The 144,179-nt window shown below is 36.8% G+C and overlaps 1 long non-coding RNA gene across 1 annotated transcript; it reads left to right on the top strand.

Moving 5' to 3' along the window:
* The first annotated feature begins 28,070 nt into the window (after positions 1–28,070).
* LOC110260136 (uncharacterized) lies at positions 28,071–92,188 on the top strand. Its single transcript, XR_002342985.2, has 3 exons — positions 28,071–28,244; positions 77,964–78,017; positions 89,545–92,188. It is a non-coding gene; the product is annotated as an uncharacterized LOC110260136 (long non-coding RNA).
* The last annotated feature ends 51,991 nt before the right edge of the window (positions 92,189–144,179 follow it).

Consider the following 144,179-nt stretch of genomic DNA (forward strand, 5'->3'; position numbering starts at 1 on the left):
TCCATACCTGCAAATCCATCAGTGTGATACACTACATTAACAAATTAAAGAATAAAAAACATATGATCCTCTCCATAGATGCAGAAAAAGCCTGTGACAAAATCCAATACCTATTTCTGATAAAAAAAAAAAAACAAAAAAACCTTCAGAAACTGGGCATAATGGGAACCTACCTCAACATAATAAAGGTCATATGTGACAAACCCACAGCTAACATTATTCTCAATGCTGAAAAGCTGAATGAATTCCCACTGAGATCAGGAACAAGACAAGGATGTCCACTCTCACCACTACTCTTCAACATAGTTTTAGAAGTCCTAGCCACAGCAATCAGAGAAGTAAAAGAAATAAAAGGAATCCAAATTGGAAAGGAAGAAGTAAAACTATCACTATTTGCAGATGGCATGATACTAAGAGAATCCTAAAGACTCTTTCAGAAAACTGTGAGAGCTCATCCTTGAATTTGGCAAAGTTGCAGGATACAAAAATAATACACAGCAATTGATGGCATTTCTACACACTAACAATGAAAGAGCAGAAAGAGAAATTAGGGAAGCAATTCAGTTTACCACCACCTCCAAAAGAATACCTAGGAGTAAACCTACCTAAAGAGACAAAAGATCTGTACTCTGAAAACTATAAGTCACTGATGAAAGAAATCAAAGATGACACAAAGAAATGGAAAGATATACCATGCTCGTGGATTGGAAGAGTTAATATTATCAAAATGACTATATTACCTATGGCAATCTACAGATTCAAAGCAATCCCTATCAAATTACCAAGGACATTTTTCACAGAACTCGAACAAAATATTTTAAAGTTTGTTTGGAAGCACAAAAGACCCAGAATAGCCAAAGACATCCTGAAAAAGAAAAATGGAGCTGGAGGAATCAGGCTCCCGGACTTCAGACTATACTACAAAGCAACAATCATCAAAACCGCATGGAGCTGGCACAAAGACAGAAATATAGATCAGTGGAACAGGATAGAAAGCCCAGAATTAAACCCACACACCTAGAGCCAACTAATCGATGACAAAGGAGGTAAGAATTTACAATTGAGAAAGGACAGCTTGTTCAATAAGTGGTACTGGGAAAACTGGACAGCCACATGGAAAAGAATGAAATCAGAATATTCCCTCACACCATACACAAAAATAAACCCCAAATGGATTAAAGACCTAGATATAAGACCAGACACTATCAAACTCCTAGAGGAAAACATAGGCCAAACTCTCTGACATAAATGACAGCAACATCTTCTCAGTTCCACCTCTTAGAGTATCTACAATAAAAACAAAAATGAACAAATGGGACCTAATCAAACTGAAAAGTTTCTGCACAGCAAAGAAAACCCTAAACAACACAAAAAGACAACCCACAGAATGGGAGAAAATCTTTGCAAGTGAATCAATGGACAAGGGATTCATCTCCAAAATTTATAAACAACTTCTGCAGCTCAATACCAAAAAAAAACAAACAACCCCATCCAAAAATGGGCAGAAGATCTAAACAGACAGTTCTCCAAAGAAGACATACAGATGGCCGAGAAACACATGAAAAGATGCTCAACATCACTCATTATTAGAGAGATGCAAATCAAAACCACTATGAGGTGCCACCTTACACCAGCCAGAATGGCCCTCATCCAAAAGTCTACAAACAATAAGTGTTGGAGAGGGTGTGGAGAAAAAGTAACCCTAGTACACTGTTTGTGGGATTGTAAATTGGTGCAACCATTGTGGAAAGCAGTATGGAGATTCCTCAGAAAACTAAACATAGAACTACGATTTGATCCAGCAATCCCACTTTTGGGCATCTATCCAGAGAAAATCACAACTCGCAAAGACACACGTACTCCATGTGTTCATTGCAGCACTATTTACAATAGCCAAGACATGGAAACAACCTAAATGTCCATTGACAGAGGAGTGGATCAAGAAGATGTGGTACATATACATAAAGGAATATTACTTAGCCATTAAAAAGAACAAAATACCAGCATTTTTAGCAACATGGATGGACCTAGAAATTATCACACTAAGTGAAGTCAGCCATACAATGAGATACCAACATCAAATGCTTTCACTGACATGTGGAATCTGAAAAAAGGACAGACGGAACTTCTTTTCAGAACAGATGCTGACTCACAGACATTGAAAAACTTATGGTCTCAAGAGGAGACAGGTTGGGGGGTGGGAAGATGTGCTTGGGTTATGGAATGGAAATCCTACGAAACTGGATTGTTATGATCATTATACAACTACAGATGTGATCAATTCATTTGAGAAATAAAAAAAATAAACAAAAAAATAGTTGATACTTCTTCCTCTCCCATTTGAAATTTTTTATTTCCTTTACTTAATTTTTGTTTCACTGGCCAGAACTTCCAGTAAAACAATGAATAGAAGTGATAAAGGGCATTCCCATCTTGCTCCTGATTAGGTTAAAAGCATTCAGTCATTCTTAACTAAGTAGTTATAGATTTTTTTTATCATGTTTTTGCAGATGCCCTTTATTAGGCAGCACATGTATCAGTTTTGTTTTGTGTTTGTTTGTTGCAATTTACTGAGCATTTTGTTTTATTTTGAATTTTGGACTGTGTCATATGCTTGTGTGTGTGTGTGTGTGTCTGTTGAGACTGTAACGTGGTTTTCCCGTGGTTTTCCCTTTTTAGTTCGTTATCATGAGAATTTTTATTTTTTGATTTTCAAAGGTTAAGTCAATCTTGCATTTCTGTGTTAAGCACTAATAAGTCATTGTTTTAGACAGGGCTCTCCAGTGAAATAGAACTGATCAAATATATAGATTCATGCCTATACAGACCTATTTATACATCTATAGCTATCTCTCTCTTTTTTTTTTTTTTTTCTTTTAAAGGCCCACACTTACTGGATATGGAAGTTCCCTGACTAGGGGTTGAATCTGAGCTACAGGTGCCGGCCTACACCACAGCCACAGAAATGGCAGATCTGAGCCGCATCTGTAACTTACACCACAGCTCACCACAACACCGGATCCTTAACCTACGGAGTGAGGCCAGGGATGTAACCTACATCTTCATGGATACTAGTAAGTTCTGTTCCTGCTGAGCCACAATGGGAGCTTCCCACATCTATCTTTTGTTGTACTTAAAGAGAGAATGGAAACAGATTTTAGAGAATTGGCTTTTCACACAACTGTGAGGCCTGGCAAGTCTGAAATCCATGGGGCAAGCTTAGCAGTCTGGGAGCTCACACAGAATTACTACATTATAGTTGCAAGGCAGAATTCCTCCAACTCTGTTTTTATGCTTAAGGCTTTCAACTCATTGGCTAAGGCTCCCTCACATCATTAAGAGCAATTTCCTTTACTTAAAGTCAACTGATCATAAATGTTATTCACTCCCACAAAGACCCTCACAACTACATCTAAACTATGTGTTTGACTGAATAATGGCACATAGGCTACCTCAGTAAAACATATTAATATTAGTTATATCATCCTTATAAATTGCTAGATTCAGTTTTTTATCTATGTCCATGAAGAATACTTGTCTGAAATTTTTGTTTGTTTGTTTTATAACATCTTTTTTTTACTGGTTTTGGTGTTAAGTATTGCTGGTTTCATAGATTAGGAAGTAATTATTTTAACCTTCTGTAAAATTTACTATAGAAATGTTATTATTTCTTCCTTATGTGTTTGGTAAAATTCACCAGTGAAGCCATCTAGCCATCTGAGTCTGGAGTATGCTTTGTGGGAGGTTTTGTTTTTCTTTCTTTTCTTTTTTTTTTTTTTTTTGGTTTTTAGCAATATTCAATTCTAAAAATACTTACAGGACAATTTAGGCTATTTCTTTCTTCCTGTGTAAGGTTTCAAGGAATCTGTTCATTTTATCTAAATACCTGAATTTACTGGTATGAATTTTTTTACATTAGACTTTTCATTTTCATATCTGTAGATTCTGCAATGATGCTTCCATATACTTCAAGATGTTATTAATTCATGTCTTCACTCATTTTTTATTAGTCAGTATGAATGGAAATTTCTATATTTTATTGATCTTCTGAAACAACCAGTTTTTAGTTTCACATATTTACTGATTTTCTGGTTTCTGTTTAAATGATTTTGGCTTTTATGTTTGTCCTCTCTTCTGCTTTGTTCACTCTTTTGAGGTCAATGATATAATGCCTTTCTTTTTCTCAATGGCTATAAATTTCCAATTAAATACCAATTTAGTGCAATCATACAACTTTGATATGTTGTATTTTCATTTTTATTTAGTACAAAATGCTCTATATTTTCCTTCTTGAATTCTTCTTTGAACAACAGTTTATATATGAGTATGTTATTTGGTTTATAAATATGCGATACTTTTCAGAAAATTTTTATTAGTATTTCTAATTTAATCCCACTGTGGACAGAGAACATGTTTTGTATAAATTAGCCTTTCAAATTTATTGAAACTTTTGTTATGCCTCAGAGTATGTTCTCTCTTGACAAATGTATCACAGTGACTTCAAAAAATATTCACTCTAATGTTATCATGTAAAGTATTTATACATTTCAGTTAGATTAAATTTGCTGAAATTTTATTCGTCTTTTATATCCTTAGTAATCTTCTATATACTTGCTCTATCAGTTATTTAGAGATAGAATTAACATTTTACAATGTAATTTTACTTTTCTTTATTTCTCCTTTCAGTTCTATCATATTTCAAATCATGTACTTGATGGTTCATTGATAATTTCAGAAATATTTAGAATTTGTATGCTCTCTTGATAACTCAATACTTTTATTATTATGAAATGACTTCCTCTATCTCAAAATACCTTTTATTGCAAAATTTATTCTGCTTGATAATAAAGCCGTTCAAGTTTTCTTTGTTAGTAATAGCATATATCACTTCTCATTATTTCACTTTTAACCTATTTGTATCTTTATATTAAAACTATATGGGAGAGAGGACAAGATGGCGGAGGAGTAGGGGGACACGCTCGCCCTCTCCCACAAACACAACAAAAAAAGCACATCTACAGAAGAAATGACTCGCACAGAACAGCAACCAATCGCTGGCAGAGGAACCTAAACTCCAATAACGGCAAGAAGTTCGTGACATTATTGGGCAGAACGGGAGAAAAGAGGAGAGTGAGAGAAGGTGAATCCCAGCGGGACGGGCGCTCCCAAAAGGGAACTGCAGAGGAGAAAGGGATCCCGCACCCTGGAAAGTCACCTACCCGGCGAAAGATCAAATGAACCAGAGGAATCCCCAGATGCAGAGAAGAGTGTAGCAGTAAGTCGGAGTATGGAAAAACCGATCAAGAACCCAACGGACCATCTGAACTACGGGCACAGTCACCAAAAATTGAGACGCCTGGGTGGGGGCTGGGCACCGAATCCTCGGCCCCAGAGGTTAGTCCCTGGGAAAGGGCCGAGGGATGCCTGGGTGGTGGCTGGGCACCGAGACCTCGCCTCTGAAGGTTAGTCCCCGAGAGGGGGCCGGGGGACGCCTGGGTGCGGGCTGGGCACTGAGACCTCGCCTCTGAAGGTTAGTCCCTAAGAAAGGGCCGGGGGAAGCCTGGGTGGGGGCTGGGCACCGAGACCTCGGCTCCAGAGATTAGTCCCCGGGCTAGGGGGGCGGGGAAGAGCGGAAACTGCTTGGGAGGTCTCTAAACCATTTGATGGGGCAAAGACTGCCTGGGAGACTAGAAAACAAAGCAATACTCTAGAGGCGGGGAAGTGGAAAGCCGCCTCAGAGGGAACCTGGGAGAAGAGCCTGGTCTGCGCCCGTGCTGGGGAGGGGAGAGAAGAAGGGGTGGGTCCCCATAGAATACCCCTCACGCCACAGCAAGCTTACAGGCCCGCTAGCCAGCAGAAAGCTGTGCTTCCCAGTGCATTTCCTCCCCCCACCCCCGCCACCCCCTACGCTCTCGCCGAACCTGGGGCTGCCTGCCATCCAGGAGGGCTGGCCTCAATAATTGCCTGAAGCCTACCACCACAGGGGCTCTCCCTGCACAGGCCTGCTTGCCCTTTGGAGGGGCTACACTTCCACAGAGCAGCACCAAACACCACCAGGCCCCTAGAAAAGGCCTGCAGCCCAGAAAAGCTAGAACAAGCCTAGCCAGGCCGTGAATAGATCGGCCTAATTCTCCGACGGTTTTTCTGAGACGGGCTGCCCCTGGGAGGAGCCTCCTGGGTCTCCAAGGGCCTTGCTACCCGCCCAAGACCCAGGGGGTGCTAAGACCTAGTGGACCAGCTGCATAGGACTGCCAGCTCCAGGCAGGACCCCCTGCAGCCCAGAAAAGCTGCAACAAGCCTGGCCGAATCGGGAAAAGATCTCAGACGGTCTTTCTGAGTCGGGCTGCCCTGGGGAGGAGCCTCTTGAGTCTCCAAAGGCCCGGCTACCCGCCCAAGCCCCCAGGGAATGCTGAGACCTAGCGGACCAGCTGCATAGGACTGCCAGCTCCAGGCAGGACCCCCTGCAGCCCAGAAAAGCTGCAACAAGCCTGGCCGAATCGGGAAAAGCTGCAACGCCAGCCCTCAGGAAATATTCCACGGCAGTGACAAGGCAAACACTACCCGATAACGGAGAGTACAATTCCCTCAGGAGAAAGAAGACAACAAGCAAGATGAAGAAGCTGAGAAACCACCCCCAGTCAAACCAACAGGAGAACTCACCTAAAACAGTCAACAATGAAACAGATCTCTGCAGTCAGACAGACCTGGAATTCAAAAGAGAAATACTGAAAATACTGAAGGAATTAAGAGAAGATATGTACAGTAATGCAGATACCCTCAGAAAGGAGCTAGAAAATATAAGGAGGAGCCAAGAAAAACTAGAACATTCATTTGCAGAGATGCAAACTGAACTAGGGGCAGTAAAAACCAGAATGAATAATGCAGAAGAACGAATCAGTGATATGGAAGATAGAATAATGGAAATCACTCAATCCGGTCAACAGACAGAAAACCGAATCAAAAAACTGGAAAGCAATATAAGAGACCTATGGGATAATATAAAGCGGGCCAATCTACGTATAATAGGAATTCCAGAAGGAGTAGAAAAAGATAAGGGAATGGAAAATATATTTGAAGAAATTATCGCTGGAAACTTCCCAAATCTAAAGGATACTGGGTTCAAGATACAAGAAGCACAGAGGGCCCCAAACAAACTGAACCCAAACAGACCGACACCAAGACACATCATAATAAAAATGGCAAAAGTTAGTGATAAAGAGAGGATCCTAGAGGCAGCAAGAGAAAAACAGAATGTTACCTACAAGGGAACCCCCATAAGAATATCAGCTGATTTCTCTACAGAAACGCTACAGGCCAGGAGGGAATGGCAAGAGATATTTAAAGTGCTCAAAGGAAAAAATATGCAACCTAGAATCTTTATCCAGCAAGAATATCATTTAAAATAGAAGGGGAAATAAAATTTTTTCCCAACAAACAAAAACTTAAAGAATACAGCAACACAAAACCCAGGTTAAAGGAAATATTGAAAGGGCTTCTCTAAACCAAAAAGAAAGGAAGGAAAGGGAAGAAAAAAGAAAAGAAAAAAAAAAAAAAAAATGAAGAAGAAGAGGAAGAACTAGGACTGAGGAAACCGCAATCAGAGAGCAGTCACTCAAATAAGCCAGCATACAGATTTAATCATGAACATGCTTCAAACAAAATAAAATTAAAAAGAAAAAAATAAAAGAGTCATCAAAACCATAAAATGTGGGCAAGGGATGTTAGGAGGTAAATAACCCTTTTTGTTTGTATGTATGTCTCTCTTCTTAATTTTAATATAATAATGAAGTGTTTGAACTTACAGGACCATCAGGCTAAAACACACAATTATGGGAAGGGGTTAGCATACTTAAAAAACAGGGCAACCACAAGCCAAAACCAAATATTGCATTTGCAAAAAATGAAAAAAAAATACACTCAAGCAGATAATAACAGGAGACCATCCAACCAAAAAAAAAAAAAAAAAGAAAGGAAGAATGGAGAACCATAGACTCAACTGGAATGCGAGGATCAAATGGTCAAATGGCAATAAATAATCATCTATCAATTATCACCTTAAATGTCAATGGACTGAATGCACCAATCAAAAGACACAGAGTGGCTGAGTGGATAAAAAGGCAAAAACCTTCAATATGCTTCCTACAAGAAACTCACCTTAGGACAAAAGATACATATAGATTGAAAGTGAAAGGGTAGGGAAAAGTATTTCATGCCAATAGACATGACAGAAAAGCAGGAGTCGCAACACTCATATCAGACAAAATAGACTTTAAAACAAAAGACATAAAGAAAGACAAAGAAGGACACTATTTAATGATTAAGGGATCCATCCAAGGAGAGGATGTTACTATCATCAACATATATGCCCCAAACATAGGAGCACCCAGATGCATACAACAAATATTAACAGACATAAAGGGAGATATGGATGAGAAGACAATCATAGTAGGAGACCTAAATACCCCCTTCACATCAATGGACAGATCCTCTAGACAGAAAACCAATAAAGCAACAGAGATCCTAAAGGAAACAATAGAAAAGTTAGACTTCATTGATATCTTCAGGACACTACATCCAAAAAAATCAGAATACACATTCTTCTCAAATGCTCATGGAACATTCTCAAGAATCGACCACATATTGGGACATAAGGCGAATCTCAAAAAATTTAGGAGCACAGAAATTGTCTCAAGTATCTTCTCTGACCACAATGCCATGAAATTAGAAATCAACCACGGGAAAAGCAAAGAGAAAAAACCTACTCCATGGAGACTCAACAACATGCTACTAAAAAACCAATGGGTCAATGAGGAAATCAAGAAGGAAATTAAAAAATACCTTGAAACAAATGATAATGAAGACACAACCTCTCAAAATTGATGGGATGCTGCGAAAGCAGTGCTCAGAGGGAAATTTATAGCAATACAGGCCTTTCTCAAAAAAGAAGAAAGATCCCAAATTGACAACTTAACCCTCCACCTAAATGAATTATAAAAAGAAGAACAAAAAAGTCCTAAAGTCAGCAGAAGGAAGGAAATTATAAAGATCAAAGAAGAAATCAATAAAATTGAGACTCAAAAAACAATAGAGAAAATTAATACAACCAAGAGCTGGTTCTTGGAAAAGGTGAACAAAATTGACAAACCCCTGGCCAGACTCACTAAAAAGAGGAGAGAAAGAACCCAAATCACCAAAATTATAAATGAAAAAGGAGAAATCACAACGGATACAGCAGAAATACAAAAAACCATAAGAGAATACTATGAACAACTGTATGGCAACAAGTTTGACAATCTGGAAGAAATGGACAATTTTCTAGAATCTTACAGCCTGCCAAAACTGAATCAAGAAGAAACAGACCAACTGAACAGACCAATCACTAGAAATGAAATTGAAGAGGTCATAAAATCACTCCCTACAAATAAAAGTCCAGGACCAGATGGCTTCACAGGTGAATTTTATCAAACATATAAAGAGGAATTGGTGCCCATCCTCCTTAAACTCTTTCAAAAGGTTGAAGAAGAAGGAAGACTCCCAAAGACATTCTATGATGCCACCATCACCCTCATTCCAAAACCAGGCAGAGATACCACCAAAAAAGAAAACTATCGCCCAATACCATTGATGAATATAGATGCAAAAATTCTCAACAAAATCTTAGCCAACCGAATCCAACAACATATCAAAAAAATTATACACCATGACCAGGTTGGGTTCATCCCAGGTTCACAAGGATGGTTCAACATACGCAAATCAATCAACATCATACACCACATTAACAAAAAAAAAGTCAAAAATCATATGATCATCTCAATAGACGCAGAAAAAGCATTTGTCAAAGTTCAACATCCATTCATGATCAAGACCCTCGCCAAAGTGGGTATAGAGGGAACATTCCTGAATATAATCAAAGCCATTTATGATAAACCCACAGCAAATATAATCCTCAATGGGGAAAAACGGAAAGCCTTCTCACTCAAATCTGGAACAAGACAGGGATGCCCACTCTCACCACTGCTCTTCAACATCATTTTGGAAGTCTTAGCCACAGCAATTAGACAAACAAAAGAAATCAAAGGCATCCATATAGGAAGAGAAGAGATCAAACTGTCACTGTATGCAGATGACATGATACTATACATAGAAAACCCTAAGGACTCAACCCCAAAACTCCTTGAACTGATTAATTAATTCAGCAAAGTGGCAGGATATAAGATTAACATTCAGAAGTCAGTTGCATTTCTGTATACCAGCAATGAAACATTAGAAAAGGAATACAAAGATACGATACCTTTTAAAATTGTACCACACAAAATCAAATACCTCGGAATACACCTGACCAAAGAGGTAAAGGACCTATATGCCGAGAACTATAAAACCTTAATCAAAGAAATCAAAGAAGATGTAAAAAAATGGAAAGATATTCCATGTTCCTGGATTGGAAAAATCAATATTGTGAAAATGGCCATCCTACCCAAAGCAATCTACAGATTCAATGCAATCCCTATCAAATTACCCATGACATTTTTCACCGAACTAGAACAAACAATCCAAACATTTATATGGAACAACAAAAGACCCAGAATCGCCAAAGCAATCCTGAGAAACAAAAACCAAGCGGGAGGGATAACTCTCCCAGACTTCAAGAAATACTACAAAGCCACAGTCATCAAAACAGTGTGGTACTGGTATCAAAACAGACAGACAGACCAATGGAACAGAATAGAGAATCCGGAAATTAACCCTGACACCTATGGTCAATTAATCTTTGACAAGGGAGGCAAGAACATAAAATGGGAAAAAGAAAGTCTATTCAGCAAGCATTGCTGGGAAACCTGGACGGCTGCATGCAAAGCAATGAAACTAGAACACACCCTCACACCATGCACAAAAATAAACTCCAAATGGCTGAAAGACTTAAATATACGACAGGACACCATCAAACTCCTAGAAGAAAACATAGGCAAAACACTCTCTGACATCAACATCATGAATATTTTCTCAGGTCAGTCTCCCAAAGCAATAGAAATTAGAGCAAAAATAAACCCATGGGACCTCATCAAACTGAAAAGCTTTTGCACAGAAAAGGAAACCCAAAAGAAAACAAAAAGACAACTTATAGAATGGGAGAAAATAGTTTCAAATGATGCAACGGACAAGAGCTTAATCTCTAGAATATATAAGCAACTTATACAACTCAACAGCAAAAAAAAACAATCAATCAATGGAAAAATGGGCAAAAGACCTGAATAGACATTTTTCCAAAGAAGATACACAGATGGCCAACAAACACATGAAAAAATGTTCAACATCACTGATTATAAGAGAAATGCAAATCAAAACTACCATGAGATACCACCTCACACCAGTCAGAATGGCCATCATTAATAAATCCAAAAATAACAAGTGCTGGAGGGGCTGTGGAGAAAAGGGAACCCTCCTGCACTGCTGGTGGGAATGTAAACTGGTACAGCCACTATGGAGAACAGTTTGGAGATACCTTAGAAATCTATACATAGAACTTCCATATGACCCTGCAATCCCACTCTTGGGCATCTATCCGGACAAAGCTCTACTTAAAAGAGACATATGCACCCGCATGTTCATTGCAGCACTATTCACAACAGCCAGGACATGGAAACAACCCAAATGTCCATCGACAGATGACTGGATTCGGAAGAGGTGGTATATATACACAATGGAATACTACTCAGCCATAAAAAAGGATGACATCATGCCATTTGCAGCAACATGGATGGAACTAGAGAATCTCATCCTGAGTGAAATGAGCCAGAAAGACAAAGACAAATACCATATGATATCACTTATAACTGGAATCTAATATCCAGCACAAATGAACATCTCCTCAGAAGAGAAAATCATGGACTTGGAGAAGAGACTTGTGGTTGCCTGATGGGAGGGGGAGGGAGTGGGAGGGATCGGGAGCTTGGGCTTATCAGACACAACCTAGAATATATTTACAATGCTGAATAGCATTGAGAACTATGTCTAGATGCTCATGTTGCAACAGAAGAAATGGTGGGGGAAAAACTGTAATTGTAATGTATACATGTAAGGATAACCTGACCCCCTTGCTCTACAGTGGGAAAATAAAATTAAAAAAAAAAAATAATAAATAAATAAATAAATAAAACTATATGGAATATACAATGTAAGGAGTATTAACTTACTTCTTCAACCAATCTTGCTTCTTCAATCCAACAATTTCTAATTCTTAATTACATTTAAAATGATAATCATATGATCAGTCTGAATTGCTCATTTAACTATTTGTTTTACATTTTAAAATATCTCCTTTGTTTTTCCCTCATTGTATGTTGTCTTTTAGAGTATTTTACTGTTTTGTTTTCTCCTTCTGTTAATCTGCTAACTCTAATTCTGCATTTTTATCTTAATAGTTGCTTTAAGATTTATAATATGCATCTTTATCTTATCAAGGTCAACCTTCAAATAATACTGTGTAAATACCCATATAATCAAGAACATATAATAGCACAATTCCATGTTTCACCTTCTAGACTTTATGCTATTGTCATACCTTTTATTTATACTTTATAAAAGCCAATTCCACTGAAATTTTTAAAATAGTTCATTATACTTTAAAGATTAGAAATGTTATATAATCATCCATTTAGTTACCTATTCTGATGCATTTTGTCCTTTTTATTTTCATCTTATAACAGATTTTCTTTGCCTGAATGGCTTCCATTAATATAATCTGCAGTGTGGATTCACTGGTTTTATATATTTTCAGCTTTTCTAGATCTGAAAATGTTGGTGTGTTGCCCTAATTTTAAGACTTATTTTGGCTGGATATATAATTATAGGTGTAAGCTTAGCTTAGTTTTATTTGTTTTTTTTTGTTTGTTTGTTTGTTTTTCTTTGTTTTTTCTCTAAAATGCTGTTCTGTAGTTTTTTTATTTTTTTTAATTTTCTTTTTATATATATTAAAAAAAAGGACTTCTAATTTCCAGTCTGACATATAAAGAGCTTAGAAGCTCACAAAAAACAAAAAATGAGTTTGCATCCTCAAAGAAACAACCAAAAAAGCTCAAAAAGAGGAGTTTCTGCTGTGGCTCTGCAGAAATGAACCTGACTAGCATTCATGAGGACGCAGGTTCTATCTTTGGCCTTGCTCAGTGGGCTAAGGATCCAACATTGCTGTAAGCTGTGGTGTAGGTTGCAGATTCAGATCATATCTGGCATTGCTGTGGCTGTGGTGTAGGTCAATGGCTATAACTCTGATTCTACCCCCAGCCTGGGACCCGCCATATGCCGTGGGCATGGCCCTAAATCCTAAAAAGATTAAAAAAAAAAAAAAAAAGCTCAAAAAGTAAGAATCAACAACCCTTCTGAGATTCATCAGAGAATTAGAGTCATAGACCAAGTGAGTAAAAACTGGAGAGATAAGCAGATAAAGATTACATTTTAGCATGAGGAGAAACCACAGATGAAGCCAGCATGAAGTAGGGATACTTAAAGGGAGTTGACTACCTGATGGCAACTGAAAATAGACTAGCCTGAGTGATTAAATTTTATGTAGACCTGACCTTAAGGGTATCCCCACTTGTTTGTGAGTTTTACCTCCAAGAGCTCCACCATATCCTGTGAAGATTGGGGAAAAATTCCCTTCTGCTTCCAGCTGAAGTGAGGAAAAATACCCATTATGACATGAGGCTTCAAGGCCCCATATTCCTCAGTAATTGCTTGCCCTAAAGAGAAAACTATTTTATAAAACCTAACCAATGTGTGGGGGAATGATAATATCCAAGTCCAGCTCCTTTTAGTGTTCCTCTCTAAGGTGTGCAATGAACAGCTTACAAGAACTTAGAAAGGTCACATCACTAGTGACAGAATAACAGAAAATTTCCTTTTACCCTATACCTTACTACCAGAACAACAATGTTCCTGCATAATAACTGGGGTTTAGAGCTGAAAAGAATTGCAAAACTCAGACCATATTTGTGAAGTCTCTAGGAAAACACAAAGACTGCAGGGGGAATAAAAACTAGATCACCAGAGTAAACTTTAGCCTCTGAAGCTTAGGGCTACAGCAAACAATAAACAGTGTCTATATCCCAGCCATATATACAAAAAAAAAAAAAAAACACCACATAATAAAAACCTATTTACCTTGCTTCCTTTTACCTGCTACAGCATGTCTAGCTTTCAAGAAAAATTACACATCAAGCTAAAAGAAAAAATTACAGTCTGAAGATACAAGGCATATATAAGAAATCAGAGTTAGAAATGACAGTACGTTGAAATTATTAGACCAAGAGCTTAAAATAACTAGGATTAATATGATAAAGGCTCTGATGTAAAAAGTGAATGATGTGCAAGAATAGATAGGTAATGTAAATGGAGAGATGCAAACCTTAGGAGAGTATCATAAAACACTGCTAGAAATTAAAAACATTGTAACAGAAATAAAGAATGCTAATCTCTAGAATATATAAACAACTTATACAACTCAACAGCAAAAAAACCAATCAATCAATGGAAAAATGGGCAAAAGACCTGAATAGACATTTCTCCAAAGAAGATATACAGATGGCCAACAAACACATGAAAAAATGCTCAACATCGCTGATTATAAGAGAAATGCAAATCAAAACTACCATGAGATACCACCTCACACCAGTCAGAATGGCCATCATTAATAAATCCACAAATAACAAGTGCTGGAGGGGCTGTGGAGAAAAGGGAACCCTCGTGCACTGTTGGTGGGAATGTAAACTGGTACAGCCACTATGGAGAACAGTTTGGAGATACCTTAGAAATCTATACATAGAACTTCCATATGACCCTGCAATCCCACTCTTGGGCATCTATCCGGACAAAGCTCTACTTAAAAGAGACACATGCAGCCGCATGTTCATTGCAGCACTATTCACAATAGCCAGGACATGGAAACAATCCAAATGTCCATCGACAGAGGATTGGATTCGGAAGATGTGGTATATATACACGATGGAATACTACTCAGCCATAAAAAAGGATGACATCATGCCATTTGCAGCAACATGGATGGAACTAGAGAATCTCATACTGAGTGAAATGAGCCAGAAAGACAAAGACAAATACCATATGACATCACTTATAACTGGAATCTAATATCCAGCACAAATGAACATCTCCTCAGAAAAGAAAATCAATCATGGACTTGGAGAAGAGACTTGTGGTTGCCTGATGGGAGGGGGAGGGAGTGGGAGGGATCGGGAGCTTGGGCTTATCAGTCACAACGTAGAATAGATTTACAAGGAGATCCCGCTGAATAGCATTGAGAACTATGTCTAGATACTCATGTTGCAACAGAAGAAATGGTGGGGGAAAAACTGTAATTGTAATGTATACATGTAAGGATAACCTGACCCCCTTGCTGTACAGTGGGAAAATAAAATTAAAAAAATAAATAAATAAAAAAAAAAAAAAAAAAAAGAAATAAAGAATGCTTCTGATGGGCTCATCAGTAGACTGAATACAGGCAAAGAAAGAAAGCACATTTGAGGATATGACAACGGAAACTTTCCAAGTGAAATGCAAAGAGAAAAAAAAATAGTGGAAAAGATGGAATAGACTACCTAAGAGTGCTGGAACAATTGCAAATGGTGTAATAAACATACAATAAAAGTAGAAGAAGAAAGGTAAAAAGAAACAGAAGAAATATTTGAAATAATACTGGTTGAGAATGTTATAAAATTTTTGACTACTACAAAGTCAAGAAGCTTCAAGAATACCAAGTAAGATAAATACTAAAACAGCTACATCTAGGCATGTAAATGTCAAACTTCAGAACATCAAAGACAATCATTAAAGAAGTGAGGATGGGGACATGGCCAATAAATATATCACCTATGGAAAAACAAGAATAAGAATTATGTCAGGCATCTCTCCAGTCACTATTCAAGCAAGAAGAGAGGGGAGTGAAATAGTAAAGTGTGAAAAGAAAAAAAAATTCTAGCATCTAAATTCAGCAAAATTACTTTTCAAAATTGAGTAAGGATAAAGATAAAATAAAATATTTAAAATTTTCTTATTCATAAATATTCTGTCAGATAACTGTTCAGAACAATAATAGTAATAGTATTTTGGTGATTACAGCTTATGTTCAAGTGAAACATATGACAACAATAAAAGATGGGAAAAAGAAATCTGAAATAAGATTCCTCAACTAAAAATGAAGTGATAAAGTTTTATTTGAAAGTAGACTTAAATTAATTGTAAATGTATACTGCCAACTCTAGAAAAACCACTAATAAAATTTTAAGAGACATATAAAAATGTGCTAAGATAGATGAGAAATTTGAATCATGTAGAATGGGAAGTTTGGGGCTAGTAGATGCAAACTACTACATTTAGAATGGATAAGCAATGAGGTTCTACTGTATAGCACAGGGTACTATATCCAGTCTCTTGGGATAGAACATGATGAAAGATAATATAAGAAAGGGAATGTATTTATATGTATGACTTGGTCACTTTGCTGTACAGCAGAAATTGCACAACACTGTAAATCAACTATACTTTGATAAAAAACAAACAATTACAGCAACAAGAACAAAACAGAGAATGCAGAAAAAATAATAAGAAACCAAGACATGGCAAAAATTATGACATAGTAACAAATACGGTAAATAGTACAGCAATTTGACTGACAACCATTTAAAAATAAATGCTTCTAATATATAGAGATGATCAGACTGGATTAACAAAAAAAACAAAAAAAGTGTATGTTGTCTATAAGAAACCTAATTTCAAACACAGGGATGAAAATATACTATACTAATACTAACAAAAAGAAATCAGGAATAGCTATATTAATTTCAGACAAAGCAGTATTTTGTGTATGAAAAATTATCAGCTATAAAGCAGTCATCACATAAGGATAAAGGGATGATTCTTTAAGTAGGCATACAATTTTTAATGTGTGTGCACTCAGTAACTGTACATCAAAATGAATGAGGACAAAACTCATAGAACTGAGAAGAAAAACAGACAAATCCACTACTACAGTTGGAGACTTTAGGCCCTAATATCAGTAACTGACAGATTCAGGAGCAGAAAATCATTAACTATATAGTTGAAATGAACAGCACCAGCAACCAACTGAATCTAAGTGACATTTATGAAATAGTTCATCCAACAACATCAAAACACACATTCTTCTTAAGCTCACATGAAATATTCCCCCAAGTAGGCTACCTTCTGTATCCTAAAATGCATCTCAGCATATTTAAAAAAGTAGAAATCATATAAAGTATACTCTCAGAAGACATTCAATTAAAAATCTGTACCAAAATGAAGATGGAAAAATCCCAAAATATTTGGATATTAAACATACATTAAAGTAATAACATGAGAAATGAAGGAACAATCAAGAAAATCTGAAAACATATTGTAAACTAAATGAAAATAAAAACACAAGTTTTCAAATTTTGTATGTTGAAGCAAAAGTAGAGATTAGAGAGAAATTTATATTAAATACATATATCATGAAAGATAAACATCTAAAATCAATAATCTAAACTTCAACATTAAGAAACCTGAAAATGTAGAGCAAATTGAATACAAAGTAGAAAAAAAATAATAAAAATTGGAAAATAAATCAATGAAATTGCCAACAGAAAATTAATAGAGAAAATCAGTGAAACCAAAAACTGATTGTAGGAAAGAGAAATAGTACCCATAACAATTTATCCAAGCTAAACAGGGGGAAAAAAAAAGCAGAAGACACAAATTTTCAGAAGTGAAATTAGGGCCAACACAAATCATCTCATGGTCATTAAAACGGTAATAAAGGAATAATGTACGACTCCACAGATTTGATACATCAGATAAAATGGACCAATTTCTTGACAGATATGACCCACCAAAATAGACACAAGAAGAAGCAGATAATTAAAACAGGGCTATATTTATAAAAGAAATTGAAGCATCAATAACCTTCCCAAAAGAACCAGGCCCAAATGATTTCACTCTGGTAGAAACCAAACACTTGAAGAGCAATGTCAATTCCCTACAAACTTGTCCAGAATATAGAAGCAGAGAGAACAATTTCCTAACATATTCCCTGAGACCAGCATTACTCTAGTACCAAATCCAAACAATGACATTACAAGGGAGAAAGATTATAGACCAGTATCTCCCACATACATGGATGTGAACATCCCCAATAAAATATTAACAACTGAATCAAACAATATATAGAAAATATCATTACCATGTTTAAGTGGAATCATTTCAGGTATGTGACACTGATTTCACATCTGAAGATCAATTTATGTAACCCACCACATCAAGAGGCTAAGCAGGAAAAACCAACGATAATATCAATGATGTTAAAAAAAAAAAACCCTTTGACAAATAATAAAACATTTACTCATGACTAAAACTTTAGCAAACCAGGAATGGAAGGAACTTTTCAACTGGATAAAGGGCATCTCCAAAAAAAACCCAGTGCTAACATCATACTTAGTGGTAAGAAATTAGTTGTTTCTCCTCTATAATCCTAGCGAATTCAATAAGATAAGAGAAGAAAATAAAAGGCATATAGACTTGGAAGGAAGAAATGAATTTCTCTTTACAGAGGTTATGATTGTTTATGTAAAAAAATCCCAATGAATTCCACCCCGCCCCCACACACACAAATACCTCCTGGAACTAATAGCAATCAGCATAGTTGCACAATTGCAGGATATAAAGTGAATATATAAGTCAATTTGTTTCTTATATGAACAATTATATTTGGAATTAAAAACACAACATTGTTCACATTAGCAATAACAACCACAAAAAACCTGAAATAGATATAACTTTAACTGTATGTGTATATATATATATATATATATATATATATATATATATATACACACACACACAAATCATAGATCAATGAACAATTATATTTGGAATTAAAAACACAACATTGTTCACATTAGCAATAACAACCACAAAAAACCTGAAATAGATATAACTTTAACTGTATGTATATATATATATATACACACACACACAAATCATAGATCTATATGAGGGAAACTATAAAACTCTAATGAAATAAATCAAAGATTTAAATAAATGGAGACATATTAAATGATCCTGGCTATAGATATACTGTTAGGATTCATTCTTCCTAACTTGATCTATGGATATAACACAATCCCAGCAAGTCATTTGTGGATATCAATAAAGTCCCAAGCTTATACGGAAAAACAAAAACCTAGAAAAGCCAAGACAATACTAACTGCATGAATTTAAGACTTACTTTTAAAGCTAAAATGATCAAGAGTTTTTGACAACAGTGAAAGAATAGACAAATAGATCAATGGAACAGAGTGGGGGGTGCCTAGAAATAGAAACACACAAATAAAATCAACTTACATTTGATGAAAGAGCAAAGACAATTTACAGAAAAGATTATAATTTTAATAGTAGCAACCCCGTAAGACTAAACAAAATATTATAAATTATCTATTCAACATTTACTAATGAAGAATATTTAAACATCGATTTGTCCCTTCTAGTAAAAAATATACATGTTTTGAATACACTTCCAATACATTTATGCTTGAGATACTGTTATGTCACTTACTGATCTAAGTGAAGGCACTTAATGTCTAAATTTTATGATAAGAAAATTGTCTGGGTCTGGCACTTTGCTGTTATGTAAATGAACTGAACTTGCTAGAAGTAGTCCTTTAATACATGTTAATCCCTCCTGGGCCTTATTCTTGCAATTGAAGTACCTACTGGTTGATGTTTATTTGCACACAAACGGCTCCCTCAGAACACAGGTAACTGAGAGATCAGAGCATCTGGGACCCAGTGTCGCACTGTATTAAATACATTTCAATTCCATATGCGTATGAATTCAATATAAATAATTAAAGTAATCAGAATGACTACTGTGCCTGTGCCCTATGTTTCAGATATTTTGTTCACAGTTGACATATATCGTCCTATCTAATATAGAAAAGTTCTATGGGGTAGATATCACTATCAGAATTTTGTAAATCAGAATTCTAATCTCTTGCAGGTTAAACTTCAAAGCTCCACAGGAAATAATAAGATTAGGAACAAGAATCTCAACATAGATTATTATCTGACTCATAGTTGATGCTCACAATCACTACTATTATCAGATAGTGAAAATCCTATTGGAAGAAGGATATTAAAAATAAACATATATATACCATATTAGGAATTTCTACAATAATACTGCATGATAAGAACTCTACAAAATGTAGTAGTACACAACAGTAATCATGTGTCTGTCACATTTTCCTCATTTGTCTGTGGGTCAACTGGATTATGACTGACTCACACAGAATCCAATTTTGCTAAGTTCCAAGTTGCATGCTGGATCATAATCTGCTGTATGTAACTCTTATCCTCATTAGACCAGCCCTACTTGAAGCATAGTCTTCTTATGGTGAAATACAGGAGCTTGAAAACCTAAGTACAGCTGCACAGCCATTTGGAGCTTCTCTTTGTTGCATGTTCCATTGACTAAAGCAAGCAATTTGAAAAAACCCAAAATCAAAATTAAAGGAAAATTATACCTTCCACTGTGGTCAACCTGAAAGAGATGAATATTTTCTATATATTAATCTAATCTCACACACACACAAATATACACACTGCCATCACCCAGTGCCATGGGTACCATTTTGCACATGGGTGCCATCTGCTTTCTAATTAAATATTTCTGTCATTACTCAACTCAAATCACCGAATCTTCTACTGTCTCTCTGGCATGTGGTTGGGTTCTTTTTCTTTGAGTTTAAGAGTCCAGATTCAACAACCATCATATTTATAACTCTTTTCAAAGAAAGACTAAATGTGTCCTGCTGGGCTTAATCACCCATATTATATTTGAAGTGAAAAATATGATATTACTGAAGAGATATTAAGACTTGAACAACTTCGTTTTAGGAAAAAAATTAAAAGGAATGGGGATGAAGGTAGATTTACCCTGGAGCTGGAGTAATTATTTAAAGTCAGAAATAAAGGACATGATACTTTTCACTATTTAGATACCAAACCTGTCTTCTCAGAAACCCCATAAGCATTGTCACATATGATAACCTGATAGAGTCTACAGAATTTGATAATTTGATCTTTTCTCTTGCAGGATGTTGGCTTTTGGTATATCAGACTGAGAGATATATAAGTTCAAAGTCATTCAAACCAAGAGGCCGGGTAGCGCTTTATACATTTAAGACCTTTAAGAAGTGACTTCTAAATTAATATATAATGCCGGTGTGTGTTCTTCACACCCAAATCCAGAAGGGGGAGAGTCATTTGAGGAGATTACACACTCAGGATCACAGCATGATGAGCAATCCTTTTTCAGTAACAGAAATATTTGCTTTTTAAAATCACTGAATGGTTCTAAAAGTCACGTGGCATACCAATTTGTCTTATGCCAGTGAGAATCAATTTAGAAAAGCTGCCTGTGCCTTCTCCACCACCACATGTTCTGCCTTAAAACTTATTTCCTAGTACTCAAAACAAACATTTGGGAAGATTCTGAGATTATCAGGCAAGTTCTCATTTTGCATTGCCATCTGGATGCAGAATTTGAAGCAGCACTATTTCTTCAAAAAAGCTTTTCCTGGAAAACAGAGAGCTCAGGGTTGAATTGCAGAATGTTCTGATTTAATGCTTACTCTGATCTCATCAGAGTTCCAGCCAATCTAAGTCAGGGAAGAGAAAGGAATCCTTTCCAGAACCTAAGAATTCAGTCTAAGCTTAGTCACCAACTGCATGATATGGTATAGAGTCAATTTATGAATTTCTACATTTTATTATTCAAAACAAGGAAGCTGTTAAGGTCACCTGTCACTGGGTCCAGTGCTATACAAGACTATAGTAAAAGCATATGAAAATGGAGAATTCTGATGTGTGAGGTTATTGTAATGACAAAGATGGGACAAGATTTTGCTTAGAATAGACTGAAAATTTGTTATTATCCATTCTGGAAAAAGGAAGTATCAATAAATGTATAAAATTATGAAGGAGATGAGGAGTATGGACACAGCATCATCAAAGTCTGAAAGATGTGTTAGAGAGTCAGAAAGGGACATATTGCTATTAATGCTTAAAGGATATAGATTTTATTTAAAGCATATGTTCTATGAAATAGTAGTTACATACTTAAAATTTATCATACGGGGAATTTTGGCAGACATTATAAATTATTAAGAATATCTTGCATTGGTTTACATCTAGTTTAGAATTTCTCTTGAGAATTTTTTTTCATCAAGTCAAAGCTTCATGATTCAAGTATTTATTTCCCATTGGTCCTCCTCCCCTCAACGCCACACACTTGTATCTAGTAAGCACTGTCACATAGTGATAATCTGAAATCCCTACTGTGACTGAATATTGTACATTAATCTTTTTCTAAGGGATGTTATGATCAATTCAATAGAGTGCTTTCTGCTCTATAGACACTGCACGTGGGGGAGAAACCATAAATGTTAAAATGTGTATCTAAGTATCTATGATATCCCCAGCATAAAAGAAAGGGGCAAGGAGAATGTGAATCAGTTCATGATTTGGTTGTAAGAAAAAAAGTTTCTGGGGTTAACAAAATAGTGATATAGCAATGTTTCCTTCCAGAAACCTCACTGAGCAAATATTTTCCCAGGAAAATGCCTTTACAGGTACTAAGGCTTTCAGGAGTAGGGATTACAGCATTTGGATGGAGCACAGAAATAAGACATACTGTAGAATGTAGGAAAGACAATTTCTCTACCCCTGTGATCACTACTAACAGACCAAGTCAGCCCAACATAGAGACATCTCCCACTGGATCTCTTCACGAGGACTCCAGTATCAGGCATGCACCAGCACCAATGGCTCCTGTGATGCCAGGATTCCAGTCCACCTAGTACCAGGTAGGCACCCAGAGGCCCAGGGCCCAGGTGGTCTCCCGCAGTCTAAAGCTCACAGCCTACTCCAGTACCAAGCTGGCCTCCACAGACCTCGCCTCCAGACCAGTTCCCACAGACCCAGGATCTTCCAATCTCTGTGCTAGGCTAGTCCCCAAGGACCCAGCCTCCATACTGTCTCCCACAGATGGAGGCTCTGGACCCACCCCAGAGTTAGGTGGTTGCCAGTGGTCCCAAACTCCAGGTCAGCTCCCAAATCCCAGGCTCCTAGCCTACACCAACACCTCCCAGTCCGCCTTACAGACCCAAATGCTATGGAGACATATAGAAATAAAAATAGTATGGTACTGAGACAGGCCAGGACCTGGGACATGGGACCCTCTGCTGCAGTGACTGCAATGCTTGCATCTAGACAAACCTCTTGAGCAAAAAATACAATGAAACTATAGGGGACTAAAATTAACTGCAGACATGCACAGGGCAAATTATGGACAAGAATATACAAAAAACCCTAACAACTCAATTACCACTCTGAAGAGCCAAGCGCAAAAGCAGGGTAGAATGCATGCACCCTGCACACAACACAACCAAAGGGGTGGGCAGACCACCTAAGTCACCTCTCTGGCCTGACCCCTGGACCTGCCCCTATCCTTGTCCCATATAAAGAACCAGCTCACTGCCCCCCTCACAGCCAATGAACAAGCAAGGGAACATGTTGTTTGTTCTTCCTCCTCCTCTCCCGCTGCAGCAGGGGCCCTAATAAAGGCTTGCCTGAATTCTTGTCTGGCCTCTTATCAATTTTTATTGTTTAAGGAAGGCCAAGAACCCAGGCCAGTAATAGTACAGGCATAAAAGCAGACACATAGACCAGTAGAACAGATTGAGAGTCTAAAAATAAACTTAAGCATACATGGTCAATTAATTTTTCACAAAAGAGCCAAGAATATACAAAAGAGAAAGGCTGAACCCTACAATAAATGGTTGTTGGCAAAACTGGATAATTACAAGTAAAGAATGAAACTAGACCACTATCTTACATCACTCATAAAAATTAACTCAAAATGGATTAAAACTTAAAAGTAAAATCTGAAACTAAAATTCCTAGAAGAAAACAGGAAAAAATGTTTAACATTGGTGATTGTAGCAATGAATATTTTGGATATGACACCAAAAGTACAAGCAACAAAAACAAGAATAAACATGGGGACTGCATAAAACTAAAAAGCTTATGCACAGCAAAACAAAGAACTGAATCAGCAAATTAAGAGACTTGCTGTTGGCAAAGGGTAGGGGGAGGGAATGGGATGGACTGGGAGTTTGGGGTTAGTAGATGAAACCTATTACATTTATAATGGTTACGCAATGAGGTCCTGCTGCACAGCACAGGGAACTACATCCAGTCTCCTGAGACAGACCATGATGGAAAATAATATAAAAAAGAGTGTACAGGAGTTCCCATTGTGGCTCAGGGGTAATGAACCCAACTAGTATCTATGAGGACATAGGTTCAATCCCTGGCCTCCTTCAGTGGGCTAAGGATCTGGAATTGCTGTGAGCTATGGTGTAGGTCAGATGCAGCTTGGATCTGGCATTGCTGTGGCTGTGGCTTAGGCCGGAGGCTACGATTCAACCCCTAGCCTGGGAACTTCCACATGCTGCAGGTGTGGCCCTAAAAATTTTTTTTTTTTAAATTAAAGAGAGAGAGAGAGTGTTGTGTGTTTGACTGTGCCACTTTGCTGTACAGCAGAAATTAGCACAACATTGTAAATCAACTATATTTTAAAAAAATTAAAAAGAGACAACCTATTGAATGGGAGAAAATATTTGCAAGCCATGTATCCAAAATGTATAAAGAACTCATACAATTCAATATACAATAAAGAAATAAAATAATATAATTAAAAATGGGTAGAGGACTTGAATAGGAATTTTTCCAAAGATAAAATACAAATGGCAAACAGGCACATGAAAAGGTGCTTAGCATCACTAATCATCAGAAAAATATAAATCAAAACTGGGAGGTATCACCTCACACTTGTTAGTGTGGCTATTATCAAAAAGACAAGGGATAACAAGTGTTGGTGATGTTGTAGAGAAAAGAGAACCTTTATGCACAGTTGGTAGAGATATAAATTGGTACAGCTACTCTAGAAAGCAGTATGCAGTATGAAGGTTCCTCAACAAACAACATAAAACCACTATATGATCCAGCAGTCACATTCTGGTTGTATACCCAAAGGAAATTAAATCAGGATTAAGAAGAGATATCTGTTCCTTTAAGCTTATGGCAGCATTATTCGAAATAGTTAAGACATGGAAACAACCTAAGTGTCCATGGACAGTTATAAGGATAAAGAAAATGCGATCTATCTCTCTGTATCTATGTAAACAGATAGATATAAATACACACAATGGCATGTTATTCTGCCACTAAGAAAAAGAAGGAAATCCTGCCTTTTTGTGACAGTATGGATGGACCTTAGGGCATTATGCTAAGTCAAATAAGATAGACAGACAAAAGTACTATATAACCTCACTTATACGTAGAATCTAAGAAGGCTGAACTTACATGTGGAATGGTGGTTGTTAGAGTCTAAGGAGTGGAGAAAACAAGGAGATATTGATCAGAAAATGATTAAGATGAATAAGCTGTAGGGATGTAATGTGCAATATGGTGATTATAGTCAATAACATGTTATATACTTGGAAATTGCTAAGAGAGTAGATCTTAAATATTCTTACCACACACATGCAATTCTGTGAGATGATGGAGGAGTTCACTAACTTTACAGTGGTAACTATTGTAAAATATATACATGTTTCAAACCATCATGTTGTACACCTTAAATATGTACCATGTTCCATGTCAATAATATATCTATAGCAGGCAAAAAGAAGTTTCTGGGTCCCTGGAAAAAGCGAGTCAACTAAAAATCTTTCTATGGACTTTGCACTGACTCAAAGAATACCAGGATTTCAGACCCTCTTTTAGAAAACTGGACCTTGAATATTTATATCAGCCACTTCAATTTGGTCCAAAGAAAATGATTTTCCTGAACAAATACCACTGTATCATATATGAAAGTCACAGTAATAAATCCTATGATCCCACCCCAGACCTAGCCTCAGTGCCAAACATGTTAACTACACAATTTACACACACACACACACACACACACACTGAGGCAAGGCTTGACATGCAATGAAATTATTAGAAGATGTATTTAATTTTTTTCTTGGGCCAGCCTTATTTCAGAATGTCCATTTTTGAAAGAGATGGATGACATTTTCTTCCTGTTTCCATGCTGTTTATAGATATCCACCAATATGAACCAAAGTGGTTTCTGTATGCTTAATTAACAGGCAGTCTCACAGTAAGACTCCAGGTTCCAGATAAGAGCTCTCAATCTTTACAACAATTATAACTTTTTGGAGCCTTCTATATCCCTCAACATATACCCCTCCCATCATTTTTTTTTTTTTTTTTTTTGTCTTTTTGTCTGTTGTTGTTGCTATTTCTTGGGCCGCTCCCGCGGCATATGGAGGTTCCCAGGCTAGGGGTTGAATCGGAGCTGTAGCCACCGGCCTACGCCAGAGCCACAGCAACGCGGGATCCAAGCCGCGTCTGCGACCTACACCACAGCTCACGGCAACGCCGGATCGTTAACCCACTGAGCAAGGGCAGGGACCGAACCCGCAACCTCATGGTTCCTAGTCGGATTCGTTAACCACTGCGCCACGACGGGAACTCCCCTCCCATCATTAATTCAACAGCTACGAAATGAGTTTGAGTGTTTAATCGACAAATACTCCCTTTCTACAGAAGGAATTTCCTGTTCCTGGTGTCTCCTATCAAGATCGTCTTTTTCTTTTTCACTTTTCTTTTCTTTTTTTTCAGAACCATTAAGACACAAGTTAATATAGAATGTTTATGTGTATATAATAAAAAGAGGTAGTAGAAAGCTTGCTGAAATTTGAAGGAAAAAACTTGGAGTATACTTTACATTCAATGTAACCTAAGGAAAACAATGTCCTCTTCCATTTAAAGAGGATAAATTTGTTCCCTAAGTCAAATGAATTAACCAAACTTTTTTTTTTTTTGCATTTTCTACGTTAAGCATAACAGATTACAATATAAAGTGTTTCTAAAAAACTTGAAAGATTCAGTTCAAATTCAATATTCACTCAGACTTCTCTAGACACTCCAACTCATACTCAAATAACCCCACGTATCTCCTTGAAATTGGAGGGCACCTTTGATAATAAACACCTCTTTTCTTCAACCCTGAATTTCCTCCCAACTCCAGGGCGCAAGAGGATAAATTCAGTGCAGTACACATGCATGCAAAACAAAACGTACACCACTTACTTGCTTTACCCTGAATTTAAGACAGCACATGTGGCCTGCTTCATTCTGCTTTTAAGTTCAAAGGCATCAGGCAGGCAGGTCTCTGGTTTAGCCAGTAACTTCTTTCAAGAGCGCCTTGGTTTCCATAGACATGGAAATTCTGTTTTGAAGGGATATGCAACTCCATTTTTGGGTTTTCTAGAAGCACCTCACCAAGCAAACACGGAGATCTTAGGCCCCTAGGAGCTCTTTCTTAGTCTCAGTCAATAAAAGTGATTCTATCAAAGCCCAGATGGAAACGCCAGGCAGACTTCGGCCTCGGCTGTTTAGCGTCCTGCCCAGAGTTCACGGAGTGATTTAAAATTCTGAGCCTGAGCTGCAGGCTGAGGGCAGCACATTCACATCTGTGTTGTCTTTTAGTCCAAAGTCGGCCACCTTAAGGATGGAGGTCCAGGCCTCTAGGTGTTGAGGTTGTTCTCCGGCTTTAGGTCCCTAAAATTTCGTTCAGGGAGGCAGTGGTGCACATGAGCTGTAGCACGAAGCTTTCCCAGGCAGCTGGGCCTTGCCTCCAGACAGGACAGACTAATCCGGTCTCCATCGTCAGGTAAGTCCACGACAAAGCAGAGGTAGCAAGGCTCGCCAGTGTAACCAACAACCTTTCTCATTTGCAGCAGGTACTGCCCCCCGGCCTCACACGAGGATAAAGCTTCACGCGAGCATTCTTGTTCTCACTGCTCATGCGCGGGCTGGTCAGTTGTAGTGCGCAAGTGCACAAGGTTTAGGCGGCGCCGCATGAGGCTGTTCAGGGCCCAGAATTCTGTCCGCGGCAGCACGCTTTGTGTTCCCCGGACGTGATAGCAGTTGTTTTTGGCCTCTACTAAGGCGTCACTGTCTCCTTATCCAGCTGGTACACCTGATCTCTGCCAACAGACTGTAGTACCCACCAGTTGCCCCCTCCACCACGGCTGTGCCAGGTAGGCTTGCTCAGGCCTCGGCTTCCAGCAGAAATAAAATGTCATTATAAAAATATATATATATATATATATATATATATATATGTTAAGTTGAAGAAAAAGAATTGTGTCTTAAAATTCACTCTTTATTAGTCATAGCTTTCATGGCAGTGTGAGTGTAATTTTAATGTGAATTAGAAAAGATGAGTTATCACTCTGCAGAGATGATTAAAACCATTGTTTCCATTTGCTTCTCTCTAAGCCTCATTGTAGCATGAAGAATCCCACCTGCCTCATATCTTGCTACTTGAACAGATGGGTCATAAAAGTATGGGCTCGCTGAGGAACATTTAGTCTCATCCCATTACACCTACTGGCCAAGGGAGAGAGACGGAAGAGCCACTATCCAATTCAGGGACTTATAACCATCCAAGGGGATGGCTCTGAAGGCCTTGCTGGCCAGCTAGGTTTGTCCTTGGCTTGTTCCCAATAATATAAAAGTTAATTATAGTCATTGCTAACTGCTAGACATCACATGTATGCAGACCTTAAGAATTATAGTATGTCTATGAGTAGATTAAAAAAAAATGCCTTAACACAAATGTGAGAAATGTGTGTGTATATGTATATAAATATATTTAATTCTTCGTTTGAAAAAAATGGTCAATGGGTTTTGTTCAAAAGTATGATAAATTGATTGTGTATGTGAGAAGCATACCCATTTTCAGAGACTCTGTGTTTACCCTAAGAAAAATCATATGCATGTGAAAATATGTATTCATAAGGATGTTTATGGAAGTTTACCATCCTTCATGGATTAAAAATCGTTGGAAATAACCAAATTTGTATCAATGAGGGACTGGCTAAATACATTTTAGTATGTGTATGTAGTAAAAAAAATAGGCATATATCAATAATGCGAGTTAAAATTGAAGTTTTTGGCAGGTAAATTTGCCCATGGTCTGTATTTAAATGAAAAGGTATATTGCATAAATTGTCTTTATAAGAATTAAGTCTATACTTGGAAGTCTGTGTGTGTTAGTAAGTATCAATAATTCATGAAACTTAATGATAATGAAATTTTGATGACTTTTGCTTTCTATCTTTCTTTGCTTTTCTTTCTTTGTGCTTTCTGGTATGTTATTTACATTATCTGAATATATATCATATTTACCAAAAATGCTAAATCTCATTTTAAATCATGTCAGACTTCATCTCTGTATATGAGGAACACAGGCATTTTAATTCATTCACTCAACATCAAATATCTGGTATGCTGTAGAGGCTATTTTCCTTATAATTCCTTAAATCTATCAAGGGCCAGTGTAATAGAATGCATTATAACAAACATGTGAAATACAGTATAAATAAGTTACTGAAAACCTGACGACACATACTCAGGTGTTGTGGAAATATTCAGTTGCTATAAAAAAAATGTTTACAGTCTTATACTCAATTTCTATATTTATCTAATTGTTAACTGGTAAAACACAGGTTTTGATTCAGAGCAGTTTTGCTGATCACACTTTAGAGAATCATTGATCTAGAAAATATGGTAGGGACTAAGGAATCAAAGAATGACAGGAAAAAAAAGACCATTTAGTTAATGAGCATAGGTATGTTTATGCTGAGCTTAAAAATAAGCTATAAAAGCTCAATGGTTTAAACTAATTTTGACTGGTGATTTCTCAGGTATTCATAGCCCATTGTGGTTCAAGCCATGATCCTCTATCTTCTAGCTCATACCACCTGGATCCTGGCTTCTGTGTCCTTGTGAGAGAGGAAAAGAGAGATAAAGGAGGAACTGCAGTTATTTATTGCCTCTGACAGTTAGGAATGCATGCCATTGCTGTTCTTGGTCCATTAACCAGAATTAGTCGTATGTGTACGAACTAGGTACATTTTGGGCTGAGAAATATGGGTGAAAAATGTAAATAGCTGGTGAGTGCTAACTTAATTGTAAGGTTGTTTATCTGAGTCACCTGACACTGTGAAGATCAAAAAGAATATAAGGAATGGGGCACTAAACTCAGGTTTTTTCATTTGAAATTCAATATTCTTTACATCAATACATGTAAATGAGGTTATGCTGAAGTAAGAAGTTAATCCCCCAATCTTAGGAGCTTAGCATATGGATGCTTATTCCATGCTTCATTTGGGGGTCCTACAGTCTCGATGTGCATTTCCAGGGTGTCAATAGGAAGGGAAGGGAGCGCCTAGAGAAATCATACCTATTTTCTATATTTGGCCTAGAAGAGATCCTTGTCAGCTTTGTCCTGAGTCAGCTGACAAGAGTTGGGCTCATGGACACACCACTGCAAAAATACTGGGCATTGAGGAAAAGCATATATATGTTTGGCAAGCAGTGTAGGGGTATATGTGTATTCTGTAAGATTCAACTAAATCAAACCAGCTGTCACTAATCATTTACAGATTGACTATTTCTGCCTTTTCCATTGTAGCTATTTTAGAATGGCTGAATACACTTTGTCTAGTTCCTATTTTCTCCATTATCTTTCATCCTTCCAACTTTATATACCAAAAAGACATTTCAGCCATTTCCCCTAAATTGTTCACTCTTGTGGGGGGAGGAATCAGTCAAAACTATAAATAGTTACTTGAATGAGAAATAATAGTCATATTTGTCAAACTAAAGGTGTGTATTGGTTTAGACTTATGTTACCATCTTTAGGTTTCCAGTGATAAAAAATGGAAACAGTCACATGGCTGTTGTTCTCCTTTTCTATGAAAAAAGAGGATATTTATCATTGTGTTTGCTCTAAAGTAGATTAGAAAATATATGTGGGTACTCACTTTCAGAAAGTCCCTTTATGTGAGTCAGATTCTGAGATTTCATTCCTGGAGAACCCCTGAAAAGAACATTCAAAGAATGTGTGTTTTAATTAACCAAAGGGAGGAGCACATATCTGTCCCAGCTGGCCTAGGCCTTCACCAGTGTGAAGCCAGGGGAAAGTCTGGTGATGCCTTTAAACAGAAACAGTTGTTACTCTTTGAGTGTAAACATCAAAGCCACAGGTTTGCATTGGATTGCGTTGGATTGCGCAGGCCTGTCCTTTACCTAAAACATCTGTATTTTATCAGAAAATACAATATGACTTCAAAAATAAAGGTCAGCTGATGTAGGAAGATGGAATCTGACATTGTAAATATGGCAACAGATCACAAGGAACTTAAGACCTTATAAAAGACCGTTTGGGGCTTACCCACCCCCAGTTATCAAAATTCTGTCTGAGTTGCCTTCCATCTGTCTTGGCAGGTATGTGGATAAAATTATCAGTGGATAAAATTATCAGTTCTCTATTAGCATATGTTTTACTTCTCAGATGTTTGTTTATGGGGAAAATTAATGTAGCATGCAACTTGCAATTAGTTTTTTATACTGTTAATGACAGGTTCCCATAAAATGCCTTGCATGGAAATATGGAAACTAATGGCGTTAATAAGATATACAGATGCTCAGACTCAGATCTGAAAAAAGGAAGCCAAATCAGTGGAGTTTACTGATTAAAAACAGTCCTTTGACAGGATGGGTAGGGATTTGCAATTGGCTATCCATTTGGTAACTTGACTATTAAGGAATTATGTCTAGCCAAAGTCCCTGATATAATGTGGCCCTGCTGGTTAAATAATGAGCAAGTTAATTTTACCTGTTCATGTGTGTATCAAGTTATCGTGAGAACTTCATATGCTACTGAAACACTGCTCTGGACTTATTTTGAAAGAGAAACATCTAAGTAAAGCCTGGTTCCTGCCCTCTAGGAGACTGGTTATTGGAGCAGTTTCTATATACCATTGCACCAAAGCATTTCCAGAAATAGAGATCCCAGGACCCTCCCTTCATAACTTCTTACATAGATTGTAATTCATTAACTCTGGAGTTAAGTCTAGGCAACTGCATTTTTTTAAAATTTCCCATACTTGAGGTAACTAGCCAGCTAACTAAAAACATACTCTCCACTAATCTAGTTCCTTTTATGTTCTTTGAATGTATTGTCATATCCATCTGAAATGCTTCCTGCTTTCCAATTTTCTACAACATACACAACTAAAAAAAAACTGATGTGACATGTCTCCACGAGACTCCTTTCAGTTCAAAGCCTCTCCTAATCATAGTGACTATTCCTGATCATTATCCATTCTCTGATGATAGACAAATACGGATAATTATTAGGTCTTTCTATGGATTTTCCTGTTATGTACATTTCATATAATTGGAAATGTGTAACAGGAATGTATTTTGCTGTGCATAATCCTTTAAAGGTTTGGATATGTTCTGGCATGAGTCAGTATTTTATTCACCTGTGTGTAGCTGAGTAATATTCCACCAAGTAGTACTTTTGTTCAGCCATTCGGCAGTTGAACATTTGGGCTATTACCACTTTTTAATGCTCCTATAAATGTTCAAGTAAAGTGTTTTTTGTACATGTGTGTGTGCATGCATGCATATGCTTTCAATCTCACTTATGTATCTGGGAATAGAATTACTGGGTCATGTGGTAACTTGTAATCTTTTGAAGAATTACTAGCTCTTTTTCAAAATGGATGAATCATTTTACATTCCCACCAGCACTGTGTTCTGTTCCCAGTTTCTCTACACCCAAGACTTGTTATTTTCACCCTTTGATAATAGCTATCCAATGCATGTGAAGTGCTTTTGATTTATAATTCCCTAATGACTAGTGGCATTGAACATTTTTTTCACGGGCATATTTGCCATCATTGTATCTTCTTTGGAGAAATGCTGATTCAAATCATTTTTTAATTGGGTTATTCTTCTTTGTTATTAAATTGTAACCCTTCTTTCTATACTGTGGATGCCAGATCCCTATCAGCTGTAAGATTTGCAAATATTTTTCAGTTCCTGGAGTTGTCTTTTCATTTTCTTGATACTGTCTTTTGAGGAACAAAAAATTTTCAATGTGATGAAGTCTATCTCTTCTTGTCTTCGATTGCTTGCTTTTCTTGTTATATTTAAGAAACTTGGAGTTCCCGTCGTGGCGCAGTGGTTAACGAATCCGACTAGGAACCATGAGGTTGCGGGTTCGGTCCCTGCCCTTGCTCAGTGGGTGAACGATCCGACGTTGCCGTGAGCTGTGGTGTAGGTTGCAGATGCGGCTCGGATCCCGCGTTGCTGTGGCTCTGGTGTAGGCCGGTGGCTACAGCTCCGATTCAACCCCTAGCCTGGGAACCTCCATATGCCGCGGGAGTGGCCCAAGAAATAGCAACAACAACAAAAGACAAAAAGACAAAAAAAAAAAAAAAAAAAAAAAGAAAAGAAACTAGTGCATAATCCACATTATGAAGATATTTATCTACATATTCTTCTAAGAATTTCATAGTTTTATCCCTTAAATATAGGTCTTCAGTTACGTTTATTTAAATTGTCTGTGTGCTATGAGGTAGGAATCCAAATTTATTCCTTTGCATGTGGATATCCAGTTGTCCTAACACCATTTGTTTTAAAAGAGTATTTTTCACCATTAAATTTTGTCAAAGTCTGTTTGCACTGCTATGAAAGAATACCACAGAGTGGGTGGCTTATAAATAACAGAAATTCATTACTCTCAGTGCTGAAGGCTGAGAAGTCCAAAGGTAGAGTGCCAACAGATTCAGGATCTGGTGAGAGGCAGCTTTCTGGCTTATAGATGGCAGTTGTCTCCTGTAACTGCAGATGGTAGAAGGGAGGGTGGAGGTTTCTAGGGTCTCTTTTATAAGGGCACTAATCCAGTTAATGAGGGCTCCATCCTCTTGATCTGATCACTTCCCAAAAGCCCACTAGCTAATTCCCATTACATTGGGGATTAGGTTTTAACATATAAATTGGGTGAGCAGAGGGACACAAATATTCAGTCCAATAGTAAATATTCTTGACATTCTTTTCTGAAATAAACTTGAACAAAAGTGTATTTATTTATTTCTGGACTTTCAGTTCTATTCCATTGTTCTATATGTCTGTCCCTGTGCCAGTACCACATTGTTGTGATTATTATAACTTCTTAGTAAGTTTGGAATTGGGAAGTGTTAATCCTCCAACTTTCTTCTTTATAGGACTATTTTGGCACGTTCAGGTCCTTTATATGAGTTTTAGGATGAGCTTATGAATTTCTATTTATTTAGGTCTGTTTCAATTTCTTTCTTTTATTTTTTTTTTTTTTCTTTTGACTTTTCAAGGCCACACTTGCAACATACGAAACTTCTCAAGCTAGGGGTCAACCAGGAGCTACAGCTAACAGCCTACACCACAGCCACAGCAATGCCAGATCCGAGCCATGTCTGTGACCTACACTGCAATCACAGCAGTGGATCCTTAACCCACTGAGCAAGGCCAGGGATCAAACCCATGTCCTCACGGATACTAGTTAGGTTCTTAACCCACTGAGCCATAATGGGAACTCCCTCAATTTCTTTTAATAATGTTTGGTATTTTTCAGTGTATGTCTTGCCCTTTTTTTGTTAAATTTATAGCTAAGTATTTTATTCTTTCTGATGCTCTTATAATGCTTTTTTTTCTTTATTTTATTTTTGGATTGTTCATTGCTAGCATATAGAAAAAAAAAATCTTAAGGTGGAAGATTGCTGTTTAAAAGGCTCTGATCAGAGTTCCCATTGTGGCGCAGTGGTTAAGGAATCCGACTAGGAACCATGAGGTTGCAGATTCGATCCCTGGCCTTGCTCAGTGGGTTAAGGATCTGGCATTGCCATGAGCTATGGTGTAGGTCGCAGATGCGGCTTGGATCCCGTGTTGCTGTGGCTCTGGTGTAGGCCGGCAGCTACAGCTGCAATTCGACCCCTAGCCTGGGAAACTCCATGTGCCGCCGGACGGGCCCAAGAAATGGCAAAAAGACAAAAAAATTAAAAAAATAAAAGGCTCTGATCCCCAGATACAGTTGCTCTGAGGGGCGGAGGTTTAGTACTTCAACATATAAATTTTGAGGGGACACAACACAGCCCATAACACTACTTTTAGTCACACCCTCTTGCTGACTCATTATGGACACATAGTGTGAACAAAATTTTAATACACTTCTGTGCATGTTGACTGACTTAAGTTTGGGGAACTTTAGTTAATGCAGCATAATCTAGGAAATTCTGAATGATAAAAATTCACCTAAAACAATATCTTATTCATCAGTCTGTACAAAAGAGAAAAAAAGATCAAAACTCATGATGTTCCTGCTTTAAAGGAAATTAAATTTTAGTGTCTGGGAATGGTAAGTGCGAAACAGAAAAAGAACTCAGTGTAAATGGATGACAGGTTACATATTCTTATGAAGTAGCCTGGGAAATCAACTCATAGAGTTAATGTAATTTAATAATGTATTTATTATGATAAAACAATCCTTTTAAAGGTAGTTAAAACTGAAAAAAAAACATTTTAAATAGTTATTTACATTGTTTCCTTTTCTTATGATAAAAATATATTTTAAGGATAGAGTGTTTTACCCATGTTAAAGCTGAGGACTAGAGAGCTTAAATTGTCTAAGGTCATACAGCTAGTTAGGCTGAAAAAACAATAGGCCTATAAAAGCGTTTCTGTTCAGACCTTGCGTATTTTTTTTTTTTTTTGTAGTTCACGATTGCATTTTTGCTTGATTAACTCAAATTTCAGTTTAAAAAAATAGGATTTCTTTGATTCATGTCTTAAAATCTCAGGTCAGTGAACTATTCTGTCCATGGGGAGTAACACTCTCTCTGTACCTTGCTTGATTAAGCATGTAACTAAGTCATTTATTTCTTATCCTTCAAATATTCATTTTCTGGTATGAGCTAAAGAACTTAATGTGCCTAATACATATATATATCATCTAATAGGTAGATACTAACTTCTTAGAGTGTAATTCAAAGGAAAACCTCAATTGATGGGAATTCACTTTTTAAATCCTGAAGAGTTAAGGCATTAATACAATTCAACATTTCATGATTATAATGAACTTGATATATTTAACATATGAAAATTCAGCCAGGCATTGGCCTTTTTCTGTTTGTGTCTCTGGAATTGACTGGTTTTCTTTGCTTCTACCAAAAGATATAATTATGAGATTAGTTAAAATCCTGTCAATATGTGTGTATAGTCTTTGAGATTAATGGGTTCCCTCTCAGTAGTATTCAATTGTATGTTCTCCAAAAAAGATTTTGCTCTTACCTGAGAACATCTTGTATATTATAAATGCCAGCTGATATGACAATAGCCTGGCACAGTATTGATTCAAAGAGGTCAGTACAATATAAAGAGTAAACAGTCAATAGGGGTCTGTGAAAGAGATAAAAAGTAAATGAAAAGACATTTTCTAGATATTTAACCTTATATTAGGAATTCTATATAGAATGTGATAGTGTAACTATAGAGGTTGGGAGACAAAAATCGCAATAGACCAATACAGAAATTCCAAATTATTGACCTTGAGACTGTACCCCTAAAGCCCTCTCCACTCCAAAAAAAGAGCAGTCGTTATTGAATTAAGACAAATTGGTATTCCCTGGGATTGAAAGAATAAATCTAATTTTTAAGAGATAGAGTAGAAAACTTTAATAAAGGCCTTTTTTTTTTTTTTTTTTTGCTTTTTAGGCCACACCCACAGCATATGGAAGTTCCAAGGCTACAGGTCAAATCAGAGCTATAGCTACAGCCACAGCAATGGGGTCTGAGCCTCATCTGTGACCTACATCACAGCTCACAGCAATGCTGGATCCTTAACACATTTAGTGAGGCCAGAGCTCAAACCCACATCCTCATGGATACTGGTCAGATTCGTTTCCACTGCACCACAGTGGGAACTCCCAAGGCCTTCATGTTTTGATGCCTGAAATAATTTATAAATTAAAGTATAATGCTTCCTTTTAAATTCGATAGATTTTTTCCTGCTCTGGATAGGTTCATTTTCTTCCCCAGACTTTCTCTGTGACTAAAGAAACTAAGCTGTGGTCATCATTGTCTTACTATATTTTCTACTTCTAATTTCTCCCAGAAAGTTTGCAGAGAATTTTGTTGGCCGTGGGCTGCCTCTTCCAGTATCCCTGGAACTTTGTCTTAGAAGAAGTATCCACAAACTTCTGAGGTCTGTGAAAAACATGTTAGCCTTGAGGTTACGGAGCTGCATTTGAAGGCTTGTTGATGGTTTCTCTCATTTTTCTCCTATAATTTTCTTGTGCATTAAAACACACACACACCTCACATGTTGTTTAACATCGAGAATCTTTTCAAATTTGATGCAGTATTCATTTGATAAATACCTTTTCACATATTAACCCAGAATGGTTAGCTGAGAAAGTTTTATTTCCCAGTATAAAACTTCTCATTCCTTCATGTTAAAAAAAAAAAAAAAAAGTCCTTTCACTTTAAATGTTTAACCTTCCAAATATTCTCCCCACGCTTGTCACAGCCTCAGTCATGGCATGTGGAAGTTCCCGGGCAAGGGATCGAACCCATTCCATAGCAGTAACCAGAGCCACAGCAGTGATTGATAACAACAGATCTTTAACCTGCTGAGCCACCAGAGGAGTACTCAAATATTCTAAATATTTAATAATATTCTAAATATTGAAACTTCCCTTATAAAAAATAGCTTAAATCTCTTATGGTTGATTTCGCATGTTTAGAAAAATTATTCACCCCTGAGTTCTGTCCTCTTCTTTTAATCCTCTGCACTGAATGTGGGCATATACAGGGACTTATATTTTCAAGCTGCGAGGACAAGGGGCTCTTACATGAATGCTGTGTTTTCTGGGTCTTCATAGTTTTCCATTTTGTGTTGACTTAGCAAAGGCCCTCTCTCAGAGGTGGTGAGGAAACATTGCAAGGTGACCTGCTGGTGCTCACAGCTGGAGTATTTGGTCCAAGCAGTGGCTTATTCCTACTAAGCCACTGAAGGGGTTCAGAATAGATCACCCCACAACTTTGGCATATAGATTATTTTGAAATAATGGCTCTTAAGAAACAGGTGTAAGAAGGATACTCTGACCCTCCCCTGTCTTCCTGAAAGCTGGAGATAAAACCCCCATATACTATGAATGTGTCTAGCAGGAGGATAGAAGACATTCTTATCACCAGAGACAGGGAACTGGGGGGCCAATAAATGTGTACAAACTTTGTTAAACTACCCCTGTCTTCCTATTTCTATTTTTCACCATTCACTATGCCTAGCCTAGAACTCTTTGGCTTGGCAGTTTTTCAAAAATTTATTGTTTCTTTGGCTAAAAGATGTAAAAGCTTCTTATTCTGGTCTCTTCTTTGTATCTTCATTTTCTCATATCGGTTCCCATGCATCTGTTAATATTTGATATATTTTATATGCTTTTTTCCTTGTTAATTTATCTGATATCAATTTAATTCTTAGGACCAACCTAGCTAAGGGACCTAAAGAAGGTAGAGGAATGTTTTCTCCCCTACACCGCAGACATCCTGTTCCCTAGGACCAGAGGCTGAGCCTCAAACCGACACTCACCAAAGTGAGCAGGAACACGTGGGGCCCAGCATTCTTCAGGCAGCTGAAGAGAAGCCAGGAATGAAGCATTAGACTCATCTGTTCAGACATTTCACATCTGGACCCTGTACCATGGCTCCTCATGTCCTTAGAGCTAATTATTTAGCGGCTTTCCCTTAAGATTGGGTTGCTTTGGGGAGTTCCTTTTGTGGTTCAGCAGGTTAAGAACCTGACACCCCCGTGAGGATGCAGGTTCGATCCCTGGCCCTCCTCAGTGGGTTAAGGATCTGGCGTCCCTGCAAGCTGCAGTGTAGGTCATAGATGTGTCTCAGATCCAGTGTTGCTGTGACTGTGTTTTAGGCCAGCAGCTGTAGCTCCTATTTGGCCCCCAGCCCAGGGAATATCCATATGCCCCAGGTGTGGGCATAAAAAGGGAAAAAAAAAAAACAACATTTGGGTGCCGTATTTGTTACCGGTCTCAGACGTCCCACAGTCGTGTAGGCCTTGCTTCCCCCTTTCCCATCACCCAAGAGGAAAGGAAGACATTCCTGGGTGACCTAGAAAGGGCAGATTCTTCATATATTCTGGGTTATCTCCTGGATCTTCTCTTTCTTGGCAGGCATGAATTCTGGGGCCTAATATGGCCTGAGTTTTGTGGCATTAAATAGATTTCAAATTTAATGTTCTTTATCTTACTGAAAATGCTGGCATTTAAAAATTTTAAATTTTCCTAAAAATAAATAAGTCAATGGAATAGTAACCTCTTTGGAGTTCTCGTTGTGGCTCAACAGAAATGAATCTGACTATCCTCCATGAGGACATGGGTTCGATCCCTGGACTTGCTCAGTGGGTTAAGGATCCAGCATTGCCATTAGCTATGGTGTAGGTCATAGATGCAGCCCGGATCCCACGTTGCTGTGGCTGTGGCATAGGCTGGCAGCTACAGCTCCAATTCAACCCCTAGCCTGGGAACTTCCATATGCCACAGGTGCAGTCCTAAAAAGACAAAAAAAAAAAAAAAAAAAAAAAAAAAAAAGAAAAGAAAAGAAAAGAAAAAAAGTAACCTATTTGTTCTAGAAGAAACTTGCATCTCCTTCCTAGGGTGGTAGCTCAACCTTGGAACATAAGGCTCTGAGAGAACATGGTTCAATTATTAAATGAAGAGGGTGGGCAATATTTAGGGTCACAGTGTTATTTTTAAGATACTGAACAATTTTGCACATGTAAAAATGATCCTGAATCATTCACTTATTTAGATTTTGGGGCATGTAATTCAATGTAGAATAAATAGTGTTTGAAATTATACCAAATACTTATGCACTTGTGTTAAATGTGTATAATTTCTATAATGGTATAGTTTAATGGCAAAACTGCAGACTGGGAGGTGTACGACTCTATTTTCTAGATTTGTTTCAGATTTGCACTTATCTTTAAGGCCAAATCTCTGATAAGTATTAATAGTTGACGATTTCATAAAACACTATTTAAAAACATTTTAATATGAACTTATGTGAATTAAGCTGCTTTCCTTCCATTTAACAGTAGATCTTTTCCCCCAGTTCCATTCTTGCATCAGCTATGTTGCCTGTAGTATGTCAGCTTCATTGAGCAATAAGTTGGCACCCCTGATTTAATTGCACTTCACCTTTTTTTTTGTGATATCACCACTGAAACATACTAGTTTATCCCCAAAAATCAACCTGAAATTGTTACCTGTCAGTAGCCATTTTGGAAGGTCGAGTTACAGAGGAACTGAACAGTGAATCCTGAATATTTGTGAGGCTGGGAGCAGGATAATGCATGGCGTTTGTAGACAGCATGATGAGTCAGAAATTTTGTTTGTCCCCATTTATGATCCATTAATTTTTTTTTCATAGAATAATTGAAACAGATATATTCTTGGCCAATGTTAAAGCAGAGGGTAAAAAACACAAAAGGATATGCTGCCTGACCTTGATCATTAGATAAGAGAGACAGCACAATATCTTAGTGGATTGTTGTAAGTGATTAAATTGGTATCTTCATCCATCAGCATGCCATGTTTCTGGAATAGATTCAGTTGTATGGGCACATGTCACAAGAAAGGGTGGGCACATGTCACAAGAAAGGGTAAACACATTTCTCTGACCTCTGAAACCACAGGGCACAGCTGCACCATTTCATGATGGAAAAGCATTCTGGTAGTTATGTGGAAAATCATCTGTCAGAGCTGTTGGCACTTGAGCAGATCACTTGATCTTGAGCTTTAATTTCTTTTCCAGCATCCCTTCCCTTGAGTTATTACTCTGTTCCAGTCACTTCAGTGTTTAACATGGATTATTTTCATAAGAACCCTAAAATATTGGTACATAGTGCTTTCTCATCTGTGGACAGGAAACCTGAAGTTAGAGAAATTATGTCTGCTGGCCTAGGGCATATAATAACTAGAAAATCTGGGTATAAAGTCAGACAGGCTTTCAAATTCATGCTTTCACAATATTTTAGCCTCCAAAACTTCTACTTACTTCAATATTCATTTGGAGCATGGGTACTGATATTTTGGTAATATGTTTTGCTGCAGTGTCAGAACTGCTCAGATACAAAGACTTTGTCCGTAGAGAAAGGCAAAGTATAGTCCTGGGGCTCAGTCTGTCCCAATATCTGTTTTTATAAATAAAGTTTTACCAGGACACTGCCATGTCCATTCGTTCATATGTTATCTGTGGCTGCTTTTTTGCAGCATTGGTAGATTTGAGTAGTTGTGACAGATTGTGTGGACTGCAAACACTAAAATATTTAGTATCTATCCCTTTGGAGAAATACAGTGACCCTTAGCATCCTGTAGACTTTTTGCTCTCTTTTGAATTACTTGAAGGTAACTGAGCACTAGAAGATGCTCAATGGACCTGGGAATCTGTGAAGGTAGATTCATCCACACGTTGCAACAAATTATTTAGTAGGGCCTGATTTGTGACAAGGTTTGCAATGATCCTTTAGGGCAGAGTGGTGAAGGAGCAAAAAACGTCTCTTATATTCTTGTGGTTTAAAGGAGATCACTGAAAACAAGAGACTACCTTTCTGTTATAAATCCTGGAGCTGACCATAGAAAAATATGTCCTCCATTTGTATTCATTCACCTTGTGGTAGCAGTGCCAGGTCCTTTCCTCCCTTCCCCACTTTGCAACCCATTCATTAGCATTACTTCCCTTGATAGCGACTCTGGATTCTTCTGTGACCCCCAGTTGCTCACCCTAATCACTGTTTGTACTCCTCTTACCTGCTCCCCATCCCATTACCCCACTGTTCCTGAGCCTAAGATTTCATGGTGAGTTTAAATGAAACTGGAAAAGAGAACTCCAGGCCAGTCAAACTCACTGAGATAGAGTAAGATTAGTGGCTGAGAATATGCAGTGGATATTTGGGCTGAAACAAAGAATTTGATGAAGTGTCTCATGAAGTTTTACATATGAAATTGGTTCAGATTGCTTGGAAAAAGAACACTGTCAAACTCAGAATTGGCCAGGGTCTATGAGACAGAAACAGAGAACTTCTGTCTGGAATGTGTGGCATTCGCAAATATCTGGGCTTGCGTAAATTGGTGGAGAATGGGATTCAAAAAAATTTTTAGCAATGATATAGGAAAGAGAATGGAAATTGTATTTATTGCATACCAGGTTTCAATGCATAATTATACAACTCCATGAATTTCTCTCCAGCTCTGGCCCTTCCCCTACTAAAAAATCATGAGCATTACTTTCATACAGACTAATACCAAAATCATTGAAGTTTGTGAGGAATGTAGATAAAATTAGACCAAACCTGAGATGTAGATAGAGCTGTTTTTCTCTTTTATCTCCAAACCACACCCCCATTAGGTACTTTTTTCTGCCAGATGTTCCAGATTCTGACTGTAATGTTTTAGTACTACAGGTCCCTAAAACTCTTCCCCCGGCCCAATTTGCCCCAGTGCATCACTCTGTATTCCTCAGCTGCTCTCTACTCTTTGTCGATTTATTGGCCCAACCAAATTCATTTTTAGCGTCCCCCTCTCATCTACTGGTGACTCTAGTCACTTGGTTATGGCCCACTTGAAACACAAGTACCGTCTTTACCATTCTGATAGGAAACAGAACATAATTCTACCTGAAGGAAGACAACAGATTCATCTGGAACCGTATTTCTCAAACGCTAGCGAATTCCTGAATTACCCAGAGAGCTTGCTCAAACACTCATGACTGGGATCTGCCCCAGAGTTTCTGATTCAGAATTTCAGAGGTGTAGACTGAGTATTTGCTTTTCTTACCAGTTTCTGGACGATGCAGATACCTCCAGTCTGGGGACCCCATTTGGAGCACAGCTCCTTTGTAATCCAGGCTCCATTCTCTTCCTTTACCCACACGCCTTGTACTTAGCTGCAGAAGTAACTTGTGAATTCTGAGAATATCAGCCCCTTGCTTGCAATTTTCAGGAAGAAATAAGAATAAACTTCTTCCCATAGAGGATCTCTAATAATGAATCCTAGTTTCTAGTTTCAGCCTCTTCTGACAAAACGTTTGAACTCCATCCACCATCTATTATATATTAGCTAAACCAAACTATTTTCATATCTCTAGAGATCAGATCTCTTGCCTTTTCTTTCTGTTTTCTCTGTACATGCTGATTCCCTTTGCCCTGAAAACTGACTCTGTAAGCATTGGTTTACATAGACACTGTCCCTGCAAATCATTTTCATTTCCCTGAAAATATCAGGCACTTCATTTTCCTATTTTAGAGCACTCACATCTACATATTTTAGAACACTCGTTTTGTTGTGTTGCAATTGCTTTCTTGCTTGTCTTTGTCTAAGAGAGAAATGTATGTTCCTTGAGCGTGCTAATGTGGATGGTTTAATAGTCAGTATACAATCCTACAGCATCTTGTTTAAAACCTGGCACATTTTTGGTGCTCAGTATACACATACATTTAAAAAAAAGATTCTGCCCCTTATGACCCTTCATCAAACCAGATCTCTCCTTTCTTTATGATGCTTCCTCTATAAAATTTTAACCAATGCATTATACTAGCACTAGTTATAGAAGTTAGAGGTTGTTTTTGCATATTCTTGCTAATCCTGTTACAAGTGTCTTAGCCTCACTCACACTATAGAATCGAGCTTAGAATAACAACAGATTGCTCAAAATTAATTCTTTATGAATCTTCAGAACACTTTTATCATGTGAGTGCTGTTATTAGTCCTGTATTACAGATGAAGGAACAGAGAAATTATGTTTTTCAATATCATACAGATTGTAAATGGTAGTTGGTGATTTTAGCTGAGGCAGTCTAATTTCAGTAGCCTGGATTTAAGTACTTTGCAAATATGTTCACAAACCCACCCTCACAGATTAATATTATTTTAACATTTGGAAGATTCCTAGAATAATCGTGCATTCTTGAACATAGATTCTCCTTAAGAAGTGATTTGTTCTATGCTTCATATGAGAGAAATAAGTTACCCAGATTATAGATTATAGAATTTCTTACTCTGAAGAAATTTTAATGGTGGCCCAGTATGCCATATCCGTGAAGCAAGGCTACGTCCACCATCCCTGATTCTTGAGTAGAATTTCTAGTTTTATTGAAGCAAAGGTAGAAGACAATTCCATCCTTAATGCTGGAATCCAAAAATAAAGAGAGGAGGTTCTGGAAGACCTCAAATAGATTTTAAGATATACTAGAAGCCATAAACTAGACTGATTGAGTGCAGTAAGACCCAGGCTAGAATTAGAGTATGGTAGAAGTTAGGATATTCAAAGGGAGAAAATCCTGCCAAAATGATGATCTTGATTAGGATACGGGGCTCACTGAGTTATCCAACAAACCATATTCTTTCACAGCAACATTAGTGATTAACTCTGTCTTTGTGAGCTATTCTGAGCTTCACTTCCTTACTAGTAAAATGTAGACAATAACAACATTACTGTAATGATTCTTCAAGACAGTGCAGGTGAATTACTTAAGACGCCTAGCACACACAAAAAGTAATTAGTGGTTATTGATTTGATTTAGTAGTAGTAGTAGTATTTCTGAATTTTGGTGTAGAGATAAAGGAAGACATGCATGAGAGAGATTATTGAAGGAAAACAAAAAAAAATACAACTTGTTGGCAATGTGGAGAGATGAGCAAGAAGGAGCAATCAAGGTGACTCTGAACTATTGATTCTGGGTAAAGGAGAGAAAGGCCTCATTAGTAGAAATGGGGACCACCATGATTCCTGTTCCCTAAGCCCCCTGCTGACAATAGAACTAAGTATAACAAAATGCAAAAAAAAAAAAAAAAGATTATTTGGATTCAGCCTTTCATCATCACCTTTTCAGATCCTCCTGTTCCCAGTAGGGAACACTGGGCATACACAATTTTGGAACAGAGAGTGAGAGCAGGGGGATAAATTTATGCTTAAAAGTTACTCTGTTTCAGAGCCAAAATCATAACCACCAAGGAAGTCAACAAATCATTTATTTATTTATTTATCAAAAGAAATTAAATCTCAAATATGTCTACTTTTGTTCTTATCCATTTCTACTCAGTTATATTCCCAGATTTGCAATTCCAGTCTCAAAATATTCCTCCCCAGAGATGTTGTTTATTAATACATATGAAAAATTAAAGATTATAAGCTCCTGAGCACAGTTTATTTTGAGTAGATTGTAATTTAAATAATGCTTAAAATTAAAAGGATAATCATAGCAACATTCTTTATGTCTTGAGGAAAAAAAATATGAAACCAACATTTCAGTGGATTTTTGTCACTAAATACAAATCAAATGGTTCTTATCCATTGAGAATTTGGGAGTTCCCTGCATAAAAGGACAGGAGGCAAATTTTTGGCAATAGAAATTTTATTTGTTCCAGTCCATAAAATCTGGTGAACGTTTACGAAGGCTTACTGACAAAGCTTAAGCTTTTTCCCCCTATGAAATTATATGAGTTTGACTGTACAAGGTATAAATTAAAAGATTAATTAAAACTATAGTTACTCTCCTGGGGATGTAAATTGGTACAGCCACTATGGAGAGTAGTGTGGAGGTTCCTCAAAAAACTAAAAATAGAACTATCATATGATACAGCAGTCATACTCCTGTGCATATATCTGGAACAAAAAAGTACATAATTTGAAAATGCACCCCAGTGTTCATTGCAGCACTATTACCATGGCAAGGACATGAAAGCAACCTAATGTGCATTGACAGAGGAATGGATAAAGAAGATGTGGTACATACATACAATGGAATATTACTCAGCTGTAAAAGAGAATGAAATAATACCATATGTAGCAACATGGACGCACCTAGAAATTACCATACTACATGAAATAAGTCAGACAACGACAGCTGATCATGTTATATCACTTATATGTGGAATCTAAAATATGTCACAAATGAACTTATTTACAAATCAGAAACAGACTCACAGACTTCGAAAACAAACCTATGGTTTCCAAAGGGGAGAGAAGGGGTGGAGGGATAGATTAGGAGTTATGTGTAACTGAATCACTTTACACCTGAAACTAAGACAACACTGTAAATCAACCATAGTCTAATATAAAATAAATTTAAAAAATAAAAATTTGAAAAATGCCCTAAAGTAAACAAAACAAAAAAACCACACTGACCCTCATTACACAGAGCAAAAAATATGCTTTAAATGATACATAGGTAAAGAAAATACATTTACAGGAAAAAGAATGTGGAAAAAAATCTGTATAAAGAAAGACTAAGAGAACGTAAAGCCCAGGTCCCTGAAGACTGACTTTCCAATCGGCAAACTAGGTGTGGTGATTAGCGCACATGGTGACAGTATTTGATTAGCAGATCCTCCTGGCAGCTGCCTTGAGCACTTTGAGAAGTATCTGCTGAAGGTCTTGCTGGAGTATTCCATGCTGAAGCCAGATCTTAACGAACTGCTCTTTTTAAGCCTGTCCCTCTTAGAAAACCAGGTTCTTTTGTCTGTTCCCTCCCATATCATAAACCACTACATTGAAGAAGCTCTTCTTTACACACAGCCAAATGACTAAGTGTTGTATTCTAAACTCTTTATTCAGTTTCTCTTCTGTGGATTGGACTTTTTATTTATTACATGTGCTTGGTTTTGTTTTTGTTTTTTTTTGTTTTGTTTTGTTTTTTTTCCCTAATGTTTTTCTTGAGTTGGACTGTGATTGTCCCATCAATTTTTTTTTGCTTTTTAGGCTCACACCTGTGGCATATGGAAGTTTCCAGGCTAGGGGTTGATTCCAAGCTGTAGCTGTAGGCCTACACTACAGCAATGCGGGATCCAAGCCACATCTGCAACCTACACCATAGCTCACCACAACGCCAGATCCCCACCCACTGAATGAGGCCAGGGATCGAACCCACGCCCTCAGGGTGCTAGTTGGATTTGTTTGCACTGTACCACAACGGGAACTCTTTCTATTTTTTAAGTTTTACTGAAGTATAGTTGATTTACAATGTTGTGATAATTTCTGCTGTACAACATGATTCAGCTATACACGTACACACATCAATTATTTTTCAGTTTCCTTTCCCATATAGTTATCACAGAATATTGGATAGAGTTCCATGTGCTATACAGCAGGTCTCTGTTTTAACATTCCCAGAACTGTGTGTTTTCTTGCCCCTAGATCGCCAGCCTATTGGATTTCTGTCTTTCCCTCAGTTTGGTTTACCTAAGCTCTTATGTGGACATGACGTTTTTTAAGTATTTAAGAGCTACTTTACTCAGGCCTTTTCCCAGAAACCCGCATTAGCTCCCTCTTCAGCTGCATTTGGTCCCTTAACACCTTCATGATATTCTGAGGTCCATTAAGCAGAAGTCTATTCTCAGAATTTAACACCAGAAAAGAGAGTTAGACAAAGAGGACTCAAAACTGCTTCATATAAATGAACTGGTTTTCTGATACTGGATTCCCTTGAAACAAAATCACATTCAGGGGCAAGTCATCACAGAGCCAAAGGAAACCAAAGATTAGATATGAGGCTCTCCAAAAGCCAGAATGCTTGAAAATTAATAACAGATCTTAAATTTGGATACATTGAAGGTTCTGACATGACTCAAGCCTTTCTGTTTGAGAGATTAATGGTATATACTGATTCCTTTAAACCCTTGAAATTGGAGAACTTAAATAGGCAGTTGGAGTTCCCGTCGTGGCGCAGTGGTTAACGAATCCGACTAGGCCGGCGGCTACAGCTCCAATTCGACCCCTAGCCTGGGAACTTCCATATGCCATGGGAGCGGCCCAAGAAATAGCAAAAAGACAAAAAAAAAAGGCAGTTGTGGCCCAGATATGATTTTTGAGTCCTTGGTAACTATATATTAGACACAAAGAACAGAAAATGAGTGAGTGTGTGTGCATTTGCATGTGTGTGTTAAGGAGGGAGTGTGCATACTTGCTCTAACAAGGACGAGTACAATTTCACTAGAGATAAATCTATTAAAATTTAGAATTATGCTTCCATTTTTAACATGCTCTAAGCTTTACTTCTGGGCCCTTGGGCTCCTTGGATAGTTCTAATTTCAATGAACAATGCCAGGAATTTCAAATTTACTTCATCCTAATTTAATGGGGAACTTCCATCTTGGTTAAAATGCAGATATTTTTAAAGAACTTTTACTTCTGTATTTAATTTCAGATTGTTTTATGAGCATGGGATTTAGTAAGAGTAGAAGGGAGAGTAGAGCATAAGGCTCTTGGTATCTTAATATTTTGAAAAAAGGGCAGGAGGACAGGTGAAGAAAATGAAGATCGTGGCATTATATGTTATTTTGAATGAGACTTAATTCCTCCTACCCTTTTATTTCTCAGGAAAAAAAAAAGCTACTCTTTGGAAAATAAAATTACTAGATATTCTTATTGTTGTTTTTCCAGTCACCATTTTATTCTCCTTTCTGTGTCCAAGTGGTTTAAGTTCAGGTCAGCTTAATTTTTGTAACAGATCCCCTGTCATTTGCTTCAGTCTCTTTTATTGTTGAACTATTTCAGGTTAGATTAAGCTAAAATTTGACTGTGTATGGTTCTTTCTCTGAGGAAGTTGAGAACAAGTCATAGCCTGTAATTGAGATTTTTTTTCAAATAATTGATGGAACTATCATGCTGTCATCTAGATATTTATTATAAATGTTTACCTGGGTTTAATATGACACTAAAATCCAGGTTCATGGACTCTTTACTAATATTTTATTTTATTTTACTTTATTTTGGACTGCACCATGGCATATGGAAGTTCCCCAGGCTAGGGGTCTCATTGGAGCTACAGCTGCCGACCTGTGCCACAGCAATGCCAGATCATTGCCACATCTGTGACCTATACCAAGCTCGTGGCAACACTGGATCCTTAACCCACTGAGCAGGGCTGGGGATCAAGTCCGTATTATCATGGACATTAGTTGGATCCATTATCACTGAGCCACAAGGAGAACTCCATCTTCCCTAATATTTTAAAAATCAATTTATTGTTTGGTGTTATATGGATAGTCCTCTATTGGTTCTTTAGATGAGTATTTTTCCTTCTTCAGAAAGAACTCCTGCCTAAAAAAAAAATCAGGCTGAAAAAACTATTAAACTTGTGAGTATATTCTTATAAGCCATGGAATCAAGGGAAGTGATAAATTAAGTTTTTCAAAGAATTTGGAGATTATTGAATTGGAAAAAAAAATAACATATGGTCCGAAAGTCCAAAGAAATAACTTTGTTTACTGGCCACTGGGAAGCAATATTCAAGGCTAAAAAACTAAGTACTCTTTGATGTATATTCTGCCTTCTAAAGATAACTTAAATAGCTGTATTTTGTGAGAAAAAGTATTCTTTTAGAAAAAAGATGACTTTGTATTGGCTTAAGTTGTTATTTCATATATCTTCCCATGACTTTCCACATATGTTTTTTAATTCTGATTAAGTTTCAGCTCTTTTATAATTATTTTATGGATTTTTATTTTGTAAGTTTTGGCATAGTTATTAGAGAAACTGTAGCAATCACTACCTTAATAGAAAAACAGTACCATAGGTTAGACAATGAATATACAACTACTAACAAATCTAGCAATTAGCTATCAAAACAATCACATTAAGTCTGTTAATTCTTTTATGTAAAGTCTAGCTGCGTGCTCTCATTATTTGAAGGTCATGTTTGAAGCAGAAATATGAAGACTGTTTTTAACTTTTTGCCAAACTAACTTTGAAAATATTATGTACTATTTTGTTAAAAATGCCTACATTTTAAAATCATAAGACATCTACATGTAAAAGAATGAAATTAGAACATTCCCTAATACCATAGACAAAAATAAACTCAAAATGGATTAAAGACTTGAATATAAGACCAGATACTATAAAACTCTTAGAGGAAAACATAGGCTGAACATTCTGATATAAACCACAGCAATATCTTCTCAGATCTATCTCCTAGAATAATGACAATAAAAACAAAAGTAAACAAATTGGGCCTAATTAAACATAAAAGTTTTTGTACAGCAAAGGAAACCCTAAACAAAATGGGAGACCAATGGGAGAACCCAATGGGAGAAAAATATTTTCAAATGAAACTACTGACAAGGGATTAATCTCCAGAATTTATAAACACCTCCTGTAGCTCAATACGAAATAAAGCAAACAATCCCATCAAAAAATGGGCAGAAGATCTAAACAGACAGTTCTCCAAAGAAGACATACAGATGGCCAAAAAAGCAAAAGATGTTTAACATCACTAATTATTAGAGAAATGCAAATCATAACTGCTATAAGGTACCACCTTACACCAGGCAGAATGGTCATCATCATACAGTCTACAAGCCATAAATGCTGGAGAGGGTATGGAGAAAAGGGAACCTTATCACACTGTTGGTGGGAATGTTAATTTGGGGAATGTAAATTGGTACAACCACTGTGGAAAACAATATGGAGATTCCTTAAAAAACTAAAAATAGAATTACCATTTGACCCAGCAATCCCACTTCTGGGCATCTATCCATAGAAAACTGACTTGAAAAGATATGTGTACTCCACTGTTCATTGCAGCAGTGTGTACAATAGCCAAGACATGGAAGCAATCTAAACATCCATTGACAGAAGAATGGATAAAGAAGATCCGGTACATATACGCAATGGAATATTACTCAGCCAAAAAAAAAAAATGAAATAATGCCATTTGCAGCAAGATGTATGGACCTAGAAATTATCATGCTTAGTGAAGTTAGACAGTAAGATACCAGTGTCATATGCTATCACTTATATGTGGAATCTATAAAAAGGTTACAATAAACTTTGCAAGGCAGATACTAACTCCCAGACTTTGAAAAAGTTGTGGTTTCCAAAGGAGGCTGGTTGGGGTCTTGTGGGGATGGGCTGGGGGTTTGGGATGGAAATGCTATAAATTTGGGTTGTGATGATCATTGTTCAACTATAAATGTAATAAAATTCATTGAGTTAAAAAAAGTCATGAATGATTAAAATTTCTCTTCAGCTAATGGCAGTCAGAATTATAGACATCGGAGTTCCCATCGTGGCGCAGCGGTTAACGAATCTGACTAGGAACCATGAGGTTGCTGGTTCGGTCCCTGCACTTGCTCAGTGGGTTAACAATCCGGTGTTGCCATGAGTTGTGGTGTAGGTTGCAGACGCGGCTAGGATCCCACGTTGCTGTGACTCTGGCTAGGCTGGTGGCTACAGCTCCGATTCGACCCCTAGCCTGGGAACCTCCGTATGCCGTGGGAACGGCCCAAAGAAATAGCAAAAAGACAATAAATAAATAAATAAATAAATAAATAAATAAATAAATAAAATTATAAAAAAAAAGAATTATAGACAAATGACAGAATAGATGAACATATTTGCAGTGTTTAAAATCTATAAAAATTAATATATAGAATTTATAATAAACTCCTAAAATCAGCAACAGTTAAAGGGAAAACATCAACATGAAAAGATTTGAAGAGCATAAATAGGAAATTTATAGAAGGAAAGTAAATAGCCCTCATAGTGTTAGTCACCTTGATTAAAAAGTAGTCTGTTGATGGGCACTAGGGCTGTTTCCATGGCTTGACTATTGAAATATTGCTGCTGTGAACCTTGGGAGTGTGTGTATATATATATAAATATATTGAATAATTGAATATTACTCAGCCTTAGAAGAATTAATTATTGCCATTTGCAGCAACAAGGGTGGACATAGAGAATACTATAATTAGTTAATAAGAGAGAGGCAATGTATGATAGCAATTTTATGTGGGATCTAAAAATAATACAAATGAATCTGTGTACAAAACAGAAACTCATTCTCTGACATAGAAAACAAACTTATGATTACCAAAGAGGAGAGAGAGGGAGGGATAGACAAATTAGAGTATAGGATTAGCAGGTACAAATTATTATACATAAAATAGATAAGAAGCAAAGATTTATTACATAGCACAGGGAATTGTATTGATAATCTTATAATAACCTATAATGGAGTATAATCTGAAAGAATAACTGTATCCTTTTTGTATACACCTGAAACTAACATAATATTGGAAATCCATTATACTTCAAAAGAAGGGAAAAAAGTAGTTTGACATAAAAGGTTTATACATAGATAAGCAAGTTATAAAACTGTTTTTGTTCATAGATGACATGTTCCTCAAATAGGAAATCCAAAATAATTGGCAAAACCCTCATGGAACTAATAAGCAATTATAGCAAGACTGCAAGATATAAAATTAATGTACAGAAGTCAGTTGCTTTTCTGTATACCAACAGTGAACAAATGGAATTTGACATTAAAAACACAACACCATTTATGTAGCATTCCCCCTAAAATAAACATTTTGGTGCAAATAAAATACATATAAGAACTCTGAAGAAAGCTACAAAATTCTGATGAAGAAAAGAAAGAAGAAATATATAAATGGGAAGATATTCCATGTTCCTGGATGGGAAGGCTTGATATTGTCAAGAACTTAGAACTTCTCAACTTCTATAGATTTAATGAAATCCCAAAATATAGATTCAATCAAAACCACAATGAAAATCTTAGCAAGTTATTTTGTGGGTGGATATTGACAAACTGATCTTGCAGCTTATATAGAAAAGCAAAAGACCCATAATAGCCAATACAATATTGAATTAAAACAAATTCAGAGGATCGATGTTACCAAACTTCAAGACTTACTATTAAGCTACAGTAATCGAGACAGTGTGGTATTGGCAAAATAATAGACAAATAGAGCAATGGAATTGTATAGAGATACCAGAAATAGACCCCAGTAAATATAGTCAATGGGTATTTGACAAAGGATCAGAGACAATATAATGAACAAAATATAGTCCTTTGAAGAAATGGTACTGGAACAGCTAGACATCCACATGCAAAAAAGTGGATCAAGATACATATCTTACATCCTTCCCCAGAGTTAATTAAAATGGATCACAGATCAAAATGGAAACCTGTAACATGCCTAGAAGATAACATTGTGGAAAACCTAGAGGGCCTTGGATATGGTTGTGCCTTTTTATATACAATACCAAGGCAAGATCTAGGAAAGAAATAATTGTTAAGCTGACTTTATTAAAAATAAAGCCTTCCATTCTCCCATATGCAAGATCCATAGAATTTGGATTCAAAACACAGACTGGGTGAAACTATTTGCAAAAGAACCATCTGATGAAGAGTTGTTATCCAAAATGTACAAAGAGCTTTTAAAACTCAAAATAAGGAAACAGGCAATTGAAAAAATAGGTCAGATACTTAACAGATAGCTTATCAAAGAAGATACATGGTTGACAGAGAGGCACATGAAAAGATGTTCCACATCATGTACCATCAAGGAAATGCAAATTAAAATAAGAACATACCAGCACAGACCTATTAGAATGGCCCAAACCTAGCACACTGATAATACCAAATGCTGGCGAGGTTGTGGGGTAACAGGAGCTCTAATTCAGTGGTGTTGGGAATGCAGAATGGCATACTGCCACTCAGGAAGATAGTTTGGATTTTTATTTATTTTTTAATGAAATTGTACCTACTCTTACTATATGATCCACAGTCACTCTCCTTACTATTTACCCAAAGACTAGAAAATTTATGTCTACACAAAAATCTGCATATGGATGTTTATTGCAGATTTATTCATAGTTGTCAAAACTTGGAGAAAGCTATGATATTCTTTAGTAGGTGAATCAATAAAGTACGATGCATCCAGACAACGGAATGTTACTCAGCACTGAAAATAAATGAAATATGAAGCCATGAGAAAACATGGAGAAACCTTAAATGCATAATAATAAGTGAAAAAATCAATTTGAAAGGCTGTATACTATATGATTCCAACCAATTGACACTCTGAAAAAGCTGAAATATATAGCTCATGATAAGATCAGTAGTTCCCAGGGCTGGGGAAAGGAGCTGGGGAAAGATGAATAGAACACAGAGAATTTTTAGGATGGTGAAAGTACTCTATTTTAATAATAATGATGATACATGTCACTGAACAATTATCCAGACCCATAAATTGTACAAAATCAAAAGTGAACCATCAGGTAAACTGTGGTCTTTGGATAACAATGATGTGTCAGTGTAGGTTTATCCATTGTAACATACCTACCATCCTGGTGGGTAATGTTTGATAAGGGGAGAGGCTATGCATGTGTGGGAGCAGGGAGTATATGGAGAATCCCTTTACACTTACCTCAATTGTGTTGTAAATTGAAAACTGCTCTAAAATATAGTCTTTAAAAAATTAGTCCTGGGCATGAGGGCATAAATATTCAACATAATTTGTCATTAGGTATGTATGAGTTAAAATGATCATGAGATCGATGCTACTATATACCCATTAGAGACAGATGTTAGAAAATTCAACATAACCAACTGTCAGGAAGAATTTGGAACAACAGGAATACTTGTGTGCTGATGATAGTAGTAATACCTGGTGATGTTTTGTGATATGAGGAGTATGTATACTATATAAGTCCCAATCTTAGATGTGTTCCCAGAAAAGACTTTCACATCATTGGTGAGGGGTAATTGCAGGGAACGGTATTGCACCTAATATAGCAAGGAATCAGAGCAGTCTAAATGTCTGTCCTCTGTGGCATGGAAAACAGGATTTAGGGATACATGGAATGGGATTTTGTGGAAGGTACAAAGAAAGGAATCTGATAGATATAGAACAGCATAGATACATTTTAAAAAAAGGTGTTGAAGGAATAAAGTAAGAAGACAAGATTTATAGCTCAGTATTCTTCCTGTAAGTTAAGCAAACCATAATGAACTAATTACTAATTTTATTTTACAAATATCCAGTGGAATAAATTGCTGCTTGTACAGGTATGTGTCAGAAATGAATGGGATTGGGAATCTGAGAGGAAGACCAAAAACAAACTAGGCAAAGTTAAAGCTAGAGATAGATATAGACAGAAATAAAGATACAAAGATGGAGACAGAGATAATGACTGAACTCGTATCAGGTACTTAGGAGTATACCAAGCCACATTATGAAAACTTATAGTTAAATTCTGTGCATACGAACAGGGAAACAAACACAACATCCTCTTAGAATTAGGATCTAAGAAAACTATTTTTCCTGTCATGAAGTATGTTGCTCCTCTCACTGTTTCATTAATTTTCTTTTTTTTACTGATTGGACATTATAGAGAAATTATTTTAAATGGAGTTAATCTAGATATTACAAAAACAGCCTTGAAGCTCCCGTTGCGGTTCAGTGGGTTAAAAACCCAACATAGTGTCTGTGGGGATGTGGGTTTGATCCCTGGCCTCACTCAGTGGGTTAAGGATCTGGCATTGCCACAAGCTGCACTGTGGTCCCAGATGAGGGTTGGATCCAGCGTTGCTGTGGCTGTGGCGTAGATCTGCAGCTGCAGCTCTGATTGGACCCCTTGCCCTAGAACTTCCATATGTTGCAGGCATGGCCCTAATTAAAAAACAAAACAAAACAAAACAAAAAAACCAGCATAAATATCATTGGTCCTCTCTCTATCTTCTCGGGGGCACATATAGGTCTTTCCCGTTTATTAGCCTGTGGTGTTCCTTCTCTAACTCTGTGGAGGAGGAGGAAAGTTATCCCTGACAATATAGCACCATAGGACAGAGAAGTTTTAGTAAAATGAGACATTAAACTTGTAATAAAAGAAGTGAACCGTATTACCTGAAAGACCAGAGTTGGTTGGTTGGTTGTTTTTCATATTTTATTGGGAGTATAGTTGTTTTGCAGTGTGTTAGTTGCACATGTACAGCAGTGTGAATCAGTTATACATATATATATGCACACACACATATGTAAATATATTGCACATACATACACACATTCCTTCTCAGATTCTTTTTTACAAAGCAGAAATGGATTCAAAGATCTCGAAATCAAACTAATGGAAAATGTGGAGGGAGGGATAAATTAGGAGTTTGGGATTAACATATACACATTACTACATATATAAAATAGATTACTAATAAGGACATACTGTATCACACAGGGAATTCCATTCAGTATCCTGTAATAACCTATACGGGAAAAGAATATGTTTTTGACAGTGGGCCCCAGACTCTGGAAGTTTTCCACTTCCCCGCTTGCCTCCAGCATGGGGCTAATCAGTGCAGAGGGGTAGAGTTTCAAGAGGTCAGATGACTGAAGAAGGTCAGAAGATGAAAGGATCCCATCCCACTCTCTGAAGCCAATGGCACATTCACTGAAAAGAAGCCCAGGGGAATAAGATGGATTTTTGACCATTTTTATGGTTGGCTGTACATGTAATTGCTGACTTTTTCATAATGGTCTATACCAGCATTCTTTCACAGAAATTTTAAAAAATGTTGTAATAATTAAAAATTAAAAGTTGGGCTCAGTGGAGATGCCTATCTGCAACATCATTCAGGAGGGATGTGTTAGGAAGGGATGTTAAAAAGTAGGGGAAGAGATGTAAGGCTGTGTTGGGTGGAGCTGAGTATGAATCATCTAACTTCAGCCCACAGCTCTTTCTCATGTACTTCAGCCGTGTTTCTAAAAGTGATAATATATTCCAAAACACTTTGTAAACTGTAAAATACTAAACAAATGGACAGAATTAGGTGGTTGATATACTAGCTCTTCAAAAATTATTCCTCAGCTCCAAATACTGCATAATGCACGCATCTCTTGGTGGGTGATATATCAAATTCCAATTTCTAGTTGAATGTTTTATAAGAAAACACAGATACAGTGGCAAAGTGGACAAAAATTTTGCAGAACATGTAGTCTGACTTACTGTATTTAATGAAATTCTACCACACTTATATGACATAGCCCCAAAAGAAAACACTTAGGGAGATAAATTTATAGATCCACAATCTCTGATCCAACTTGTTGAAGGCAACTTTTAGTCTTTAGGACTTGAGGAATCAGGTCTGGGAAACGTTGAAAATACTCATCAGACTCATAACCTGCCACAATTCCCCTGATGCCTAGGCTGCCAAGACTGTACAATTGAATCTATGTTCAGTACAGTAGTTCTGTTAGCTGAAGTGTTTGGCATATTTGTAATTCATACCCTCCATATAATATTGAATGAACATTTAAATTTTAGTGGTCTTACTTTAAATGTCTTTTATTGTAAGCAAACTCAAAAACTTTTAAAGGATATATAAATTAAGGCTTTAATAAAAAAATAAATGAATAAACATAGTTTTGTTTGAAAATTTGGGATGATAGTAGAGACTGTTCTGTTTATATCACAAACATAGTAAATGGAATGACTGGCCAACGGGGACCTGCTGTATAGCACAGGAAACTCTACCCAATATTCTCTGATAATCTATATGGGAAAATAGTGTGAAAAAGAATGAATGTCTGCAATGTATAACTGGACCACTTTATTATCACAACAACATAAATCAACTCCACTTCAGTAAAACTTTAAGAAATGAAAAAAAGAAAGGGTTCCGACTTAAAGGATAGTCACAAAAGGAATATGAAGGAAGGAAGAAAGAAGGAAGAAAGAAAGGAAAAAAAGATGCATTTCTAAAATACAAGTATAGCTATTGTATCACTGAATTTTTTTTGAGCTTTAAGCAGATCGTATAAAAGTTGCATATATTTTATCTCATTTACCCCGTACACTAATATACAACTAGTCATTATTTTTTATGTTCTTTGTACTAAAAATGAGGAAATTGTGGAGTATCTCGCCTATAATCATACACTGGTAAGGGCAGAGTTAGGAGTGAGTATAGTACTGTTTGATCACAAAGCTCTTTTATAAAAGCAAAATTTACTTCAGAAAAAAAAAAATGAAGGTAATTACAAATCAGTGTAATTGGAGATGATTTCCTGAAGACAATGAGTCAAACCATGAAGGGGAACATGGGAGCGTTTTAGGAAGAAGAGTAGCACGATTGACAGAGGCTGGGATGCTGTGCTTGGGGGCAGGGAAGGCATGTGACAATAAGAAGATAAAGGGGAATCTGCACACTGTTTACTGCTAATAGCAGTACTGTTACTTGTAGTCCCAGTGTTAAGTCATTTTGCTCAGAGATTTCGTTATGTTGGTGCATGAACAGAAATATGATTCATTTAACATTTCTTTACATTGACTTGCTTTTTTCTTTGAATAAACTTATTCATTAGGAAAATATCATAGCATGTCTACAAACAGAAACCATGCTTTAGTAGTTGGAAATCCTCACATGAAGTGAGAGCCAAGCAAAGTTTTGAATTCAGCAAGAAATCAATGCCTGAATGCCTGCCTAAGATTCCGAGTGTGGAATCTGCTTTTTGTTTTATTTTCACAGAAAATAATAATGGTGTTACATTTGGCTAATTGAATCTGAGCATGCATCGTGTGTGAGACAGTCTTTTTTCTAAATACTTTATGTGATGCCACACCATGTTTAATCCCGACAACAACCACTTGCGACTGGAGCTTTTGATTATCCCTTCCACAAGGACAAGGAAACTATAACATAGAGATTAGTTTTGCAAGTAGTAGTACAGAGATACAGTAAAAATAGACTAGCCACAAACTAAGTAATTGTACTCCATAAATGAAAAGAGCTGAAAGAAGCTGCCTTTCTAGCCACGAGACTCCTTGCTTGCCAGGTGATTTCTACTCTCACATATTCTTAGCACTTCACCTAACCGCTCCTCCTATTGCTTGCTCCATGCTTCAGAGCCTTAAGGGAGGGAATACAGAGGGTTATAACACTAGAGTTATAGCATCACTGTCTTTTAGTGAGCTACACAGTGACATCATTTTTGATGTATAAACATGTTTCTGTGGGTAGATGGAGAGAAGCAAGGACAAGGGTATTTTACACTTCCATTGAGCTTAGATTCATATTTTGCAGGAAGCAAAAAAGAAATAAAATGTAAAGACACCTATAAGGAGTCACAGAAGAGAATCTCAGTAAGAATTGTGTGGAATTTTTTATACCAAAAAAATGAATATTGGTGAGACCGTTTCACAAATCAAACAAGGAGTTTAATCTTAGACATTCAGAAGGGACTTAATCATTGGTACAGTAGCCTGCCGTCACATCCCATCTTTCTTTCTCTCCTTTGTGTTTTTTTTTCAAAAGCCACGTATTAGAGAACAGACCAAAGCAGAGGAAAAGACAGAACAATATACATAATGAGTCATCTGAGCACCTGTGTTGCTAAGGCAGCAGATTCATAGGCAGAGGGAGGGAAAGGAATGTTACTTACCAGCAAATGTTTGAATCATATCTACCTCTCATAAAAAATGTGTTAGCTTGAGCCCTTCTAGCACAGAAGTACCTACATTCCTGTGGATAACTTCACAGTTGTTTTGTAGATTCAGCTTTCTCTAACAAAGCACGATTGATTTTACACTAGCAACCAACAATTTGGTTTTCTTAATATACTCCTATTGGTACTGGATTCTTACAGAAACACCTTTCATTTTCTTTACTAGATAATCTATTTATACAAGGGCATTGATATTCCATATAGATCAATTTTTTTCATCACCTGTTGAAATGGAAAGAAGACACTTGCTTTCAGAAACAGTTTTACCATCCTGGACATTCACATCTTTAACCATGGTGATTAAAGCCATGTTCTCTACTTTCCCCAAAGGTCTGTAAATGCCAGTATAAGTTCCATACACTGAAATACATTGCTGTAAGGTTAAGATAATATCATTGTTAATGATTCCCCTCAATGTACTTATAATTTCCCTCTAAGAGTTATTGGCTGAGGGATGTTCCCAAGCCATATGGATATATATTCTCTAGTCATGGTGGAAATTCCAATGTGAACACTGGTAGTCTCATGTTTTACTATGGGCTGTGTGGGGAACACAGAATATCCTCAGTTGGTCTCTTAAAAAAAAAAAAATCATCTTCAGAGAGGACCAATGTGGCATGCAAAATGAACTCTCTCAAAGTCAACATTTCTTGGGAACGGTTCTGCTCTACATTTAGGTTTATTTTCCATTTAGCCTGGATCATTAGGTCTCCTAAGTTGTCATCATTCAAGACATTTTTACAGCTTGGTGCCAGGTGGCTGCTCCTGTAAAATTCTTGGTCCCACTTTACACCTTAACATGCAAATCTTTGTCCTCAGGATCTTCAAGCAGTAAGAATTAGCTTGTGAATTTGGTAAAGAAGGAGACTCCAGGGGTGGAGTGTATCACAGGCCAAGGCATTTGCACTCTGATGGAACAAGTAGGAATAGTGCAAAAACTGTTCTGATTCCACTTGAGAGTCTCATCAAATAAATCCTGCTATACTCTGCTGCTCAAATCCTGCATCCTCCCTGAACTTGCCCATGGTAATACTCATGGCACAGTGCAGTCTTTTTGTCTGAGCATCTCCTAGATTTTAATTTTGTACCATCCAGTAAGGCATCACACAAGAAGGTTATCACCAGAGTTCCTGTCATGTATCACACTGCAGTGGCTTGCGTCAATGTGAAGGTGTGGATTCCATCCCTGGCCTGCCACATTCAGTTAAAGAATCAGATATTGCCACAGCTGTAGTATAGGTCATAGCTGCAGCTTGGCTTCAGTCCCTGGCTCAGGAACTTCCATATGCCATGGGTGCAGACATAAAATAAAAAAAATATGTTATCATATATTTTATGTTGGAAAAACTGAGAGACAGTTTCTCCAGAGAATGAGTTCTTTTGTTGTTTTGGGTTTTTTTGTGTGTGTGTCTTTTTGTTTGATATGCCACACACTAAAGTCTAGTCCTAAAAAGCTTAGGAATATAAATATCCTATAGGCTATTTATCAGTAAATATAAATGTTTATTTATATTTTTTAAATGAAGGAAAGTGTGTGTTTGTGTGCATGTGTGTATACCCCATATAATAACCAGAAAAAATAGGTGAATTTTCAAGTCTATTTTCAAGAGTGGCAAAGACAGAGACTTGAAGCCTAAATTATTTTTATAACTTTGGAGGGAGATCCTCAATAGCTCTGTCATGAACTTTTGAAGAATAGCATGCAACTCTAAAATAAGATTTTTGAAGTTACCTTGGACATGTCTAAACTATTTACTGTCAATTGCAATCAGTTGCCAATTTCTGTTAATTTATAGCATTATAATTGACTGAAGAAGGTCTAGGTACTAGGAATTCTAAGGTGGACATTACATCTACTGTCCTATTTGGATAATTTATAGCAGGCATCTTATGAGGGTAATATTATCCCTATTTTATGGATGAGATCTGAGGCTTGGAAAAGGCTGAGCTTTCTTCTTAAAGTCATATTGTCAGTAAGGATGAGAGAAATCAGTGGAGGTCTGTCTGCCTTTCTAAAGCCTGAGTTTTTCCCTTTTTGTCACACTGCCTTAAATTCTAATGTTTTCCCTATCCCATTCTTTCTGTCTTCCTCTCATTCCCTCAGTCCTTTGTTTCTCCTCATGTCTGTATAGTTATCATTGTTCTTTTCAAGAACTCTGTTTCCAGTGACTCTCTGTCCCAGAGCTATATTTCATCATTGTCTACACCATTCCTCTGAAGCATAGATCAGCTTCTTTACCTATTTCCTTGATCAAAATCTTATATATGGTTCATTTATTGAAGCTTGGTGAATAAAATCTGAAATATGTACCCTGATGTTAAAGACTAACCCTAAAGTTAATTCCAAATACTGTTTTCCACAACTCGCTTTCACCTGCAAATTCCATTCCAAGGGAAGGGCAGATCTGGTGTATGATCTGTGCATCTTGTGTACATTCAGATGTCACATCTTTTTTCTGGGTTTCTTCCAATCTTGGTTGTAATGCCTCCTTTCTCATCTCATTGAAATTGGAGATTCTCTGCCCTCTCTGAAATCCCATAACAGTTGTTCTGTTTCTCTGTTATGAAATTTATTATCATTTACATTGCAATACCATGTATGTGTCTTATCTGCTCAATTATCCTAATAGATTTTTGAGTGACTGAGATCTTTGACTCTCTTGTCCACACTTTCATCTCTGAATTCGGTCCATCCCAACATATGGCTTGCTTACCTTCCCACCTCTCAATTAGGGCATTTGACTTTGCTTTTCTCATCTAGTTCTACCAGTTCTGGATAAGACTTTTGGATCTCCAATCTCTTCTAGACTGACCAATTATCCTGGCTAGCCTGGGACTCTCCTGGTTTTCCTGGAATTGTCACTTGTGTCTTGGGAAATCGACTCAGTCACAGGTAAATCAGGATGGTTTGTCACTGCTGACCCTTTGATAATTATATTCCTCTAAGTTTGGTTTTTGATAAGTAAAGAGCTTGTCAAATTCTGATTAATGACCTGTGTGTTTTACTTTTCTAGACTTATCAAAATTTTCCAACCTCTGCAAGTATGAGCTTCTGGGATTTCCCTAGATCCTGACCAGTTTTTCTCATCCATAGTAAACTCTTTTCCCATTACTTTTTGCCATTTGCAAGGCTTACACTTTCACTGTTTTTGTGTGCTTTTGCTATATTGTTATATGTTATCTATATTATATGCTATATATTTATATTGTTTTATGTGTAACATTTTATACATCATATATTTGTATATTTTATCTTATATATAAGGTTACATTCTAATAAAGGTGTTATTTCTGGGAGTTCCCTTGTGGCTCAGCAAATTAAGGATATGGCGTTGTTACTGCAACAACTAGACTGCTGCCGTGGCAAGGGTTCAATCCCTGGTCTGGGAACTTCTGAATGCTATGGGTGTGGACAAAAAACAAACAAACAAAAAAGATGTTTTTTTTGGTGTTAGCAGATCATAAGGATTTTTCAACTCTGAGCATAGTAGTCGCTAGTCTAATTCTTATTTCTAGAGTTCAGAGTTCCAATTTTAATTTATACAGTCGCATTTTTTAATTTTTTGCCTTGAGGAAGGCTGCCATATTTGAGACTTGATCCAAAGAACTTGCTTTTGATGGGCTGGTCAATGTTTGTGAATTTCTAATTCTACATCTGTGAAATGTTATTAATAATAACTTCCTATTAGCTTCTTTGAGAGAATGGAACAGTAGGAAAAAAAATAAGTGCATATTTCAGTGCCCAGTGCATTTTAAATGTTCAGTGAATCATGTGTCATTAAGAAAAAGAGAAAACGTCTAGTTTTCCAGTGGCACTGACTTCATGCCACAGACCTCCTGGAGGCCTTCAATCACTAGACTGCAGGCCATGAAGGAAAAACACTTGAGACTGAAAATAAAAGAGGAATGGAGATCCTGTCTCCTTGGTGGGGGTAAACTAACCCCACCACTATTCTATTGATGATTGTTTTCACATAAATTTTTGTTGCTCATTTGACAGAATATACTGTGGCGAGGTTCACTCTGAAACATTTAATAATGTGACACAAAACACAATCTCTGAATCTGTATCTAAAAAAAAGAAAAAAAAATTCCCATAGCCCTAGGATAAGGCCAGCAAGATATTTGCCTCAGGCAAATGACCTAAGGATATTTTAGAAGAATTCTTCTCAAGATAATAATACCTAATACAATATTTAAAAAAAAATCAAAAGTATTACTACAATTTTTTTTTTTTTCTTTTTTGAGGCCGTACTCACAGCATATGGAGGTTCCCAGGCTAGGGGTCAAATCAAAGCTGTAGCCACAGCCACAGCATCCCCAGATCAGACCCGTGTCTACCACCTACATCACAGTTCATGGCAATGCCAGCTCCTTAACTCACTGAGTGAGGCCAAAGATTGAACCTGCATCCTCATGGATACCAGTCAGATTCATTTCCACTGAGCCACACCAGGAACTCTACAATAAATCAGGTTTTAAATTGGAGAAACGATCAATATTATTGACTTTTCCTTTGCTCTGGGCTCCAGTGTGTCTCCTCATACCACTAATCTCCCAATCCAAACACACAGAAAGTATACAAGAAACTAGATTTTTAAAAATATACTTCAGAAGTTATTAAGTACAAGGACGCAAAGTGTTCCCATGGTGAATTCAGTTCATAATTCTATGTGTTCGGTTTCTAGGAGCAAAATGAAGAGGAATATTTTGGTAGGTCTTACACTGATTATTGCTTTAGAAAGCAGAGAACAACAAGCCCTCTGCCATTCAGGGGAACTGGAGAGGGTCCTGGGGTTTGCCTACGTTCTATTATGAACACAGAGCTCCACATATATGATCTTATTGAATCTTAACAACAGCTTATCCGTGTTTTAGAAATCAGGAAACTGAAGTTCATGGAGGTTAAACAGCTTTCCCAAATGGTATATGTCTTGTCTTGGAATATCAAGATTTGTCTAACATCTAACCAAGTGGCATCATCTCTAATAACTTGTATTTAACTTGTTCATGTTTTCAAGTAGAGTGAAATTGAAGGTGTCTAGCTCTACCAGCAGTCTGATCTTATTCATTCGCTCTTTCTTTCTTTCTCTCTCCCACTCACTCATTCTAATCAGCTTATAGAATTTGGCAAATGTTTTCTTCCCATTCGTCTCCTGCACCATCTCCTATTTTACAAGTTGATTCTTCCAAATACACCATTAAGCATGTATTTTTAAATTCTTGAACATGTATCCTCGTTGACCTGTAATGAAATAGTTTCATAGACATCCTTTTGTGTTTCTTGTTAAATAGCCTCCACACTTCTTAAGTCAGTCTTGACAGGCAAGGGACCTATCTCATATTAATTTGTTAATGTTCTCCCTTCATATCAGTGGAGTGCTGCAGAAAGCACTCTGTAAGTTTGCTTTGGGGAATAAATGATTTAATGAACCATTCATTTAATTTTTATGTGATCATTCTATGGTAGTTTATTTTGATATAGAAGAAAATTTATCTTTTCATGGAACTCTATATAGATAATTAGAGTGTTTTAACACCTCCCAGCCAACAAGGCTCAATGTATTTATTTTGCCAAATGAAGATTTATTTGTTCTTTGGACTTACTTTCACTGTAGCAAGGAATTGTCAGTAGGCTTTCAGAGTGACCTCAACTAGCTAAAAGGATCTGCCCTTGGCCCTCTGCCACAAGGCAATGCAATGATGATATAACCATTTCCAGAGAAATGGTTTAACATGTGAAGTGAATGAAAGATTTCAGGGTCCCAGGATGTCATTTTGCAAATTACCTTTTATAGTGCTATAGCTGTTCCCTATAAAAGTCTGAGAGGGTTGAGTTGTCTTTGGTGAATTATAGATTGTTGCCTTAGGAAAATTTACTCAACAGTGATAACATTGAATTGGAAAGAGTGGACAAGCTGAAAAATAAATGATCATTGAGTAAATGACAGTGATGGGAACCTTGGCCTGTCTTTTGTAGGAGAGATTCAGTTAAAAAAACAAAAATCCCCAAAGAGCTTGAATATTGCAGAAAAACTCTGGGCAGCTTCCTTCAAAATAAATGACAACCAGGCATTTCTCATAGATTTTGACATCACTTTCTGGCATCATAAAAGTTATCTACAATCAAAAATATTTAATAAAAAATCAAAAAGAGTTAATATACTTGATTTTAATGTTTCTCCACAAGTTATAAAATATTTGTTGTTTTTGTTCCATTTGACTTGGGTTTATTTGCCAGTTTCCTTCACATAGCTACAAAACCCGAGTCTCTCATATGTGGATGTTATGGTTTTGAAAACTGTGGACTATCTGACATAATTTAGCTTCTTCACTCTTCCTTGGTCCCAGACTTGTTAGTGAGGCCTGAAATCAGAGTATAGTATAGTTGTAGGAGGAAAAAAAAAAAAATCCTTACCATCAGATTGGAAGAAAAATTGGAAATAAACTGTACGCTTTGGAGGATCATGCCGATGAGCTGAAAGGGGAAGTACAAAATCTAAAATTAAATTTAGGGGTTGATTAAGCAGTTGATATCTTGATTTGGGAGAGCAAGAGGTCATACTGACCAGTCTGACTTTGAGTTTCAGGTCCAAGCCAAGGCAGGTGAAATGGAAAACTCTGATTTGGTAGCACACAGGAGCCTGGAAGTCAGCTCCAGGTCTAATCTGCAGCAAAGAATGCTCAAGAACGGAATGACATTGGAAAATAAATCCATTTATCTATCATTTATTCTTTCAATAAATATTTATTGATCACTTATCATGGACCAGGCTCTTTTCTTGTCTTGAGAAACAAGTTGGATAGGTAGCTGAGTTCTAAGTTCTGTGTAGTGAGAGGCTTAGACTGTCCTGTACCTCTTTCTCTGTTGAGACTGGCAGGGCAGAGTATCAGGACAAGGTCTTCAAATGAACTTCCGGGGAAGAAGTGAAGGCAGAGGTGATGCAGTGAACAGAGATGAGACCATGCAGATGGGGCAAGGAATAGAGCTTTATATATTCTAGAAGTTACTGAGGTAAATTTCCTTTAAATATTCCTATGATCTCTGCTCATAATTCTCTAAAGGAGGACTTTATTTATTTATGTATTTATTTTTTATTTTTGGCCACAGCAAGCGAGCAGTGGCCTGATATGGGATCTTGGGATCTCTCAGAGATTGAACCTGGGCCATAGTGGTGAAAACACTGAGTCCTAACCAGTAGTCTACCAGGGGACTCCCAGGGAGGGACACTGAATAAAAATTTAATAATGTTCAATAAGTGTTATTTTACTTTCTAGATATTTCTTCACTTCTCCTAGATATTCATTTTTCTCTCACTATCAATAAGAATTAAAACTTGATTTGGCTGGGATCTATACATTAAAGTCATATTTTTTTTGGTTTTCTTAATATTTTTGTATTTCAAAAATTGGTCATTTTTTACATGTTCTCTAAATTCTTTAGGGCATTTATGAACTAGTTTTATAACTATTTTATTTGTTATCTGTAGACATTTCTGATTTGAAATTAAATATCCAATACTACTATATATAGCAAATTGAACACCAACTCTTAAATTCCATGATGTGGATTTGAGATCTGGTATATCAGTGTCAGACATACACAATCAAGAAATCACTTATGATTGTAAACACACCATGAATATCCTGGGATTATAGTCTCAAGCTTTAAAAATAATTTCACTTGATAATGGAATAAAATAAAAATCATAAAAAAGAAGTTAGCCATATTTTTAAGACAAGGAAAAAAATAATAACTTTGTTTTTGAACTTAGACACAAATATCTTAGGATACATGTAAAAAATCAGCTATTACATAATCTTGTCAGAGCCATGAAAAATATCAACTTGAATGTATGACTAAATAGTACATTTATTTCACATTTAAATTTATAAGAATATATTTTAGGTGTGAACTTATAAAATTATTCAATATCACCCCTCTTTTGAGTTTTATAATGGCATGATTATAATATGAAGAAATGATTATAATATGAAGACAAACTATGCAAACTTCAAAAAAATAAAGAACTAGTTTACATCTAATGAAGTTCTCTGAAGAGCAATGTTGAAAGTGATGATACTCTTTCAAAGCATAATTAATAATTAAATTTTTACAACTGTGCTCTAATGCTCTACTAATCATGACAGATTACCATCCCCAGAATCTCCATTTACTGTTTTTCCCCAACCTAAATTCATTTACTGTTTCTTATTTTTCACATTCTTTTTGTCCATCTACCAGCACCTTTTGGAGAAATTATTTCTCAACTGCTCCTTATGTTAAATCAGCTTAGGTAACAAACACATGAGGTGGGAAGGTTGGGAAAAGGGGATGATCCTGTGAGTCACTGTTCTTTCACAGAGAGGGATGACTTGAGCCTCTTTTAGCTGTAGTACAAGTACCGCACCTTTCCATCAACATCCCCACCTTCTCCCCACTCCTCCTACATACACTGCAGTCCAGGATGGAATAGAAAGAGTGGCCACCAAAAATCTTGCCATTCTTTTAAGTGTTCCTCCACACATGGAAGCTAAATTATACTGCTGCTCAAGATTATTTAAAAGATAAGTATACAACAAAGAAATTACATAAAGAACCTTGCTCGTGCAGTGGATTAAATTCCATTGGCATTTGCTCTGCTATGATTTTTGAATATATAGATGGCAGCATTTGTTAGAAATGGAGATGGGTATAAATACAGTGCTTTTAGAATATATGTTTAGTAAAAAGTTCTTCTTAACAGACATTCCAGACCCACCTGTTTTGTTTATTTATTTATTTTGCAATTACACTTTTAATTGGGTCAGAGTTTCAATCATGCCATAGTTATCCCATGTGTTTGATGTAGTTATTTCAGCATAGACTTTAACAATGTAATGTCTGGTGCACCAGGCAACTGCAGTGTACTTCACTAAATGTCAGAGTAGGATAAGTGGCTGAAGATGCCACTGGCCAACCGGCAACTGTATTTGTTATTTTCTGGTCCAAGTCCGTAGTTACCTAAAGCTTCCATATGAACTGACAATATTTTTTTCATTTATTCATTCTTTTTTTAAAAGCTTCCTCTTTGAAAGGCTCTATGCATTGGATACTATGGCATAATAAAAGGTGCAACAGAGATGTATCTGCATCTAAGATGAGTTGTAGTATTGGAGAGAAATGTTAACCTACTCAAAAACTGTAAGTAAAATTATGGAGAAGTAAGGAGCATAACTCGACCATGAGTGTCCTGAGGAGAAAATAGAGGCTTCAGGGGCAGGCTATTTGTGTTCCTATACTAGCTCCATTGTGTTGTGAAAGTTTGTCAAAGTCTCTGCACCTCAGTTGCTTTCTTTATAAAATAGTGATAGTAAAAGTGTTGTTGTGTTATTTTGGAAGATTGGATAAAACAAAATATGTAAAGCCCTTAAAAAAATAAGTTTTAAGGGCTAAATATATATTAAACACCCAAAGAAATTGGTTTCCATTTAGGATCAAAGAAACTCCAGTGTGCTCATGCATGATAATAGGTTTTAATAACTAGAAACGTTTTTGCTCTAGTTAAAAAACAGACATTCAGACTTTCCATCACTAATACCATGAGGCTAGAATGACTGTCTTGACTCAAACTGAGATTCATTTACCAGTCAGTTGCTATACATTGTTTCCATGGATTTCAGCCTTTTTTAATACTTGGCTTTCAGCCCTTAGTAGAATAATAGATGCTGTATAGTGATAAATCAGTTTGTGACATTAACCATTTGTTAAATTTAATGCCTATCCAGTCATGCAGTCACTTTGACTGATATTGAGTATGGATGTGATATTTGAAGGCTGTGATCCAATGCAGTGGTCTTGTTGGCATCTGGCAGGTTAATTTTAGCTTCCCAACATTTTCAGTGACAATTCTAGAGTGGCACAGAGGTAGGGAGTTGCTGAAACCAAGACAGTGACTTATTTTACTGTTGATAGGGCATCTGTCTATATAAACAAGGTAAGCTGTGATTTCTAGAAATTGCCTAAGTTTCCTCAATACAAAAATATTTCTTTCCCCAGTGCTCACTGTTCCTGGGTTCTTGCTAGTTTGTAAAATCCTTCATCTCATAGTATGAGATGGTACTAAAAAATGCCAGTTCTGGAACTTCTATCATGGCTCAGTGGAAACAAACCTGACTAGGAACCATGAGGTTGTGGATTCGATCCCTGGCCTCACTCAGTGGGTTAAGGATCTGGCATTGCTGTGAGCTATGGTATATGTCGCAGATGTGGCTCAGATCTGATGTGGCTGTGGCTGTGGTGTAGGCCAGCAGCTGTACCTCCGATTGGACCCCTAGTCTGGGAACCTCCATATTCCACAGGTGCAGCCCTAAAAAGCAAAAACAAAGTAAAACAGCCAGTTCTTCTGGAAGAATGATCAGACTATGACTTTCACCCTTTTAAGTTATAAGTGACCCATATCAAGATCTTTTTTTCTAACAGATTTCAGAAGGGTAAGGAAGAAAGGTACATAAGGGATGAGTTGCCTGACTGTAGAGAGATGGAGAACACTGATAGTAACAGAAAAAAAAAATGCCATAGTAACTCACCCAAGTGGAAGGAGTGAGAGCTGAGTGGAACCAGGCTATGGGCTAGAGTTCCAGGTTCAGTAAACTCATAGATGATGGGAGTGAATGCCAGACAAGAGAGTCATTTAAAGACAGAGCTGGAGAGCAGATGAAGGATGATAGTGAGATACATTAGCTGTTACTAGCTAGAATCTGGTTAAATGAATGTACTCAAGTCAGTCTTTAAACATGAAGAAACAGATTTGAATACATCAGGTAGCCTATTATTCCAGCACTGATATTCAAGTCTAGGGAGTCACCTAACTTTTGCAAATTAGAGCTCTGATGGAGCAGAATTGTTAAGGTCACCTGGTTCAGGAAAGGCAGCTTAAAAATTGGTTAAAAACAGTGGTTCCCAAACTTTATATTCATGAGAACCACCTGGGAAGCTGTTATAAAAAGTGACTCTTAACCTTAGCTGCACATAATTACCATCTGTGGAGTGCTTAAAAAATTTAATACCCAGGTCATTTTCTAGCCCAATTAAGTCAGACTCTCTTGGGTGGGACCCAGCCATCCCAATTTTTTAAGCTCTGAGGACCAATGTACATCATAAGATAATATCCAGTATTTTAAAAGAGAACCCTGGAAATTCTGATTCAGAAAAACTCTAGGAAGGCCAAGTATGAGATGGTGCTAAAAAGTTCCAGTTCTAGAGTTCCTGTCTTGGTGCAGTGGAAACAAACCTGACTAGGAACCATGAGATTGTGGATTTGATCCCTGGCCTCACTTTTAAGGCCTTTTAATAAGTGTAAAAGCTATTTCTCATACAGATGTGTGCAGAGACCCACTTTTAAAAAGCTTGTTTAAAAAAGCATGGTGTGATTTCAGAGAAGATTCTTAGAAATAAATTATTCTACACAAGACTGTTTGAACCTATAAATCCCTGCAGTCCTGCTGCAAGTCTTTAACAGTTAAAGCATCCCATTCAAAAAAGAAGGAGGCTTCAGGGATAAGTTCTTAAAGCATCCTTTCAAAGAGCAGTGCTGGCTGTCAAATATGATCCTTTCCACATCTACAGCTGGTGAGCTTGTGTTTTCTCTCATATACCCCATCCCCACTTCCCTCCTTTTTAAGAAATATTTGACATTAGTATGGTATATTTCTTAAAATTGTTTTTATAATTAACCTACATCAATAGGCTTCATAATTCCAGTGGTAATATTCAGACTTCATTAGTCCTTACCTACTGTCTTTTTCTTTTTCTTTCTTTCTTTATTTATTTGGTTCCAGAATATCACATTTAGTTGTAAGATCTGCTTAGGCTTCTTTTGGCTGACACAGTTTTTCAGATGCTCTTTGGTTTTGATGAGTTTTTAAGTTTTTAAGATACACTGATCATAAATCTTGTAGGCTGCCCCTGTGTTGGAATTTATCTGGCATTTTTTCTCATGATTTAACTGGAGACATGGGTTTAGGAGAAGACCACACAGGTGAATGGTAATTCATGTGATAAAATCTTGATCTTGATCACCTGGTAGAGGTAGTACTGTCAGGTTTCTCCACTGTGAATTTGCTCTTTTTCCCTCCCTTCCCATGTTGTGCTTCCATACTGTATTCCTTGGAAGGAAGTCACTTTGCATCATCTGTACTAATTGGTGGGGGATTGTGCTCCCCTTTCTTGAGAGTGGCCTCTTTATGTGTATTATTTGGAATTCTGCACAGATTTCTTTCCTCTTTCTCATCTGTCATAAATATTTGATCATTTATTTATGATAATATTTAATATGGACATTTTGTATTTTGAGGTATAATCTAATACAATTTCATTTATTTTGTTGCTTAGTTTTTTCTAGCTTTGGCTAACTGGGAGCACTTTCAGTTGTTTTTTGTGTCCTTTTGACATATCCCTATCAATGTGTAGCTTATTTTTCTACTTTTGAGCACTTAATCTCTGGCACTAAAAAATGTTTCAGATTCATCTTGTATATTTCCTGCCTCAAGCCTGGAATCAGCCATTTTCCCAATTTTCATGGGAGGATGGTATTAGAAAGCAATATCCGGGTGCTATGTGTGTTCGTCATTATTGGGGTGACTGTCAGCTGGCATTATTGGGGAGACTGTCAGTTGGCATATAAAGGGAAAGAATGGTATACGTATGTATACTAATCCAGATATGTACAAATATCCACGAAAAGTTCTGTATGTAACCTTCTCTTTCTATGTTAAGCTAAACATGAATTCATGTTATCTCTAACTCTAATGAATCAATCACCACACTGACCATCCCAGCCTCCTTCCCATTTCTAAACTCCCAGTCTAATGATGAGAAACCTGTTCCTAATACCTTCTCTGCATTTACTTGATTGTACAGTTCCAGTGTGCATGTATAACTGTTCCGTAACTTTTAGTTCATACGCCCATGAGAAAAAAACTATCAATTATATATAGTACATTGGTTATGTACAGATCCATCTGCTTTTTGTCTCTACTCATTTCCAAAGTTACTTAGGTCAGTGCCTCCTATCATCCTTCTATGATGTTTCATACATTTGTAAGATATTTAGATTCACCAATCACATTCTACATTATATTTTTAAATAAATTATAAAATAATTTGTGTACATTAAGGCTTACTCTTTATGCAGAGTAAAGTCAATAAATTTTGGCAAATGCTTAGTGCCTTACTTCACCATTATTATAAAGTTTCATCATTATTGTATTATAAAGTTCTTTGCCAAAGTTTCCTGTGTTGCACTATTTACTTTCCAACTCTGACCTCTGCTGAACCTCTGACAGTCATTGATATGTTTACCCTTGCATAATTTTGCCTTTGCTAGAATATTGTGTAATTGGAATCACATAGTGTGTAGCTTTTTAAGACTTGCTCGTTTTACTTCTCAGTATGCATGTAAGATCATTTTTTCATTGCTTACTAGCTTATTTTTTTTAATCAAAGAATGATAGTCCATTGAGTGGGTATACCAAACTTTGTTCATCCATTTAGCTATTGATGTATATCTTGGTTACATCTAGATTCACATGCTATATAGATAAGGGAGAAATAGGACTGTCTTTGTGTACAGAAGAAATGATTTTATTTTAAAACTCATCTCCAGACTTAAGGTGACACAGATTTTTCTCTCATTTTTTTTTTTTAGAGATTTTATAGTTTTATATTTAGGTCTGTAATGTTTTTAACTATTTTTTTTGGAAAAGTACTCTCAATTCCATTGATTTATTCTTTCAACAAGTCCATGCTGTCTTGATTACTGGAGAATTAAAGTAAATCTTGAGGTCAGGCAGTGTCAGTCCTAAAACGGTATTTTTCTTCATTGGTGTTACCTTGATTATTCTGAGTCTTTTCCCTTCCTGTATAAACTTGAGAATCAATATAGTAATACTTACCAAATAACTATTAGGATTTTTATTTCAGTTGAGGCCTATGCCACAGCCACAGAAAAGTGAATCTGAGCCACATCTATGACCTGCACCACAGCTTGTGGCAAAGCCAGATCCTTAACCTACTGAGCAAGGCCAAGGATCAAACCCACATCCTCATAGGGACAGCGTTGAGTCCTTAATGCTCTGAACCACAATGGGAACTCCTGTTAGTTTCTTTGGATGGTGTGTGATTATTTGTGATTCTTACGCCCTTGCATTAATATCTGCACATTTGAGTAAGTGGTCACCTTTTACAGATTTAGATTTTCTTTGACAGGGACAGTCTTTCACCGTTAGCAAGTTTGGCACTCTGGAAACATTAGCCAGTGGTATTGTTGGGCAGTCAGGGCTTTCTCTTGTGGTTTTTGTTTGGGTGAGGCCAATCCCTGTGCTGTGAGGTTGAGGGGTGCCTCTTGTGGGGCTTCATAGTTAGTGGACATGTTGGAGGGTTTTCCATTATTGTGGGTTTGATGAGTGGGCTCCCTGATCAAGTGCAACTGCTCGCTGTGTTCTGTGGTCATGTGGGGCCACTACCTGGACTCTGAAATCATCTGTGTTTTGGTGAAGCAGCTATGTTTGGCATGGAGGTGTCACTAGTTGGTCTTTTCAGTTGTCCAAGATTACAAGCCTTATTATACAATCATTCATGGTTCAGTGTTGTTTCACAGTCTGATCCTTGACTGGATGGTGCCAGTGGCTTGACTGTGTTCAGTGGGGTTTGTAGCCAGGGCTTCTTGGTCAGTCAGATACTCAGGCTGTAGTCTTTATAAAACAGCAGGGACATGGATAATGTCCCAAAGTTGGGTGGGTATGCACACTGGGCTTCACTATCAGGCAGCCCAAAGCCCTGCTAATGGGCAAGATAGCTGGATGCACTCTTTGGTTGGGAGAGCCTCCAGCTGTACCACAATGTTGAACAGGACTGTAGAGCATGGTTACTGTCTGAGCTACCTCATTGGGTAGGGCTGTAGGCTCTGGACTGGATCACTGACTGGACAAGGCCTCAGGCTACATTTAGCCATTGGGCAAGGCCTTAGACTAAGCTCTGCTGTGGGGCAGGGCTGTAAACTGGGCTGTACAATTGTCACTCTTAAGGTCCCTTTGTTATTTGGGGCCAGAGGCTACATTTCACCCTTAGGTTTGTATTTCTGCCCAAGCATGGCCATAGGATGAGTTCCATGGCTGCCTGTGTTTTCAGATCAGGCTTTCTAGTTAGGGGGGCTCTGGAAGCTATACTTAGCAATTTTGTGAGGCTTCACAATTTCCCCCCTTCCTCGGGCAGCACTGTAGAACATGCTAATGGCCAGGATGGCTCACTGGCTGATTACCCAAGTCAGGCACAACCACCCACTTAGCTCCCCAGTCATACAGGGCTACCACCTTAGCTCTGGTGGTGGGCAGAGCTGCTGGCTGGGCTTTCTCCTTGGGTACTGCTGTAAGCGTGGCTGAAAAAGAGTTACGCAGCTACCTGGGTTCTCTGCTTAGGCTTCTTTATTTGGCCAGACTGGACTGGGGGTGATATTCAGTAGTAAATGTTGTTGCTAGAATTTATTTTCTGCTCACTGGTGCCAAATAGAAACTCGGAGACAGAGTTTTGGGCAAAGGAGAAAAAAAAATAGCTTATTGCTTTGCTAGGCAAAGAAGGATCTGAGTAGGCTAATGCCTCAAAGACTGTGCCCCCTTTAGGAGAGATTGGGAGGTGGTTTTATAGTTTGGGGAGTAAAAACTAGGGCTGCAGAGAAGAATCAGGGTAAAGGCAAGCTTGTATTGTTTTCAAAGCTGGGGTTCAGAGGTCTGGTGGTCTCCTTTCCAGAAGAAAGAATGCTTCATTAACATCTTCCATTCATTGGGGGGTTTAGTTCTGCAGAAGAATTCAAAGATATTGTTATGTATATTCCTTGAAGAGAAATCAAGACCTGACCCAAAGCTGCACTATTGTTTCTTGACAGCTCCTCCCTGCGATCTCTGTACCCCTTTGCTTCCCTGATTATCAGCTGTTTGAACCTACCCTTTGGAACCCGGGGAAGGTCATGGAGGTGGAAGTTTATTCTCTAAAAATAAGAAATGGGGGACACAGAAAGGCCTATGTGCCCAGGAGCCCACAAGGCCCTGCTTGGTTTCAGTGGGCCCTCAAATTTAGTTTCCTGCCTGGATGGGGCCATAAAATGAGCTCCATGGCTGCCACAACTTGCTGGCTGGTGACATAAACCAGACAAAACTGCCCACTGTGTTCCCTGGCTAGCAGAGCCATAAACACGGCTCTGCAGATGGGCAGAGACTCTGGCTGGGATTTCTACTCAGGCACAGCTGTGATGAGGAAGGCAGTCTGCCAAGATCTGAGGGCTAATTGCTGTAAGCCCCACCCCCTTTTCCTCCTCCAGTCTTTCTCTGCTGACCCTCAGTCTTTAAGCCCTGCAGATTTCCTCAGTAATCCCTGGGAGGCAAAACCGTGGTGGGTTCCTGAGAAGCACCCTGCAATAGTAGGGGAGCTAGATGTCCATTTTGTGCTCTTTCTTTCCAACTGGGAAAACTGTAGGCCTTGGGGGGCCCTCATATGGCACCATTCTGGCTTTGGGAAAGGGAGTTGTAGTAAAGGTGTACCCACTCCCCCCTATTCTTTTAGTGAGGTCCTTCTTGGTCTCTATGGTCCAGGGTTTGCATCAGCCTCATTCCTGGATTCTGGTTTTCACAATGTTGTATTGAATGTGGATAGTTGCTAGTTAGTCTTCTTGTGAAAGAGACTGGGAGAGACTGAAGTGGGAAAAAACAGTGTTGCCATATTCCTGATGTCTCAACTGCTTTTTACTATTATCTCTACACTGTGTGATATCTACTCTTGGCCCATAGCTGTTTGGTGCTGCCTTCCAGGACAGTATTTATACTCTTTATTTTGCTTTTATATTTTTTTGTTTCCTGTGCTCTAATATTCATACAGCCCAAAGCGGACAACCCACTAGTATTTACATGTTTTCTCAGATAAACTAATCAGCCAGTTAATAGGACCTTGAGTGATGGTGATGCCCTACCCAAGATGTTACCAGAATCCAGGTTCTTGTTCACACAGTCGAAGGGTGAACTCCACGAGCACACAGGCAGCAAGCATGCAAAAGTCTTTATTACAGGGAAGCAAATAGCTCCCAGGGCTGCTGGGAGCAGGGAGAAAAGCCCCTCCCCCCATTGTTCTATAGGAGTTTTTATCCCTTAAAAATGGAGGGTACTAACGTGGGGTCCAGAAAGATGTGGTTTTCTCCCATTGGCCTTGCCCAATTACCTATTTCAGTCCTTGTCCATTAGGGGTCTTAGGGGTAGAAATATCCCGTAAGTTTTATGATTTCTTTGTCCTTCTCTTCCTTTAGACCAAGTCACCATTCCTCTCATTCATTTTCTATCAGCTGAGGAGAGGGTTAGAAGTTAAGGTCCATGTGGGGGAAGGTACATTTCCCATAGTAAACAAAGCCTGTGCTGAAGGCTTGCTTCTGTAATAAAACAAGGCCTGTGGGGAATTACTCTCTGAAGCCGTTAAACCACAAATGGTCATCAGTAGCCATATCAAAGAATGCATCGCAGCCCGTGCTCCTACACTGACCACCTCAGTTAGTATTCTGCCTCAACAGGAACATCAGGTTGATTTGAGTGAAGCAAACAACACACAAAGAAATTAAAAAGTGAGTGGGAATTGAGCTTCTGGCTAAGAAATGCACATCCATATTGGGGAATGTACTTGACTGACTGTATAATCTGGGAAACGTGTAACTCAGAATCATAGGCCTTCCCGTTGCGGCTCAGTAGGTTGAGAACCTCATGTGAGGATTCGGGTTCAATCCCTGGCCTCATTTGGTGGGTTAAGGATCCAATGTTGCCACAGGCTATGTTTTAGGTCTTAGATGCAGCTCTGATTTGATTTGACCCCTAGCCCGTGAACTTCCACATGCCGCAGGTGCGGCCCTAAAAAGAAAAAGAAGTAACTTGGAATTGTAAAAAATGGTAATAGACACTAAAATTGAGTAGGAAGAAACCACACCCCTTAAAAAACTTTACGAAGTACAGTCTTTACATAACTATATGACAATAATGTTACATTATAAAGAATATTATGAATAAATTTTTGTTCTAGCCACAAATCTCTTATGAAGTCATAGACTCTTAAATTGTATAGAGATATATATTTTGCCAAGAATATTTAATTCTCAGAAAACCTTTTTTAATAATGTTATATTTTATTGTTGCTGTATTACGAATAGGAAAATCCAAACTCAAAGACATGATTTGGTATTTAAGCCACAGATTTGGTATGTGGTTGATCTGGGAACAAGCCTTACAGTTTTAATTTCAGGAATCTTTTTAGAATTTTCTGAGTCTTGGAAGAAATAGAAAATAGGGTCTAAGGAGAGGCAGCCAAAAAGGGCTTGAAATATGGAATTCTTAGTAACAAATTTCCGTGTTAGCTCTTATAATTAATAAAATCAATTTGCAAGATTCAGAAACATTATAGATAGTATTTTTGCTTATAAAATAAACTGAAAAAGCAAGTAAAAAAATCTATTGATGCTAAATATAAGTTACCTTTGTTTTTAACAGAAAAATAAGTCGATGCTGATGGAGGTAAAACAAATTATTCAAGATTTTCAGTGGGTAAGTGATAGAACCAGATTTTGAGTCAGTCTAATTCTAGGTTTTGAACTTTTACAAACTATGTGATGTATTTATTGTAGTTCATTTTCTTTTATGTTTTGTTTCTCAATATGTAAAATGAGGGGGTAGTATTGTTACAACAGGCAGGTAGTTAGGTATGAGCAGAGAAAGGGTATGTGGGCAGATGACAGGAAACCACATATCATGCAAACAGCAGAATCCATGGGTGGATAAAGAAAAGCAGGAACCTCCAGACTGATAGGAAACCACACCTTTTGGGGTGATAAGTGTCCTGGGGGCAAAGAAAGGTGGAAAAGAGGACGAAATCTCCAATGTCCAGATATAACGTACTGCTCATTATGCCCTCATTATAATATAATAAAATTAGCTATGTAGATAAGAAGTACCCATCATGCACCAACACCATGAGCACCAACACCATGATACTTCTGATAAAACTAAATAAGGATAAAAATCCTTCCTCCCTTCGGGAGGATGAAGCTGGGATGAAAATTAAGGAATACAACCCCCAAACCCCACCTTCCCAATGAATATCCTGCACATAAAATTAGATGCCCCATATAACCCGTGTGTCAAAAAATGCAGGACAGCAGCTTGTCTCTCTGCCCGCCTCTCCTTAACAGGTGTATTTCTCAAATAAATCTTCAATTTTCTTTCTCAGTTTCCTTCTAGTCTCTGAATTCTTTCTGTGACAAGACAAGAACCTAACCTTCGGAAACAATGGGGGTGAAGGATTTTGTTTGACATGTGACTGGAGGGGGCCACTGATATTTACTTTTCAGAGGGGAGGGATATTCTTAATTTTAGCAGTCCCTTTTTGGCTCTAGCTATCTAGGACTGAGTTGGTTTTTAATATAATATTTGAAAATAGCAAATATCCACGAAGGAATCTGCAAAATAGAAAATGTGAAATCCAATGAAATATCTTGTTTTGTTAAGCAAATGAATTTTCAGTTGTATTTGAGAAAATTTCTTAGGTTTTAGTCTTTAAGGGATTGCTACTACATTTCTGAATCTTTTTTTTTTGCCTTAATTCTCTACTGTGCACTTATTAGAATTGCTTCTTGCCTCTGTTAAGCTTCATTACTGGTCAAGTTTATTTTTTTCTCTCTCTCTGTTTTTTTCTTTTTAATTGACAGGTCATGTTGAATGAGGTACTTGTAAATACAGAGGTTACAAGTGTCCTAAGACCTTCTAGAAATTGACATGAGGTTTACAAATAAACTGTAGATGCTATCAACCATGAGAAAGAGAAGAGAGCATGGAAGCTAATGTCTCCCCCCCCCCCACCCGCCCCCAGCTCCCTGGAGCAATTTGCATCCTTGTTAACCTCGAATGGAATAATTGACATCTCTTGTTTGAAAGGGTCAGCAAAGTCTGAGAAACACTGAACACAGAGACCTGTCAATAGGCACGGCTTGTCACCTTTAACCTCTTCAGTTAACTGGTGCAGACCGTCATATGGGTTTTCCCAAAGGACATTGAAGTGATTCCCTAGGAGTTTTCTCCTCTTTTACAGGTAACCAGATGATTCATTATATATTTAGTAAACCCATTTCCACACTATATTAGGAATGTATCAAAGCAAATCAAATAGCTTCTCAACCAAAATGAAGGAATCTAGAGGAGATTTCATGGTTATTCCTTGCTCTCTGTGTCACATAATGATTTATAATGTGTCGGTATTTCCTTGAACTCGTATTAAATTTATGCTATATATTTTTTTCTTATTTTCTACCCCAACAAACAACAAAATTCTTTCATCTTTGCAAAGTAATAACTACTGCTTCACTGGATATAGCAATGAATCAAATTATATCACTACATTTGGGGTTTTTTTAATTTTGGGAACCTTACCCTGGAGAAGAATATTGAAAATGCTCAAGTGCCAAAAATTTAGATGCAATATTATTTGACTAGTGTGTTTTCTGCTGAAGAATTCTCATCTACATTTCAGAGAAAAATTAACACAGTTTCAGATATTGATCAAATCTATTGCAAAGTTTGCAGTTTGTTGATGTCAGTGTCCTTACAAATGATGCCAGTTTCACTAGACTGATTTGTTTAAGGGTAGAGGGTGCAAGAAGAAATCTATGGAGCAAGTGTGTTGGCTGCTTTCTTTATGAAAGGAGAATCTTTGTGATCACTGTTCCTTTCCTTTCTGGAAGATTTATTTTCTTGATCAATTTTGGGTCAGCTGAGAGTTGATAGTTTCTGCAGGTGCTGATACAGAAAAGTTACTATGGAGGGTATTGACCGCAAAGGGAATAACTATAAACAGAGGAAGCATGATGCCCTGTTTTTTCTCACTTCTCCTCCAGCCGCTGCTGTCACTCCTAGTGGTGTCTTTTGTCTACAGATCTTCATGTAGGGGAAAACTGAGGTCATTACCCATGTACAGTTTTTACTGTTTTGATGAAAGCATCGGTAGTCTATGGCAGGAGTAGGCAAACAACATCTCAGGGGTCACATGGAACCCCCTGTCTCTTTTTGTATGGCTCAGGAGCTAAGAATTGATTACTCAAATGAACATCTGTAATCAATTTGTTAATAAGGAACACTAATTTTTAAGCTCAACTGAGTGAAATGTTATCCCTGAAAAAGAACTCTGTTCTACTCACTTGTAGACATATACTAGCAAAAAAAAAAAAAAAAAAGAATTCATTAACAACAATTGACTGTTTTAAATGTTGTTATAAACACCTACATAATACCCCCAATTTTTATCTGTAGCCTCCAAAGCCTAAAATATTCACTATTTGGCCTTTTACCAAAAAGTCAGTTAATCCCTTCTCTAGAGGTCTCTGATTACCTTGAAAATGTGCTTGACAGCTGTTTACTCACTACTTCCCAGGACGTATCTTGGGCAGGTCGCATTATTTCTCTAGTCCTTTAGATAAAAAAGAAAGAAAGAAAAGGTGCTCCAGCTGCTTTTAACTGAAGACTTGTCTTATTCAGAATTTATTTATTTTTTTCTGTAGGACAGTCAAAAACTTAGAACTTCATTTGAAGTTTGAGTTTATCCAACTTTTCCCTCAGCTTGAGTCTGTATCAGGATGTTTGGGGTGTGCCTTATAATTGTTTCTTTCTCTATTTTTCTGCCTGTGACCTCCTTCCATCTTCTTCCTTTCACTAAGTGCTTGGACTTCTCCAGGTTTAAGAGAGAAAGGACAGAGATAAGTGCAGAAAATGTCTTGTGTTATACTGGTATTCTTTGAACTTGCTTTATTCCCTCCATCTTTGGCCTATTGCTTAAAGCTGCCTCTGTCTCTCACAATGCTTTCCCAGATAGTTCTGAGATCTGCTCCTGACCACCTCCTACTGTTGCAACTTAGAAATGGCCAAGGTCTGTTTTGATTGGCCATTTGTTACCTGCTCTCAACCTCTGACTACCAGATCTAATTGCCTGGAAAAAGCATTCTTGGGCTTTGCAACATACCTCTGGTTGACATTCTTACCCAGTCCGGTACCCTAGAAACAAAACTATGACCTGTTTTCAGTCAGATTACAGTTATTTTCCCCTAGTAATCTTATAACCTGCTGCCACAAGCCATGCCAGCCAGATGGACATAGAATTATAGATCATTTTTCTTTTCCTTTTATTTTTTTTTTTGAATTTTTAAAATAATACTTTGATATATAATTCATATACCATACAATTCACCCCTTTAAAATATACAATTTAGTGATTCTTAGTATATGCACAAAATTGCACAGCCATTACCAGTATCTAATTTTAGAATATTTTCTAAAAAATCTTCCAAAAAGAAGCCCCACACCCACTAGCAGTTTCTCCCCATGGTCCTCCTCCCAACAACAAGTATATCGACAGCAATCAATCTACTTTCTCTGTCTACTGTTTCAATAGGATTTACCTATTTTAGACGTTTAAGGGGAATCATAGAATGTATGGTCTTTGTGTATGGCTTCTTTCACTTGTCTGATGTTTTCAAGGTTCATGTATTCTATAGCAAGTGTCAGTACTTCATTCCTTTTTATGACTATTATTACTTTGTATAGATGCACATTTGGTTTTTCCATTTTGCAGGTTATAGATGTTTGGGTTGTTTGTAGTTTGGGGATATGAATAATGCAGTTATGCACATTTGTGTTCAAATTTTTATGTGGGTATATTTCCAGTTCTTTTGGGTGCATCTCTAAGAATACCATTGCTGAGTCATATAGTGACTTAAAATGGTAACTTTTTGAATATCATTGAATTGTTACGTCGTCTGGTGACTTTTGCGAAACTGCCAGACTCTTCCAAAACTATGGAAAACATTTTGCAATCCTATCAGCAATGTATAAGGGTACTAGTTTCATATGCAAAAGAATAAAGTTGGACCCTACCTCACACCATTTATAAAAATAAACTCAAAAGGAATCATACTCAAATGTCAGAGCTAAAACTATGAAACTTCTAAAAGACCACACTAGAGTATATCTTCAGGACCTAAAGTTAAGCAGTGAGTTCTTAGATATGACACTAAAAGCAAAATGATAGGAAAAAAATAGATAAATTGGACATCACCAAAATTAAAAAATGTGTGCTTCAAAGGACACCATCAAGAAAGCAAATAGACAACCCTGACTGTGAGAAAATATTTGGAAATCATATATCTTATAAAGAAATTGTGTCCATAAAAAAAAATATATATATATATACTATTACTAATTAATAATTTAAAAAGAACCTAATTTTAAAACAGAAAAAGTGTGTAAGTTTGATAGGAAAAGATTAGTTGTTAGGTTTTGCGACTAATCAAAACCCCAAGTGAGATATCACATCACACCTGCTAGGATGTCTAAAATGTAAAAGACAGATAATTGCAAATGTTAGCAAGAATGTAGAGAAACTAGAACTCTTTTCCTTTTATTATTTTTAATGCTAAAATCAGAATGCAGTCCACTTCTGGAAAACATGTGGCACTCCTTAAGAAATCTCTTTGAAGCTTTTTTCCCTAAGCTTGGTATGAGGGAAAGCCAGTCCTCACCTTTTCCATGGGAAGAGGCATCTCCCTGCATACTAGAACTTCCCCCTCAAAAACCCCTCTTTTCCAGCTATTTTAGCCTTAATAATTATATGCTCTTGAGCTGGAAATTAGGCTGTTACTAAAGTGATTTCAAGCTAACTGCTTTCCAAGGCCTGCATAGGAACTATCACCTTGGGACTATAAAGTATTTACTCCTTTTTGGCATTTGTGGAATTCAGTTGAAACTGACCCAAAAGAGAATTCCATTTTTAACATCCAGTTAAAAATGGATGCAAGAACATCCAGCAAGAACTTTGTGATTACTACACACTGGCAATTAATATTTTAAAAAGAATTCCAGTAGAAGATGACAAAGAAATGGACTATTAATGCAAGATTTTGAAGCTTCTGATCATGATATAAGGTAGCTTCAATTAGCATGACATTTCATATGTTATTCCCTCTCCCTGTCTCTTCCAAATATATTAAAAAATAAATGACTTTGTTTCTTACTGTTGAAGCTGGTCCTATTTGTAGATAAACAGCTCTTTAAAGCAAAGAAAAATATAACAACAAGGATCCAAATTCACACCTATAGTTTAGGGTAGTTTATAGGTAGGGTTGCTAGATAAAATACGAGGCAGTTAATTAACCCTTAATTTCAGATAAACAAAATCTAATTTTTGTTTATGCCCCATGAAATTTGGGGCATGTATACTAAAAAATGTTGTTTATATAAAATTCAAATTTAGCTGAGCATTCTGTTTTTGTATTTGTCAAATCTAGCAAACCTACTTAGGTACTTATATGCTTCGTATTCACCTCCTCCTTTTGGGATTCAGAAAAATTTTTTAAAAATGGAAGGCCTGCCATCATGTTTAGCTAAACCTGCCCAGAATCCTTATCTCACAGTTAGCAGCACATTTCTGTTCTTTAAATCAGCATAGCCAATTAGGACAGTTCTTGCCATGATCTTATACAACTATTGCTCCTTTGGGAGCAGAGAGGAGATATGGGAATGGGGGGGGGTGTCTCTGTTTTGGAACTGAGATAATATCATAAACAAGTATGAGTTACAGGAGTGAAGAAATTAAATGTGTGACTGAATATAACCTGGAGTAACTTATTAATGAGAAGTCTCAACTTAGCATGACCTGACCTTGGAACAGTTGTATTCCTATTTTGTAATCACTGCCTTAGGTGATCCTATGTGGTGGGACTCTCATGGTGCAGGGAAGAGGGCAGGCAATAGTTATCCCTAGAATGGGACATACTTTTCATCATGTGCGCCCAACCACAAATTCAGGGTGACCGATCCACAGGGTGACCGATCCACCGGACATATAGCTACATAGTACCTTGCATTCTTTGTTTTGTTTTTCTCCACACTCCCTGTGTGTTTTTTTTTTTTTTTCTTCCATTTTCCCACATACATATCATGGCTTTGCTTAACTGCCTCAAGGAAGAGCTGAAAGCAGAAGTGACAGGCTGCTATCCAAGCTTTCATTTTCAAAAGTCGTTACCAACAAAAAGAAGAATGTGACAGAAGACAAAAAGATGATAACTTAAGAGAAAGAAAAGTAAGAGAGCAGGGTTATCCCAGGTTTACAAAACATTATTCCAGAATGGGGCAGTCCACCTAGCCTAGAGCTTTGACAGATCTTCCATCTACACTGCTAGTCTTCCGAAGCTTTCTCTGGGGTCTTCTCTCCTGGCTATAACAGGTGCTGGTAGAACAGCAGGCCCTGGCCTCAGGGGAACTCAGTGTGCCTTGGGAAAGTTAAAATCTGTGTCCTCCTACCTCCTGACTTGCTGGGTGACCAAAACCTTCAACACCCACAATCCATTCCCCTATTCCCAACCACTGAATCTCAGCTTAGTTTAGCTGATAGACTTTCCAGTTGGTATGACAGTGGGTTGACTGAGCAATAGAAGACCCCTGGTGTTTCAAAGAATGTTCTTAAGCACTCATCACTTGTGAGTGAGAGGATGGCATCTTGTTTCTGGACCTGTAAAGTTGAGAAGAAGCACCTGTACTTCACCTGGGAAGGATTTGCCCATGCATCCCAGCTTACTTTAGTTTGAGTGCCCTACCTTTTAGCCAGGGACTGTGTGTTCCCTTCGAGCAGGCAATTACCAGGAAGAGCATTTAACTCATTTTTTAAAAGCTTCGCATCTTGAGCTTAACCATTTCCCCAGACTCTTTCTCTGTGTAACCTCAATATTGTAGTGAAAGGAGGAACTGCTCTGATTATTTGATTAATATAGGGGCAAGGAAGCTGCAATGTATCCATTGATCTTAGAGACATTCACCCTCTTCCCTTGCTAAAATCGCCTCTGAGGGGTTTCCAGTGCCTTGTCTAAAAGGCACTCCTGAAGAATGTGTAGTTCTGCTTATTTTCTCTTTTAGTTTTAAAGCAGAGTCTCATAGTATACTTTTTCAAAGTGGAATAATGATGGGCAATTATTTGTTCATTCATCCTGATGGCTCTTTTACCCTGTTGTTAATCATATAATTTCTTAACCATCTGTTTTCCTTTATCAACATAAACCTGGGTGGGTTGTAAGTGAAGAATGCTATAACTGGTAGAAATATGAAAAACTTGATATTATAAACCACTAAAGGCAAATTTTCTTCTCAGAGCTTTTCAGGGATGGAGATTCTATTCAACATTCCCACCTTCCTTCTCTATTCTTCCTCCTTTATATTTCTGTACTGTAAATGGTACTTTCTTATGGAAGGCATTTAAAAATCTACTTTCCCTATTTTCCACTTAGAGAGTTTTTACCAAGTATAACGTTATTGTCAAGATGCATATTTAAATACAGCCACATAGTCACCACTTTTTTAAAGTATTTATTTCATTTAGTAATTTTTCTGCAAGTAGAAGGCCTGTTTTGACTCAGATTTGTGTATTGTGATAAAGGGAAGTGATTCAAAGTTGGGGTATGATACATGTGAAATGCTTTTGAAGTGTGCTCTTGTTGCCCTTAAAATGATTTCCTTTATTTCATTATTTTTCACTTTATTTTTTGTATTTTTAAAAATTTTATTGGTGTATTGTTTATTTACAGTGTTGCATTAGTTTCTGATGTACAGAGAAATGAATCAGTTATACATATACCTATGTTCTTCCCTTTACCCATATAGGTTATTATAGGATATTGAGTAGATTTCCTTGTGCTATGCAGTAGATCCTTGCTAGTTATCTATTTTATATATAGTATTCTGTACATGTTATTCCCATCCTCCTAATTTATCCCTCCCCCAACACAGCTTACCCTGTGGTAACCATAAGTTTGATTTTTGAAATCTGTGACTTTTGTTTCTATTTTATAAATAATTTTTTGTATCATTTTATTAGATACCATATAGAAGTGATATCACATACTTTTTGTCTTTTTCTGTCTGACTTCACTTAGTATGATAATCTCTGGGTCTATCCATGTTTCTACAAAAGGCATTATTTTGTTCTTTTTTATGGCTGAGTAATATTCCATTGTATACATGTACCACATCTTTATCCACTTCTCTGTCAATAAAAGTTTAGGTTGCTTCCATGTCTTGGCTATTGTAAATAGTGCTGTAAAGAACACTGGGATGCATATGTTGTCTCAAATTATTATTTTCTTTGGATATATGCCCAGAAGTAGGATTGCTGGATCATATGTTCATTCTATACTTATTTTAATGAAGCCCATTTTTTAAAGTCTGTTCTGTCTCACCTCAGTATCTAGCATCCAGTATTTAGAATTTGAGATTTAGCTGTTACCTTCACAGAAGTAGTTCTGAAAAGTTATTCCTGATCTAGAAGAATTAATTTTGATCTTTTAGAGATGTACTGTATCTATATGGAGAGATATTGCTATAGAGATATTAGAAAAACTATAGAGATAAAATCTAAAGAAAAAAAATCCCAGAAGTAGGAATTTCAGGTATGATATTAAATAGCTGAAAACAGGGGTCAGTGTTTTGAGGCCCATGAACTGTCTGATAATCCAAATAAGGAATTCTTTAAATATTAAAATAACTATGCCAAATTATATACTGTTCAATTATAGGAGTCTTCATTTCTTTTAAATATTTTTTCCTTAGTTATAATTTTATCTGTTCTCTACAAACACAAAGAAATGTTTATGCTACCAAAGGTATCATGCAAGCTGTTTTTTACATTTTTGTTTTAATTTATGATAGTAAACACCTAATAAGATTCCCTAAAAATATAGCTTGGTTTTGCATGATACTCAACTTTATCCAAATTGATTTATATTGTATGTATTATTTTTCATTTTTTAAGAATATGTGTAAAAGACTAACAAAACCCATATATTTGGGGAAATTGTTCAGTAACTATTGGGTATTATTATTATCACTGTGCCTATTGTGGGGACATTTGGAAGGTCCCAGGCTAGGGGTCAAATCACAGCTGTAGCCTGCATCACAGCCACAGCAGTGTAGGATCCTAGCCACATCTGCAACCTACACCACAGCTCATGGTGACACCAGATTCCTGACCTAATGAGCAAGGCCAGGATTGAACCTGAATTCTCATGGATACTGGTCAGATTCATTTCTGCTGCTCTACAATGGAAACTCCCTCATTGTGCTTATTTCTACAGACTTTTATTTTATTTTATTTTATTTTATTTCATTTTATTTTATTTATTTTATGGCTCCAGCCATGGCATATGGAAGTTCCCAGGCAAGGGGTTGAATCCAAGCCACAGTTGCAGCAGTGCTGGATCCTTTAACCCACTGCACCAGGCTGGAAATTGAACCTGTGGCTCTGCAATGACCCAAGCTGCAGCAGTTGAATTCTTAACCCACTATGCCACAGTGGGAACTCCTTTACAAGGGTTTTATAACTACAATCAACTATGAAACACACACACATACAACCCAATATTTAGATAGTATAGATAGATGCCTTTCCATCTTCACTTTTGTTCTTCATCTAAATAGTAATAAACTATACTCTGTAATGTATTTTGCTATTATCAATTAAAATATATCTTAAATTCATTCCATATTTTATTTTATTTTTACTCAATTTATTTAAACTAAAAGACCAAAAACCAAAAACAATTCACCCATTTCTCCCACCTCCCTGCACCACTGTCAACCAACAGTCTGCTCTCTGAATCTATGAGCTCACTTTTTAAAAATATGTTTTTTTAAATATTCCACATAAAATAAAGATCATACAAGATTTGTCTTTCTCTGACTTATTTTATTTGGCATAATGCCCTTGAGTTCCATCCATGTCACAAATGACAAGATTTAATTTATGTTCATAGCTTAATAATATTCCATTGTATATAGACCATATCCTCTTTATTGATTCATCCATTAATGGACACTTGGGCTTTTTATATATCTTGGCCATTGTAAATTATGATGTGATTAACATAGGAATCCATGAATTTTTGAGTTAGTGATTTCATTTTCTGCAGATAAATACCCAGAAGTAGAATTACTGGGTCATATGGTCTCTATCTTTAATTTAAAGAGGAACCTCTATACTATTTTCCACAGTGGCTGAACCAATATATGTTCCCGCTGACAATGTACAAAAGTTCCCTTTTCTCTACATCCTTATGAAAACTTGTTATTTCTTGTATTTTAGATAGTAGCCATTCTCACAGGAGTGAAGTGGTATTCAATTATGACTGTAGTTTACATTTCCCTTGTGATTAATATTGTGGAGCATCTTTCCACACCTATTGGCCGTTTGTTTTTTCTTTCTTTTTTCTTTTTTTTTTTTCTGTCTTTTTAGAGCTACACCCACAGCATATGGAGGTTTCCAGGCTAGGGGTCCAGATGGTGCTGCAGGAGCCAGCGTATGCCATAGCCACAGCAGTGCAGGATCTGAGCTGAGTCTGTGACCTACACTACAGCTCACAGCCACACTAGATCTTTAACCCACTGAACGATGCTAGGGATTGAACCTGCATCCTCATGGTTATTAGTTGGGTTTGTTACCACTGAGCCACAATGGGAACTCCCCTATTGGCCATTTGTATGTCGTCTTTATAAAAATATCTATTAAAGGAGTTCCTATTGTGGCTCAGTGGTAACAAGCCCGACTAATACACATGAGGATGTGGTTTCAATCCCTGGCCCTCTGAGTGGGATAAGGATCCAGTGTTGCTGTGGCTGTGGCCAGCAGCTGCAGCTCTGTTTTGATCCCTAGCCCAGCAATTTCCATGTGTCGCAGGTGCAGCCCTAAAAAGCAAAGAAAAAATCTAATCAAGTCCTCTGCCCATTTTTTTTTTTTTAAACCAGGTTGCTAGCTTTTCTGCTGTTGAGTTGATGAATATGAATACTTAATATATTTTGGATGTTAGCCTTTTACAAATATAGGGTTTGCAAATATTTTCTCCCATTCAGCAGGCTGCCTCTTCACTTTGTTGATGATTTCCTTTGTTTGCAGATGCTTTTCAGTTTTATGTAGTCCAACTTGATTACTTTTGCTTTTGTTGTCTTTGTTACAATGCAGATGCCACTGTTAATAATTTTTCTGTTTTTCTAGATATGAGAAGACGCAAGAATTTGGGCCCATAAAAATCCTAACCTGAAATCTGAAGGCCTGTTCTATCAATTTTCTCAGAGCACAGAGTGTCTCACTCCTGGTCTCCATGCTCAGCTCTGCTCAGGGGGTGCTGCGGGTCAGCAGCTGCAGTGGCTCATGTTTTACTCCATGTAGAGTCTGATGGCAAGTGCCAAACTTCAGTTCATAGCGCTCCCCCATGGTCATAAATTCAACCATCGCTTTGGGAGGCATATCATTACCATTTTGTCCCACAGTACTAGGAATGAATATTCCTAGATCTGGCAGAGATTTTGCTGATAGGCAATTCAATGTGCTATTACTGGACTAGGCCTTATTAACAGTAGCCAAAAGTCTCTGGACCACCTATCTTCCTAGTTTGCTACGGTCCAGGAAAATTTTTCCTCTTGTTGCATTTTCCCATATTTAGACCTCGCTGACCTTATTTGGAACTATATATCATTTTATCAGAGACTCATATATAAATTCAGCAATGCAGGAAATAGTAATTTTGTGAAAACAATTAATAAAAATAATATAGAAATCAGAGTTTGTGATGTTTCCCACTTTGTTTTATTTTCTCAATTCCTCTGTCCATTTAGGATCTTTATAGTTTGATACAAATTTCAGGATTTTTTGTTCTGTCCCTGTAAAAAATCCCATTAGAATTTTGTTAGGAATTGCACTGAATCTGTAACTTGCTTTGGGTAGTGCGGACAATCCACAAGCATGGAATATCTTTTCATTTATTTGTATCTTCTTTAATTTCTTTCTTTAGTATCTTTTAGTTTATGGAGTACAAGTCTTTGACCTCCTTGTTTAAATTTATTTCTAGGTATTTCATTATTTTGGATGCAACGTAAATGGGATTTTTTTTTTTCCACTTCTCTTTCTGACTGTCATTATTATGTATGGAAGTAGAACAGATTTGGGTGTATTGATTTGTATCTTATAACTATATTGAACTTGTTTATTAGTTCTAACTTTTTTAAATGAAATCTTTAGAGTTTTCTGTGTATAGCATCTAACCATATCCAAATAGTGACAGTTTACTCCTTCCTTTCCAATCTATGTGCCTTTTATTTCTTTTTCTTGCCTAATTGCTCTGGTTAGAAGTTCTAATACTATGTTGATTAAAGTGGCAGGAGTGGACATTGTTGTTTTCTGACTTTATAGAAAAAACTTCGAGCTGTCCACTGTTGAGTATGATGTTTGCTGTGGTCTTGTCATACATATATATTCTTTATTACATTGAGGTATGTTCCCTTTATATCCACTTTGTTGAGAGTTCTTATCAAAAATAGATATTGTGGAAAATTTTCTTCTGTATATATTCAGACGAACATGTGATTCTCAATCTTCATTTTTTTTTTTAAATACAGTGTATCACATTGATTTGTGGACAGTGAACCATCCTGGCTTCACTGGAATAAATCCTACTTAATCATGGTGTATGTATTGGTAATAATAATTCTTTAAATGTTTTGTAGAATTCACTACTGACATCATCTTTTTTTGGACTTTTCTTTGTTGGGAGGTTTGGGTTTGCTGATTAAATCTTATTAATAATCAGTCTGCTCAGATTTTTCATTTCATCATGATTCAGTTTGGGTAGGTAGGTTGCATGTTTCTTGGAATTTCTTCATTTCTTCTAGGCCATCTACTTTCTTCACAATAACCTCTCAGCATCATTTGTATTTCTGTGGTGTCCACTGTGATAGTTTCTCTTCCCTTTTTGATTTTATTTACCAGAGTTATCTTTTTTTGTTTTCTTGTTGAGTCTAAGCTAAAGATTTGTCAATTTTGTTTATCCTTTCAAAGAGCCACCTCTTAGTTTCATTGATCTTTTCTATGGACTTTTCAGTCTCTATTTAATTTGTTTCCACTCTGTTTGTTACTGTCTTCCTCCTACTACTTTTAGGCTTCCTTTGCTTTTCATTTACTAGCTCTTTGAGGTCTAAAGTTGGGTTCTTTGAGTCTTATCATGTTTCTTAATGTAAGCATTTATTTCTATGAACATCCCTCATAAAACTGCTTTTGCTGCATCCTATACATTTTGGCATTTTGCATTTCCATTTGAAGTTGTCCAAAGATATTTTTCAATTTCTCTTTTGATTTCTCTATGACCCATTCTCTTTTGATTTCTTCAAAAGTGTAGCTGTTTAGTCTGTTTAGTCTTCATATATTTATATTTTTTCAGTTTATTCCATGTAATTAATTTCTAGTTTCATACCTTTGTGGTTGGAAAAGATGCTTGATATTATTTCCTCTTATATTTGTTAAGTCTTCTTATATTTGTTTTGTGGCCTAACATATGATGTATCTTGGAAATGTTCCATGTGTACTTGAGAAGAATATGTATTGTATTTCTCTTGGATGGAATGGTTTATAAATATCTGTTCTATATCTGTTAAGTATATTTGGTCTAACATGCGTAAGTTTGTTGTTTTGTGGGGTTTTGTATTTGTTTATTATTTTCTTCCTTTAATTTATAGTTGCTGTATAAATAAATCTAAAAATACAGCTTAACTTTGCATGCTTTTGAACATTATGTGTATGAATTCAAATTGTATATATTCTTTTATGGCTTTTTTAACTTAATATTATAAAATTATCCATATTTTTGTAGCTGCTGTTCATTCACATTCATTGCAGAAGTAGTCCATTGAATTAATATGCCACAATTTTACTGTTTATGGGTATGAGCTCCTTCTATTTTTTTAGCTGTTGGAATGATGGTGCAGTGTTATTCACTCACACACAAAGGCACGTACACACAGGCATATTTTTTGACATTTACTTAGAGTAGTGTCTAGCATATTAGTTTTCTTTCTGTGTCACAAATTATCACAAATTTTACATCTTAAATCAATACAAATTCATTTTCCACACTTCCACAAGTCTGAGTATTCTCCAGCTGGTGGCAGAATAGAAAGTCAGAGAGCTTCAGGGCATGGCAAGAATCGGACACAGGGGATGTACTTGTTGCTAGCATGGAGACAGTCCCTAGAAAGGAACTGCGAGCAGCCTCCAGGACCTGAGAGAGGCTTCTACCTGTCAGACAGCAAAGAACTTAGAGACTTCAGTCTTACAACCACCAGCAATTGAATTTGACCAAAAACCTGAGAAAATTTGAAGTAGATTCTTCCTTAGCACTTCCAGATAAGAGTCCATCCTGGAGAGAACTCTGATTATGGGCAGCTTCGTGAGGCCCTAGGCAGAGAACCTACTTGAGTGCTCTCAGACTGCTATATAATCCTCACACTGTGTACAAATTTTACCAACTACCCCAATAATATTCTTCACAACAGAAAGACCTGATCATAAAGATCTCACGCCTATCATGTATTATAGATTCTTATCATTATATACCTTTTGATATTCTTGCATTTATTATCTTTAGCCAAATTCTTATTTGCCTGTTGTTAGTGTTAAAATGTCAAAATTTTACATATCAAGTTTACATTTAATCAACTGACTAAACTGTTTTTATTCAAATCGGCATATGCTTTTCCTATATTCTACATTTATTATTACAACATTTTGAATAATCATTTTATTTATTATTTTTAAACAACCATATTTCTGAGGTATTTATTTATAACATTTATTTTGCCGTATCCCATGGGTTAAACCATTATTAAAATTATACAGAATTATATATAATTGGATGAATGTAGTCAAAAGGTAAAAAACCTCCAGTTATAAGATAAATAAGTACTAAGGATATAAAGAAAACACTTTGTAGAACAGTTTTAGTTTCACAGAAAAGTGAGGGGAAGGTACAGAGAATTTCCACTTGCCTACACACATACATAACTTTTCCCATCATCAACATACACCACCAGAGTGGTTCATTTGTTACAGTGACGCATCATAATCAGCAAGTCCTTAGTTCACATTATAATTCACTCTTGATGTTGTACCTTGTTTGGATTTGAGAAAATATATAATGACATGTATTCATCATTATAATAGTATACCGAGTATTTTCACTGCCCTAAAAATCCTCTCTTCTCCACCTGTTCGTTTTTCCTTACCCTCCACCTCTGGTAACCACTGATCTTCTTACTATTATCATAGTTTTTCCTTTTCCAGAACATCATCATATAGTTGGAATTATGCAGTGCAGTTTTTTTGAATTGACTTCTATCACTTAGTAATACACATTTAAGCTTAATCACATGCCATATGTATCCTTTCATCTTTATATATCTACTGGATTACATTGACTTAATATTCTAATAATGAATCAAACTATTTAGTAAACCTGTAGTTACAGAGTAGTATCATTATATTTATATATTACCTGATTTGGAGTTAATATTTTGCTTAAGAATTTTGTAACTATGTTTGTGGATAAGATTAGACTATTTTCCTTTCTTCTATAGACATTTGTGTCAGCGTTTTCTAGGATATGCTTGCTGCATAAAATGAGTTCTGAAGTGCCTGTGTAATAACTGGAGAGTTTATGGCAAATATTGAATTTATAATTATATGAATATTAAATACAAAATGGTGATGGCACCATCTAAACCTAGGTTTTTGAGATTTTTAAGGCAATTTTTGACAAGCCTTGTTTTCTAGAAATTTATCTGTATTTAAAATTTCAAATGATATTAACATGAAATTGTTTAAAATAACTTTTAAGTTTTAATATCTTTATGATACACATGATACCTTTCATTCCTGATATTGGTTAACAGTGCTTTGTCTCTTTTTTTTTTTTTTTTTTTTTTTTGTCTTTTGTCTTTTTTGTTGTTGTTGTTGTTGTTGTTGTTGCTATTTCTTGGGCCGCTCCCGCGGCATATGGAGGTTCCCAGGCTAGGGGTTGAATCGGAGCTGTAGCCACCGGCCTATGCCAGAGCCACAGCAACGCGGGATCCGAGCCGCGTCTGCAACCTACACCACAGCTCACGGCAACGCCGGATCGTTAACCCACTGAGCAAGGGCAGGGATCGAACCCGCAACCTCATGGTTCCTAGTCGGATTTGTTAACCACTGAGCCATGATGGGAACACCTCAAATTGATTTATTAAGGTATAATTTATATGTAGTTATGTAGCAATACTCATACTTAAAAGTTCTAGTTCTACACATTCTTATAAAGTCATGTGGCCATCCAGAATCAACATATTAGAGCATTCTGTTGAAGTACCAAGTTCTTCCCACTTGCTTTTGTGTTCCTCTTAACTCCTGGAAAGCACTAACCCATTCTGTTCTGAGAATTTTGCTTTTCCATAATTTCATAAAAATGTCTTTTGAGTCGGGTTTCTCTTATCTAGCTTAATACATTTGAGATTCATCTATGTTATTTTAAGAATCAGTGATTTTCCTTTTTATTGATTAATAGTATCCCACTTTATGGATTCAGCTCTTTTTTTTTTTTTTTTTTTTTTTTTTTTTTTTTGTCTTTTTGCCATTCCTTGGGCCGCTCCCGCAGCATTTGGAGGTTCACAGGCTAGGGGTCGAATTGGAGCTGTAGCTGCCGGCCTACACCACAGCCACAGCAATGCAGGATCCGAGCCACATCTGCAACCTACACCACAGTTCACGGCAGTGCCAGATTCCTAACCCACTGAGCAAGGCTAAGGATTGAACCCGCAACCTCATGGTTCCTAGTTGGATTCGTTAACCACTGAGCCATGACGGGAACTTCTCAGCTCAGTTTTTTTAATTCATTCTTCTGATGTTGAAGAACATTTGAGTTTCAGTTTTTAGAGTTTATGAATAAACTCTATACAATTAATATTAGAAATTTTTTCTTACTCCTTTTAAATATGTTTAATTTTTCTTTGGTAAAGACCTCGGATTTCAGTGTTATATTTAAATGTATACTTAATGCTTTAAAACATGTCAAGCTTTTTTCCAGAGTGACTGCACTATTTACAACCTACCAACAATGGTCTTATTGCTCTGAATACTCAACAGCACTTGACAGTGTCTTTTTTTCACTTTATCTTTGTCTACAATAACATCTATTCTGATGGGTGTATAATGATGTCTCCCTTTTCTTCTTGAGTAATCCATATTCACAGTTATTCATATGTAACAAGTTCAGAACATGTTTTTTTCCATGGATCTTCACTAGATCAGATCAGTTTAGCTGGATTAATGATGTTCTGAAGGTCTACAGAGTAAAAAGAATCTTATGAAACCTATGAAGACTTATTAATTTGATGATTTAAAGATTCTTTTTGGAATCTAGCATTCTGCAAACTCATGTTAGTTTTAGTATATTGTTCCTTCATATATCAAACTAGGCTACTAGCAAGAGTCTTTAAGCGACTTTATGCCTGCATATCCAAATTTCAACTGTCCATTTGTTAAAATAATCTTCCGCCTGATCATACACATTAAACAAGTTAAATATGTACTTCTACCTTATCCTATCATACACATTAAACAACCATCCATTGCATTCACTGTGTATTTGTAAAAGATTGATTAATCACATGTATTCCTTATTATTCTTAAAATATCATCTTACATGTTATTAACAATTACTATAAAAAGACATTTAATTTTGATTCATTGTGCCTACTCAAGATTAGACACAGCTTCATTTGAGAGAAATTTTATATAGTAATTGTTTAAGAATGGATGTATGTATATACATAATTGAATCACTTTGTTGTAAAGCAGAAATTATCACAATGCTATAAACTAACTATAATTTAATAAAACTTTAAAAAGACATGTTTATATTGCTATTATATAGCCCAAAACTAACATGGCGCCTAGATGATCATCATGAACTTAGGCTCCTTGTAGTTTAATAGTACCTTCTATAATCTAAATTGTCTTCTGATTGATTCATCATTTCTACCAGAGCTCTAAATGTGATAAAAAGTGGAAACAATTTTAAGCAAATTTCCCAGAATAATTATGCACACATCTCATTGTCTAGTTAGTCACTTGGCCACTCACAACTTTATTGGAGGGTAAGTACATTATTATTGTTTTGGCTGGAAAATTGTTGCCACAGTAAATTAATGAGTTTTATTAGGAAAAAGGGGGAGAATGGATAGTCATTTGGTATCTAGCGGTCTTTGAATCATTCCAGTTAGATCTGAATCATTCCAATTAGATCTGAATAGGTGAGATTGGAAAAGTTGTCATGAAAAAAATGAAGAGGAAGCGAAGAGAGGTAGTTGCAGTGTTTTCTACAATAAATGGTCAGTGTATGGATTATTTCACTAGGATTGAGAATGGAGAATTGTCCTCTAAGTTCAGCAGTTATATTGCACATCCTAAAGAAGCCCACAGTGTCCTTGGGGAGATAAAATAATAATTTCAGTAACAGAATAGTCAGGACATATTTTGAATGGACCTAGAAAAAAGAGAAGAATCTGTCATAGCTCTGCCTATTTTCATTTATGTTAAGACTCCACTTGCTTGTCAATATCAAGTGAAAGAGGACATTGACAAAATAAAATGACTTTGGCAGTTGAGATATAAAGGTGATGAGTTTGAATGTGTTTATGGATATTTTAGCACCTCTTACTCTATCTGGCCTATGCCAACACTCAACATTTGGCATGTACATGAATATGAATGGAGATGCTTAGTAAATACCCTGTTTGGATATTCAGTAAGCATATCAAGACCTGATTCAAATATTGGGTGACTATAAAGTACAGATAGAGTGTAGATGAGGAACCTTTAGCATCTGCAGTCCGTTTAGTTTGTCTTTAACTTAGTCAGCTGCCACCAATGTCTGGAGGGAGAACCTGCACTGTTGGAATATTAGAACTGATTAAAAAGGATAGAGAAATGAATAGTCAAAAAAAAAAAAGGCAAGGTTGATTAATAGAAGGTCATATTTTTAACTAAGTCAGTATAAAATTATTATATATAATGAGGATAAAAAGGTTTTTTAATTGTATCATAGCTTTGCTGACAATTAGGTATTTTAGTGTTTCGGAATTTATTTGTAGTAGCTGTATAAATACAGACGTTACAGAAATATTGTGTTGGCTGTGTTTTTGAGTGATCATCAGCACTGTGCAATTCTTCAAATTTTTACCAATTAAGACCTAAATACAGAAATTAAAAAAGCATGGAGAATCTGAAAAAGCAAGATATTTGGATTCAGACATACTAAGTGTGGATTATCTTTGTGGATTATTATATTACTTTTTTGAGTATTGATTTTATAATATGTAAAAACAGGTGATAATACCTAATGTATGGCAGTTTTGTGAGACTGTTAAAATATATGATAAGTTTTGATGCATCATAGGACCTCAGTGTATATTTGCTTATGTTTGATTTTGATTCTTGTCATCCTCTGGGTAACCTTAGTAGCATTTCTATTCTCAAATATTTCAAAATTGGAAAGGAATGCTTCCAGAACCATGGTCTACCCATCTTAGAGTGAGCTAATAAAACACTTCTCATTTTGCAAGTTGAATGAGAAAAACAGAATCAGTTCTTAAGGAGAATCTTTCGTTCTCCTTCATGCCTTTTTATTGGGCAGGACCAGGAGAAAAGAATTACTATCAGAGTCTGAAATGTAAGACAGCGTGAGGTTACAATGACAAGTATTTTTTGGCAAATGATCTGAAAATTCATTCCTTAACAGCAAAGTACCAACTGTCTATAGCATGCCTTAGGGCAGGGCTTGCACTTTCTGTAGAATTATTGAGAAGTCCAAAGCAGCAGGATTGGAAAAGTGGAGGAAGATCAAGAATGAAGTGCTAGGAGTTCCCGTCGTGGCGCAGTGGTTAACGAATCCGACTAAGAACCCTGAGGTTGTGGGTTCGATCCCTGCCCTTGCTCAGTGGGTTAACGATCTGGCGTTGCTGTGAGCTGTGGTGTAGGTCGCAGACGTGACTTGGATCCTACGTTGCTGTGGCTCTGGTGCTGGCCAGCGGCTACAGCTCCGATTCAACCCCTAGCCTGGGAACCTCCATATCTCCATATGCCGCGGGAGCTGCCCAAGAAACAGCAAAAAGACAAAAAAAAAAAAAAAAAAAAAGAATGAAGTGCTAACAGAGAAAGCACTGCCGTCCAGTAGTGGAGGAGCTGATGTGCTGTTTTTCTTATGAACACAAGATTTGATCTGACAGAAAAGAGCGCTAATGAGAGTGAACAAAGTCTTCATTAGGAATCTGTCATTTCTATAGATTGGATTTCAAGAGTCGAAAGTATGGAATGCCGCTGGCAAAGCTCCGATCAAGGTTGAATGCACACACTTAGGACAGTGCTGTTGGAAATGGATCAGTGTAGTTACAGAAAGTGATTGTGAGGAATGCAATAAAGAGTTACAGAGGCAAAGGAAAAAAAGCAAATGTGCATGGCAGGTGTTCGTGTTGGGGGGCGGTTAGGAAACATGTCTCGATCAGCATGTGTGCTTGTGAAAGGCAATAAAATGTGATTAGAAAGTCAGATATTAATAAGTATCTGTGATCACACAGTATCAAAAAATAAAAATGAAAGAACAGTGAGATAGATATGAATAACATTATCATAAAGAGGTGATTATAGGAGGCCTGGGAAAGAGAAGTTTGTTAAAATCTTGAGGGTTTCGATCTTTACTGACCTCACATGCTATATAGTCATTACTGAACCCATAGATGCAAAAATCAGCCTGAATGGTAGATTTTTATTTTTCAGAACTGTGTTGTAGAATTTAAAAGTGCTATATATGTTTTATGAAATTGTTTATATCTTAGGACATTTTATTGAAGCAAAAGGCTGGTTAGTATTGATTCAGTCAATTCAGGAGGCAGGCACTAAGAGATTTGTGAGGGCTATTTGGTATAAAAACACAGAGTAGCTTGGCAACCTAACTTTAGTGTTTGAGAGTTGTAGCAGTCTCAATCAGAATATGTAATACTAAGAATTAGGATCCTTGATAAAGTAATGAGGAATCCCTAAAGGTGAACATAATGTAATAGTGAGGATTCTAGGGTATTGGATGCCATGATGGGTAGCAGTCACAGATGTCATGTATTGAATGTCATGACAGTTTTGGATGTCATGACGGAAAGATAATGCACGTTGCATTTCTAAAGTTGGGTAACATTATACTAGCCATTGACACTGTGCCCATCAGTGAGGGGAAGGGAGATGAGGTACTAAGCGGTTTAGCAAAAAAGGTCTCAGAGTCCAGGGAATAACTAGAAATCTAGGTCTTAAGATTAGGATCTGGAATATTGGCATAAGTAACCTTATATCAGTAAGATGAACTTAACAAGCTTAAGGGAAACTCTGGTTTCAGCATTAGGATAACTAATATGGGCCTATTTAATGTGAAGCCCCATCATATTTGAACTGAATGGACTCAGAATGACTAATAGACTTTAAAGTTTTCTCTCATATTCAAAAATTAGGTGGTAAGCACATCAAAAGTGAGAAGCAACAGGAGATTCAGTCGACAGTGGTAGGGAAAATATGAAGATGACAGACAGTAAAAAATAATTATAAAAGCCCAGTAAATTGATCTGACTTGTTTTTCTCATCACTTCTGATCACTGTCTATATTTTCAGGCCAGCTTCACAGTCTAAATGTTATACGCCTCTTTTAAGCTTTTTTAAGAAAGTAAATAAGGAGTTCCCATTGTGGCTCAGCAATAAAACACCTGTCTAGTATCCATGAAGATGCCAGTTTGGTCCCTGGCCTTTATCAGTGGGGTAAGGATCCAGTGTTGCCATGAGCTGTAGTGTAGGTCACAGACACAGCTCAGATCCCATGTTGATGTGGCTGTGGAGTAGGTCAGCAGCTGCATCTCAGATTGGATCTCTAGTTAGTCTAGGTACTTCCATATGCCACATGTGCGCCCCCCCGCCCCCCCCAAAAAAAGTTAAATAAGATGTTGACTGATGGCTGATTAGTATTTTTCATTTCTTAGCAGAACTTGTTCTTCTTTCTCAAATTTTAATCTTTTTTCTCCAAGTGACTTTCATATATTATTCAGTGCATCAGTTTTCTCTTTTATGACAACTGATCCCAATGTTTTTCTCTTTTACTTTCTTTTCTACTAAGGAACTTATCTGATAATTATAAAATTCCCAAAAGAACTTCTTCTAGAACTATACAGAGGACAAGGTGTAACAGTTAACTTATCTTCCAAATTGGTTTCTCTTCTAGACTCTTCCATATTCAATTTACCCTCATTCATCATGGATTTAAATTTGTGATTTTGCCTAAGTAGGCACCAGAATTTACTTATAGGCCCCAAATTAACACCCATGCCACTTTCATTGTCCTTCATAGATGTGTGCAGAACAGGAAAACATCTGAGTCACCCAGTACACATGCTGCCAGCTGAGGTGAAAACTGGCAGTGCTCTGCCAATCTTGTTTTGCCTCTGGTAATGTAAAAAAGTGTTCTCCTCAAGGTCTATATATTGTCAGATTGGTTTTTTTTGTTTGTTTTTTTTGCACTTTTGTGCTGTTTGTTGGTGATTTTTCCTTATAAGGTGGCCCCCAGGTGCAGTGTCAAAGTGCTGCCTAGTATTCCTAAACACAAAAACTCTGAAGTGTTCTTCACAGAGAAAATAGGTTTTAGATAAGCTTTGTTTAAGCATAGGTTACAATTGTGTTGGCTGTGAGTTCAGTGTAGCTGGATTAAAATTATATACCAAACAAGATGTCTTTAAACAGAAGTATACATAAAACAGGTTATACACTGATTTGCCAGTGAAAATGTTGTGATCAGAGGCTCAGAGGAACCTAACCTTGTATTTCCCCTACGAGTAATGCTTCAGAATTCAAGAGGTCTGGTTCATGATGACTTTATAAAATATAACTACTGCAAAACATGATAATCCACTATACGTTAGTAACTGCTTCATTCTTAAAATCATTTACACTTTTAGTATCTTAGATTCTGGTCCTCTTTTTCATCATACCCTGGAAGACTAGATAGGGCAGAAGTGAATTTTTGTTTGGGCTAGGGAAAAAAATCTGGCATAGAATATGTAAGAACCAAGAGAAAAATCATTGTAAATGTATTGATCAAGTTCTTTAAAGATGACAAGGCAAACATAAATTAAGAACCAGACAAGAAAGATGCAGAAAGTAAAAGTCACATGTACACATCTCTCTCAATACCTATAGGGGTGTCAGGGCCAAGATTGGATGGGTAGGCGGTGGTTCTGTCCACAGTCACCATGTGCACCCTGCATGTGACACACCATCCTGCCTTTTTGGCAGTGAGTTGCCCCACATCACTGCTCATGTTCTTAGACCTATATCCATTCACAACACTGGCATGTGTTTTTATGTCAATAAACATATAATCAGATGTTTTAAGCTTTCCTTGCCACCAACTCTTGTCTCCTCATGTTAAAAATGTTCGCCTTAACACATGTAACAAAACCTTTGCACTAAGCTCAGCCTTGAGCGCTCCCTGCTAAAGGTGAACATGATGAGAAATCATGACCATCATCTCCTCTGTCCAGCTATCCACACTTAGCACGAGATGGTTGTGTAAATGTTAAACATGTGTGAAAAAAATATTTCTACTGATTTGTAGTTTCTCAGAATTCTTCACTTGTCCTAAACCTTTAGGGCTTCCCAGTTGCCTGTTAACATCATTTTTTAGAAAAAGTGAAAACTACTTATTAATTATCCCCAACCAATGGTATCTCCCTGTGACCTTGACCCCTGTGGGGTAAGTTGTATTTTCTGTTCAAAGAAAATAGCTGAAGAAAGTCTGGATTGTTCTGTGAATTCCAAAATATTCAGTAAAGCCAAAACCAGGTGAATCAAAATCTCCTACACATATGCCAATCCCAACCTGTCCCCCTACCCGACATTTCCCCTTTGGTAACCATAATTTTGGGTTTTGAAATTTTATTGTATATAGAATAGATAAGTAACAAGGACCTAACAGCCCTGCAGTGAAATCTACTCAATATTCTGTTGTAACCTAATGGGAAAAGAATCTGAAAAAGAATGGATATATGCATATGTATAATGGATTCATTTTGCTGTGCACCTGAAACTAGCACAGCATTAAGTCAACTGTACTCTAATTAAAAAAAAAAAAAAATTAAAAATCTGCTATGTAGCCAAAGCTTAAGGATCAGAGTTTTAAAGATTTTTAAATTCTGTATTCTAGTACTAAGCTCTTTTTTCCCACCTACTGAGAATGTGACAAATACAATTAATCCTAGAGCCAGAAAGAAATTTGAGGTTTTGTTATAGTTGGTCTGCATTACAACAAGTGCACGTGGAATTTTTCAGTGTTAAATTGTGATCATTCATAAATACAATAGAATTTCAGCATCAGAAGGCTTATGCATTTGAGTATTAAGAGGTGGTTCCACAGAATTTGTGAGACTGCAACTCCAGTAGATATTATCTATATGAATGAGAGGGAAAAGATAATAGTAGGTTTGCCATCATCAGGGACACAAGACAGAATGTGAGTGTAAAAGTAATAGATGAATGCTGTAGTACTACAGCTTCCTGGTAGAAAATGGGATTTAAATATGAGCCCAGATATACAGGATAACTAGAATTTTTACTTGATTTAAGAGCAATCACTCTGCATTCTAAAGGAGATTTAAAAAAAAAGAAAATATGTCTCTGACAAGAAAAAAGAAAAAAGCGCAAGATAGAGTAGAAAGGTATGGAAAAAACCTAAAAGTAAAGTGTTAAGGTGAAAACTGTCTCAGATGCCCATCCTGGAGGCAGTGGCAACCTGGCCCAGTAATCTCTTTGGCTGGAATATACAGTATTTCTTCTGGGATTTTTGCTGAAAAAATGTGATGTGAACTGGAGCAGATATTCGTTCCTAGGTAACATGACCAGTAATGTACCTTAAAAGTGTCCCTGTCATGACTTCTACTCCCTCTATTACTGAAGTAACCTCTTTAATAGTTTTCTCACTCTGCCATGGTCATCAAAATTATCTGAAACCCAAATCAGATGGTGTTACTTCCCAAATTATTATTATTATTTACTGTAGCTTCATGTCCTCTTGAATAAAGTTTGTAGCCCTCAGCATGGCCTGGGAGATCCTTTGCCATCTTTTTTTGAATTTATCTCCTATCACTTGTTAGGAATTCCATGCTAAACATGCCAAACTAATGTCTTACCAGATTCATTTATTTACACATATCTGTGTCTTTCTAATTTTCATATCTTAGGTTTTTAATGCCCTCCCCATCTTTCAGCAGTCTTTTTAAAGCTTCAGATCTAATGTTACTTTCTTTGTAACTTTCTTATTCCCATAAATTGAACAAGATTTTATTCAGAGGAAGTAGATATAGTTAAGAAAACTTCATATTTTGACAAAACTGCATTTAAATATATTTCCTTTCTCAGCTCTGTGATGTGACTGTTTTGGTTCTCAGTTCTACACATTGTAAGTATTTTATTATCTTTAAAACAGAGAAAATCTATATCTCATGTGCATTTTTATGAGAATTAAATGAAATAAAGTATGAAATTTGAGGCAATAGGACCACCTCACTAAATGAAAATTCTTGTTACTAATGGCAACAAAGCAGTTGTTTCACTTTATTGTAATCATTTTTTTTTAAAGGATTTTTTATTTTGTCACAAAGTTTTATGCTTCGTTCAATTTATTTATTTATTTATTTATTGGTCTTTTTGCTGTTTCTTGGGCCGCTCCCGCGGCATATGGAGGTTCCCAGGCTAGGGGTCAAATCGGAGCTGTAGCCGCCAGCCTACGCCAGAGCCACGGCAACGCAGGATCCGAGCCGTGTCTGCAACCTACACCACAGCTCACGGCAACGCCGGATCCTTAACCCACTGAGCAAGGGCAGGGACCGAACCTGCCACCTCATGGTTCCTAGTTGGATTCGTTAACCACTGCGCCACAACGGGAACTCCTATTGTAATCATTTTTTAATAGCTTCCCCCTCCCGTATGATAAAGTTCTAGAGAAGAGAGAGTATTACCATCATTTTCCCATATCTCCTAATTTCTATCACAGTGCCTGCCACATAATAGGCATTTAGCAATTATTTTCATTTACATCTGTGTAAAAATCATAGAGGTACACTGAAGACACTGTGAATAGTCTGGTTCATAAGGTTAGAAAGAGGTAAATTTAAAACTGGAGGGAAAAAAACTTTGGAAGCCCATTTTCTATTATCTCTTCTTTAGCAGAATTTCCCAATGTGTGGTTTAGATAATTTGAGTCTTATGTCAAAGAAAAAGAGGACTTGATCAAATAATGTGTTAGATACAGCACATCGTATATCCTTTTTTTTTTTCTTTTTTTTGTCTTTTTGCCATTTCTTGGGCCACTTCCGCGGCATATGGAGGTTCCCAGGCTAGGGGTCAAATCGGAGCTGTAGCCACCGGCCTACGCTAGAGCCACAGCAACGCGGGATCCGAGCCACGTCTGCAACCTACACCACAGCTCACGGCAACGCCGGATCGTTAACCCACTGAGCAAGGCCAGGGATCGAACCCACAACCTCATGGTTCCTAGTCGGATTCGTTAACCACTGCGCCACGACGGGAACTCCCGTATATCCTTTTTTAATGATTTTTAGTTTCATATTAAAGCTTCAAGAGTTCCTTTAGTAATAAATAATTATTAACACAGAATCCCCTTATGTTCATGATTCTGCTCATGTTTCTGTGCATGGGTAAGGTCTAGTCCCATCCATAGAAATATAGCATATTCATAGGGAATTCTACATTGTAAGATGATCCTTTATTCAGATATGATCCTTGATAATTAAATCAGTTTTATTTACATCTAGATCTGGTTCAGTTTTTCTTCAATGAAAGCCCTTGCTATTATTTCGAGCCAAAGGGATAGCCACATACTTGCCAAAATTATCATTTGAATCTCTGTACTTAACAAGTACCTTTGTAATTACTAATTCCAGGAAAGTCCAGTGAAGAATGATGGTTTAAAATAAACATTTAAATGAATGATTATTTGAAAAGATCTAAGGTTTATTGGTCTGGACATACAAACTTTAGACTGAGTGAAGTAGTGACTGATGTTATTCTCAGAAATCTGTACAGAAATTGTTTTCTCTTCTCTAAAAACAAAAAGAATAAAAATCAAAACAACCTGTCTTCTTACCTTTCATTTGTGATTCTTGGACAATAGCTTTATAGGAGAGTTATGTGTCAGAGAAGGCAATAGAGCAAAAATGACGATGACCTTGGAAGAAACATTTAAAATTCTCAAGGTGTTCCTTTCCCCTTTGATATATTTTTAAGAAGGCAAGAAAACAAGCATCTTCTTATCCTGTTTACCCACAAGAAAACAGTGGAAACTTGTTTGAAATATAAGTTCTTCTTAATACCATTAAGGAGGTAATTAGCATGCGAAGTGCACCTGGAACCCACAGGGACCACACATAGAGAAGCTATGGACTCTCCTAAAGTTGATTCCTATAAGGTCCTTCCAGATGCCAGAATGACAAAGAGCTAACTACACCTTCCCTTGTTTGTGCTGTGAGTGACAACATCTGTCACTTTGGTGACACTTGGTTTTTAAGATGAATTAAGAGATGAGCTTGGTAGTTAAGAGAATGCTTTCCATTTGGAAAGATTTGAGAACATTTTAAATTTAATGATCTGAGATTATCATTCAAAATGAAGTAAGTCAGATGGAAAAAGACAAATATCATATGATATCACTTATATGTGGAATTTTAAAAAGTGATACAAATGAACTTATTTACAAAACAGAAACAGACTCACAGACTTTGAGACCAAACTTATGGTTCCCAAAGGAGAAGAATGTTGGAGGAAGGAATGGTTTGGGAGCTTGAGATTGGCATATGCACACTATTGTGTATGGAATAAATGGCCAAGGACCTGTCGTATAGCACAGGGAACTCTACTGAGTGTTCTGTGATAACCTATGTGGAAATGTATATGAGCACATGTATAGCTAGCTGAATCACTTTGCAGTACAGCAGAAATTAACACAATATTGTAAATCAATTCTACTTCAATAAAATAAAATTTAAAAATAGACAAAATAATAAAAACGAGCTTCAAAAAATAAGCAAATAAAATCAAGAAAATCAAAAATGACAGTAACATCAACAAAAAACAACACTGCTGGTCTGTGGCAACAGCTAGAGAGGGTCCAAACTGCCCAGCATTCCTGATCCACATGATCATTTTTGAAAAGCATTTTCTGAGATTGCAAACTAGAATTTAGCTGTGTCATTGGAAACATGATCCTACCAAAAAAAATTAATCATGAGTGTGTTTATTTACTCTTTACCAAGCAGTAGTTTTTACATTTGTCATCTATAGCATTATATTGATAAGCAACAACTGCTTACTAAAATATGAAACAGAAAAATATGCTATGTAAGTATATCTGATTTGAATTGTTCCATATGTCACTAACATGGGACTTCTGTTATCCTAACTATTAAAAATAGGACTTCAGAAGCATAGATTCAGAGGACATGAGTTATCTTTTACCACTGAATGATTAACTGTGTGCCTTCAAGTAAGTTGTTTCAGGTTAAGGAAGACTGTTTTTTTTTCCACAAGTAACAAACCAGTTGGACTGCAGTTTTTATGGTGACCACGCTGAGCCAAATTCAATAAAGCATGTTGAAAATGTCTGTTTTAAAAAACTAAAATAGAGCTAATAAACGTAAAGGAAATATTCTTGCAGGCTGCATGAAAGTGTAATTATACAAAATGTGTACAATTCCCTATCATTAGCCTAGCACTCCTACCTCACATTTTTTTCCTTCACGCTAATGACATATATATTTTTTCCTTCAGAATCCATAATTAATTTCATAAATGCCATTACAGCAAATGATATAATTACTCATTAGATTTGTGGGCAGTCATTTGAAAAGCCATTAAGAATCAGTCATTGTCTTTTATTTGATTTGTTAACTAGAAACATTATTAAGTTTTTTTCTTTCTTTGTTCCCTAGAGGCAACTTTAAAGGGAAAAGTATGTGCTGTAGTATCTATTTTCAGCTTGAGAATAAAAATGGTTTTAACCATGTCTTTGAGACAGAGAGATTTCCCATCCTATTCTTTTAAATGTAAAATGATTTAGCACTCAAAGTCCTCCAAAGGCCCTGGTCACCCAGTCCCTGAATACCAGCCCCCCCCCCCCCCCCCCGTTAGAACTTCCCAAGAACTTAATCACTGCTCTTTACAAAAGGAGACAACACAATATTTTATAGGTGATATATTTTGTGTCCCTTGTTACACATATGAAGAAACTGAAAGCCAATTAAATAAACATCTTGGAGACTGATTTATTTTTCACATTGGTCCCCAAGTCCCTCTCAACTCTGGAAGCAACTAACCTTCTCTCATTCTTTTATTTGTATACCCCTATAATTCTTATAAGTAAACCAGTTGGTCTTTATCTTTTCTTTCACACTGATATTCTGGTACTTTACCTTGTAAAGCAGTATTCACACATCTCCCACTTTGTACTCCTAACCTCTGCCAGTTATTACCATCCTTCCAGGCACATGTCATACCTCTCCATAAAATCATCCTTAATCATTCCAGCCAATGGAGAGGTCTCCTTTCTCTATACATCAGTAATCTTGTATCTTTTTATAATAGATGGTATTTATCGAGTGCTTGTTCTGTCTTCACAAATATTTTTGTTGTTGCATATTTTGCTACATGTTTCTGAGTTTTATATCAGTGTTGTATCCAGGATAGATTTTGCAAACTGTTACTATTTTTTATAATACTAGTAAGGACTGTATCACCTCTAAGTATAGATTGTAAACTCCTTGAGGGAAAAAGGTCAGGGTCCATGTTATACAATGTTTTCAATATAGCATACTGTATTATACACATAGTGAGTATTTAGTACGGAACTCTTCCCTGATTGGCAGGCTGTCAGTTCAATATGTATATATCCATGTCCTTCTTGTTTTTAACCAAATGGCTGTTGTGTCTATTTTAGTTTTCTATTGTATGAATGGAAATTATTCTTAGTATCTTGCTCAAGTGGTCAGAGAGGAAACTGCATTGACTATGGGATTCCTAGACCCTGTGCTTAGCCTACTATGGAAACTGTTTTCAAGTTTGTTGCATTATCATCTTGTTATTTTTCAAAGGCTGGTGATTTGGCATTAGTGATGACAAAAACAAAATAAAACAAAACTGTTTATCTCCCAGAGATGTTACTCATCTTTGTAGAATGATTTCTTTTTTCTTTATTATTATATTCTGTCTTACTCTTGTTAATTTTGACATGTTACACTTTTTACATGTAAAGGAAAACCTGAATAATGTTATTTTCTCACAATAATTGTAAAGGTAAAAGTTTCACAAAATACATACATATTACTTGGTAGAAATAATTAGCAGGTTCTGCTTTACCAGACAAATAGAGAAATGTAATAGGGTTTAAAAAAACATGAATGTCTATATTTACATATCAGATGAACCACTAATCAGCTGTGCCTCATAAAATGACTTTTCTCTTACATTTTTCTGATCATTTGTAGTGACGTGTAAATAATATTCATTTGCACTGGACAGATTCTTTTCCGTCAAATGAGCAGTTTGAAACTTTGATACCAAAGGGTCCTACTAGGCAAAGGTGAGATGAAAGAGATAGAACCAGCCATATGTGATGGGAAGATAGTCAGGTTAGGTCATAGAACATGGATTTCAAACTACATGGTAGCCTGCATAATGAAGATATACTGGAGTGACAGTTTGGGGAAGGGTCACCCAGGTAACAGAGGTATTACAGCAGACTCTCAAGATTTGGTGTCAAGTATACAGTGAAATTAAGGTTGGGATTATAAAGAAAGTAATCATTCAAAATCAGTAGAAAGGGCAAAGCAAGTGGCCACTTGGTCACATTAAGCCAGAAAAAAGAAAAGAAAAGGAAAAAGCAAACATTCGAGTGTGTAGAACTGGCACACATGACCAAAGGGAGCCAAGCAATTTCAAATTTAATTTGCAGTAAGATATCTGTAGCAGGAAGAATGGTATTAGCCAGTCAAAGAGAACATATTTTGAATTTGTTATGTCTTTTTAAAAGAGAACATCCTAGGATATTAAAAACCTGAAATGCTCTTTCATCTATGACATTTTTTCACATATGTAATTTTTTTAAAAATTCAGCAATACAACTCCATTCCTTTGTGTATCTTTTTTTTTTTTTTTTTTTTTTTTTAAGAATATTTGAGTCTTTTCAAATCGGATGGGGAAAAATCTTATTTAGTTTGGTGTTTAAAGTTAGATCATTGATATATGGATCAAAGCTTTATTTTTTTTGGAATCCCTTTGATGTTTACTTTAGTTATATCTGGTATTTTTGAAAACGTTCAGTTTTATAAATTTGTGCTAAATTTTATGGCATATGTAGATATTGGCATGGAATAATCTGTTACACTTTTTGATACTTTATGTGAACTTAAAACAGGATGTCGATGTTGTTCTTTGTTGTTATTTCATAATTTAAAAATGTGTAGAACCAGAGTTCTACTGTAGAAAAATGACTTTTTCTCCTTTTTCATTATATAATGTTTTCCAATATATTATAACATTTAAAATATTTAAATATCTTACAAATGCAGATTTTATTATACTGTTAATATTTTATTGTACTATATCATATACACAGAATTTTATAACTTTAGGTATCATTGCATGCAGTTGATATTCCCTTTCTTCAATAATTTTATTAAGAACTTTTCTCTTGTATTAAATATTACTTGAAAAAAAAATTGCCTCCCAATACTGTTTCTAAAGTTGTTTCATAATTGACAAAGTTTTTCTAGTGGACTTCTGGTAAACATTAAATAATCTGTATCAAAGGGGATGGGAGGTGATGTATAGAATTTACCAATTTCTATGACATAAAAACTTTGACTAAAAATCTAATTTCTTTTTTTTTTTTTTTTTGGTCTTTTTGGCATTTCTTGGGCCGCTCCCGCGGCATATGGAGGTTCCCAGGCTAGGGGTCCAATCGGAGCTGTAGCCACCAGCCTTCGCCAGAGCTACAGCAACGCAGGATCTGAGCCGCGTCTGCAACCTACACCACAGCTCACGGCAACGCCAGATCGTTAACCCACTGAGCAAGGCCAGGGACCGAACCCACAACCTCATGGTTCCTAGTCGGATTCGTTAACCACTGCGCCACGACGGGACCTCCTAAAAATCTAATTTCAAGCTACCAGTGTGATACCACTAAACTTGGCACCAGAACATCAGTTAGTTGTACATTTTTTTTGTTATTATAACTATCAGGATGCTTATGTTATGGGATATCAATATCTATGAGTATCTTTGATAATTTATTTAAGGTATATTTATAAAACTCAGATTACTATGTCAAGAGGTTTAACATTTTTAAGGCTGTTGATCATGACATCCAAATATGCAAAATATCCAAGTACCCACTGAACATATTTCAAGACAGACTACATCCTTGGCTGTAAAATTAAACTTTGACTGTAATGGAATCAAAATAGAAATAAAAGAAAGTTAACAGGAGAAGATCCAGATGCTGGGGAATCAAACAATGCACTGCCATGGGTCAAAGAGGAAGTCTCAGAAGGAAAAACATATATATACACACACACACACACACTCACACACACACACACACACACACACACACACACACACACATATATATATAGAGAGAGAGAGAGACGAATGAAAATATAAATACCACATACCAAAATTTATAGGCATAGCTAAAGCGGCATTGAGAAGAACGTCTATAGAATGAAATGCATGTGTTAGAATGAAGGATCTCAATAATCTAAAATCCTACATCAAGAATCTAGAAGAACAAAATAAACCCAAAGCAAGGAGGAGGAAACAAATAATAAAAATAAGCACAGAATTCAATGAATTGACAATAGAAAAATAATAGAGAAAAATCAAAGAGCTGGTTTTCTGAAAATACAGAAAAATTTGTAAAACTCTAGCAGGTCCACCACAGAAGAGGGAGTACATATATAACCAGTATTCAGAATGAAAAAGGGCTTATATAACTATACACCTATCAATCATCAGAAGGATGATAAAGAGATGCCATTAGCAACTCAACACCAGTGAAAATGACAACTACATGAAATGGATCCATTCTCTGGAAAATCACAAACTACAACTCACCCAATAAGAAACTGACTCTTTGAATATACCTGTAACTATTAATTAAGTAGCATTCCTAATTAAAAAACTCTCAAAAAGAAATCTCCAGACACAGATAGTATCACTGAGAATTCTACGAACCAATTAAAGAAGAATTGCTGTCAGTTCTATATAGTCTCTGCTAGAAAACAGAAGAGGTGTGGCTACCCAAGTCATTTTATGAAACTAGTGGTACCCTGATATCCAAACCAGTGACAAAACAAAAAAAGAAAATTAAAGACTAATATTTCTCATGAATATCATTAAAGGAACATATTGGAGAGGTTCAATTCCAGACCACCACAGTAAAGCAGATATCACAGTAAAGTGAGTCTCATGACTTTTTTGGTCTTCTAATACATATAAAAGATTTTTTTTACAGTATACTATATAGTCCACTCAGTTTGCAATAGCATTATGTCTGAGAAAAAACAATGTACCTAGCTTTATTGCTAAAAAAAATATTAACCATTATCTGAGCCTTCAGGGAGTCATGATCTTTTTGCTATAGTTAGATCTCTGGTTCTCAATCAACCAAGACCCAAAAACTCTCATTTTGCTTTAAATATATGGTATATTTTCTCTTTTATCATGAAATGAAAATAATAAAATGGAGTTTAAACATGCATCTATTTTAAACAAAATAACATCAACCATATTGTTAAGAAGAGATGAAAATAAATATTTATAATGAAAATAATGTCACTGTTAAATTTGACTACATTAAAAGAATTCCCTTGAAGATACGATTGAATTTCCAAGATAATGTAAAGCCTAAAATTTTGCAATGAATATGCATCAAAACTCTTGCATATGATATTGCCACAATTGTGTTATATGTATGTTATGTGTGTATACACATATATGTTATATATGTGTGTGTGTATATTATACATATTACAGTTAAATTTCACTGACAGGGTTAATGCCATAGTTTAAAAATTCAAGTGCATTCTGTCTGTATTCCAATTAGTATTACTCTTTTCTTCTATACATTTGTTGATATCTATTCAGATAATACAAACCAAAAAGCAACAGAAAACATCTGCACAATTATGATTCTGCTAAAAATAACTTACTCCAGAGAATGAAAGCTTTGTAAGACTCTTGAAACTCGTAACTGGCAAAGTTCTCTGAAGTTTATTACTTTGATAAAGAAACCTGGAGTTCCCGTCGTGGCGCAGTGGTTAACGAATCCGACTAGGAACCATGAGGTTGCGGGTTCGGTCCCTGCCCTTGCTCAGTGGGTTAATGATCCGGCATTGCTGTGAGCTGTGGTGTAGGCTGCAGACGCAGCTCGGATCCCGCGTTGCTATGGCTCTGGTGTAGGCTGGTGGCTACAGCTCCGATTCAACCCCTAGCCTGGGAACCTCCATATGCCGCGGGAGCGGCCCAAGAAATAGCAACAACAACAACAACAAAAGACAAAAGACAAAAAAAAAAAAAAAAAAAAAAAAAAAAGAAACCTGTGCTATCCTGGACCACACATGTATTCCAGAGACCAGCTCTCTTGACCATATTTCGAAATGGTGATTGCACCGATTCACAATCTTTCAAGAAACCACAAACCAACCTGACCTGGAAGAACCTGGGAATTCTTTTATAACTCAACATTTTCATGTGATTTTTTGCAGCCCTTTGGCAAAGAATGCTCCCCCCAGTCCTTCTGTAAATGTAGCCAGATAGAATGCTAATAGCCACAACTAAGCTACTTGTAGATTGAAGATGACATGAATACATGTTTTCCTCTTCATATCCAGCAACAAAGACTTGTGTAATAAATGATTCTGTGATGTATGGTGATTCCCAAGCATTAAATTATACTTCTTATCTCAGGATTTATTCATAGAACATATAACCTACCTAGAAAGTCTTTCCAGTGAGCAATACTGCTTGCTGTGCTGAACCACATTTAAATCTCCTTGGACTCGCAATGAAATTGCTTGTTCACCTGATTGTTTTATTCGACTAAGGACTTTGCAATATCACATTCAATTGAATAATTACACAAGGAGAGATGCTGAATGCCCATCTTTGCTCGATTAGAATAATTTATAAGTGCAGCTTTTCTATTCCATTAAGCAGTACCACCTTTTAATGAGACATAAGCACAACAAAGAAGATAAGATGATATATCATAAACAAGAGAAGGGAAATGCAACCTAGGTAAGCAGAAATGTTAATGGAATATCTGTCAGGAAAAACAATTTGTAGTTATCATCATAGAATGATATAACTGGAAGAGACCCCAGAATGGTCTTAACATTCACACCCCTCCACCCCACCCCCCCACATACACACATATGCAGTGCATATATTTATATTCATATATTTAACAGCAAATAAATGAAGGAGTAGAGAATTGACCCATTTCTCATTTTGCATGTTTGATTAGTAGCAGAACCAAGTCTGAAATTTTTAAAATAGAATTTGCTTTCCTCTTAAAATAACCCTGTCCCAGAGCATGATAATATGTTTGCCTACTTTTCTTGAGAATTTAAGGGAACAGTCATTTTGTCTGTTGCTTTTTTTTTTTTTTTTTTTTTTTTTTTATTTCCCTATGCCCATGCCCTCAGTATGTTCTGTTTTTTTGCCATGTTGTCCCTCTTTAAACTCCATTTAAATCTGACAGTCTGGTGCTATTTATGTCATTGGGATGACAGATGGCAGGGCTCTTCATCTCTTCTTTGGGTGCCTGGCCTTGGGCCATAGGTTATTCATTTCTGGTTTTTAGTTCAACTGTGTAATGAGAGTTGGTGATCACATGCTACTTTGGAAATAGCAGAACCTCATTTGAAAACAGCCTTCATTTAAGTAGATGTGCAAAATTAATTAGGAAAAAGTGGGAGTTCCCGTCGTGGCGCAGTGGTTAACGAATCCGACTAGGAACCATGAGGTTGCGGGTTCGATCCCTGCCCTTGCTCAGTGGGTTAACGATCCGGCGTTGCCCTGAGTCTGTGGTGTGGGTTGCAGACGCAGCTCAGATCCCACGTTGCTGTGGCTCTGGTGTAGGCCGGTGGCTACAACTCCAATTAGACCCCTAGCCTGGGAATCTCCATATGCCATGGAAGCGGCCCTAGAAGAGGCAAAAAGACAAAAAAGAAAAAAGAAAAAGTGAAAATATTTTACATTGTTTATAATTATATAATTAAATATTTTCATTTTTTTAAATAGTCACAAAAAATCTAGGCACTTTTTGCTTTAAAAAATGTTATTTTTATTTTATTTTGTGTACGTATGGGGACTTTAAGTAACAAGCCATTCTAGAACCATACTGAGCATATGTTTAAATCAAATAATCAGGTACCTGTTGTGTCTTTATAGATCTAGAGCTGTCATGAGACAGTTATAAGGATAAATCCTTAATTTAGGAGAATGCTATTTAATGCATATAGAGAATGCTACATTAAAAAACAAAACAAACACAATCAGTCAGTGTTATAAACTAGTGGTGTATAATCTGTGTTATGAATCCACCTTGGGTACTACTGTAAAAATCAAGATTGGGAGATTGTTAGTTTTTTCCAATTCCACTTCATCCAGAGCAGTTGTGTTTTTATCTGGTTAAGGTATGAAACAGGCCTAATCATTGGATGCGAGAAATAGTTTGGAGTCAATTCCAGCAATTATTAAATCTTCAAAATTCAGTCACCCTGGTAGTATTTGCACCTCTTGGAGGAAGGACCATGTTTTTAGAATGCCATATATGTCATTATCTCAGGATGCAAATGTCTTGGTTAGTAGATGTCCCCAAAAAGGGGGCCCAAGAGAAAGAATTAGCAATTTCACATTGGAATAATGATCTGGGTTGTAGGAAAGACAGTGCTGTTAGTTATGAGAATTTCCCTAGATTCTTTAAATTATAATTCTTATTTTTTTTAATTTTTATTATAGTTGATTTACCAACACTGTCAATTTCTGCTCTACAGCAAAATGACCCAGTTATTTATTTTCACATACATGTTATTTTTCTCATCCTATCTTTCATCATGTTCTATCACAAGTGATTGCATATAGTTCCCTGTGCTATACAGCAATACCCATTCTAAATGTACTAGTTTGCATCTATTAACCCCAAACTCCCAGTTTATCCTCCTCCCAATTTCAGTAATGATAAGATACAGAGCACAGCTTGAAGTATCTTGCCAGAGAAGATTCCATATGGGCAGAGCCCAAAGTGATTTTAGTGCAAGGTAGTACTAGGTTGTGCTGTGATTTGGTGAGGCAGGTGAAGGCAGTGGCAAAAGCCAGCCTGGAAAGGGAAGTAGAGATGTTCAGTGGGTGTTTATCAAGCATCGTTAAGTGCTCCCAAAAGTGAAGAATGGAGCACTTATTGGTGCTATTTTATTTTCCCCTGCAGGCTAGTGAGATCTGGGAACTTCCCAGTTTTTATTCAGTGATTAGAAATGTTGTATAGCTTTGTGAATTTATATAATTTTTGAGACCAGTAAAAGAGATTTTCTGCAAAAATTAGCTTCTAGTAAGAAGGAGGGATAGTTGGAAAACAGGCAAGTTATAAAATAGAATTTCGTCAACAGTGTTACTTTATTTTTCTTGGACAGATTGTTTCTCCAAAGTTGTAAACCACCAGACATTATTATAATAATTACACATTTGTAGAGATGACATTTGTAACTAAAATCCCCAAACTGCAAAACTGGTTAAAAGCCTGGAATTTTGGCCTCAGGTTGATCTGCATTTCAACCCCAGCTGCCCAGTTTCACTGAATGCATTATTTGGAACATAGTTCTTAAGCTCTTTATAATGGGATAACTATTGTGAGGCAAACTCAGAATAGCACTTACCTCTGTGTTAAGTGTTCAGTTAACACAAAATAAGGCGTAGTGATTGAAGTGGTGTACTGAAAAAGGAAAACAAATCTTCATGGAGTCAGACAAGGGTAGACAGTTTTGGATAGGGGTCTTCCCAGCCGCTTTGAAATTGTGCCACTATGCATAGTTGACGCACAGTTTCTTGCCCTTGACATTAGCAGAACATGGTCTTATTTGTTGGTTAACAATTTTTCCTGCAGTGGCCATTTCATCCACACATACCTATTTGAGAGAACTTTTTGGAATATTTTTATCATTGAAATCCTATAATTTCTGATATTTCGAATTTATGCAGCAGCTTAATGAATTTCTGCAAGATTCATTTCCAAAACATGGAATTTGTGAAATGCTAAAGTATGTCTCATTCATTTCAGAAAATGAACCACCCTGGTGTTGAAATTGTAGAGTCATATCAGAAATGTCACAAAAGGGGCCATTTTCCAGTAATATATCACTCTTCTGTTTAGATTGAAAGTGATAAAGAGGGCAAGGCAAAATAATAGATGATATGCCTCATTCTGAATGCTTTTTTACTCTAAAAAAACTCTGCATAGCCATCCATTATCTGTGTCAGTTTGTTGCAAGTGAGTGACATTTTTCTTTTTTCTTTGGGAAGAAATTTATGCGAAGCAAAGTTAATTTAAAAACATTTGGTGATATTAATAAAGCACTTACATAAATATGGAATCCTCGTTATCTTTTGCATTTATGGGTTTGGATTAGGTCTTTAGCTGTATTGTGTAAACTCTAGAACCATTCTTGCTGCTCACATAAGGTAAAGACTTAGGCTGTGTCCAAGAGGGCTAGATGAGATAAAAACTTACCAACTTATTAAATAACTATAGAATGTTAAGCATATTCTCCTAGAAAGTTCAATGAGATTAAAATAATTATTTCTGCTTTTAGCCATGCATTTGCTTCAGGTGTCTATTTTGTGTTTTGTATATGCTTATATGTATATGTGTTTTGTATATGCTTATATGTATATGCTTGGTATTGTAAAAATTGACAGAAAATGATAAGCCTATATTAAGGAAGGAAATAAATGTACAGTTAGAAGAAAATCTTCCCTTCTATGCAAGTTGGACCCTAGCTGTTCTAGGAGGATTGATTTGACAGGTGAATGATTCAGTGATGAGAGGGATGGTACCTTCCTTCCAAGTGTCACTAGGATATCAATGTACAGTATTTTATTATATTTTGATTAAAGCAGAATAACTGATTTGACATGATTGAATATAAATTCTTTCTCTTTTTCAGCCACAGATTAGATTGTGTATGTTGATGTATATGTCAGAAGAACAGGTGACCACTTTGTGATATTATTTTAGAACCTTGTATATACAGATTCCCTTGGTGATGCCAGAAATTTCTGTAACAGGGATAGTTGTTTTTTTTTGTTTTTTTTTTTTTAACCAGAATTTGAGTTAATGCTTTGAATGAATAAGAATAGGAAATTAATGGCTCATTTTAGGTGACATATTGTATTTAAAGATGATATAATAATAGTACTAATGTTGCTATGGTTACATTCACAAGAAGGGGTGATGTTAAATTAGATCACCTCTGAGTTCAGATTTTGTAGAGGGTGTGGAAGGAGAGCTAGGGGTTCTTCAAAACTCTGAAAAGGGGAAAGAACAGGTTGGGCATATAAGGAGGAATCAGCCAAAGAATAGGCGCATAGATGAAGTACTGGTAGCTTTTACGTAGTCTTGGATGAAAGTTTAAGAGGAAACAAAAAAAAAAATGTGGCCTGGGACTGTTTTCTCTGCAAAATCCCATTTATTAACCCAGTTTATATCCTGTGGCATACAGTTTTCATCAGTATTATGTGATCTGAGACTCAGTCAAAGAATTTCCTGTCAGCTGTATCTTACCGTGTCATCACCTAAATGTCTTCAGCCTCACGGGATGATGTTTCCACTATGATAGGCATTTTGCCAAATTGGAGATTTCATAGAAATTCAATTGTTTCTTTGGAGAGTAAAGTGATGGTAATAATACTGTTAAGCTATTACCAGAAGAAGTTCATTGGGTCACAGGCAGTAAGAGGGCACATAGAATTAGGATGGGAGATTGAAGCACAGAAAGGTGAAAGAAAGCTTTCAAAAACTGATTGCTGCAAAATTTCCTTCTACAAGATTTCCTTCCCAGTTATGGAAGACTAAGAATATACTCGCAGAAAAATGAAAAAGTTTATTTTTTTGGCCACACCTGTTGCATGTGGAAGTTCCCAAGCCAAGGATTGAACCCACACCACAGCTATAACCAGAGCCACAGCAGTAACAGTGACACCAGATACTTAACCCACTAAGCCCCCAGAGAACCCTGAAAAGGTTTAATTAATTAATTAATTAATTTATTTATTTTTTAGGGACATATCAACAGCATATGGAAGTTCCCAGGCTAGGGGTCGAATTAGAGCTGAGGCTGCCTGTGCCACAGCCATGGCAATGCCATATCCGAGCCGCATCTTCAGCCTACACCTGAAGCTCACAGCAGTGCCAGATTCTTAACCCACTGAGTGGGGCCAGTGATTGAACCCATGTCCTCATGGATACTAGTCAGGTTCATTACCACTGAACCACAATGGGAACTCTTTAATTTTAAATATATGATCTCTGAAAGATTTATGCAATAATCCAGCCAACTCAGGATTCCCTTTTTCCACTTGTCTTTTGTTTTTTTTTAATATAACTTGTCCACTTCTTTTAAGAAAAAGACAGAGAAGGAAATAATTTAAAGTGAAATAATCAAGTATTCTAGACTCTAAGAATTATTAACTTAAAACCATCATATTTTGTTTGGCATTTACTTATGAATTGCCACAGAAATCTGGATTAATTGGAAATTTAAGCACATTTTAACTCAAATTAGGTCATGATGGTGCACTTGATTTTTAATATGACGTGCCATTCGTATTCTATTCCCACCTCATTTGTTAAAAATGAAAAAAATTAATTTATGCCAGTAATTAAGACTGTTATGAAGATAGAAACAACTTAAATTATGTGACTAAAATAATTAATATGAAATAATTATATGCAGATATATTTAGCATGATGCTTGAAATAACAATTCAGAAACATCATTTTATATTCTACAGTGGAAATAATAACTGACCTGTTTTTGAAATCTCTTGTCTTAGGAGACTGCTTTTTTCTATCTAGAATATACCTTATCAAACTTCCCCAGGCTTTTACCCTACTCTACAGTTCAACAGTTTCTGGCAATTTCTAATTCAAAGAAAGAGAGAAAGCACAGCTCAAATACTTGAGTCCATTCACCCATACTTGAATCCAGGCTCTGTGCTGCTGGGATACTGGCACAGAGAGAGACATAGCCATATAGGAACATAAATACAATGACACTTTTAACATATTATAGTGTAAGGTTTTTTGTTTTTTTTTTTAACATTTATTAGCTTCATTGAACTGTTGCAGTAAACTTTTATTCTTTATTTTTTCTTTTTTAAAACAAGTATTAGCTTCATTGATTCTATGCTCTGGAAAGCATACCTTGGAACCAGCCTTCCAAGGGAGAACTCATTACTGAAAAGCCAAGGACTGAGATGGTCCTATTATCCTGAAAACAAGTTTTTTGTTTGTGTGTTTGTTTTGCAACAAGGCGCCAAATCTGGATGTGGTGATGGTCTTTTTCTTATAGGACACTCAAGACACTGCTTAAAGCTGCCAGTATTCACAATTAAACCTAGTTCCCGTTTTGTTTTGTTTTGTTTTTTTCCATAGAGCAGTAAGTAGAAGGGAGGAAAATATTTGCTATTCAGTCCTGCCGGTACTCAAGTACCAGGGCTTTTCCTTCTGTACCAAGACCCTCTCTCTGAGTAAGCAAGATGCCATATTTGGCTTTAGGGGTGAGTGGGTTTGTGACCATTCTAAATCATTGTCTGGAAAGCGAACATACCAGTTAAGATGGAGCCCAGCAACTCTGAAGGCATAAGCAGGCCACATTTCTCCAAGTTAACCTACACAACTTTAATGGAGAGGTCAACCCAGTGGCAATGACTCCTTTGGAGAGATGAAGGTGTTGTCTCACGTTCAGTCAGTTTCTGTTGTGATATTAATATATGGTTTTGTGGTGCTTACCTTACCCTATGTGGCTGGTTCCATCTAGGACCTTTTTGTTTGTTTTTTGTCTTTTGTCTTTTGAGGGCCACACCTGCGGCACATGGAGGTTCCCAGGCTAGGGATCAAATCAAAGCTACAGCCTCCAGCCTATACCATAGCCACAACAACGTGGGATCCGAGCTTCACCTGCAACCCACACCACACTCATGGCAACGCCAGATCCTTAACCTAGTGAGTGAGGCCAGGATCGAACCCACAACCTCATAGTTACTAGTCAGGTTCATTAGCCACTGAGCCACGACAGGAACTCCCTTTTTTTTAACTAAAGTTTTCCTTTTCCCTCATCTTTCCCTCTTCTAACCCAATGGATTCCTACTTAGGTCCCTAGTATTGGCTGTTCTGGGCCTTTGGTTTTCTTGTCATTCTACTGTTTATTATAGAGTCTAAGATGCATGTTTTCCATGATTTATCATTTCTGAAATCAGCATATACCTTTCAGTCAGTCAAAGAGCAGTGATGATTTACTTGTCATTATCAATGCACATGTGAGCTTTTCATAGTTGTACACATTGTTGTCATATATGGTACAAGTTTAGGTATAAATTTAAAAGTATTTTTTTTCCATTTTTTAAAGTTTTATTGAGGTATAGTTGATTTATTAATGATGTGATAATTTCTGCTGTACAACAAAGTGATTCAGTTATATATATATACACATCCATACATTTTCAGATTCTTTGCCCACATAGATTATTACAAGACTGTTGGGTAGAGTTTGTTGTGCTATACAGCAGGTCCCTGTTGGCCAGTCATTCTGTATATACCTCATTGTGCATATGCCAATCCCCAACCCCCAGTCCATCCCTCCCCCAACACGTAAAAAGGTGGTTTTTAAATATATACAACATATATACATGTATATAAATTATAAACAAATATTGTTATAGTTTAATTGGCAAATTTTTCTGGCTATATATAAAATGACTGTGTGACATATAACATCTCATTATGCAAAGAACGTACTGTTAACATACGAATTCTACAATTTACTTGCTCAGTCCTTTCTCATTTTTACTTATGTTGTTGTTCAGAAGCTTCATTGAGGCATACTTTACATCAGGTAAAATTTCCGCCTCTTAATTATACAATTCAATAATTTTTTTTTTTTTTTTTTTTTTGTCTTTTTGCCTTTTCTAGGGCTGCTCCCTTGACATATGGAGGTTCCCAGGCTAGGGGTCTAATCGGAGCTGTAGCCGCTGGCCTACGCCAGAGCCACAGCAACGCGGGATCCTAGCCGCGTCTGTGACCCACACCACAGCTCATGGCAACGCCAGATCCTTAACCCACTGAGCAAGGCCAGGGATCGAACCCACAACCTCATGGTTCCTAGTCGGATTCATTAGCCACTGAGCCACAACAGGAACTCCAATAATTTTTAATAAATTTTAAAAATTGTTCAGATGACACCACGGTCCATTTAAAAATTTTCCATTACCCCTCAAAGGACTCCTTGTACCTATTTGTAATCTCTATTCCTATTTCCGTGAGCACCCACAGCCTTGACACCTACTATTATAAATTTGCTTTTTTGGTTCATTTCATATAAATGGAATCATACAATTCACACTCTTTCCTGTCTTAACTTTTTAATCCATGTTCGTCTATTTTGTAGCTTGGGTCAGAATCAGTGGAAATGGAGACTGTTTGTGCCTCCCCAACTGGTATGATTTATAGCAAACCATTTCTGTAAGAGGCTGTCATGTTTATATCCCCTGTGGCCAGGTGGGAAGAGCATAGGCTTCCCAATCAGAAGTAATTGCATTTGAATTTTGACTGCTGGGAAATGCACTTGCCCTTGAAAAGCTCCAGTTTTTTCACTAGCAGAATGGAGAAAATCATATCTGACTTTCTAGGTTGTGGTGATAATTGAACAAAATTAAGCATTGGGTCGTTCAGTTCTGAGAGAGAAGGACTTTAGTGTTTTTTGTTTTGTTTTGTTTTTTTCTTAAGTCTCAGGAAATTTTGAAAAAGAAACTGAAATTGTTTTTTTTTTTTTTTTTTGCTTCTCCCTGCAGTTCATTCAACTCTTTCTTTCTTTCTTTTTCTTTTTTTTTTTTTTTTTTATCTTTTGTCTTTTTGTTGTTGTTATTGTTGTTGCTATTTCTTGGGCCGCTCCCGCGGCATATGGAGGTTCCCAGGCTAGGGGTTGAATCGGAGCTGTAGCCACCGGCCTACGCCAGAGCCACAGCAACGCAGGATCCGAGCCGCGTCTGCAACCTACACCACAGCTCACGGCAACGCCGGATTGTTAACCCACTGAGCGAGGGCAGGGACCGAACCCGCAACCTCATGGTTCCTAGTCGGATTCGTTAACCACTGCGCCACGACGGGAACTCCCTGAAATTGTTTTTGAGCTAGTATGTTGTAGGCTTATTTAAATGAGGAAAGCCTTGAGAAATATGTAATATTTATCTTGAAGGAGAAGTGATACATAGGGAACAAAAACTGGCTCTAGGTATCTAGGTAGAATGGCTGTCTCAAGAAAGGGAAATCATACTTATTTTATTTGACCCCAATATCAATGTGAAGAGATTACAAAATAGTAGTCTTCATCTCAAGATTATGGAAAAAAATACTTTTTAGTATTCAAAATATATGCCTCTTGACTCTTTTTGTAATATATTCAAACTACTCCCCAGTAATCAGAAATGTTGAACCACAAGACCATGCTTTCTTAGGTCATATTAGGATCACGATCACAGGAGGTCAGGTGTAAAGAGTGCTTGATCATTAAAAAGACAGTATCTCTTGACTGTCTTAGGAAGTAGACTTAATGGTCCTGCAAGTCCATCCCAGTCATAATATCCCAATTATATGGGATTTTTTTGTAACAACTTACAAAGGCATGTGCAATAGACTTACAGATGGTGGAATCTCAGGATGGCAGGGAATAGATTTTGAACCATGAATGGCTGCAACCAACTGTATCTTTTTTAATTTTTTTTCTTGGCAACACTATCAAAATATGACACCTGTACCCCTGAAGGTATGTTTATTTTATAGTTAACAAAAGGAAAGGCAACTGTTTCTGAAAGTGGCTGTTTTGCTTTAAGAATCTGAATCTAAATGTATTTATCTCAAGGGAGATTGAGAAAGGCTATATGGTATGGACATCTGTTTTATTTTTATTGCATTTTTTTTTTTTTTTGCTCATCATATCTTAATTCTTTTCAGAATAAAGCACTTGTCATTTGAGAAGATTTACTATACCCATTTCCATGTGGTTTCTGGAAGGCTGTGTTTAAAGTATTCTGGCTGCAGAAGGATACCTGTGACTCAGTAATGGCTAATCATTGTATCCCATCATCCTGCTGCTTCTTTCATGGTGATTGGCTAAAGGATGAGTTCATTATCCATGGACCCCCACTTTCCTTTCCTTTGGAAAGTTTGTAAAAACTCAGAAAATATAAGCTTTTATTGCTCTGTAGCCAAGGTTCCCTATCTATAAGCAGAAGAAAATACAGGCAAAACTCTGAGAGGACCTTGGGGAGAGAAGGAAGGACAGAGAATGAAAAACTATACCTTTAGCATTTCTGAAGTTTCAAAGGCAAACTCAATCCCTGGACTCCTCATATAAGTGAGCTAATACATTTTTATTATTCTTACGCTTGTTTGAAATGAATCTCTACCTTTTGCAATTTGAACCCTAAGTAATACTGAAAATACTGCCAGTGGTGAATGTCTCAAGTGATAAATTTTAATATACAGTATTCACTGACTTAAGGTTGGGGGGTGGGTAATGAAGATTCCTTTATCCCTGATTAGAAAATTATGATGATAATAGTAATTCTTATTATTGAATCCTGTTTGAACTATCAGCCCTTGAGTCCTCAACATCATGCTTTAATTTTGATAGAGTTTGATAGAAAAAAAAAATCAGAAATTTGGTTTGTGTGGTAGGCTGCTTCTAACATCCTTTTTAAAAATCCTACCTGGAAGAGAAAGATGTTTCTAAGCTAACACCTGTGGTAGCAAAAAGGAACAGCATAGAGTATAAACAAGAGATAGACGCTTGGGGCCCCAGAGGAAAAGAGAAGGCTGATTTGTCATGATCCTCCAAAGTGTTTCCTGATGAACACCAAATGATCCGAAAAGGTAGTGATTCCTCTTTATGGGGCCTTTCACTAAGGGTAGCCAAGTGGCAGAGAGGAAATTTGCAAATATTTTACTGTTCCAGCCAAATATTTCACTTTGATAAGATACAAGCAGAGAGACATTTAGTTGAGGTTTAATCCTCTTGACATTGACAAGAGACCAAAACTGTAAAAGTAGATACAGGTTATTAAATGCTCAGAAACATCTAGAATCGATGCCTAATGCAGCTGACTGTGTTTTCAAGGTTGTGTTGTTAGAGAAAGCGCAAGCTCGCCCATGGTAAAAACACTCCAAATAAGAGAAAGGAAAGCTGTCTGTAGATGACATGAAGATGGCTATAGAGAAGGTTTAAGTTATTTTCTTTTCCCTCCATTACTACTTTCTGAGATTTTTGCAGGGATTGCAGTGATCCTCGATCCAGTGGTATTAGAGTCACAGAGAGCAAGTCTAGATTTAGGCCTTAGTGTTGGATGCAATAACTGGACACCACTATGTATGCCTTACCTTTGGTTTGAGTAAATATTCTGTTGAGTTCAGAAACATGGCACTGGGCTAGGAGAGGAAATTCTTAAAAACATATTTATGTGAAAACTGACAAAGATTCTCTCCTTGATCAAATTCTGTTCAGGCTCTTTGAGCTCTTTTTCAAGTAGGCGTTGACTTTGGGACTTCCCTTGTTTGTCTGTGTCTTGTCCAAGGTTAGCAAGAATCCTTCTCAGTCAGAGTAGTCATCCTAGAGATCTGATCCAGCTTCTCAGTCTCAGTGGTCCCACAGATGATACCGAATCACCCTGGCCTGCCTTCAGCAAGAATAGTGTCAGGTTGGTTTAGCCAGAAGCTCCCTTATCCCTCCTCTTTTCTCCTAGTAATTTTCCATCCATTTACCTCCACCTTGCTCCTTGATATAAATTCACTTTTTTTTTGTTTGGATTCAGAATTGAGCACCATCTCTCTCCCCTACCATAAGACCTATTGTATTAACTTTCTTATACACCCATTGCAATGTTCCTCCTTGAATAAAGTGTGTTCTTACTGTTATTTAATAAGCATCGTGAATAATTTTCTTTTTAACAGAACAAATGGAAAATTCATTTTAAATCAGATTTTATGTAATATTCACATAAATGAGACATTTATGTGAACCCTAAGTACGACATTTGCATCGCTGGAGAGTTTTCACTAAATGCCAGTAAGTTAATCTTTATTTAGGGGGTTTCAGGAATCAGTTGGAACGGTATTTTTTGGTGCAGAACAAAGTTTTTCCTCACTCTTAAAAGTCACACAATGTTGGCGGCTGTTATTCCATCAGTAAGTGAAAGCTAAGTTGTATTTCCCAACAAAAAGGCAATAAGAGGTTGTGACTTTAAACACATGGACTCTTGACTGTCAACATTTTTATGAAAAATGAACACTCTTTCTAAGGGATAAGTATAGCCAAGCTAGTGCCCTCTGAGGCTTCTGGGCACACAAGCCTTTCTGTGTCCTCCATTTCTTGTTTTTAGGAAATAAGCCTCAGCCTCCAGGACCTTCCCTGAGTTCCTAAGGGCAGCTGCTAATCAGGGAAGGGAGGGGATGCAGAGACCAGGGAGGAGCAGTCAAAAGACAATAGTGCAGCCTTGGGGCAGGGTCCTGGTTCCTCCTTAAGGAGTATACATAACAATATCTTTGACCCTTTCTGTGGATCTGAAACCTCCAACAAAAGAAAGAACTATTTGATGAAGCATTCTTCATTCCTGGAAGGAGGACCACCAGAACCAGTCCTGGGGGCCACCAAACACCAGCTCTGAAAGACAATGCAAGCTTGTCTCTACCCTGATCCTTATCTGTGGCCCAATTTCCCACTCCCAAACTAGTAAACCACCTCCTAATCCTTTCCAAGGGGAGCACAGTCTTTAAGGCATTAGCCTGCTGTGGCCCCCTTTGCCTGGCAAAACCATAAAGCTATCTTTTTTCTCCTTCATCCAAAACTCTGTGAGTTTCTATTAGGCAATGGAGGCCAAGTTTCTGTAACATAAGTGAAAAGGGAAAAGAGCTGTTAGAAAAGGTTAATAGAGTGGGGGGGAGAAGAAATTTCCTGTGTTAGGGGGAAAATCCTTTCTGGAAACCAACTAAGGTGGGACAATTACATGCTAATTTCCTACCAATTAGAAACAGTAGAATGATGTCAGCGAGATCCCCAAATTGCTGTTATTGTCTTTTTTCATTAGGTTTTAAAATTATCTCTTTATTTCACTCACCATCTCTCCCTGGCTACAGAATTTCAGTACCTTTTTTTTTTTTTTTTTTTTTTTTTTGGTCTGAAATTATAGCTCAAATTCAAAGGCCTAATTAGGAAAGGAATTTGAGCAACTCTGACAGATTCTTTTCAATAGAAAATCTTCTCCCTGAGCATTTCAGTCCATCTAAGAGCAACTACAGAAGAGCTTTCCCTTAATGATCAATATTGTTCTCCACTAAGGCTCTGACCTCATCAGAGTCCTGTTGGTTTAGTAACTCTCTCTGAAACAATTCACTGAATTTAAAATTATTTGATGCCTGAAGGCATGACATCCCTGCCAGTATACATTATTGCCTATATAGCAAATATAGACCAGTAGATTAAATTGGACCTGAACTTATAAATTTTAAAAAACGAAGGAAATAAAAGCAAAGAAAAAAATTAGTGGCAGTAAATTCTCCATATAGGAAGTATTCCAGAAGGTCATCGCACTGGCCCTTTGCCCCTGTCAACCCCACCATTTTGAAACCACACAACTCAGATTGGGACTGGATCCCAGTGATACCTCAGAAGAGACTCAAACCCAGCCGTGTTTCAGATGGGACTTGAACCCACAATCTCCGACTTAGAGGAATCCCACCTGGTCTCAAGAATTAGTGAAACACAAGGAATTCAGCAAGGGGCAAAGTGATAAACAAGAAGTAGATCTATTAATCTAGGATGCTTGTAAGGATATAAGCAGGCAGGCAAGAAGCTCTACCTCCAGAATGAAGCAGACTACATTTTTATAATCAAAGGACATTGGAGAGGGAGAGAAAACCACTTTCTTCCTTATTCTTTGAGTAGATCTCAGGCTTATTAGCTCTTCCTTTGAATCAGGCAGGAAAATGTTTGACTATATAAGGTCAAACTAAGACTGTCATGGTGCTATTCAGATCAGCCGAAGGGTGGTACATATACTAAAATGTGTCAAATCATCCCTGATTGCAGTATAATGAGGGTCTCTATTTTGAAATGCCCCCTTTCTCTTTTATTCCTGTCCTTGAGCCTAAAGGTCCTTATCCTGCTGATCCCCACTAGCAAGATGCTTACCTCCTTTTCCCACTCACTGGCCTGGGGCATATCTCATGCTTTATTTAAATAGGCTTTATTGTTTTCTTTTTTTTTTAATTTTATTGAAGTATAGTTCATTTATAAGGTTGTGATATTTTCTGCTGTACAACCAAGTGATTCAGTTATACATGTACAAATGTACATTTGTATATATTCTCTTCCCACATAGATGATCACAGAATATTGGGTAGAGTTATCTATGCTATACAGCAGGTCCCCATTGGCCAATCATTCCATATACCTCAGTGTTAAGCAACACTGCTTAATACTGCTCCCTTTCATAATGTTCCAGTAGCTCTCCTGAGGAATCAGTAACTGACAGTGGTCTCCTAAAGTTCCCTCTCATAACTCTAATCCTTTAGTAGGATGTCTAAAACTACCTCTTTGTCTATCCTACTCTATCCCTATGAGTTTCTCCCCAACTCACTACGATCTTACTGACAAAGACACTTTCCTTAACCAAACTTAAGTCAGGCTCCTCTGAGCCCACTTTTCAATTATGCCAAGATGTTTTTGCATTATTCACTTTTAGCAAAAATACTACTAAGTCAGTTAGCAAGACCCCCCCCCATCAATTCGTATCTAATTTTCCTTGGTATCAAATGAAATACCTTATCTCCGACCCTTGGTACATGATCACCTTGACCTACCTTTAGAAAGAAATGTGTCAAGTCAGTTTAACCAGGATTGCCAGGTCCTTGTATACCCTCTTAGAAATTTTTCTTTTCTGACCCTCCTCCATCGTTGGATAGATCCCCATTTATCCTTCTTGTATTTGGAATTGAGCCCAATTCTATACTGAGGAGTCCTTCCTTCTATTGCAGTAGTTCCTAAATAAAATTTGTTTTTCCCATTTGAACTCCTGTTCAGCTCTGGTTTTCTTTAACAGTATATGGAACCCTTTTCTCTGATCAAGTAAAATTAAACTGATTTTATCTTTTTGTCTTTTTTTTTGTTGTTGTTGTTGTTGTTGTTGTTGTTGCTATTTCTTGGGCCGCTCCCGCGGCATATGGAGGTTCCCAGGCTAGGGGTCGAATCGGAGCTGTAGCCACCGGCCTACGCCAGAGCCACAGCAACGCGGGATCCGAGCCGCGTCTGCAACCTACACCACAGCTCACGGCAACGCCGGATCGTTAACCCACTGAGCAAGCGCAGGGACCGAACCCGCAACCTCATGGTTCCTAGTCGGATTCGTTAACCACTGCGCCACGACGGGAACTCCCAAAATTAAACTGATTTTAGCACTATACATCATCTCTTTATAATCTTCCCCTTCTCTTTTGAATTTAACCTGCAAATTCTATTCTTAAAAGTAGTGAAGGAGTCTAGAATAAACTGCTGTGGCACAATATATATAAGAATATATATATTGTGATATATATGTATATGCACGTGAGTTCCGGAATTCCTTAATTGCCTAAAAGCAGATCCTCCCCAAAAAAACTCACTTGTCATAAATCCCCTAGGGAGCAATGCTAACTTTAGAGAAAAGAAGTCAACACCACACCCAAATAGACATTGTCACAAAACTATGTCTCCCATCCACTATCCTAATGTCCTATTAATCTTTCCAAAAAGCAGATTCTTTTTCCATAAGGGCCCTATCTCCCCACTTCTAAGAAACCATTTGTTCCCCTAGAAGTTCAGCCATGTCCCTCCCTATCCCCTTATTGTGGTCATACACTTTGCTGAACACCTGAAGTTAACATAGTTTTGTAAGTCACCTATATTCCAATTTTTTTTTTTTAAGATGGCATATAAACCTTAAATTTTAGCTGCCTTCTTAAGTCAGGTTTTTTGAGAACACTAATGTATATGTACATGATTAAACCTGTTTTTTCCTCTGGATAATTGGAAAAGCTGTCTTTTGTCAGTTTATTTGCAGGTCCCTAATCAAAAATACCAGATGATAGAGGAAAAGTATTTCCTCCTCAATGATAAAATTTCAGGGTTAAATCCCATCCTACTAAATGCCTGCAGAACTACAACCAGGCTCCTATTTCATGATGGATATATCTTCATTTTATTTTATTTGTATTATGCAAAGCTATGTTTTTCCTGTTAATAAACCATGAGATCTTTCAAATAATTATTTCATGTTCATCTTTAAAACTTCTCAGAGTTCATTGTGGCCCAGTGAGTTAAGAAACCGACATAGTGTCCTTGAGGATCCAGGTTCAATTCCTGGCTTCCTTCAGTGGGTTAAGGATCTGGTGTTGCCATAAGCTGCCATGTAAGTTGCAGATGTGGCTCAGATCTGGTATTGCTGAGGCTGCGTAGTAAGCGTGCAGCTGCAGCTCAGTTAGATCCATAGCCCAGAGAGCTCCATATGCTGCAGATGTGGCTGTAAAAAGAATAAAACAAAATGAAACAAAATAAAAAAAACTTCTTTAAAACACACATGGTGTATAAAACAAAGTATGCATACTGAAGGTCTACTAAATAAATGAATGGAAAATACAAATGAATGTGTTAATTAGTCCCATAAAGGATTTTTAGCATAGTCAGAAAACTGTCCCAGCAATCTTCCAAGTTTTCTGATTTTATCTCTGAGATTCAATAGCTACATCATCAATAAAACATGATATCTGAAACTCACAACAATCTCAGCACCCTCTTATGGATTTGTAGATTAAAGATACACATGGGCAGGGCCTCCTTTCCTGTGCACTTGCATCTCTTATAAGCATCCTATCTTAATAAATCTATTTCTTGCCTATCAAAAAAAAAGATGCACATGAACTAGGTTATTTCATTATTATCTAGGGAATGGGGCTAAGAACATGATTGTACGGTTAATGATTTAACACATTTAAATAGAATTACCTCTGACCATTTGCTTTCCCTGTTTTCTTCAACATAAAAGGGTTTCTCAACTCATGTTTTCTTCATTACCTCTAAGATAAACCATTTATTTTTAATTCATTTTTTTTGTCTACTTATGTTTTATGCTTGTCTCCATTCTGTCTAGAATGTAAGATTCACTGAGGCAGTGAAAGTTATATCTTATTTATTTTTATACTCTAATAGCACAGAAATGATATAGTAATTTCAACACATACTCACAGCCTTTGAAAAGTATGGAATGAATAGGCATCATTATTATTATTGATTAGAAGTTACCTTGCATGAAATTTACTCCTCTTAACTCTATTATCCTTCATTAGTTCTCCTGCATGTTCCTACAGCCTTACCAAGTTCCTGGTCTGATGCTTACAACTTGAAGAATTCTTATACCACAGAATATTTTTTTCTCAAGAGTATCATACATGATAGTTTCTAATATATATTAGGAAAATAACTCACATTTAGTTAAAGCTTAATATCGTGTCAGACATATTGCCTGAAACAGTTTATTTAATTTTTCAGGAATGCTATGAAGTTAGGGATCCCTAATTTCACAGGAGGCAATGGAAAGCCATGTAGTGTAAGTCATTTAAAATATGTATCCAAAGAGCCTTACAATTGGAATTCCAAGTTTCAAATTATAGTTTGCAGTTTCAAGTAGTTTAACTAGAGTTTCCTTCTTACAGGTCATGCATTTTGCTTCTATGTTAACAATAGAAAAATTAAGAGATTTCCTCTTCATCTAGAAAAGAAGGAATTGAGGAGTTCCCATCATGGCTCAGCAGAAAGGAATCTGACTAGCATCCATGAGGATGCAGATTCGATCCCTGGCCTCACTAAGTGGGTTAAAGGATGCGGCATTGCTATGAGCTGTGGTGTAGGTCACAGACATGGCTCGGAACTGATGTTGCTGTGGCTATAGTGTAAGCCAGCAGCTGAAGCTCTGATTGGACGCCTAGCCTGGGAATCTTCATACGCCAGGTGCGGCCCTGGAAAGCAAAAAAGAAAAGAAAAAGAAAGAAAAGAGGAAATTGAGAAAAACTTCTAGGCTACAAATTTAAACTCATGTGATTTTACCATTTTACCAGCTGTATTTCCCAGTAGGAGTCCAATTCAGCAAAATAAGGGAATCTAGTTTTAAGATAAGAGCATCGCTGTGTGATTAAACTTGAAAAAAAAAAAAAAACTTTTCAGGGACATAACTAACTATTTTACATGAATATGTCTTCTAAAGGAAGTTATCATCAGGCCCATTGCAGCCTAAGCAGTTCTATCCTCTTGAGGAAATATAAATCATTGATGAAGGAAGCAGAGTAAACAAGACTGCAATGAATTAAGAAGCTATTTGGGAGCTGTCCTAGTTTGTTATCTCTACTCAAGTACAATAAAAGGACAGGGAAAGGAATTAAAGTGAAAGCCAGCAGAGGTATTACATATTAAGGAATCATACAAGTCAATTCCAGACTGGTTGGAAATGACTGAAATGTAAGGCATTCTGGAACGATTCTCACCATAACAGAGGGATGTACAACCAGTGAGAGGAAACTACTGGTCCAAAACCCCATTGTGCCATCCAACAATAGGTTAGATCTGTGCAAGGGACTGTCAGCTAACATACTGGAAACCTTGAGTTGGAAAAAAAGACATACTGCAACAAGACTTTTCAAAGACTTTAAAAGTTATTTTCTCAAATGTTTCATAGAAATAAAAAATATATAATTCTGCCAGAACACAAAGAAGTGACATTTTAAGATTTTTTTAAAGCACCCTCATAATTTCGCCTAAATATTAATGAGAACTAAGATACCACTCGTTAGAGACAAGTATCTTTTCCTAGTCATTATTTTTATTCATAAATCTCTACCTATATATGTCTGTTTAATTGAAATCATATTGTTGATCAGTTTTATATCATGATTTCTCATAACACTATATAATCATAATTCCCTCCAGCTATTAATATCACTCTCTATAAGCATAATCTTCAAAATGCATTATTTCAATGTGTGAATGTATTTAAATTATATAAAAATTTCCCTCTTACTGGGTGTTTCAGATTTTCTTCTTATGACAAATATACTTTTATAAAAATCTGCGTGCATATCAAAGATTTTTTAATCTGGCTAGGTTATGCAAATTACTGAGTTCAAGCATATGTATGTTTAAATATATTACGTATATTGTCTATAGCCCTACTAGTACAAGGGGTTTCCACCTCTTCTGCCTCAGTGGCTGGGCTGTTTTCTCTTGACATTGACCCATGTGGGTTTTGGTGATGGCTGTGCATTTATGTAATAAATTATAAGACAAAATTGATGTATTCCCATGGTGGCTAACTGGGTTAAGAACCCAACTAGTATCCTTGAGCATGAGAGTTTGATCCCTGGCCTTGCTCAGTATGTTAAGGATCTGGTGTTGCTGCAAGCTGTAGCCTGGGTCATAGATGTGGCTTCGATCCCACGTTGCTGTGGCTATGGCTTAGGCTGGCAGCTGCAGCTCTGATTTGACCCCTAGCCAGGGAATTTCCATATGCCGCAGTTGAGGCCCTTAAAAAAAATGATAATAAACCCTAAGATAGGACCAATCTTGTTTCTCTAACACACTCCCTGGATCATGTTTCTCGTACGAACTCTTGGCTGGTGGCCAGCCTGTGGCTGGTACAATTCTCAGGATGCTGAGAAAGGAGCTGAGGCCTGAAGAGAGTTTGAGATGATTTAAAATTGGAAGCAGGGGCATCTGTGTAAATTTCCCTCCAGTCCTTGAGGAGATGCTCAGTACCAGAGGGCCTGTCAAATTAATGGGAACATTGATGGAAAAGTTTTATATGATTTTAAAAAAAGTTTTATTGAAGTAAAGTTGATTTACAATGCTGTGATGATTTCTGCTGTATGACAAAGTGATTCAGTTATACATATACACACATCCATTCTTTTTCAAAATTATTTTCCCACATAGATTATCACAGAATGTTGGATAGAGTTCCCTGTGCTATACAACAGGTCCCCCTTGGCCAGTTATTACATATACCTCAGTGTTCATATGAAGGACAGGTTTTAGCAAGTGGCATCCTCTGAAGCATTAGTCTTCATGGAAGAATTTTGGAGAACAGGATGATTTCTCCTGGTGGATTAAACTATTTTGAGAACCTTTCTGGAATTTGTTCACATGCTCTGTTGCTCCCTCTATTCTGCTTACCTGGACCTGCATAAGATTTTTGCTTTTTTTTTTTTTGGTTACTTATTTCTACCCCTCCAAAAAATCTAGATACATTGGGATTTGCAGGAAGATTTGAAGACTGAATATTGGATTGGCAACCAATATAAACTATTTAACAAAGCACTTGGCCTATAGTCAATACATATGTGCTGATATTGTTAGATATCATCAGAGCAAGATAGATATAGTATTTTATAGAATACATAAAAGTAAAAATTATACTTCTGGATTTATGCTGAGTGCTTTGGGTGGATAGGTCCTTTAAGCACCTTTAGACCTGTGACAGACACTGTGTCCCAGATTCTTACCTGCATCACATTCAGATGCGAAAATTGTATCTTAACTACAGGTTTTCATCTGCCTGCTGTCTCCACTTGCAGCATTTTGATCCCACACTGCCCTGGTAGGAATATTTAGTGGGAAGGAACCATCTTTTAGGTAGAGTTCTACCTTAATTTTCCTCAAGGATTTGCAGTAGCTATCAAACCCTCCTTAAACTCCACCAGATAGGGAAGCTACTGGTTAGAATTTCTCATTCCAGGGCTTTCTGTGCATTTTCCCATTTTGAGGGCTTGCTGTGATTTTTGTTTGTTTCTTTTTTCTTCTGTGCATTGAAGGATTTATACATATGATCCTAGGCTTCTATAGGGTTCCCTCAAAGATAGAAATTCTCTTTTCTTTTTAACATTTGCAACATTCAGCCTAGTACCTCTCATAAAACACAGGCTCATTAAATGTGCATTGAATTCCCATTAAAAACAATTAGCTATGTAAAAAAATCTACAATTCTTTGTTTTGGAAAAAATAATAAGTTTATATGTGTGTGTGCTTGTCTTTATTGAAGACCTCAGCTGTAATTGTTTTGCAAGTCAGGAATTTTTTTTTTTTTTTTTTAGGGCAGCACCTGTGACATATATGGAGGTTCCCAGGCTAGGGGTCATATTGGAGCTGTAGCCACCAGCCTATACCACAACCATAGAGATGCCAAATCCGAGCCACAACTGTGATCTACACAATAGCTCATGGCAATGCCAGATCCCTAACCTGCTGAGCGAGGCCAGGGATTGAACCTGCCTCCTCATGGATGCTAGTCAGATTCGTTTCCACTGAGCCATGGCAGGAACTCCCTGAGTCTGGATTTTTACATTTTGGCTTTTGCTGATAAAGAGCCAACATTCATGTTATCTGTTTTTCATGGGAAAGTCTTTGTATTTTCTTTCTTGTTGACAGTCAAAGAGTCAGGTTTGGTTGTTTTAAATGGTCTTATTTCAAACAGTGGTGAAGTAATCTGAGTCATCCACAAAATAGAGTGAAGATAGATTGAGAGGACATAAGCCTAGATATCCCAAGATTAAAGGCTAATAAATCATAATTTTGTTAAAATAAAGTCTTTTTATTTTTTCGGATATTGACGCGCACCCCCTCCTCAGTGAAGAGGATGTTCTCATTGAAGGACTTCCAGTGGGAAGTACGTCTCATCCAGGTGTCTGTCCTTTAGACCTTCGTTATCATAGACATTATGAAGTGGTCAGTGATTCAGACCGTCCTAGAATTTATACACTTCTCTTTATACTTGCTTAGGCAGTTGCTTTGCCTGCCTTAGCCATGACCAACTTGAACACATAAGAGAGTATAAAGAATATTAGATGTTCTGTTCCAGATTTCACCTGAAAACTTAAAAGCACTATCATAGCAATAAAAATCACAAGGAATAAGAGATAAGAATTAAAGCACTGCTTTGCAAATTTCTTTTATTAAAAGTACTATCACTAGGAGTCCCCACTGTAGTACAGTGGGTTAAGAATCCTACTGCAGTGGCTTGGGTCACTACGGAGGTATGGGTTTGATCCCTGAACTAGTGCAGCGAGTTAAGGATCTGGCCTCGCCACATCTGTGGTGTAGATTGCTGCTGTGGCTCAGATTCAGTCATTGCCTTTGGAACTTCCATATGCCATGGGCATGGCCATTAAAAAAGAAAGTGTTATCGCCCATATTTTCTTCTTGTTACATTTCCTGTGTACTGGTCAAAGAGATAAGTTTAATTATTTGGACCTCTTCTTAGATGAATGGTAACATGTAAAAGGAAGTGAAAATACGGAGAGCACCCTAGATCCCTCTTTCTCCTTCCTCTTTCCACATTCAGCCATTTTCATATGCTAATTAATCTTTCTATTGCCACCATTCCATCTCATTTAGACTATTGCAAATTTAATTTATATTAGTTTTTGCTCTTGCTAAATTTGTTCCATGCCTGGGATTTTGCTCTGGTTGTTTCCTAAGTTTAAAGCACTTCAAAAGGAAAACTTTGAATTATGAGGACCTCTTTAGCCTTTACATTTCAAAACTGCCACTCAGGAAAGAGGCTTCCCCTAATCAAATAATCTATAAGGGAATTTTCCACTCAAGTGACTCTCATAAAACCCTGTTTTTATGTCTTTATAGAAGAGAGTATCAAAATATCATTTTAAATTGTTTATATTGAGAGTTTGAAAATAGAATCATAGGACAAAAATATGCAAAGGTATTATATAACTTTATTTCGTAAAACTCGTTCTATTCTAATGAAATTGTTGCTAAAACTCAGCCTCTGTCCTCCATCGCTGAATAGAAACTCAGATACAGAGTTTTGGGTGAAGGAGAAACAGATAGCTTTATTACTTTGCCAGGCAAAGGGGGTCAGAGCAGGCTAATGTGCCCCACGTTGGAAGGGATTAGGCCATGGTTTTCTAGTTTGGGGAGTGGGAAATGGGACCACGGATAAGAATCAGGGTAGAGGCAAGCTTGCATTGTCTTTCAAAACTGGTGTTTAGAGGCCCCAGGACTGGTTTTGATGATCCTCCTTCCAGGAATGAAGAATGCTTTATCAAATGGTTCTCCCATATTTTGGGGGTTTTAGTTCTGAAGAAAGGCTGAAAGATGTTGTTATGTATGTTCCTTAAGAAGGAACCAGGATCCTATCTCAAGGCTGCACTATTGTCTTTTGACTGCTCCTCCCTGGTCTCTGCATCCCCTCCCTAGCAACTGCCCTTAGGAACTCAGGGAAGGTCCTGGAGGCTGAGGCTTATTCCCTAAAAACAAGAAATGGAGGACACAGAAAGGCTTGTGTGCCCAGGGCCCTCACAGGACCCTGCTGGGTTACAAATACCCTGACCTTTCCCTACTGGATAGCATTGCAATTTTGACTGGTAAATTAATATCTTCTTCAAGTTAAAATGCTTTTTAACAGGTTCAATATTCTATCTATTCCTTTAAGACCTCAGGTGAACTGAGAGTTTTGGATAATCTAGTTTGTTTAGTAAACACTCAGTTATTTCCTATTCTGTTCACAAGTGCACAATGCGGTTTATTCTGTCATTGTGATATTAGAAGCAAGTCTTGTTTTCTAGAGTGAAAAAGCTAATGGCATTTGGTCCCAGAATGACACATAGATGTGACTGATCTTTCTGCATATTTTGAATGAGGGTTGGAAACAACCACTGGATTCCACAGAATTTTCATTATGGTGTTAAATGCTATGAGCCCTGAAGGCTTTCCCTGAAAGGTTTTTAATGATAGGGTGATGGAGAAGGGTTGTGGGGTGCATAATCAGCTTGTGGGCATTCTTTTGATTGGTTGGCTATGAGGTAATCATTATTTGCATTTTCTTTTTGTTGTTATTTGTTTGTTTTTTTTTGTGAGTATGAAAGTATATGCTTGTGAAAGATTTCAATCCAAGAGACCGCATGGATCTCTGATGAAAATTATATAGTAAATTGGATCAAGTTGGTAGAGAAACATTTAAGAATCTCACCTGATGTAATAGTTTAGGATGAAAGTGACATGAACTAAGGTAGTTGAAATATAGCAATAAAAAAAAAAGACTAAAAGGTTTAATTTATATGCTTGTACAGCAAGTAAAACATATTAGTTGCACACTGAGAGGATGCTCCTAAACTGTGCTTTTACCTACCTGCCTTACACTGGGGATAATAACATTTATGTGTCTGCAAGAAAAGAAAATCACTAACTTTATGTTGGTCATTGAATATGGCACAGAGTCAACAGCTTCTTGTAGAGTTTTCTTATTTAGTTTTTACCCAATGAATTCTGCCGCAACTCTGTCCTTTTTTATCCTGTCACTCTCATAAACTTTATTGTTTTTCTTAAATGCAGTTTTAAAGTTCTGAATATCATTGAGGACAAAATGAATTACATAAATGTGAGTGTCCCCATTTCTGAGATGAGAGAGGAGAGAACATTTAAGCATCATAACTCCTCCAGTCTTTAAGGCTCCTTTGCCCCTTCCTCTCTTTACTTCCCTCCAGCCACACATCTTGTTAAATATTCCAGTGACATTTAGGTAAAATAAATAAGGATAAGGAGCAATACTCTGTGATAACCTAGAAACGAGGGCTTGAGTAATGATATGGACTTAGGGCCCAGTTCAGTGCTTATTGAAGAAATAAGCAATTTGAACTTTTTTTAACCAGGACACACATAGGGTGGTATGAGGTTTACAAAGTAAATAATGTATGAACTTCTCCTTTAAAAATTGATAGTATTTTTTTGATTGTAAGATGTGAGAAGAATGCCTATGGAAATCACTTCCGTTCTTCTACTCAAATAGTTAGATGTTAAGTCATCCTTCCTGGCCTCTCCTAAAATGTATTTTTATGGATAACAGTCTGTCCAGTCAGAAGGATGTACTGTCTACGGTAAAGACTAACAGCAGGAATATTTTTTAGGAGACAATGATGATGTGTTGTCAGCGAGCAGGTAAATAAAAATAATGATATGAGGTGCAGGGGATAAGATCCACCTTGCAATGTGGGTAAAACCAATAGGACTTGGGAGGAGGGGAAATGTTGTGGTACTTTCCTAATATTGTACAAAGTAGAAGCCTGAATCTACATGAGATTTTGTTGTTGAACCAAGTTCTAACAACCAGTAAGTGGCAGAGTCACGTTTTAATGCATCCTGTATGGCTTCAGGGAGTGCAGTCAGATCTTTGTATCCATGGCTTGTGCATCCATAGATTCAGCTAACTAAGGATGGAAAATATTTGGAAAAAAAATTCCAGAAAGTTCCAAAAAGCAAACTTGAATGTGTCACTTTCTGGCATCTATTTACATACTCTTTGCATCATGTTAGATATTATAAGTTCTCTAGAGATTATTTAAAAAGTATGAGAAAATCTGCTAAGGTTATATGCAAATTGCTTCCTTCAATGTTAGTATAAGGTGGGAATGGGGATCCTGGGACCAATTCTTGGATACCAAGGGATAACGGTGTATGCATAACAAACAGACAATGCTCTTTCCTTCTTAATTGATTCTTTGGACTTTCCTTAACTTCATTCAGGTACAATAGCAGCCAAAAGTGTGGGTGCCTCAATGTCCCTGTCTTGGGTTATTTTAGTTACTAAATCTACAAAGAATAGACTGATTTTTTTTTCGTCTCAGCCATGGGACAGCTTGCCATCTTACTCTGAATATCCCCTGTTCCTGTTTCTATGTTGAATCCACCATCTCTGCTGAACTGTTGGCAATGTGGACATTTTCTTCTACTTATTTTTTGAGGAAATGATTCAACTCACTATCTGGCCAAAAGCTCAGGAAACTGTGTCAAAGCTTGCATTTTAGTGACCTGGACAGTATAAAGATGTAGGGGGCAAATTCAGACAGAGGCTAAATACTGCTGAAAAAGAAGTGCAGTCCAAAAACTTAACCGTGATGGCAGTTGGTGAAAAAAAGAATAATGGAGGAATGTTTGAGAGCTTCTGGAAGGAGCTTAAGTAGAGTTCAACAGCCACTTTAAAGATTATTGTATAGCATTGCAGCCCAAGCTGATGTTAGAGAGCACAAATGATTAACAGAACAATTCAGCACTCTTTTATGACTGTCTGCAGCAATCCTTCAAATATAATGAGGGAAAAGGAAACAAATATTGTCAAAGTTACCAAACTATCAAGTGGTGATATGAGTACAAATGAAGACCAGAGTTGAATGCACGAGAGAGGCACTAGCAAGGAGCTGTCCTTTGGTTTCTGTTTATGTATTTATTCATATTGAAGTATGATTGATTTACAATGTTGTGACCATTTCTGCTGTACAGCAGAGTGACCCAGCCATACATATATACGCTTCTTTTTCTCATATCTTCCATCATATTCTATCAGTAGAGATTGGATATGGTTCCGTGTGCTATGCAGTAGGATCTTACTATTTTTCCATTTTGTATATAATGGTTTGCATCTGCTAACTTCAAACTCCTACTACACCCCTCCCCCACACCCTACTCCCTTGTGGTAGAGAACCGCAAGTCTGTTCTCTATGTCTGAGTCTGTTTCTGTTCCACAGATAGGTTCAATTGTGTTATATTTTGGATTCCATATATAAGTGGTATATTTCTCTGTCTTACTTCACTTAGTGTGATGATCTCTAGATGCATCCATGTTCTGCAAATGGCATTATTTCATTTCTTTTGGCTGAGAAATATCCCATTGAATATATATGTATCACATTTTCTGTGTCCATTCATCTGTTGGTGGACATTTAGGTTGTTTCCATGTCTTGGCTATTGTGAATAGTGCTGTCATGAACTTTGGGGTGCATATATCTTTTTTGAATTACGATTTTGTCTGGATATATGCCCAGGAGTGGAATTGCTGGATCATAATGGTAATTCCATTTTTACGGAGGGTGGGGGTGGGCAGGGGGACTGCCATACTTCTCCATTGTGGTTGCACTAGTTTGCATTCCCATCAGCAGTGTAGGAAAGAGGTTTCCCTTTTTTCCACATCTTTGCCAGTGTTTTTAATTTGTAGATTTTTTAATGATGATGATTCTGACTGATGTGAGGCAGTTTGAGGCACTGTTGATATGACAAACTATGGCATATCTCTGTTTAATGAAAGAGGAAAATAAAGTTAGTTTGAATGGATGTGTAAGAACTGGAAGCCAAAATATGGGCTCTTCAGTAAGACCAAGGAAACCAGAAGTAATGACATGGTCATAGGAAGAACTTCGGAAGCACTATGAAGGACCTGCAGGATGGCCATTCTTGTGGGTAACAGAGTGAAATGTATATTGACGTAATCAGGGTAGAGGAGCCTAAGGAACTAAAGGGTCATAATAATGCTAGGAAATTGAATAGAAGGGAAATATTAATAAAATACCAAAGTTAAAAATGTTGAAAAAGTTGGAAGGCAATGATAATAGAACAGAAATTTTATTCAATTATCCTCCTCAGTAATTTTACCTAATATAGTACTCAGTATTTTAAGTGCTAATTTTTTATATATTTCCATGCTAGAATGTGAGCTCTGTAGGAGTGGAAAATACATTTTATCTTCCTTCTTGAGTGGCAGTGCCTACACATGTGTAGGATGGATGGATAGAAGGATGAATGGGGTGTATAAATTAGTAAGTGTATACTCTCTGGCAAATGGTGGATCCTATAGAAAACAAAATATTAGGAAGGTATAAGGTGGAAAAATATCATTGGAACCTCCAGTTGCAGAAAGTGTTCTCATTAATTCATGAGTTAGAAAAGTGGGAAAATGAATATCTTCTGTTAGGAGGAGGTTCTTTCCCTAGGGAAGGGGTACTTAGTGAGGGAAAGTAGAAGTTGAGAATAGTGCTTGTATAAAAGAAAGTCATCATGGATGGAAGATTCATCATGTGATAAGGAATGTGGTTGAGCTACACTTAAACACGATTGTGGGTGAAGATAGAAGAGAGATGCAACTAGTGCAGAGGAGAGCTAGTGTGGCTAAGTGGAATGAAAAAGGCATACATACCTGAGCAGTAGGATGCAGGAACTAAAGTACAGCAAGGGAGACATGTATAGATACAGTTAGTATTTGTCTTATGTCAGAGATTGACAGGCCTCTAAAATAAGTCAGGTAATGAGCAGTTTAGGATTTGTGGGTCATACTCAGCTTTGTTGTTATAGTATGAAAGCAGTCATGAGCAATTCATAAATCTGTGAACAGGCTGTGTTCCAAAAAACTTTATTTTATAGATACTGACATTGAATTCTGTATAATTTTAATGTGTAATATTATTTTGATTTTGTTTAACTCTTTATAAATGTAAAAACCATTTGTAACTTATAAGGGGTAAAAAAAATTGATGTATCATCAGATTTAACCCATGCACCTTGATAAGTATATGTATATGAATGTTTCTATGTAATTAGTTCACTCCTATTTCTCTGTAAATGTGTGTTACAATATGTAAGAGAAAAATAACTTAGTAACCTAAGAGTTTAGTTATCAGATTGATTAAAAGGAAAAAATTCTACCCTAATGGTTATAAATGACACTTATCCCAAGGTTTTCCTAATTGGCTGAATGAAAGATGATCTTTCCAAAATGGCAGTACAGCTTCAGATGAACAATTAGAATAAAAGGGGAAATTAAATATACAAACAAATATACCACAGAACTAATCAAATAATTTCATATACGAGCCTCAAGGTATTTATTTTCCTATCCTAAAATAAATGTGCCACATAAATGTATGTTGACTTTTATTAATTTATTTTTTGCAGTGGCGTAGGACAACCATAAATTCTATTAGAACATAGAATCTATGTAAATAGTGCTTATAAATAACTGTTTATCTTAAATGTTTAAATTGTCATATCCTCAAGCTCCTCTGAAAGAGAAATACCTTTTTTAATTCTATATTTTATGTATTCTAAGGGTTTGGGCCCTTGGGTTATGCATTATGTCTTCACAGAAGGTCACCGGGAGACAGACTTTTCAATAGGTCATGCCTCTGAATAAACACAGACTCAAATTCTAGGGTCTCGAATAAGGATTGGACTGTCTTAGTAGTAGGATAGGGTGAGGTAACATGAATTTGCGGCACAGTCTAGAATCATGCATTAATGTCAAGTCATTTGACCTCAAAGGAAAGCAATCACAATCGTCAATCTTGAATAGCTACAGTGTGTTTAGACACAGAGCAAAAGGCTTTTACATGATGATCCTAAAGATAAGTATTATCACTTTCCCATTTATAGATATTTAATAACAGAGCTGTTAATCCAAACCGTGGACCTGTATAACGTGGCCAAAGCCCCTGAACTTCGGGAAACCAAGAGTGATGATTTCAGAAGGAGGGAGCCAGGTGTTTGGAAAAGCAGTGCCAAATGGAATTAGGATTTTGGATTTGAGTATTTAACTCAGTCAAACTCAACCCCAAGTTTAGTGTTGTGGACCTTGGGAGAAGTTTTAACTTATTGCTGTGAAATGGATATAAAATTACCTAAGTGAAAAATGGTTATGCACATATGTTTTAAAACTGTATATAATGCACATAAAACATAGCCAGCTGTTTTATATGTTGCCAATAAATGAAAGCTATTATATGACTTCAGATTAGACAAAACTAGGGCCATGGACCTACTTTATTAGCCAGGAGGAAAGAGCTTTGCATATTATACCTTGTTATATCAGCAACATCTTCCCTTACCTACTCTGTTTTACTGTAAATACTTCCCTTTGGGATCGAACTATAGCATTTTGTATTCCTATTGTTCTTCAGATATGCATGTATTTGCTCATGTAATTGACTGATTTATTGTTAGCAGTGACCATGAGTTGTGTAATCAATTTAAATCAAATATAAAGACTGGAGAACTCACAGGTTGTACTTTTTTTCCAGAATTCTTTCTTTTTTTTTGGCTTTTTAGGGTTGCACCTGCAGTTTATGGAGGTTCCCAGGCTAGGGGTCTAATCGGAGCTGTAGCCACTAGCCTATGCCAGAGCCATAGCAACACCAGATCTGAGCTGCATCTGCAACCTATACCACAGCTCATGGCAACACCGGATCCTTAACCCACTGAGCGAGGCCAGGGATCAAACCCCAACCTCATGGTTCCTAGTCAGATTCGTTTCCGCTGCACCACAACAGGAACTCCCAGAATTCATTTTAATTGCATCATATAAATCTTGAAAATGAGACCTTAATCTGTGAACTTTGGGCAACTTATGTCTATAGTGTAACCATGAAATTCTTGCATCCCCACCTTATCATCACACTTCATTTAGCCCCATCTAGATGGTACTGTTGAAGGATGCTA

This window comes from Sus scrofa, chromosome 3 (genome assembly GCF_054392235.1).
Source record: "Sus scrofa isolate SSC_HxYL_T2T_F1_AM1 chromosome 3, Sscrofa_HxYL_maternal_Yorkshire_Landrace_v2.0, whole genome shotgun sequence".
Classification (NCBI taxonomy): Eukaryota; Metazoa; Chordata; class Mammalia; order Artiodactyla; family Suidae; genus Sus; species Sus scrofa.